The 116,400-nt window shown below is 37.7% G+C and overlaps 1 protein-coding gene across 3 annotated transcripts; it reads left to right on the top strand.

Annotated features, from left to right (window-relative positions):
- The first annotated feature begins 26,425 nt into the window (after positions 1 to 26,425).
- Positions 26,426 to 97,949, top strand: PGM2L1 (phosphoglucomutase 2 like 1). 3 transcript variants are annotated; one of them, XR_013829424.1, is made up of 17 exons: positions 26,426 to 26,820; positions 67,651 to 67,818; positions 70,034 to 70,140; positions 70,862 to 70,946; positions 74,335 to 74,418; positions 80,704 to 80,897; positions 81,751 to 81,940; positions 82,489 to 82,586; positions 83,296 to 83,476; positions 85,216 to 85,309; positions 85,635 to 85,764; positions 85,997 to 86,186; positions 89,880 to 90,013; positions 92,023 to 92,134; positions 93,968 to 93,999; positions 95,033 to 95,069; positions 96,710 to 96,727. XR_013829424.1 is itself a non-coding variant. In XM_079929090.1 (14 exons), the coding sequence occupies exons 1-14, from the start codon at positions 26,710 to 26,712 to the stop codon at positions 96,741 to 96,743; spliced, it is 1,800 nt and encodes a 599-aa protein (XP_079785216.1). In that variant the 5' UTR covers positions 26,426 to 26,709; the 3' UTR covers positions 96,744 to 97,949. The 3 variants fall into 3 exon arrangements, 2 of the variants coding, with proteins under 2 accessions (XP_079785216.1, XP_079785215.1); XM_079929090.1 differs by lacking the exons at positions 92,023 to 92,134; positions 93,968 to 93,999; positions 95,033 to 95,069 and having other exon boundaries at positions 96,710 to 97,949; XM_079929089.1 differs by having other exon boundaries at positions 92,023 to 97,949.
- The last annotated feature ends 18,451 nt before the right edge of the window (positions 97,950 to 116,400 follow it).

The raw sequence follows: 116,400 nt of genomic DNA, 5'->3' as shown, positions 1-116,400 counted from the left end.
TCCGATGATGGACACTTAGGTTGTTTCCATCTCTGGGCTATTGTAAATAGAGCTGCAATGAACATTTTGGTACATGACTCTTTTTGAATTATGGTTTTCTCAGGGTATATGCCCAGTAGTGGGATTGCTGGGTCATATGGTAGTTCTATTTGTAGCTTTTTAAGGAACCTCCATACTGTTCTCCACAGTGGCTGTATCAATTTACATTCCCACCAACAGTGTAAGAGGGTTCCCTTTTCTCCACACCCTCTCCAGCATTTGTTGTTTCTAGATTTTTTGATGATGGCCATTCTGACTGGTGTGAGATGATATCTCATTGTCGTTTTGATTTGCATTTCTCTAATGATTAGTGATGTTGAGCATTCTTTCATGTGTTTGTTGGCACTCTGTATATCTTCTTTGGAGAAATGTCTATTTAGGTCTTCTGCCCATTTTTGGATTGGGTTGTTTGTTTTTTTGTTATTAAGCTGCATGAGCTGCTTGTAAATTTTGGAGATTAATCCTTTGTCAGTTGCTTCATTTGCAAATATTTTCTCCCATTCTGAGGGTTGTCTTTTTGTCTTGTTTATGGTTTCCTTTGCTGTGCAAAAGCTTTTAAGTTTCATTAGGTCCCATTTGTTTACTTTTGTTTTTATTTCCATTTCTCTAGGAGGTGGGTCAAAAAGGACCTTGCTGTGATTTATGTCATAGAGTGTTCTGCCTATGTTTTCCTCTAAGAGTTTGATAGTTTCTGGCCTTACATTTAGGTCTTTAATCCATTTTGAGCTTATTTTTGTGTATGGTGTTAGGGAGTGATCTAATCTCATACTTTTACATGTAGCTGTCCAGTTTTCCCAGCACCACTTATTGAATAGGCTGTCCTTTCTCCACTGTACATTTCTGCCTCCTTTGTCAAAGATAAGGTGACCATATGTGTGTGGGTTTATCTCTGGGCTTTCTATCCTGTTCCATTGATCTATATTTCTGTTTTTGTGCCAGTACCATACTGTCTTGATTACTGTAGCTTTGTAGTATAGTCTGAAGTCAGGAAGCCTGATTCCTCCAGCTCCATTTTTCGTTCTCAAGATTGCTTTGGCTATTCGGGGTCTTTTGTGTTTCCATACAAATTGTGAAATTTTTTGTTCTAGTTCTGTGAAAAATGCCAGGGGTAGTTTCATAGGGATTGCATTGAATCTGTAGATTGCTTTGGGTAGTAGAGTCATTTTCACAATGTTGATTCTTCCAATCCAAGAACATGGTATATCTCTCCATCTATTTGTATCATCTTTAATTTCTTTCATCAGTGTCTTATAATTTTCTGCATACAGGTCTTTTGTCTCCTTAGGTAGGTTTATTCCTAGGTATTTTATTCTTTTTGTTGCAATAGTAAATGGGAGTGTTTTCTTGATTTCACTTTCAGATTTTTCATCATTAGTATATAGGAATGCCAGAGATTTCTGTGCATTAATTTTGTATCCTGCAACTTTACCAAATTCATTGATTAGCTCTAGTAGTTTTCTGGTAGCATCTTTAGGGTTCTCTATGTATAGGATCATGTCATCTGCAAACAGTGATAGCTTTACTTCTTCTTTTCCGATTTGGATTCCTTTTCTTCTCTGATTGCTGTGGCTAAAACTTCCAAAACTATGTTGAATAAGAGTGGTGAGAGTGGGCAACCTTGTCTTGTTCCTGATCGTAGTGGAAATGCTTTCAGTTTTTCACCATTGAGGATGATGTTTGCTGTGGGCTTGTCATATATGGCCTTTATTATGTTGAGGAAAGTTCCCTCTATGCCTACTTTCTGCAGGGTTTTTATCATAAATGGGTGTTGAATTTTGTCAAAAGCTTTCTCTGCATCTATTGAGATGATCATATGGTTTTTCTCCTTCAATCTGTTAATATGGTGTATCACGTTGATTGATTTGCGTATATTGAAGAATCCTTGCATTCCTGGAATAAACCCCACTTGATCATGGTGTATGATCCGTTTAATGTGCTGTTGGATTCTGTTTGCTAGTATTTTGTTGAGGATCTTTGCATCTATGTTCATCAGTGATATTGGCCTGTAGTTTTCTTTCTTTGTGACATCCTTGTCTGGTTTTGGTATCAGGGTGATGGTGGCCTCGTAGAATGAGTTGGGGAGTGTTCCTCCCTCTGCTATATTTTGGAAGAGTCTGAGAAGGATAGGTGATAGCTCTTCTCTAAATGTTTGATAGAATTCGCCTGTGAAGCCATCTGGTCCTGGGCTTTTGCTTGTTGGAAGATTTTTAATCACAGTTTCAATTTCAGTGCTTGTGATTGGTCTGTTCATATTTTCTATTTCTTCCTGATTCAGTCTTGGCAGGTTGTGCCTTTCTAAGAATTTGTCCATTTCTTCCAGGTTGTCCATTTTATTGGCATAGAGTTGCTTGTAGTAATCTCTCATGATCTTTTGTATTTCTGCAGTGTCAGTTGTTACTTCTCCTTTTTCATTTCTAATTCTATTGATTTGAGTCTTCTCCCTTTTTTTCTTGATGAGTCTAGCTAATGGTTTATCAATTTTGTTTATCCTTTCAAAGAACCAGCTTTTAGTTTTATTGATCTTTGCTATCGTTTCCTTCATTTCTTTTTCATTTATTTCTGATCTGATTTTTATGATTTCTTTCCTCCTGCTAACTTTGGGGTTTTTTTGTTCTTCTTTCTCTAATTGCTTGAGGTGCAAGGTTAGGTTGTTTATTCGAGATGTTTCCTGCTTCTTAAGGTGGGCTTGTATTGCTATAAACTTCCCCCTTAGAACTGCTTTTGCTGCATCCCACAGGTTTTGGGTCGTTGTGTCACCATTGTCATTTGTTTCTAGGTATTTTTTGATTTCCTCTTTGATTTCTTCAGTGATCACTTCATTATTAAGTAGTGTATTGTTTAGCCTCCATGTGTTTGTATTTTTTACAGATCTTTTCCTGTAATTGATATCTAGTCTCATGGCGTTGTGGTCAGAAAAGATACTTGATACAATTTCAATTTTCTTAAATTTACCAAGGCTTGATTTGTGACCTAAGATATGATCTATCCTGGAGAATGTTCCATGGGCACTTGAGAAAAATGTGTATTCTGTTGTTTTTGTATGGAGTGTCCTATAAATATCAATTAAGTCCATCTTGTTTAATGTATCATTTAAAGCTTGTGTTTCCTTATTTATTTTCATTTTGGATGATCTGTCCATGGGTGAAAGTGGGGTGTTTAAGTCCCCTACTATGAATGTGTTACTGTCGATTTCCCCTTTTATGGCTGTTAGTATTTGCCTTATGTATTGAGGTGCTCCTATGTTGGGTGCATAAATATTTACAATTGTTATATCTTCTTCTTGGATCGATCCCTTGATCATTATGTAGTGTCCTTCTTTGTCTCTTTTAATAGTCCTTATTTTAAAGTCTATTTTGTCTGATATGAGAATTGCTACTCCAGCTTTCTTTTGGTTTCCATTTGCATGGAATATCTTTTTCCATCCCCTTACTTTCAGTCTGTATGTGTCTCTAGGTCTGAAGTGGGTCTCTTGTAGACAGCATATATAAGGGTCTTGTTTTTGTATCCATTCAGCTAATCTGTGTCTTTTGGTGGGAGCATTTAGTCCATTTACATTTAAGGTAATTATCGATATGTATGTTCCTATTCCCATTTTCTAAATTGTTTTGGGTTCGTTATTATAGGTCTTTTCCTTCTCTTGTGTTTCTTGCCTAGAGAAGATCCTTTAGCATTTGTTGTAAAGCTGGTTTGGTGGTGCTGAACTCTCTCAGCTTTTGCTTGTCTGTAAAGGTTTTAATTTCTCCATCAAATCTGAATGAGATCCTTGCTGGGTAGAGTAGTCTTGGCTGCAGGTTTTTCTCCTTCATCACTTTCAGTATGTCCTGCCACTCCCTTCTGGCTTGTAGGGTTTCTGCTGAGAGATCAGCTGTTAACCTTATGGGGATTCCCTTATGTGTTATTTGTTGTTTTTCCCTTGCTGCTTTTAATATGTTTTCTTTGTATTTAATTTTTGACAGTTTGATTAATATATGTCTTGGCGTATTTCTCATTGGATTTATCCTGTATGGGACTCTCTGTGCTTCCTGGACTTGATTAACTATTTCCTTTCCCATATTAGGGAAGTTTTCAACTATAATCTCTTCAAATATTTTCTCAGTCCCTTTCTTTTTCTCTTCTTCTTCTGGAACCCCTATAATTCGAATGTTGGTGCGTTTAATGTTGTCCCAGAGGTCTCTGAGACTGTCCTCAGTTCTTTTCATTCTTTTTTCTTTATTCTGCTCTGCATTGGTTATTTCCACTATTTTATCTTCCAGGTCACTTATCCGTTCTTCTGCCTCAGTTATTCTGCTATTGATCCCATCTAGAGTACTTTTAATTTCATTTATTGTGTTGTTCATAATTGCTTGTTTCATCTTTAGTTCTTCTAGGTCCTTGTTAACTGATTCTTTTTTTTTTTTAATTGAAGTATAGTTGATTTACAATGTTGTGTTAGTTTCAGGTGTACGGCAAAGGGATTCAGTTATGCGTATATCTATCTACCTATTCTTTTTCAGATTCTTTTCCATTATATGTTATTACAAGATATTGAATATAGTTCCCTGTGCTATACAGTAGGTCCTTGTGTTTTATCTATTTTATATACAGTAGTTTGTATCTGATAATCCCAAACTCCTAATTTATCCCTCTGCCCCTTCCCCTTTGGTAACCATAAATTTGTCTTCTATGTCTGTGAGTCTATTTCTGTTTTGTAAATCAGTTCATTTGTATCATTTTTTATTTCTTATTTTTTCCTTTTTTAAGTTGAAGTATAGTTTGTATCATTTTTTCAGATTCCACATATAAGTGTTATCATATGATATGTCTTTTTCTATCTGACTTAGTTCACTTAGTTCACTAGTTCACTTAGTGTGATAATCTCTAGGTCCACCCATGTTACTGCAAATGGCATTATTTCATTCTTTTTTATGGCTGAGTAATATTCCATTTCATATATATATATATATATATATATATATATATATATATATACACCACATCTTCTTTATCCATTCATCTGTCAATGAACATTTAGGTTGCTTCCATGTCTTGGCTATTGTAAATAGTCTGCTATGAACACTGAGGTGCATGTATCTTTTCAAATCAGAGTTTTCATCTTTTCCAGATATATGCCCAAGAGTGGGATTGCTGGACCATACAGTTTTTTAAGGAACATCCATACTGTTCTCCATAGTGGCTTTACCAATTTACATTCCCATCAACAGTGTAGGAGGGTTCCCTTTTCTCTACACCCTCTCCAGCATTTATTTGTATACTTCTTTATAATGACCATTCTGACCAGTGTGAGGTGATACCTCACTGAAGTTTCAATATGCATTTCTCCAATAATTAGTGACGCTAACATCTTTTCAGCACATGCATTTTTGTTTGTCTATTTGCAAACAAAAGTACTAATAGGTAAGGCTATAAACACAATGAAAATATATTTAATTAATAGCTAAATTAAACTAGTATTGGGTCAAAGAGTTACTTTTTAGGCTCTTCACCACCCTAACTTTAATTAACTAAAAGTCTTTTGAAGTAGAGCCTATTCAGTCTTTAGCATGTCATAAAACACAACATCCTTGCCTTAGCATGTCATAAAAGCCTTTTTTGTGTGTATACTTATAATTCAACATGCAGTAAAGAGAGATTGCAGAACATTCAGGAGTAAAAACTGAGAACAAGTGGAAAAAAAACATAATAAAAAGCCAGGATTGTAATGCTCAAATGACATGGTACTGGGAGCCTTAATGAATGCACTTTTCAAAGGTTAGACACCACCAAACTCCCTCTTCACCAACAGGAGGTCAGGGAAATAGAGGAAGTAACACAAAAGGCAGACTTTAGAATAAAGACGTGATATAATTCAAGTCAGTGATTCATTATGGAAGAATTCCTGAGGGTCAAATGACTCATCATCGGTTTTAAGCAGTAAAATATTCCAATTCTTATTTTGGGCAACAAGTGCTTGCTCTACCCCTACTTGGAATCAGTACTGTAACAAAAAGTAGTAAGTAAAAAAATATTTTTAAAATATAAAAAGTTTTAAAGTAAAACACGAGGGAGGGATTCTGCATCTGTGATGGGTAGAAACCAGAATCAATTCTGAAACTGTCCCCATCGCCGCTGAAGCCCAAGAGGTGGCTGTGCCCACGGCCGAAATGGACAGAATGCACTGCCAAGAATGGCATCCTGTGTGAGGACCAGCCTTTACCAATGTGTACCAAATTAGGCCAGGTCCAGCTTGGGAACAACAGCCCTCTTCTAAGTTAGTCTCATCTTGTCTGTTGCCGGTACCTATTCCCAGGGTCGCGGAAGGGGACAATGTTCCCCAACACACCTTGGCTGCTCCATGAGTTGGGGACTTGCTAGTTTCCACACTTTGGACAGGATCTGTCAAGGCCTGCTGTTGCTGCTCTGTCATCAAGTCCCTTCCCCTGAGGGCACCTCAGCAAGATAGCATCAAGCTGGTTGTATTCTTCTACTCAAGATATCTTGGTAACAGGGGGCGGAGTTGGGGGAAAGGATTTTTACTTAGCTATTAAATGGATATATTTTCTTTGTGTTAGTTGCCTGGCTGATGGACTGGGTGGATCAGGCATTCATACTCTCGGGTGGATTAAGGCACAAAATCTGTGGCAGGAGACAGCAGGGGACACTGTGGCTACACAAAACTTTTCTGCCCCACTGGCCTCTAGGTTTTCCATGTCTTACTCAAGTACTCTGCATTGTAATATTACTCAGCGTCATGCCTGTCTGCCCTATAATATAAAATGCTCAGTAGAGTCACATCCACATAGCCCCCAGCTCTTATTGTTCCCTGATCTAAATCCATGTTTCTACACCTATCCCAACTCTTCCTCCCACTCAGTCCAACAGTCAAAACAATCTTTCTTCCCCCTGAGCTCTCCAGTTGTCATGGTAACCAAAAGACAAGTGCAAAGAAAGAATCATGTAGCAAGGCTAGATGCAAAATTTGAGCTATTCCGAGGTGACTTGCTAAGACCACTTCATTTCTTTTCATCTTGAATGAATGTAATAAATAAACTACAGTCTGTGTGGTTAGTTTTAACTGTTTAACTTGATTAGTTAAAGAAAGGAGGTGGGGGGGACTGGTTCAACTTGTTTTAAAGAGGCATGTTGCCAACCTTTAAGGCAACTTGCTTTAATTGCTTCAGGTTTTTAAGGACCTCATGAAAAAAAACTTCAAATGGGACTCACCAATGAAATTAATGAAATTCCAGTCCAGACAAATAATATTCCATCTCTTGATGATAAAGACTGATTTAAGTAAAAGCAGGTAGTCCACAGCACTCCATCCTTGCTTACTTTGCTTTGATTAAGATCAAACATAGAAACAATTTCTCCAAATATTCCATAACTACATATCATAGGGAGAAAGGACTGCTCTTGGGACAGAACTTATGCCAAATATTTGAAAAAGTATTTCATGAGGTCAATTATTATTTCCTCTAATGTAAAAGTCCATACACTAACAAATAAGAATTGAGCACATGCTAATCTCTGCATTAACTTGTCTCTCTCTCTTGAGGTCCCTGTGGAAGATGTATGATGTTTTGATGCCCTCCCCGGGAAATTTTTTTTTTTTTTTTTTTTTTGCGGTACACGGGCCTCTCACTGTTGTGGCCTCTCCTGTTGCGGAGCACAGGCTCCAGACGCGCAGGCTCAGCGGCCAGGGCTCACAGGCCTAGCCGCTCCGCGGCATGTGGGATCCTCCCGGACCGGGGCACGAACCCGCGTCCCCTGCATCGGCAGGACGACTCTCAACCACTGCACCACCAGGGAAGCCCTCCCTGGGAAATTTTGATGCTACTGTGCATTCAAGAGCTTAGGATAGTGTGGCCTCTGTCTCTTGCTCTCTCTTTTGGTGTCTCTGTTTCTGTCTCTCTCTCCTTGTTGTTACTTTTCCTGTCTTTAGCAGATATTGTTGGAGCCACTTCTTCCTTTTCTCATGCTGGCAGACCTCCACTTTTGAGTAGATTCCACCTTTCTGCCCAAGACTCTTCAGCTCCTGAACACTCCAGGAGGGAATGATGGCTGATCTAAAACACTCATGTGGTCTCATTCTCCTTGCCAGGGATTGATTAGGCATGTATCTAATTTGGGCAATTAGATATGAGTAGAAAGCTGCCAAGGACCTCTGGAAAAGGTTTCTCAGGCTAATAAAAAGAGATACACAGTCCTTAACTGCTCTCAGACATTATTGGATCCAGATGTGATGACTGGAAATGAAGCAGTCCCTTACAACTATGAGGACAGGAGTGACATACTGAGGATGGCACAGTTCTGAGCCATTGAATGAATAAACCCTGCCGTGGTCCCAATGTAGAACTTCTAGTTATGGGAAACAGTACATTCCCCTAAGGTCATAACCAGTTGAGTTAAGGTTTCTTATTACTTGCAGCTGAAACATTCTAACAAAATTTCTCACAAGTTTCTCATGGATAGCTAAGAAATGAACACACACTATCAAATTCTATCCAATTTGTAATAACCATTAGTATTAGAAATAATTGGGAGGGAGACATAAGAGGGAGTAGATATGGGGATATATGTACATGTATAGCTGATTCACTTTGTTATAAAGCAGAAACTAACACACCATTGTAAAGCAATTATACTCCAATAAAGATGTTAAAAAAAATAATTAACACCAGAATAAAACTGACAATGGCTAAAATTACATACAGTAAAATTTGTTGTTTTCAGAGAATCAAATCTTCAAAGGATTTATCTATTCCCATTTTTAATTGTGGAAAAATTCAAGATAATTCAAAAGAATACAAACTAGTGTAATGAAGTCCCATGTACCTATCACTTAGCTTCAACAACTGTCAACTCAAGGTCAATTCTGTTTCATCTATACTCCCACCTACTCTCTCCATTTCTAGAATATTTTGAAGCAAATCTGGAGACCTCATATTATTTCATCAGGAAATACCTCTAGGATTAGCAAGTATCTCCAAGATATAAGGACTTGTAAATATATAACTAAAATAGCATTATCATACCTAAAATGAATAATAACTAATTATTAACATTAAATACCTGTCAATATTCAAATCTCCCAAGGTGCTTCATAATTTTGATGGTCAATTTGTTCAAATCAGATCAAACAAGGTGTGTAGATTAAATGTGATTCACATGTTTCTTAAGTCTGTTTTAATCTACAGTTTTCCCTCTCTCTATTTTTCCTTATAATTTATTTGTTTCTCAAAAAATACATTTAAAATAGCTACTCCAGAAAAATTAGATTTTGTGGAAATAATGGCCACAAAAGAAAATTCAAAAAGGCAGAGGTTATGGAAACATTTGATATGGATGAAAACTGATCAATGAATCAAATCTTTGCTGTAAAATGTAAAGGAAGAAGAATTTATTTAAAAACAATTTTAGGAAAAATAAAAATGAGAGGAAAACTGGGAAGAAATAGTATAAAATATAAAATTTATCATGGCATTAAACCAGTGTGGTATAATTTACCCCATAAAATAGTTTCTTAATGAAAATTCATCAATATTGACCTAATTCTGATGAGAGTCTTTACTCTCAAAATATCCTCATGGTTGAAATAGTGGTGTTAAAATAGTATTAAAATAATGGAATCAGAATACTTAATACTTGTCTATGAGATATCCAAGTGGAAATATTTGATGGGGTTGGGAGGCCAGAAGAGAGACAAAGGCTGCTGTCATTGATTTGAGAAACATGATAAATTAATTCATGACTGAAGCCACAGGAACACACAAAAAAATCATCCAGGAAAAATGTGAAAATTAAGAAAAGGGCTTCAAAAAGAACCCCAAAGAATATGCATTTAAATAATGGGCTATTAAAAGCCAGCAATGAAGATAGCAAAGAATGCCATAAATTGTGGTGTTTTGAATGCTGTGGCAGCCTAGAGAATGCACCTCCATACTTCAAACTATAGGGAAGGTAACTGACTGGGGCTCCCATTGCTGGACTCTGAAATCTGCTGCTGTGTTTGCCACAGAACCATGCTAGGCATTGATCTAGATGTTGTATAAATGATGCTGATATGCTCATTAACTTTCCAGGAAACATGTTATAGTTTCTAAAGAGGTTAAGATGTACCCAGATCTTGAGCCATACCTTCTTTCCTCTATTTGTCACTTGTGGCAGCACTGCTAAATACCTACTGAATCTCATTTTTCTTTTTCCTTACCATTAGAAATTTGATTCCTAGGAGTGGCTGTATAACATACTTCTAGCCAATGAGATGTAAGGGAAAGTCTACTGAAAGGAGCTCATGGGAAAACAATTGCTTTTCCTGTATTAAAAAAAGATGGGTGGGCAAACTTCTCTAACAAATATCTTTAGTCCTTCACTTTTCACTCTTCTTCTTATCTAGAATTCAGATACAATGATAAGGTGGTTTAGTGATCTTTTAAAAATAGTCTTTTTTTTTTAAGAGCAATTTTAGGTTCACAGTAAAATTCAGTGGAAGGTACGGAGATTCCCCAAATACCCCTGCCTCCACACATGCATAGCCGGCCTCTCTTACTATCAACATCCCCCACCAGAGTAGTAATTTGTTACAATTGATGAACTTAATCGCCCAAAGTCCATAGTTTACATTACCTTTCACTCTTGGTGTTGTACGTTCTATGAGTTTGGACAAACGTATAATGACATGTATCCATGGTTACAGTATTGTATGCAAGAGTTTCACTGCACTATAAACCCTTGTGCTCTCATCCTTCTCTCCCCACTAACTCCTAGCAAACCACAGTCTCTTTACTGTCTCCATAGTTTTGCCTTTTCCAGAATGTCATACAGTTGGAATCATACTGGCTTTTCAGACTGGCTTCTTTTCAGACTGGCTTCTCTTACTTAGTAATATGCACTTAAGTTTCCTCCATGTCTTTTCATGGCTTGATAGCTCATTTTTTAGCAGTGAATAATAGAGTTGACCCTTGGACAACACAGATTTGAATTGTGAGGGTACATTTATACATGGATTTTTTCCCAGAAAATACACACAGTACTATATGATACATGGTTAAATCTGGGATGTGGAACCAGAGATACACAGGGCCAACTATGGGGCTCAAGCATCTGTGGATTTTAGTAACTGGGGCAAGTCCTGGAACCAATCCCCTGTGGTATCATGGGACAACTGTACTACATGGTCTGGATGTACCACAGTGTTTTTATCCATTCACCTACTGAAGGACATCTTGGTTGCTTCCAAGGTCTGGCAATTATGAATAAAGCTGCTATAAACAACCATGCGCAGGTTTTTGTGTGGGCATTAGTTTTCACCTCCTTTGGGTAAATACCAAGGAGCATGATTGCTGGATTTGATAGTAAGCATATGTTTAGTTTCATAAGAAACTGCCAAACTAGGGCCTTCCCTGGTGGCGCAGTGGTTACGAATCTGCCTGCCAATGCAAGGGACATGGGTTCGAGCCCTGGCTCCGGGAAGATCCCACGTGCCGCAGAGCAACTAAGCCCGTGCGCCACAACTACTGAGCCTGAGCTCTAGAGCCCGCAAGCCACAACTACTGAGCCCATGTGCCACAACTACTGAAGCCTGCACGCCTAGAGCCTGTGCTCCACAAGAGAAATCACTGCAATGAGAAGCCCGCGCACCGCAACGAAGAGTAGCCCACGCTCACCGCAAATAGAGAAAGCCCGTACGCAGCAACGAAGACCCAACACAGCCAAAAATTAATTAATTAAAAAATAGAAACTGCCAAACTATCTTCCAAAGCAGCTGTACTATTTTGCATTCCTACCAGCAATGAATGAGAGTTCCTGTTGCTCCACATCCTTGTCAGAATTTGGTATTGTCAGTGTTCTGAATTTTGGCCACTCTACTATGTATGTAGTGGTATCTCATTGTATTTTAATTTGCATTTTCATGATGACATATTATGTGGAGCACCTTTTCATATGCTTGTGTATCTTCTTTGGTGAGGTGTCTTTTAAGGTCTTTGGTCCATTTTTTAAAACAGGTCGTTCATTTTCTTATTGTTGAGTTTTAAGAATGTGTTGTATATTTTGGATAACAGTCCTTTATCAGTATGTCTTTTGCAAATATTTTCTCCCAGTCTGTGTGTTGTCTTTTTATTCTCTTAACAGTGTCTTTCACAGAGTAGAAATTTTTAATTTTAATGAAGTCCAGCTTACCAATTCTTTCCTTCATGGATTGTGCCTTTGGTGTTGTATCTAAAAAGTTATCACCAAACTAAGGTCATTTGTGGTGGTAAGGTGTCGGGGGAGAGGAAGTGCCTGTAGTCCTAAGATTAGGTATCAGTCTTTTAATGTGCCTGTGCCTCTGGAGTCTGAACTTGACAAGTACTTCTTAGTCCTCCCCCAACCCTTAGGTGGGACAGGATGGCTAGAGTAGGCTGGAGTTGGGTATTTCCCTTTCCCCAGGTCAGTTAGGCTCTGATAAAAGCCCAGCAGATTAGACTTTGGTTAAATAGTTTCTCCTGAGGGCAGACCTTGTTAAGAAGAGATGCTCTGGCATATTCAAAATGGCTACTTTCCCCCTTGCCCTGCCAGAAGCACAAGGGTTTTTCTCCAGTATTCACTGTGAGAACCTGGTCAAGCGCCTGGAGGTGAAACTGACAGAAGTGTAGGACCCCCCCCCCCCCATATAACTGGGTCCCCCTTGAAGTTTTTGACTCACAAACTTGTCCACAGTAAGCCTCTCTCCAGCAATTCATCAATTACAGTTTAGGTTTTCCGACCCTTGCACTGACTCCTGAGGTTTCTGCTTGTGGGTTTCTGCTCCAGTAAGTTTGTGATTCTTTTTATAGGCCTGTGTCTTTGGGCAGCAGTTTGCACTGTGACTTCACTTCTCTGATGGATCCAAGAAGAGTTGTTGATCTTTTTTCAATTTGTTCAGCTTTTTACTTGTTATTAGGATACAGTGGTGATTTCCAAGCTCCTTACATGCCAGACCAGAAACTGGAAGTCAATAGTCATCTTTTAACCATGAAAATGTGGGCCACATGTTATGCATGACAGAGAAGGAGATAAAAGGAGGCTGGTCATTAATGATGTCTTTGACTTACTGCACTTGGATTTCCTTCCTAGGTGCTTCTTGTTATTTGGAAAATAAAAGTACACCTCTCTTTGGTTAAGCCACTGTAGTGTGGTTTTCATTACAGGTAGCTGAATACAATCATAACTGATACATTTTTTGGCCATTTCACTCCTCACTGATATTCCTAACTAAAGAGTGGGCAGAAAAATTAAATATCATATATGATATATAACTTGTTCCAACTTGTAACTCATATAGAATTTTTTAAAACAATGAACTCCACAGAAAATAATATCTTTTAGTCTTCCCTTTACCAAACAATTGGGTTTTTTTCCCCTCTGTTGCTCTGAGTCCAGAATGTGTCATTTTCTTCTAATCCTAGAAATTTCTAGGATATTTCAGGCTGAGGACATCACATCATCATAAAATCATAGCTTCTCTTCCAGAGTCCAGAGCTGACTACAACTAATTCAATTTCCCTTTGTCTACAATATACCATACTGTCTGCATATCACAATATAAGGTAGATCTTGGATTTCATCAGGAAATGAAACAAAGTATAGAAAATTGACTACTGGCTACCAGTTCTTTCACTGAATAAACAGAACACCAAAAAAATATATTTATAGGAAAACAAGTTACCATACATTTTATAATCATCTACATGCACTTTATAGCAACCACAGCACACTTTTTATAAAATAGAAAACAACATATTATTTCAAAATGAGCTATTGGGTATGCAGAAAATGAAATGAACACAAAGTGGGGAAATAAAGGTTTAGAACTGAAATAAATATAAGATACTTCATAATTTTTGAAGCTTAGAATGACCCATTAAGTGGCTCTAGGTAAAGAATACTACAACATCACTAAAAGTGGAAGGTTATTTTTGACCTTTCAAAATGTTAACATTCTTCTTTCAAGAGGAAAAAAAAATTTTCTTTCCTGTTGGTCTTTGGATATGCTGCAATGTGAAGCTGGCAAATACTTGCTTATAAAAGAGGAAGTCATTCACAGGAGTACAGGGACTTTGACTTGTTCACCACACGCTCTCTCCAATGCCTGGAAGAGTGCATGGCACAATAGAGGTGCACGATATAACACTGCTGAATAAATAAATCAAAATTAGGATATTTCAGAAAGAACTGAGAAAGGTGACTGACAGATGGTAAAGAACTTGTTTAAAAAAAGGAAGAGAAAATGAATCAATTTGAAGGCTTTTTTGTTGTTGTTCTGTTTAGGTTCTCCTTTCCCCTTCTTCCAGTAACAGAACCCTGCCCTTCCTTCGAGGAGCTGTTCCTCCTTCATTATCCATTTTATGTGATTCTTCTGGAGTGATCAATCATATTACCCTATGGCCATAGGGGTGGTGGGCGCAGAACACAATCTGGGCCAATTATTTCCAGAAACTTATATCTACTGAAGCAGAGAAATAAATCCTCTCTTTCCTTTTGGGGTTGCTAGCTGGGATGACATTTGCCAGAAGCTGTGTGTAGCCATACTGTCTTCTTCTGAAGCGTTAAGTAGGAGAGCCTGGGGTATGGGTCAGGGGGCAGAGGGTAAAGTTGAAAAATGGAGACAGAGTCTTCGTGTCAGGATCCAGGGGTGCTTGAAACTAGCTCCACTCCTGCCTTTCTCAGGTACATAAGCTGATAAGTTCCATTTTTTTTCATTGTGGTAAAATATAAATAACATAAAATTTACTATTTTAACCATATTTAGGTATACAGTTCAGTGGCATTATGTACTTTCACAGTGTTGTGCAAAAATTGTTTTCTACTTAAACTATATTAAGGTTGTTTTTGTCCTCTGTAATCAAAAGACATGGTTTTTCCCCCTCTTTTATTATTCTATTTTAAGAGTTCTCTATATAGTCTCGATATCAGTTCTTTATCAGAATACATATTTTGAGAACATTTTCTCCCAGTCTGTAGCTTACCTAATTATTTTCTTAAGGCTGTCTTTGGATAAGCAGATGTTTTCATTTTGATGACAACTAATTTATCAATTTTATCTTTTTCTGATTAATGCTTTCTCTATCCTAAGAAACCTTTTCCTATTCCCAAGCTGCAAAGATATTCTACTTTGTTTTCTTCTAGAAGCTTTATAGCTTTAGCTTTTTGTTTAGGTCTATAATCTATCTAAAATTAATTTGGTGTGAGATAGGGGTCGAGGTTGACTTTTTTTTTTTTCCAGATGGATATTTAGTTGTTTCAACATAATATTTTGAAGAAACTTTTTTTTCTCATTTGCTTATTTTAGTGCTTTTGTTGAAAATCAAGTGACTCAGAGTCTGTTTCTGGTCTCTTGAGTCAGTTACATTGATTTATTTGTCTCTCAGAATGCTGGTACCACACACTCTTTTGGTTGCTATAGCTTTATAGTAAGTCTTGAAAGCAGAAAGTGTAAGTTCTCCAAATTATTCCTTCTCCAAAAGAGTTTAAACTAACTCTTCAACTTATTAGATATTATTTTTCTATTGTTAGATAATAATTTCCACCTAATAAACATTATTAGATATTATTATTAGGTATATAGCTGCAGACCCTGGAATTCAAAAAGAATATGTCTTCTTTGTTGTGCTTGTTACTTACTTCAGAGATATTTATTCCATGTCAGTATGATAAAAGAGGCTTGATATTTGTCATTTTGAGCTTTCAACATCCAAATATTCTTCTTACTTTGTTAATTTTGCCTAAAAGTCATATCCCCTTTCCCTAACTCCTATTTATTCTTCAGTTCCAAGCTATGCTATAAAATGAAACCATTTACACTTGCTTAAAAAATAAAATATTTAGGAATATATTTAAGACTTATAAGACCTCTACACTGAAAACTATATAACATTGCTGAGAGAAATTAAAGAAACCCTTAAAAATAAAGAGATACACCATTTTCATGGATTGGAAAACTCAATATTGTTAAAATGTCAGTTATCCCCAAACTGATGTAGAGATTTAACACAATTCCAATCACAGTCTCAGTAGGCTTTTTTTTTTTTCTTGGTAGAAATTCACAAGCTTATTCTAAAATTTACATGGAAATGCAAGGGAAAATTCAATGAACATTGAAAAATAAGGACAAAGTTGGAGAAGTTAGGCTACCTGATTTCAAGACTTACTATGCATAGCTATTCCTTCCCCTAGGATACCTTCCATGGCCCTTCCAGTCTGGGTTAAGTGCCTCTCTTCTGCACTCCCTCAGTATTCTGAACTACAGTCATCAAAGCACTTACCACAGTGCATTTCAATGATGTGTTATTTGTCTGTGCTCCCCACCTTAGATTTCATAAGGGCATGGACGAAGATCTATCTGGTTTACTACTGAATCTGCACCACCTAGAAGGGTGCCCGCACACTACAGACATGCAAGTATTTGCTGCATTAAGTTGAACTTCAATAATTTTTGTAAAAAAAGTTAATATTTTAAAAGAAAATTCATAAAGGTCATCTTTTGCCTGAGAACTATTTACACAGGTGGCTAGGACTTGTTTACCTGACTTGGTTTTAAAAGATATTAATATCACCATGACAAAATTAAATAGATTAAGATCATGCAATTCAATTCATAAAAAATTCAATCAACCCTTTGGAAATCAAATGTCCTAAACATTTATAGTATATTGCCCAGTAATTGTACTCCCAAGAAGTTAGATATATGGAATAATGCAGAAGGCAAAAACAGCTTTATGCACAAAAATGTTCATTGTTATTGTTATTTATTAAAGAAAAATGGAGATAAGCTAAGAGTCATACAAAATGAGATTCATTAAAAAAATAACATGGTATGGGCTTCCCTGGTGGCTCAGTGGTTGAGAGTCCGCCTGCCGATGCAGGGGACACGGGTTCGTGCCCCGGTCCGGGAAGATCCCACATGCCGCGGAGCGGCTGGGCCCGTGAGCCATGGCCGCTGAGTCTACGTGTCTGGAGCCTGTGCTCCGCAACGGGAGAGGCCACAACAGTGAGAGCCAAAAGATGATTATCAAAATAATATAATATTTCTTAAAATGGCAGACTAGGGTTTTTTTTTAAATTAATCTTCCTGCTATAACTAAATAACAAAGCTCAGTTAATAGTTTTTCACCTTCTTTTAAATCACGGAAGAAACATGACAAGCCAACAAGAAATTACTAGGCCAAAAGTGAAGGGAAAAGGTCATCCCAGAGAGGTAACTGGAAATGTGGTTTTTTCCCTGAAAGCATTTGTCAATCCTTAAAATTTTGTACCTTAAATTAAAAACTCTTTCGGGCAAGAAAGGCAGAAAGTAAAGCCCAGGGTCTGCAAAAGATTGAGAGGCTCATAGAAGAAACTTCTCACAATATGTTGGAACTTTACACCCAGAGTGAGGATAAACTAGGAGAGAAATATCTTATACAGAATTACACTTTATGTAGGGTCATAAGAGCGCCAGAGAATTATAAGCCTTAAAGTAACTGAACTCCAAGGAACTTAGCAGAAGCAAGTGCAAATCCTTTCTAGATAAAAGTACTTTCCTTGCAAGTCTAAATTTATTCTCACAAATAATTGATCAAATATAATGTCCAACACAAACACAAGGCTCACAAAGAAACTAGAGTCTATGAGCAAGAATTAGCAAAAACAATAGACAAGAGAAACAGATCCACAAAGATTTCAGATATTGAAAAACTATGCTGATTATAGATAAGGAAAAAACAAGTTTGAAGATCTCTATAGAGAATAGAAACCATAAAAAGTGCTATAATAAAGTTGCAAAAGAATCTAAAAGAATTCTAGAAATAAAAAATACAGTAACTGAAATTAAAACCCCGAAGGTGTTGGTGAACACATCCAGGTACTAGGATGGTGATGGTGGCACACCTTGGGAGGGAATGGAAGCTCCACGCCACCCCCTCTCCCCATACTTTGGCCTATGTATCTCTTCCATTTGGCTGTTCTTGAGCTGGAGGAGGAGAAGGCCATGTGAAGACAGGTGCAGAGGTTGGAGTAATTCAGCCATAAGCTAAGGAACACTTAGCGCCACCAGAAGCTGAAAGTGGCAAGGAAGCATTCTCCCCTAGAGCCTTCAGAGACAGCATCGCCTTACTGACACTTCAGTTTGGACTTCTGGCTTTCAAACTCTAATAAATTTCTGTTGTTTCAAGTCAAACACACACACACACACACACACACACACACACACACACACACACACACACACACACACACACACACACACACACACACACCCCACCACCCCCCCCCCCCAAAGGTCAAATCCCTGCTCTGAAAAGATCGCTCTTGGCCTTGGCTACACATTTGAAACACCTGGGAGAGCTTAAAACAAAAAACAAGCAAGCAAAAAACCACTCATTGGGCTTCCCTGGTGGCGCAGTGGTTGAGGGTCCGCCTGCCGATGCGGGGGGACGCGGGTTCGGGCCCCGGTCCGGGAGGATCCCACATGCCGCGGAGCGGCTGGGCCTGTGAGCCATGGCCGCTGGGCCTGCACGTCTGGAGCCTGTGCTCCGCAATGGGAGGGGCCGCAGCAGTGAGAGGCCCGCGTACGGAAAAAAAAACAAAAACAAAACAAAACAAAAAAACCCCACTAATTACCATGCTCCAACCCAGATCAGTTGAATTAGAATCTTAGGGAGTAAGACACAGGAGTCGGTTCCTTAAAATGCTATACATCCAGGGTTTGGATCCATTACTCTGGATCAGGAATGGACAAACGGTGGCTCAGAGGCCAAATCTGGTCTGCCACATGTTTTTGTAAATAAAGTTTTATTGGAATACATGCATATACACAAAACCCAAGGCCCATCCAGTTTAGAAGATTGCATTCTGATGAAAAGAAAATTAGGAAATTAGAAAAAGAAAAATAATAAAGATTAGAGTGGAAATTAATGAAATAATGAATAGAAGAGCAATAGAGAAAATCAACGAAACTAGAAGTTAGTTCTTTGAAAACAGCAACAAAATTGACAAACCTTTAGTTAGACGGACCGGGGCGGCGGGGGGGTGGGGGGGTTGTGGGGGGGTGGCGGGGAAACAGACTTTAAGTAGTAGAATCAGAAATAAAAGAAGGGACATTAGCACTGACTTTACAGAAAATAAATAAACAGGATTATAAAGGAGTACTATAAACAATTTTATGCCTACAAATTAGATAACCTTGGTAAAATGGACAAATTCCTACAATGACACAAACTACTGAAATAGACTCAAGAAGAAATAGATAAATGAATAGACCTATAACAAGTGGAGAGATTGAGTCAATAATTTAAGTACCCACAAACTCCAGACCCAGATGGCTTCACCACTGAATTCTACTAAAAGTTTAAAGAATTAATGCCAATTCTTCACAAACTCTTCCAAAAATTAGAAGAGGACAGAACACTTCTCATTTCATTTTACTACGCCAGTATTACTCTGATACCAAAACCAGAAAAACACATCACGAGAAAACTATAGACCAATATCTATTATGAATATGGTCAAATTAATCCTCAACAAATACTAGCAAACCAAATGCAGCAACATATAAAAACAATGATATACCGTGACCAAGCAAGATGCAAGTTTGGTCCAACTTCCCAAAATCAATTAATGTAATACTTCACATCAATATAATAAAAAACCAAAACTTACATGAACATCTCAATAGATACAGAAGAGTAACAAAATCCAACGCTCTTTCATGATAAAAACACTCAACAAACTAGAAACAGAAGGGAACTTCGCCAATATAATAAAGAATATCCACACAATAAAACTCCAGAGTTAACATTATACTTACTGATGAGAGGCTGAATGTTTTCCCCCTAAGGTCAGGAATGAGACAAGGATGTCTGCTCTTGCCACTTCTATTCAGCCTTGTACTGGAGGTTCTAGGCAGGGCAAATAGGCAAGAAAAAGAAATAAAAGTCATTCAGATTGGAAAGGAAGAAGTAAAATTATCTATTCACAGATGACATGCTAGTGTATATGGAAAATCCTAGGAAATTCACTAAAAAATGATTAGAACTAAAAAAAGTTCAGCAAGTTTTCAAGATACAATAAGTATACAAAAACCAATTGTATTTCTATACATTTGCATGAACTACTGAAAAATGAAATTAAGAAAACAATTCCATTTACAATTGCATCCAAAAGAATAAAGTATTTAGGAATAAATTTAATGAAAAAAGTGCAAAAATTATACTCTGAAAGCCACAAAACACTGTTGAAAGATATTAGAGAAGATCTATAATTGGAAAAATACCACATGTTCATGGATCAGAAGACTTAACCTTGTTAAGACAAGGATACTCCCCAGTCTGATCTACAGATTCAACGCAATCCCAATCCCAATTCCAGCTGGCTTCTTTGTAGAAATTGACAAAATTCTTGTAAAATTTATATAGAATTGTAAGGGACCTAGAATAGCCAAAATAGTCTTGAGAAAGAAGAACAAAGTGGGAGTCATACTTCCTGATTTCAAATCTTTTTTCTTTTTTAATATTGGAGCATAGTTGATTTACAATGTTGTGTTAGTTTCAGGTGTACAGCAAATTGATTCAGCTATACATATACATGTATCTATTCTTTTTCAGATTCTTTTCCCATGTAAGTTATTACAGAATATTGACCAGAGTTCCCTGTGCTATACAGTAGGTCCTTGTTGATTATCTATTTTATATATAGTAGTGTCTATGTGTTAATCCCAACCTCCTGATTTATCCCTCCTGATTTCAAATCTTGATACAAAGTAACAGTAATCTAGGGACTTCCCTGGTGGTCCAGTGATTAAGACTCCGAGCTTCCAATGCAGGGGGTGCGGGTTCAATCCCTGGTCGGGGAACTAAGATCCCAGATGCCACATTGTGTGGCCAAAAAAAAAAAGTAATAGTAATCTAGACAATGTGGTACTAGCACAAGGATAGACATATAGATCAATGGACTAGAATTGAGAGTCCAGAAATAAACCCATATGTCTATAGCCAACTAATTTTCAACAAGAATGCCAAAACCATCCAATAAGGAAAGAATAGAACAAATGGTCCTGGGACAATTGAATAGCCATATGCAGAAGAATGAGGTTAGATCCCTTCCTAACACCATATATGAAAATTAACTCAAAAGGTATCAAGGACCTAAATGTAAGAGCTAGAACTATAAAAACTCTTAGAAGAAAATAAAGGGAAAATCTCTACAACCTAAGATTTGGCAGAGGATTCTTAGATATGACACCAAAATTATCAGCAACAACAACAAAAATAAACCAGACTTCCTCAAAACAAAAAACGTTTGTTCTTCAAAGGACACTGAAAAGAATATGGGGAATTCCCTGGCAGTTCAGTGGTTAGGACTCAGCACTCTCACTGCCGAAGGCCCAGGCTCAATCCCTGTCAGGGAACTAAGATCCCACAACCCACATGGCCAAAAAAAACCCCCAGAGAAATAGAGATACTTAAAAAAAAAAAAAAAAAGAATATGAAAAGACAACGCACAGAATGAAGGGGTATATTTGTAAATCATATATCTGAATTGTTTCAGGGCTTATGTCCAGGAATATAAAGAAATCTTACAACTCAATAACTTAAAAACATTTTTTTAAATGGGCAAAGGATCTGAATAGACATTTCTCCCAAGAAGATATACAAATGACCAATAAGTACATGAAAAGATTCTCAACATTATTAGTCTTTAGGGAAATGCAAATCAAAACCACAATGAGATACCACTTCATACTCACTAAAATGGCTAGAATCAAACAGTGAGATAATAACAAGTGTTGGAAAATCTGTGGAGAAATTGGAACCTGGATACACTGCTGGTGTGAATGTAAATGGTGCAGCTGCTGTGGAAAATAGTCTGGCTGTTTCTCAAATGATTAAACATAGAAGTTACCACATGATCCAGGAAATCCACTCTTAGGTATATATGTAAGGGAAACGAAAACATATTCTACACAAAACTGTACGTGAATGTTTATAGCAGCATTATTCATAATAGCCAAAGGCAGAAACAACCCAAATGTCCACCAATGGACAAACAGATCAACAAAATGTTGTAAACCTACATATTGGAATATTATTCAACTATAGAAAGGAATGAAAGACTGATACATCTACAACATGAATGAACTTTGAAAACACTATGATAAGTGAAAGAAGTTAGTCACAAAAGACCCCATATTATTTGATTCTATTTATATGAAATGTTCAGAACAGGGAAATCTATAGAGATAGAAGGTAGATTAGTGATTGCTTAGGCCTGGGAGTGGGAGATAGGGCGACAGGGGTCTGATAGCTAAAGGGCGTAAGATTTCTTTTTGAGGTGATGAAAATGTTCTAAAATTGACTGTGGTGATGTTTGTACATATCTGTGAACATAATAAAAAAACAATAAATTGTATACATTAAACGGATAAATTGTTTGATATGTGAATTATATCTCAATAAAGCTGTTTTTACCTTGCTTCACCCTAATCCCAGGTGTGCTCTGCATCTTTTCCCTCTTACACAAAGAAAACCACTTTTTATTTGTTGCTGTTGTATCCCCTGTCTCAGCAGAGGGTTTTTGTTGTTGTTTTTTTTAAATTCATTAATTTACTTATTTGGCCATACCAGGTCTTAGTTGCTGCACACGGGATCTTTGTTGCCACGTGCAGGATCTTTAGTTGTGGCATGCGGGCTCTAGTTCCCTGACCAGGGAACGAACCCAGGCCCCCTGCACTGGGAACGTGGAGTCTCAACCACGGGACCACCAGGGAAGTCCCTCAGTGGATATTTTAAGTAAGGGAGCTAAAAGTAGAAAGTTGCTTGCAAGATACTCATTTCCTTTCCTGACCTTTTTTTTTTTTTAATACAGCATTCATTAGAGTTTATGACAAGCATCTTTGGGAACAACAAGAAGAGAAAATACGTCTCTTTTCAGAGTGATCATAAGCAAAATGATAGAATGACAGATTTCCTCAAATTTTAAAGTTTTAAAATAGGAAGGTGACGAGACCTGAGCTCTGCTTGGTGCAGCATTTCAAGGAACTGGCAGGATTTTAGAGGAGATGGCCATGTGCCTAGACAGAGGCTTTGGAGTTCATAGCCTCAGCCAACTTTCCTGGCCATACCTGAATGGTATGCAAGGAGAAAGCTGTCAGAGTTCCAGAGACCACTATGACCCTGGACAATACAGATGTTAGCAGAAACCTTGATGAACTAGAGCTATCTGCTCTCTTTCCCCAGTATCGTTTAAAGCCTGGGCTGGAGATGAGAATCCCTGATATTGATGAAAATTTAATTTCTTGCTACCTTAACAGAATGAGAAGTTTGAGTATCTTAATTCAATTTTTTTTTTTTTTTTTTTTTTGCGGTATGCGGGCCTCTCACTGTTTTGGCCTTTCCCGTTGCGGAGCACAGGCTCCGGACGTGCAGGCTCAGCGGCCACGGCTCACGGGCCCAGCCGCTCTGCGGCATGTGGGATCCTCCCGGACCAGGGCACAAACCCGCGTCCCCTGCATCGGCAGGTGGACTCTCAACCACTGCACCACCAGGGAAGCCCCTTAATTCAATTTTTAAAGACAATAAATAAAAGGTATATATTAGGATCAAGAGAGCTATTCTCTTTCATAACCGCAGTTAGGGTTGCCAGATTTAGCAAATAAAAATGCAGGACACCCTGGGCAAATTCCAACAGAAATGAAAGCTTCTGAGCTTCCCTGACTAGGAAAACTATTATACTCCCTCTTCTGGACATACTTAGATACCATTCTTGTATTTGATGAGTTCTGGGTCCTCTTGGTTACCCTTCAATTCCTAAGCAACAAGCTGGAGATGCTGGGCAGTTTCTGGTAACCAGTTTATGTCTGTCATGATCTTGCTGATAAAATTGAAGGCTGGTTGACTCTGGTATTGAATTAGAACTTGTATTTCTCCCATCTTTTATACTTGCCCTATATAGTTATATCTCTTGAAAGTTCTGTTGACTTAGTAGTGTTTCTCAGAATAGAAATAGAATTGTCTTATAAAAACCACTGCTTAATCAAATTTAATATGTATATAAATCATCACTGGATCTTGTTAAAATTCAGATTCTGATTCAGTAGATTGGGATGGGGCCTGAAATTTTATATTTCTAAATAAGCTCCCAGAGGATTAAAAGACTGGTCCTCCTATCACACTTCGAGTAGCCACCTATGTCACAATCAATAGATATCTGTTAAATATGTACATACCTAGGCCCTATCCCCATCCCAATGCACTGATTCAGAATTTCTGGGGCAGTGTCCAGGAATATATATATATATATATATATATATATATATATATTTTTTTTTTTTTTTTTTTTTTTTTTTTTTGCGGTATGTGGGCCTTTCACTGTTGTGGCCTCTCCCGTTGCGGAGCACAGGCTCCGGACGCACAGGCTCAGCAGCCATGTCTCACGGGCCTAGCCACTCCGCGGCATGTGGGATCTTCCCAGACTGGGGCACGAACCCTTGTCCCCTGCATCGGCAGGCGGACTCTCAACCACTGCGCCACCAGGGAAGCCCCCAGGGATATATATTTTAAACATACTCCTAGGGAGACCAATGGTCTATGGGTTTAAAATGCCCTCTACCTTTTTCTCTAGTTATTAATTTTTTATCCTTCAAAGCTCATTGCTGGTCCCTTCTGTCACTTGTTGCTCTTATCGACTATCTCACACTCTAAATCCTTAACAGTTGTCTGCAACAAGCACTTACTGTTTATCATGGGCTATCTTTTCTTGCATACATCCTGTCTGCCCAGACAGATTTTATTTCTTGAAATGAACAATTGCATACTTTCTTGTAGCCTCAGCCCCTGGCATAACACTTAGCATAGAGTACATGTTTAATTAACGTTCATCGCAGACAATAATGCTGATGATAGTGAATGATGAATTTCTCTCCAGGACTCATGGCTATTTCCCAGGACTTGTGTGATTAAAACAACCCGCTGACTCCATAAAGGAAACACCCAACTGATTAGCAAAAACTGTAATTCCCAACCACAGCACGTTATTTTTCAGGGATTGGTGCTACAATCCCTTTGTACCCTGGTAGCTGGGATTTTATTATGGTAAGTGGCATTTTTAAAGGAAAGAAAGTAATACTTTGAATTTAGTATGTCTTTTATCTGTGAACCTCAAAGCATTTTAAAGCCATTCATTAAGTTACTGTAGCCAAGGTGTAAATATTATTACACTCTCCTTGCAAAAATGCTGACCAGAGAAAGAGTTACAAGATACTCGATCAAAATCATGGAGCCATTGTAAGGCTACACCAAGAAACTCAGGAGCAGCTGTGTCTGACAGGTAAGCACTTCTCAGCATCTCCCACACCTAAAGTCGTGTGACTTGAAAGGTGAGCATTCTTGTAGAAGAGAGGAGGCCAAAATAAGGAGAAATTTAAGACTATTTCAATGATCTTTCTTCTTCCTCTGTACTCCTACTGCCATTGATTTTTGCACTCTCTTATTCATTCTTACTTATGTTATGGTTAAATGCTGACACATCTTCTCTCTTTCACAACTTGATTTTTGTTTTTCCCCAGTCAGCTTGTTCTTCCTGCCTCCCAGTCCACTGTAGCAGCAGAGCAAAAAGAACTGCCATCTGAGATCTGAAATGAGGTTGGAACCCTTGTTCCATCACGAATTCCGCCTCTTTGAAAAAGTCGGTTCACTCAGAGGCAGTTTCCTCTTTGTGTGTAAAATGGGGATGGATCACGTCCATTTACTCTGTCACACGACGGTTGAAACGACAAAACGCGATTCGTAAACTGTAAAGCACTTAATGGGTATCAGCTGTCCCCTTACTGTACCAGTCCTTGTTTAATTTAATTGAAGCCCAGAGCCACAAACCGCAGCGAACCTAACACGGACAGGGCGTGTCTGTAGGGAACAGCCTAGAGGTAGATCTTTTTTCCTTTGAGAAAACGCAGGGCGCGGAGCTGCCGGGAGTTGTAGTCTTTGCGGCGGCCTCCACATACCTCGAGGAAAGAAAAGAACTACAACTCCCGTGACGCCGTGCGGGGACAGCCCCGCGCACCCTCCCGCCGGCGGGCGCCCCAAGACCAAACGGGAGGGGGCCTACGCGCGCGACGGAGATTCACAAAGCGAGCCCTGAGGCGGAGCGCGTTGTGGTGGCCGTAGCGGCTAATCCAGAAAATGAGACGCGTGGGAGTGTGTGGGGGTTGTAACAAGGATAAAACACGTGGAAAAAGGCAAATTAAAAAATAAAAAGGGCTGTGCCCCGATTCCTCACCACCCCGCGGGTCCTAACTTGCGCATTCCCGGCTCGCGCCTCGGGTCTCGGAAGCTTAAGTCGCGGGGTTGGGAAGGGGCGGGGCCAGCGGCGCGGGGGGCGGGGCCTAGAGTGGCGAGTGCGGCGGCCGCGGCGGGGCCACGACCCAGACATCTAGGACTGTTGTTGTTCTCTCGCGGTGGGACCGCCTCAGTCTGGTCGCCTAGAGAGACCAGGAGCTGGTCTAGTTGGGAGCGGGGCGGCCGCGTCCCCCCTCTCTCCTGCTTCCCCAAAGCTGCGGCAGGAGCTGGCACAAACATCCTGCGGTTGGTCTCCGATGCCCTTCAGTGAGGAGGGGGCGTCGGGATCCTGGTGAGCGCACGTCAAGCCCCTCCAGCTACGTGTCTTTGCCGGCACCCCAGGCCCGCACACCCAAGTCTGGCTGCCATGGCTGAAAACGCAGAGGGGGACCTGAACTCCAACCTACTCCACGCCCCCTATCACACCGGGGACCCTCAGCTAGACACGGCCATCGGGCAGTGGCTCCGTTGGGATAAGGTGGGTATCTGGTCAGCCCGGCATCCGCCCCCTATCACTCCGGGGACCCTCAGCTACACACGGCCATTGGGAGTGGCTCCCTTGGGATAAGGTTGGTACCTGGTCAGCCCAGCATCCGCCCCCTACCCAGTGTACGCCCTTTCCCGTCCCCACCCGGTGCTCGGCAGCCTGTGGGGGAGATGGCTCAGGCCATGCGGCAGCGGCTAGCGGAGCCGGGCGTTGCCACCCACCTATGCCTGGGCTGCCTCCCTGGGACCGTCTGAGCTGGGAAAGAATGCCTGTAGTCCCTTCCTTTTGCAGTGCGCGAAAGTGCAACCTCCCTTCCTCCCATCTCCCCCCCTTCAAGTGTATGTCATCCCTCTTAATCCAAAAAATAATAATAAATAATAATTATCATCGTAAGCTATACCCTTAATACAAATGTTTCCTTTCCTCTTTCTTCTCTCTTGACTTCCTTCTCTGCAAATCTGAAAGTGGTTTTTTGCTCTGTTCTTCGACGCTATCTAACCGCTATCCTCTTTAGTTCTGGTCTGGTGTGTTTCCACCTTGCGTCGCTAGGTAGTCGCTGGTCTTTAATTGCTCCCTTGTATTCTCTAATATCACCTTTTGCTCTTGAGAAAGAGAAGCGTTCTCTTTCTTTTTCTGGCCTGGAGTTATTTTATGGAAGTATCCTATTCCAAAAATCATGTTTTCCAGATTTCATGTGATGCTCCTGATACAGAATTGTTTTTGCTTTACCCATTCCTCCTCTATTCCGCCCCCACCCCCTCCAAATTGTTGCGATGATTTCATCTTGTGCAGGCATATAGGATGGATATGTGAGAGCTAAAATTAAAATGCAGTTATTTCACTTGTAAGAGGCCCTTGGCTCCAACAGAGGAAGATAATCCAGGCTTTTGCTTTGTCGAATGCATTAAATGAATTTGTTGAAATAGAGAAGTCAACATATTTTAAATGGAATTAATAATACTGAATTAAAGTATTAGTGTGGTAATATGTGAAATCATGTTATTCAATTTCCTAAAGGATTATTAGCTTTCTTAAAAAGTTTTATTTTCACTTTGTTCAGTCATTCATGCATTGAGCAAAAAATATCCATTGAGCACTGGGTAGTGCTTCAGGGCCTTTTAGGTCCAGCGTATGCTGGTGGTGAGGAAGCTAGAAAGGGTTCCTGCCCTCGAAAAGCCTTCAGTCAGCAGATGAGGAAGACCAACAAATAAGCAATTATGAGTTATTTAGTATTACTTGATCATATGTATCTTGGACATTCTAATTCCTCCTCTGGAGTCTAGACAAGTGCGGCTCAAACTTTGCAGTGCTTACAGATCACCTGGAGATCTTAAAATGCAGGTTGTGATTTAGGACACCTGGGGTGGGGCCTGAGCTTCTGCCTCATAATGAGCTCCCAAGTGATACCAATGCTGCTGGGCTGTGGACCACACTTTGAGTAGCAAGGCTCTAGAGTGTTCTGACTGAGATACTAGAGAGCTAACACTCTTTTTGTAGGATTTGACCATATATATAAAAAATATGTATGTATATACATATATATTTTTTTAATCAAGTGTGAAAAATCTGTGGTATCCCATTAATTATCATAAGGATGTGCAAAATGCAAATAACTTTAAATCCATTAGGTTACCTGGTGAGCTTATGCCACCCAACCCAAAAGCTATGTGACAGCAGGAGCTGAATAGCAAATTATTCGGTAGTGGAAAAACAGTGATTAAAACCTAAAGCTGGCCTCCTTACATCCATAATTATTTTTATTCACATTTGGAAGTGAAACCACATTTTTCCCCTGCCTTTTTCATGCTCTCTCTCTTTTTCCTTTTGAGCTATTGATGTATTTTTGTATTTCATCTACTTATTAACAGTGTGGAAACTCAGTAAGAAAAGCTGAACTTTTTATTAATTGCCTGCTGTGAATATAGTTCCTTGTTGTGAAAGGATACAAAAGAAGTGAAGATTCAGAGATTGCTCTTCTACTTTTGGTTCATTAGGGAGGAGGAAGCCTAATAGAAATAAAAGAGCTAAGGCTTAGCATACTGTGAAATGATATATACTACAAACTGCCTGTATAAATATCTTCAGCAGGGATATCTAACTAAATTACAAGTGAAAGTTATCCTTATATGTTTAATATAGTTAATTGCTGTTGTTTAAAGCCATCTGCTGTCAGTAAATGGATGTGGTTGCACTTGTGTCTCCCTAAAGTGATTTATGAACTTCAAAGACACTTGTAGAATTCCAGCAGAATTTAATTTACTAGTAACTATTATGTATGTCATAGCCTTTGGCCCTTCAACAATAGGAGTTTGTTTTTCATTGCCATGGGTGAAATCTTTTGTTCTCTTTAGGTGCCAGTTTTTTTTGTTTTTTTGTTTTTTTTGCGGTACGTGGGCCTCTCACTGTTGTGGCCTCTCCCGTTACGGAGCACAGGCTGCGGACGCGCAGGCTCAGTGGCCATGGCTCACGGGCCCAGCCACTCCGTGGCATGTGGGATCTTCCCGGACCAGGGCACGAACCCGTGTCCCCTGCATCGGCAGGCAGACTCTCAACCACTGCGCCACCAGGGAAGCCCTAGGTGCTAGTTTTGACTACACTTTTCCTAATGGGTCTGTTGATTTGATTTTTTAAAAAATATTACCTGAATGAATTAATATTTGTTAATTGTCCATGCTATACCTAGATATTGTTGGGGTATACTAACATGTAAAAAGACTATGAAATACATATACATGTAAAAAGATAACGCAAGGGTGGTATTGGTGGCAATTAAATGGTGTATAGGCAGTCAGTTTTTATAGTAGTTTAAAAGTAAGTGACCTGTGGACTGGGTAGTCAAGGAAGACAATAAGAAGATGGGATGCATCTAAAAAGAATGAGGAGAGCCTTCACTGTAAGTGGAAGAGAAATTAATTTATATTTAAAGTGCCCTCTACATACAAGGCACTGGCTGAAAATCTGTGGGAGACACAAAGATGAACTAGATATGGATTGTATCTTCAAAGAAAATAGAAGGGAAAATAAAACGAAAGCTCACATATATAATACAGGGAGCAAGTAACAAGTGCCTTTAACAGATAAATAGATTTAAATAAGTTTAATAATTATTTAATAAAAATAATATTTACTTAATTGATCCCTCCCTTAATGAGAAAAATACTTTTAATTAGTAAGCAAAGGTGTATCTACTGTAGATAGATAGTGTAGGTAAGTTAGGCTATGATGTCCCAGGGCACTGAAATGTAGAGTGCAGAAATGTAAAATAATAGATCAGACCAACAGCATTTATTGCATTACACGTGGATGGCATATGTGGTCTTCCAGCACAGAGAAACTGAGTTTAATACCTATTTTTTTTATAGTGAAAAAAAGAACCTACCAAATGCCCTGATTCTTGATGACTCTGGTGAGGCACATAGTACTAAGACATAAGTTGATCTAAAGGCAATTTGCTACTTGCCTAGGTCACCAGTATTGCTCGTTTTAGCCTTGGTGTGTGGTGTTCTTTGAAATCTCTTCATGAAAAAGGTGTTATCTGTGCTGAACCTTCAGGATTAATTAAAATTTAGACTTGTCAACATTGAGAGGAGGAATATTCCAAGTAGAGATGAAAACATTAATGTGTATACTTAGAATATTTGTTTCTGCTGTAGCTTAGGGTACATAGAGAGAAATTGTTGGAAAGGCATGTAGACCAGGTCATAGAAACGCATTAGTATGTCGTTAGTGGCCTTGAATAAATAAAGGTGTATGTAAGTGTTAAAAAGAAATTAGTGCAACAAGACAGGGTGTTTATTGGGGAGGTCCCATGTACCCCTTCCTGTTTCTATGGAGTGGCATTCTGTTGTGCCGTTTAGTATAGTCCAGGATCTGACCCTTTGTTCCTATACCTTCAGACTAATTTGTTAGTCTGTCTTGTCTCAGGATGGACTCACCCGGCTCAAGGTTACAGAAGCTGATGTCTGAATTCAGAATGCTGTTTTATTAATTTATGGTACAGTTGTAATATAAATAGATTTGTCTCAGTCAAGCCATTTTCTAGATGCACCATAAGGGAAGTCAAAGAATCAGAATATTTTTAGTGATTGTGAAATCAAATCACAGGGAGTCAGATATATGGCATAAATGTTTAACAGCATTAGCCTGTAATAAGTAAATGCATCAATCTCTGTGATGGGACTGTCCTACCACTGGAATCCAACAAGTCTGTGGATCAAGGTGTTCCTCCTCCAGGCAATGCGCAGATGACTCTTCTACAGTGCTCTCCCCTTCTATCTTTCAGAGCTGACTAAGGCCCCCAGTTCCTTCCTACTTCTTTCTTTCACAGCTTTCATACATTCTATCAAATTACAGACAAGTCTTGCTGGCCTAGACGCCAGGTTCTCTTTAACATGACAACTCTCTCCTGTTTTTGATATGCTGTAAATTTTAACTTTTCGAAAACAGTCGTATCAAAGATATTAAGCACTGGCCAAATTTGGGTGTGTGAATGTATGGGTGGGGAGTGGGACGGGACCCAGGGCAGAGCTGCTCAGCCAGATGTAGCAGCAACAGCTACATACATATTGAAAACAATATGGAGGCAGGAATTGGCTTGGCGTTTTGAGAAATAATGAGTAGAGTACTATGGTCTCAGAATGTAGGTCTATGTTGAGAAAGAGTAGAAGGTAAAGGTAAAGATAAGTTAGTTAGGTTAGGGTTATGAAATGCCTGAAAATAGAAATAAAAGACTTCATTCTAAAGTCAGTGATTTTCAAACATCTAGCAGTGAAAGTTTTTCAAGCAAAATATAGCCCAAATTGTTTTAAAAGTGGTGAATGAACTTCCTTTTAAATCATCATCATGTGATGGAAAACACACCCATGAAGCACCTCTACAAAGGTTGTCTAGTGCAGTTTCATTGTGCAGAGACCCAAAGAAGTTGTGGAAATTATCAGTTGTGGTGGGTAGAGCCTGGACCAGAACTTGGATCTGCCACCTAGTTCAATCCAATTTTTACAATACTGGTCTATATTACATTTTTTGTTCACATTTTTCTAATACTTTACATAATTTGGCATTTAATCAATGAAGAACACTTATCACCTTATTAATTTTGGAAAATATTAGTGCTTATTACTGAATTTATTTGTGTAGTGTTTCAAACCTTGATGATCTGAATCATTTGATATTCACAGCAACCGTGTATGGTAGGCAGGCTAGGTAGTAGTTATCCCTATTTTTATAAGTAAAGAAATTTAGTTTCAGACAAGGAAAACGACTTGTTCAAGGACATATGGCTTTTAAGTGGTACACTTGGTACTAAACCTAGGATATCTGACCTTTACTCTAGTTTTCTTATCACTGTACTAGACTCTAACCTGAATATTTAGTAAATGTTAGTGACATAATAAACCAAGTTTCAAGGACCTCATTAAAACCATTTTACTGACTTTTGCGAAAGCTGTGGTAGGCTGTAATATTCTGCAGAATAAATTGCCGTGAAATATTTTTTAAAAGCTGAATTTGCTGCTCAACAGTTGCTTAGGTTTCCTTGGCAACAACATTCTCCCTCTGTCCAAGAGATTTAGTACATATAAATAAGGGTTTGGAGACACACACACACACACACACACACAGAGACACACACACACATTTTTTTCTTTCCAAATTTCTTACATTTGCTCTTCAGTTTCTACCATTTTATTTTTTAATTTATTTTTATTTCAAAGAAATGCGTGTTTATGATTTTTAAAAATTAGTACAAAGGTATTATAATAGAAAGTGGCGTTCCTAATTGCCTCTTCTCATCCTCAGTTTCCTCCTTAAAAACCATTTTTAACTGTTTGTCTTTAGTTATTCTCATGACTACCATCAAAAGACTAAATTAATATGCTAGTACCACTATTCCTTGATTTGTTTTGGATATTATCTGTCAAATACATACTATGAAAAATGAGAGCTCACTCACACTGTTCTCCACCCTACCTAAACTTTTTTTTTTAAGATTTTTTTCTTTGATGTGGACCATTTTTAAAGTCTGTATTGAATTTGTTACAATATTGCTTCTGTTTTATGTTTTGGTTTTTTGGTCACAAGGCATGTGGGATCTTAGCTACCTGACCAGGGATCAAACCCGCACCCCCTGCGCTAGAAGGCGAAGTCTTAACCACTGGACTGCCAGGGAAGTCCCCACCCTGCCTAAATTTCATTATGCCATTAGTTTTAGTTATTCTTTTGAAAGCTTAAATAATGTAATCAGTGCTAACAAAGTCTCCAGAACAGTAAGCTTAGCTCACAAATACAGAGCTCCCAATTGGCCATTTTATTTGAGAAGAGATTGGTAGAAAACATACCTATGTATACAAAACCAGAGAAAACCCATACCAGCTTCCCAGAAAAATCGGTGGATATCAATGACTAACCAAGGATCAAGTTATGTAAAGAAAACAAGCAGCATGAAAAATAAAAACAAAGCAATGGACCCAGAAAGGAACTGAGGTAAATAAGGGAACATAAGAACTTAAAATCTTAAAATTAAGTTTAAAAGGATAATTATTCCATCAAACAAGGAAAGATGCTATGAAAAAGGAAGAGGAAAGAAGAATGAGCTCTTGGGAGTTAAGGCAAAAAAAAACTGTATCCCTCCACCCCCTGCCAAATGCAATAGAAAATATAAAAGCATAAGTTGAAGAAACCTATAGCAAAAGGAAATAGGAAATATGAGGGAAGCTGACATGAAGGAACTACCCCAGGAGTCCAGTGTAAAGAAATCCCAGGTGACAACTGTGTACTAGTTTGACATTGGGCTTCAAAGAAATGTGTCGTGAAAAAGAATGCAATGTCTATGCCATAAGCAATAAAAAGCTGGAAGATGTTAATGATAATGTTGAAGATGGCATGTTATTTCTGGCAACAGCAACATCAAAAAAAGAAAAGCAGTTATCCACAGATGGAAGAAAGGGAGGAAGGGGAGGAGGGAGGGAGGGGAGGAAGGAAGGAAAACAGACCTGGATAAGCAAGTTATGGTTCAAAACTGAAGAAAACTAAAACAGGGCATGATTTTGAACAATTAGTTGATGGAGCTTAAGGAAAAAAAAATCCATTTGATCTCAGTACCTTCAGAAGACACAAGGTGGGCCTGGTGAGAAGGAAATTGTATCCAAGCCCACTACTAGGGTCTGTAGTGAACAATATTTAGACAATCTTAACCTGGTACTTATTATTTTCAATGTTGAGGATCAATCTGAGACAAAACAGAAAATTTTAATTTTTTATTGAGGTAAAAAACATAAAATTTACCATCTTAACCCTTTTTTTTTTTTTTTGCGGTATGTGGGCCTCTCACTGTTGTGGCCTCTCCTGTTGAGGAGCACAGGCTTCCGGACTCGCCGGCTCAGTGGCCATGGCTCACGGGCCCAGCTGCTCCACGGCATGTGGGATCTTCCCGGACTGGGGCACAAACCTGTGTCCCCTGCATTGGCAGGCGGACTCTCAACCACTGCGCCACCAGGGACGCCCTCATATTCACATTTTTATGAAACAGATCTCCAGAACTTTTTTATCTTGCAAATCTGAAACTCTATACCCATTAAAGAAGTCCCCTTACCTCCCTTCTTTCCAGCCCCAGTACGAGATGTTAACAACAGGGGAAACAGGTTGGGTGGGAGGATTTATGGGAACTACCTGTATTATCTGTTCAATTTTCTGTAAACCTAAAACTGTTCTAAAAATTAAAGTCTGTGAATTTAAAAAGTACTTATACTTGAAAGGGAAAGGATTCTTATTTGAAAGCACTTTCTTTTTTCCCACCTGAAAATTTCAAAATAGGTAGACTGGCTACTTCTGCTTTTTATTTGGGGGTCTTCTTTGCCCTGTTTTTTCTTTCATAAAGGTTTTTTGTTTAGTTCCTTTAAGTTTTCTACAAGGCCATTAGAAGTCTATTTGGATATATCTTTAATCTGGAATTATTTTTTCCCCATCTCTTCCTTTCCTCCTCTTTGAAAAAGCTAATGAAAAGGAATTTATCTTTATTTGGTTCTTCCGAATTGTACTTATAAGATACATTAAGTTAACCATAGAATGTAAATGTTATATTCCACTAGCTTAGATTTTCATGGTCCCTCCCTGGATAATCTAAATTTGATTTCTTTTATCTATCTTTGTGGAAAGACAGTATGTTTTGCTTATTTGGTTGTTTTTACCTATTTCATATGTTTAGAAACACTTTTCCCCCAAATAAAAGGTTGGTTAGTAATTTAGTGTAGATTTTACTAAAGGAGTATTTTTTTCATAAGTCACTTACTCTCTACATTATTGCTAATTAGTACTGAGGCTGCTGCCCTCTGGTGTTGGGAGTTAATGGAGAAAATGATTAATGCTGGTGGAAAGAATAAACAGACAGGTAGTGTATGCAATCCTGCATGGGATCTTTTACACCAAATAATTTAATGAGCGCTATACCTTACCAACAAAACTATGAAAATGGTCTTACTGAATGCCCAAAAGAATATGAAAATTATAATGTAAATGAAAAATACTATGCTTCTCAGATACAAAGTCATCTTAGCTTTCGGTTCACCAGACTTAACCTCGTTAGAAAATCTCTTCAGTGTAAGTGGTAGTTTTGTTTTGTGGTTTCTGCTTCAGAATTTTCTCATGTCATTTTCCCTCTGAAATATTTCATTATTCATGTAGGTAAAAACTATAAAAAAACCTAAATGCCCACCAATAGGGGAAAGGATAAATAAATAAACTAGAACACTGCGACATTTGAAAAGAATACACATATCTACATGTATTGAGAGGACCTCCAAGATTTATTGAATGAAATGAGCAAGTTCTAGAGCATCGTGTACAATTTGATACCATATATGTAAAATAAAAAGATAAAGCAAAACTACATTTCTGTAAGTATGTAGATGTAGGTAAAGGTCTGCAAAGATACATCACATACAGTATTGGCTCCCCTAAAAGAGGGGTCTGGGAATGATAATAGTCAAAGATCTCTGTAGCTTTATTTGTGTTATTAGTATTTTTTAAAACAGGAAAGTGTATTGATGTACTTATAATTAATAATTAAAAGTAAAAATTCAAACATGAACAAAGAACAATTAAGTGGTCAACTGTCTGGTACTGGTTTCTAAGAGCAATAGGAGTTCAAAGTCAGGAAGACTTTATGTAAGAAGTAGAATTTGAGCTGGGCCTTGAAGGTTAAGTAGGATAGGAATAGATGGTGGATACGGGGGCAGAAAATTTAGAGTGGGAGAAATAGAGTAATAAAATAGAATGAAACTGATCACGGAAATGAAACTGAACAGGGGACATGCAAGAACAATGAAGAGATTTTTTTTTTAATTGAGGTATAGTTGATTTATAGTATTATATTAGTTTCAGGTGTGAAACAGTGATTCAAAATTTTTATAGATTATACTCCATTTAAAGTTATTATAAAACAGGGCTTCCCTGATGGCGCAGTGGTTGAGAGTCCGCCTGCCAATGCAGGGGACACGGGTTCGTGCCCCGGTGCGGGAAGATCCCACATGCTGCGGAGTGGCTAGGCCCATGAGCCATGGCCGCTGAGCCTGTGCGTTCAGAGCCTGTGCTCCGCAACGGGAGAGGCCACAACAGTGAGAGGCCCGCGTACCGCAAAAAAAAAAAAAAAAGTTATTATAAAACATTGGCTATATTCCATGTGCTGTACAATATATCCTTGAAGCTTATTTATTTTACACATAGTAGTTTGTACCTCTTAATCCCCTGCTTCTATTTTGTCTCTCCTCCCTTTCCTCTCCCCATAGTTTTTTCTCTATATCTGTGAGTCTGTTTCTGTTTTGTTATATTCATTAGTTTTATTTTTTTGTATTCCACATATAAGTGATTACATACAGTATTTGTCTTTCTCTGTCTGACTTACTTCGCTAAGCACAGTACCCTCCAGGTCCATCCATGTTGTTGCAAATGGCAAAATTTCATTATTTTGGGGACTTTCCTGGTGCAGGAAAGTTAAGAATCTGCCTGCCAATGCAGGGAACATGAGTTCGAGCCCTGGTCTGGGACGATCCCACATGCTGCGGAGCAGCTAAGCCCATGTACCACAACTACTGAGCCTGTACTCTAGAGCCCACGAGCCACAACTACTGAGCCCACCTGCCACAACTACTGAAGCCTGCGCACCTAGAGCCCGTGCTCTGCAACTAGAGAAAGCCTGCGCTCAGCAACAAAGACCTAACACAGCCATAAATAAATAAATAAATAAATTTATTTTAAAAATTTCATCATTGTGTGTGTGTGTTGCATCTTCTTTATCCATCCGTTGATGGACACTTGGGTTGCTTCCATAGCTTGGCTATTGTAAATAATTCTGCTATGAACATTGGGATGCATGTATCTTTTCAAATTAGTGTTTTCGTTTTTTTCAGACATGTACCCAGGAGTGGAATTGCGGGATCATATAGTAGCTCTTTTTTTTTTTTTTTTTTTTTTTTTTGAGGAACCTCCTTAATGTTTTCCCTAAGTGGCTGTACCAATTTACATTCCCACTAGCAGTGTAGGAAGGTTCCCTTTTCTCCATACCCTATCCAGCTTTTATTGTTTGTGGACTTTTAAATGATGGCCATTCTGACTGATGTAAGATGATACCTGATTGTAGTTTGGGTTTGCATTTCTCTAATAATTAGCAATGTTGAGTATCTCTTCATGTGCCTGTTGGTCATCTGTATGTTTTCTTTTTTTTTTTAATTCATAATTTTTGTGTGCATTGGGTCTTCATTGCTGTGCGTGGGCTTTCTCTAGTTGGGGTGAGCAAGGGCTACTCTTCGTTGTGGTGCGCGGGCTTCTCATTGCGGTGGCTTCTCTCATTGTGGAGCACGGGCTCTAGGTGTGCCGCCTTCAGTAGTTGTGGCACGCAGGCTCAGTAGTTGTGGCACGCAGGCTCAGTAGTTGTGGCTTGCGGCTGTAGAGCGCAGGTTCAGTAGTTGCGGCGCCCAGGCTTAGTGGCTCCACGGCATGTGGATCTTCCCTGAATAGGACTCGAACCCATGTTCCCTGCATTGGCAGGCAGATTCTTAACCACTGCACCACCAGGGAAGTCCCTCTATGTTTTCTTTGGAAAAATAACTATTCAGGTTTTCTGCCTATTTTTTTAATGGGTTTTGTTTTTTTTATATTGAGTTGTATGAGCTGATTATATATTTGGGATATTAACCCCTTAATGGTCATATCATTTGCAAATATTTTCTCTCATTCAGTAGGTTGTTTTTTCATTTTGTTGATGGCTTCCTTTGCTGTGCAAAAGCTTTTAAGTTTAATTAGGTCCCATTTGTTTATTTTTGCTTTTGTTTCCTTTGCCATAAGAGACAGATCCAAAAAAATATTGCTACGATTATGTCAAAGAGTGTTTTGTGTTTTCTTCTAGGAGTTTTATGGTTTCCAGTCTTACATTTAGGTCTGTAGTCCATTTTAGCTTATTTTTGTATATGGTGTAAGAAAATGTTCTAATTTCATTCTTTTACATGTAGCTTTCCAGTTTTCCCAGCACACTGATTGAATAGACTGTCCTTTCCCCATTGTATATTCTTGCCTTCTTTTTCATAGATTAACTGACCATATATGAAGAGATTTTTTAAAAACTCAGGTAGAGCACATGTGTTAGACTCTTGTGGCGATTAAGAATAGGTGAAGGAAAACTAGTATTTATTGAATGCCAATATGCCAAACATGGTACTAGATGCTTTCATATAAAAAGTCTTTTTAAATCTTTCCAAAGATTGTATGAGGTAGTAATTACCTTTTTTTTTAACCTACACACAAACTCAGAGAAATGGAGAGAGTATTTGAATCTAAAAAGGTTTTAAACTCCTCTGCCCTTTGAGATCTGATCCCACCCTTCTTAACCTTTACATTTGATATAATCAGAATTGGACTTTATTGTTGGTTCTTGGTTGATTAATCTGGCTGCAGTATGTAATCAGGATGAGATAGTTTAGAGTAGCAGAGGGTAGCTTGGAGACTCTTCTAGAAATATAGATATAAAGTTTTATATTAGGATGCTCATAGAATCTTATAAGAAACTTAAGGAAGAAATAATGAGACTTATTAATAAATTGATTTCTGTCTTTTTTAAAAACACAGAAATGGTAAACAGTTCCCATTTTGTTAAATCACAGCATTTTGCTAACTTTGAATCAGCTCTCCGTTTTAAAGAAATAAATTATAAAATCAGTTTAAATTTCTGTGTCTACTTCCCTGATCCCATTCTCCTCTCTTCCTCCTTTCCGCAAAGTAACTAAGGCATATTTAGGACTACTAGGGTTTTGTCTAAATTTCCTGTTTCTTTAAAAAATAGTTTTGTTTTTCTTTTCTCTTTTTTAAAATTATTTATTTGCTTACTTATTTATTTATTTTGGCTGTGCAGGGTCTTAGTTGCAGCATGCAGGCTCTTAGTTTGCAGCATGCAGACTTCTTAGTTGCGGCATGTAGACTCTTAGTTGAGGCATGCAGACTCTTAGTTGTGGCATGCAGACTCTTATTTGCAGCATGCATGTGGGATCTAGTTCCCCAACAAGGGATCAAACCCGGGCCCCCTGCACTGGGAGCTCGGAGTCTTACCCACTGGACCACCAGGGAAGTCCCTGTTTTTCAATTAAATAAAGATAACCCTGGAGGTTAAACAGCTTTAAAAAAAAATCCTTAGTCAAAACTATTTCAATGCCTGAAAACACTCAAATCAAAATTGAAGTATTACATTTCTTATAATATATGCTTAGTATATAACTTTTGAAAATATGGATACTATTAACTTATCCCTAAATAGTACACTGTAAGATTTTGAGAAGCTATAGTTCTTTAAAAAGAAAAGTCAGCAATAACATATGTCAAGTACAGCCTAAGATGGTCTCTAAATAGAAATGTCACATTTTACAAAGATAGTAATCAATTGTATTTGTGGTTTCTGTAAAATTAGATTCATACTTACATAAAATAAATGACTTAAACGTCCTCTCCTCCAAATATCAAGGAACTTTTACATAATTATGAAGGAAAACTTAACAGTAAAAGAGTTGACATTATATCACAACTCACACTGACATGAATTTATTTTTTGTAATTTGCATATCCTTTTTTAAAACTCTGTTTTATAAAGCCACTGAGAATTCAAGCATTTTTCAAGTATTGTATTCTTTTTTTTTGGGGGGGGGTGGGGGGCGTGCTGCGTGGCATGTGGGATCCTAGTTCCCCCACCAGGGATCAAACCTGTGCCCCCTGCAGTGGAAGCACAGAGTCCTAACCACTGGACGACCAGGGAAGTCCCCCAAGTATTGTATTTTTAACATTAAATTACATTTTCTATATGTTTCATAAAGGGAAAGGAAAAAACCATCCAATATTGTTTGTCATTAATTCATGCTTTATAAGGTAAAACACTATGCATCTGTACTTACCCATTTTCCTCTGCTCCAACATCAGTTTTAGAGCTTTTCTATATACTTTTTAAAAAATCAGGCTTATTGAAGTATAATTTACATTTACGTAATTGACAGTAAATTTCATCCATTTAAGTGTTCAATTTAAAGAGTTTTGACAAGTGTAAATAGTTGCATAACCAACACCACAATCAAGATATAGAGCATTTCTATCCTGCAGAAAGTTGCCTCATGTCCTTTTGTAGTGAATCCCATCACTCCAGCCCCTGGCAACCACTGATCTAATTTAAGTCCAGTAGTTGTTTTTAATTGGAATGTAATTCACATAACATAAAATTATAAAATTCACCACTTTAAAAGTATCTAATTCAAGGGGTTCTAGTATATTCAAAAAGTTATGCAATCATGGGCTTCCCTGGTGGCGCAGTGGTTGAGAGTCCGCCTGCCGATGCAGGGGACACGGGTTCATGCCCCGGGCCAGGAGGATCCCACATGCCACGGAGCGGCTGGGCCCGTGAGCCATGGCTGCTGAGCCTGCGTGTCCGGAGCCTGTGCTCCGCAACAGGAGAGGCCACAACAGTGAGAGGCCCACATACCGCAAAAAAAAAAAAAAAAAAAAAAAAAAAAATAGTTATGCAATCACCACTAATTTCAGAACATTTTAATCACCTTAAAAAGAAACTCTATACCCATAATTAATAGTCACTCCTTTCTCCTCCTAACTCCTGACAACCACTAATCTGCTTTCTGTCTCCATGGATTTGCCTGTTCTGCACCTATTATATAAATGGAACCACACAATATATGGCCTTTTATGTCCCTGTTCTTTCAACTTGGCATGTTTTCAGTTTTCATCTGTGTTGTAGCATAAATCAGTAATTATAGCTCATTAGCCATTTGTGCATCTTCTTTAGCAAAATGTCTGCTTAAATCCTTTGTCCAATTTTTTTGTGGGTGGTCTTTTTATCGTTGAGTCATCATATTTCTCCACTGTTCCAATAGTTTGCCTTACAGAAATCATACAGTATATAGACTTTTTGGGTTTAGCTTCCTTCACTTAACAATGCTTGTGAGATTTATTTATTTTGTTGTCCATATTGGTAGTTTATTCTTTTTATTGCTGAGTAGGATTCCATTGTATGGATGTACAACAATTTGTTTATTCATTCACCAATTGAGAAACATCAGGTTTCAACTATTCTGAATAAATCTGCCATTAAAATTCATGTACAGGTCATAGTGTGAACATGTTTCATTTCTCTTGGGTAGATACCTAGGAATGGAATTACTCTTCAGAATTTACTGAGAAATTTTAAAATAATTATTGGGTATTGAATTTGCATCAAATGCTTTTTCTGCATCTACTGAGAAGATCATGTTTTGTTTTTTTTTAATTAAAACTTTATTTTTTAAGCAGTTTTAGGTTCACAGCACAATTGAAGTGAAAGTACAGAGGTTTCTCATACTCCCCCTGCCCTTACTCATGCACAGCCTCCCTCATTATCAGCATCCACCACCAGTGTGGTACACTTGTTAGAACTGATAAATCTACATTGACACATATTAATCACCCAAAGTCCATCATTTATATTATGTTGTTGGGCTGCACCCCGCAGACCTGCAAGCCTTATACTTGCCCAGCCTCAAGACCGAAGAAAGAGCCCAGAGTCAGCAACAGAGACATCAGTGATTTAATGGACATGGGGATCTTACATGGCTGAAGCAAGGTCCTGGAGCAACACCTCGCCATGTGTGGGAGATGGCAGGCAGGATATGGCAGTCTTTGCTATTGTGGAAGGGAGGGGGCAATTTACCAGTTATAGAGGGAATTGATGTCAGGTTGGCTCATCAGTTACCAGGGAAACCAGCAGAGTAGCATGCCCCTCACTGCCCCTTTGTTAAGCTATCATAGCCGAGATGTTCTAATCTGAAGATTAGAACAATCACTAGCTGGGGCTGGGGGCAAGTATGTCTCTATGATTAGGAGGGAAGGTTAGTCATGTGAGTACGGTGTAGGTGAAGCAGGCACTGGTCGAATAGGGGATGTTCAGAGAGCAAGAGAACAGCCATCTTGGGTGGCCCGGTCATACATATGTTTTAATCTTGGTGGTGTACATTCTGTGGGTTTGGACAAATGTGTAATGACATGTATCTACCATTATATTGTCATACAGAATAATTTCACTGCCTTAAAATTCCTCTATGTTCCACCTATTCATCCCTTCCTCAACCCTCAACCCCTGGAAACCACTGATCTTTTTACTATCTCTGTACTTTTGCCTTTTACAGAATGTCATATAGCTGGGCTCATACAGTATGTAGCCTTTTCATTTTGGCTTCTTTCACTTAGTAATATGCATTTAAGTTTCCTCCATGTCTTTTCATGGCTTGAGATCTCATTTCTTTTTATCACTAAATAATAGTCCATTGTCTGGGTGTACCATAGCATTAAACAATTTTTTTACTTTGAGGTATAATGAATTACATTGATTTTTAGATGTTGATTCAACTGACATTCCTCAGAAAAATACCACTTGTTATTCTTTTTATATATTTTGGTAAGAATCGTTTTATGTATCTGTTAGATTTTTATATTAGGATTATGCTGGCCTTGTAAAATTAGTTGAAGTGTTCCCTGCTCTATTTTCTGAAAGTGTTTTTGTATGATGGTATTTATTTCTTTAAATGTTTGATAGAATTTGCCACCCAAACCATCTGGGCCTGAAGTTTTCTTCATGGAAAGCTTTTTGAGAACAAGTACAATCTCTGTAACAGATAAAGAGTTTTGGGGATTTTGTTTCATTAGTTTCAATTTTGGAAAATTAACTTTTCTTAGTGTATTGAGAGTTAATATTATACCACTCCTTGTAAATTCTTGCGACAATGTTGGCCCATGTTTTATCATCAATACCACCTCCATCCTTTATCATTTGTATCACTTTTTATAAAAGTGTTTTAATTTTTGCTTTAATCAGTCCTATGCATTTTAAACATAAAGAAGGAAAAATAGTCTTTTTATATTTATCCAGCTGTCTACCATATCCAGTGCTCTTCTTTCTTTCCTAAAAATTCAAGTTTCCAAGTGGTATCACTTCCCTTCAACTTGAAGAATTTCCTTTAGCATTTACTGTAATACAGATTCACTGGCAATGAATTCTCTTAGTTTTCTTTATACATATGTTAGATTTCTTGGTATTGTCTTTTAGATCTCAGAGGCTCTGTTAAATTTATTTTTAACCTTTTTCTCTCTGTATTTCAGAATTGATCATGTCTATTGATCTGTCTTCTAGTTCATGGACCCTTTTCTCTTTCATCTCCATTCTGCTATTAAGACCATTTAGTGAATTTCTAATCTCAGATATTGTATTTTTCAGTTCAAAAATTTCCATCTGGTTCTTTTGTATAGTTTCTGTTTCTTTTCTGAGATGTCTCATCTTTTCCTCCATTGCAAGAACATTTTTCTTTAAGTCACTGATAATAGCTGTGTTAAAATCCTTGTCTGCTAATTCTAACCTCTGGGTATCTTAGAGTTGATCACCACTAATTATCTTTGCTCTTGAGAATGGGTCACATTTCTCTAGTTCTTCATTTGTCTAGTAATTATGGATTGCATCATGGACATTATGAGTGTTATATTATGGAGAGCCTGGAATCCATTATTCCTCAAGAGAGTGTTTATTTTGTTTATTTTAGCATGTAATTAACTTGGTTCAACTCAAACTGCAAACTGTTTCCTGGAAGGCTGCTCAAATCTCAGTTTCTTCTTTTATCCTTAGCTGATGTCTGTCCCACACATGTAGTACAGGAGTCAGCCAGAGTTTTGGACAGAGTTTATGCACAGAATGTGGGGTTCTTCCTCTCTAACTGTCTCCTTTCTGGACATATACTCCAGTGGCTGTGGTTACCCTGAATTTTGTGCTCTGGTTCTTCAGGCCACAAGGACCGTGGGATTTCCGTTGGTGTTTCAGCCACTGTTCAGGGCTCTGACTACTGTCTGCTCTCAAAAGCCATAAAAACAGGAAACATCCCATGCTGGTTCCTTCTCCCAAGTGTTAACTCCCTTTTAGAATCAAATCTGCATTTGTTCACTCTCCAGGACCTTAAGGTCTTTGTGGATTTTGGTTTTCTTTCTTTTTTTTCAAATTTGGTCTACAAGTTATAGTTATTACCTGTGGGAAGGTCAGATATGGTTGGAGTTTACTTGGCTATAAAGGGAACAGGTGGTACATGATATTTTTTGCACCATTTAAAATTATTTCTTTTTCTGTTTGCTGGTACAGAGAAATGCAATTGACTTTTGTATATTGACCTCGTATCCAAAACCTCTACTATATTCTAACATTAATTCTAAAAATTATTTACTCTTTTAGATTTTTTTAATGTGTTCAGTCATTTCATCTGCAAATTATGTGAGTTTTGTTTCTGTTTTTTCAATTCTTGTACTTTTTGTCTCTTTTTCTTTTGGCTAGGACTGTAGGATTTTCTCCCACCCCCCACCCCCCGCCTTCCTCCTCCTCATAGCTAGCCATTATCAGATTCAGGAAGTTCCTTTCTATTCCTCATGTGCTAAAAGTTGAAAGTTTAAACACTTTTACTTATATGTATTTTAGGTTGAGTTCCCTAGAAGCAAAGATAGGAATTTCTGTGCAAATGATTTATAAAAGGAATGCTCTCAGGAGAAACCTGTAAAGGAGTGAGGGAATCAAGTTAGGGAAAGGAAAGAACTAAGCAATGATATAGTTTCAGGTGAAGTTTAATCTCAGCTCGATTCTATGCTCTCTGGAGTATTAATTGCATAACAGAGTTATACTCCTGCAGCAGACCGTCATTGGCTATTGGCTGTAGGGGAAAGGTGTGTATAACCCTCAGGTCCTCTGCATAAGATACCTTTGATCATCCCAAGGCAGTTCTCCAGAGAAGGTTGCATGTGTGAACTCATAGCAATAGTACCTATAACAGCTAGAGAGGGACACAACCATCCAGTTAAAACGATCTCTGGAGGATCTTAACAGGATCATAGCACATGCATCCTGAGTTTGTATATATTCCTTGTTTGCTGAGGTTTTATCATATGTAATAAATGTTTAACTTTATCAGTTACTTTATCTGTTCAGATTGTCATTTGATTTTTTTTTTAAACCTGTCAATGTTGTGGATAACCTTGACTGATTTTCAAATATTACACCAACGTTATATTCTGGTGTAAATTCACCTTTGTCATGATTTATTATCCTTTTTATATATTGCTGGATTTGATTTGATAAATTTTATTTAGGATTTTTGCACCTGTGTTCATTAGTGAGGTCGGACTATGATTTTTCTTTCTTATGATATCTTTGGTTGTTATATCAAGGTTAAGCTAAACAGAGGAAAAGAGTTGATGGGTGTCCCCTCTTTTTATCTTCCCTGGAAGAGTTCTTTTAAGATTTGAATGATTTATTTCTTAAATATACTTTTCAACTTGCCATTAAAGTCAGCTGGGGCTGGAACTGTCTTTGCAGGAACATTTTATTATTTAATCTCTTTCACGTTTATAATTCTAATCAGGTTTTTTTTTCCTTTAGTAAAATTGTCCATTTTGTCTAAATTTTCAAATTTATTGGTACAAAATTGTTCTTAATATCCTTTTATCATTTTAATATCTGTGGTATCTCTAGCACTGACCTGTTTTTCTTTCATGATGTTATTTATTTGTGCCTTCTCTTTTTTCTTTCAGAACAAATTTTTTGCTTTGTATATACTCTTTTCTTTATTTATTTAAAATTATTTTTTTAATTTTTAAATATTTTCTTGGCTGCGCTGCACGGCATGTGGGATCTTAGTTCCCTGACCAGTGATCAAACCCGCACCCCTTGCATTGGAAGTGCAGAGTCTTAACCACTGGACTGCCAGGGAAGTCCCTGTATATACTCTCTTTCGATGCTTATTTTCCTTTTTTTTTTTTTTTTTTTTGCGGTACGCGGGCCTCTCACTGTTGTGGCCTCTCCCATTGCGGAGCACAGGCTCTGGACCCACAGGCTCAGTGGCCATGGCTCACGGGCCCAGCCGCTCCGCGGCATGTGGGATCCTCCCGGACTGGGGCACGAACGCGTGTCCCCTGCATCGGCAGGCGGACTTTCTACCACTGCGCCACCAGGGAAGCCCCTGATGTTTATTTTCTAGTTCATTAATTTATGCTCTTCTAGTTTAGGGGGTTTTGTTCATTGTCAATTTTATTATTCATTTCATTCTTTTTTCTTTTATTAGTGGTAAGAACACTTAATACGAGATCTACCCTCTTTACATATTTTTAAGTACACAATACAGTATTGTTAACTATAGACACAGTGTTGTACAGCGGATCTCTAGAATTTATTCATTTTGCATAACTGAAACTTTATACCCTTCGAACGGCAACAACCTATGTTCTCCTCCCCCCAGCCCCTGGCAACCATCATTCTACTCTGTTTCTATGAGTTTAACTAATTTAGATACCTCATATAAGTGGAACTATGCAGTATTTGTCCTTCTGTGACTGGCTTGTTTCACTTAGCATAATGTCCTCTTGGTCCTTCCATTGTTCATATCATTCTTTTTTTTTTTCTTTTTTAATTAATTTATTTTTTTGACTGCGTTGGGTCTTCATTACTGTGCGCAGGCTTTCTCTAGTTGTGGCCAGTGGGGGCTACTCTTCATTGCGGTGTACAAGCTTCTCATTGCGGTGGCTTCTGCGGAGCATGGGCTCTAGGTACATGGGCTTCAGTATTTGCAGCACATGGGCTCAGTAGTTGTGGCTCACGGGCTCTAGAGCGCAGGCTTAATAGTTGTGGTGCATGGGCTTAGTTGCTCCGTGGCATGTGGAATCTTCCTGGACCAGGGCTCAAACCACCCATGTCCCCTGCATTGGCAGGTGGATTCTTAACCACTGTGCCACCAGGGAAGTCCTCATTTCATTCTTAAAATGCATGTTTATATCATTAATGTTAAGCCTTTTCTGTTATGTACACTTTTCTCCCTCAAACTACTACTTAGTTGTACCCATACATTTTTCATATGTAGTATTTTCATTACCATTTGATTCAAAATATTCCTAATTGCTGTTTTCTTTTTTGACCATTGTGTTATTTAGATGTTAATCAATACCTTTATCTAACTCTCAGATAACACAAGGATTTTAGAACACTAGCTATATTTATTTTTATTAGTCTATATTTTAAAAGCCCTACCATATGTTCTTTTTATAGTCAATATTTATGTAAAGTAATCTATATATCCTTTTTTCTTCATTTCTCAACTCAAACCTTCCATTTGGGATCATTTTACGTCTGACATTGAGCTCTTAGTTTTTATCTGAAAATGTCTTTATTTTACAATGTTTCTTCCAAGATATTTTTGCTGGGTGAAATTAACATTGGCAGTTTTTTCTTTCAGTGCATTAAAGATATAATCCCATTGCCTACCAGTTTACATTGCTACTGTTGAAAAGTCAACCTAGAATGACTATCATTTCTTTGAAGGTAATTTTTTTCTACCTACTTTTATAATTTTCTTTTTGTCTTGATTTCAAAAGATTAGCTATGATGTTTCTAGGTGTTAATCTCTAGAAAACATAGACAAAGAGAAAATTGTGAAAGTAGGTAGAAGAGGAGAACGATTTTGCTGTGTTCTCTATCTTTCTCCTCCTTCAGGGAATCTTCTTAAATGTGTTAAACCTTCACCCTGTATCTTCTTTGTCTCTCAGACTCATCTTTCCATGCTTTACTCTTGGGTAAATACCTTGGGTTTTGGGTATGTATCTTGCCCTGTTCATTTCTTCCCTTTGGCTCTTCCTGAGTTGTGTCCTTTATAATGAACTGGGAAGTAAAGTGTTTTCCCGAGTTCTGCGAGCTATTGTAGCAAATTATTGAGCCTGAGGAGGGGATCATGGGAACCCCTGATTTATAGCCAATCTGTAAGAAGTAAGGGTGGCCTGGGACTTGGGACTAATGTCTGAAGTGGGGGCAGTCTTGTGGAAAATCATATATCTAGGTCTTTTTCCTTCATCAGTATTTTATATATAAATAATTTTAATATATTAATATAAATTAAGCTATAATATGGCATCTTTTTTTTTACATTTTTCTCTTTCCCACTTAGTCTTTTTTTTTTTAATTAATTTATTTATTTTTGGCTGTGTTGGGTCTTCATTGCTGTACGCAGGCTTTCTCTAGTTGCGGAGAGCGGGGGCTACTCTTCGTTGCGGTGCACGGGCTTCTCATTGCAGTGGCTTCTCACTGTGGAGCACAGGCTCTAGGCCCACAGGCTTCAGTAGTTGTGGCATGCAGGCTCAGTAGTTGTGGCTCGCGGGCTCTAGAGTGCAGGCTCAGTAATTGTGGTGCGTGGGCTTAGTTGCTCCATGGCGTGTAGGATCTTCCTGGGCTCAAACCCGTGTCCCCTGCATTGGCAGGTGGGTTCTTAACCACTGAGCCACCAGGAATGTCCCTCCCACTTAGTCTTTGTCTGTAAGTGTATCTAGTTTTTCTTTGCCTGTTAGCACAGTGTGCTTAAATTTTTGTTTCTTTTTCTATTTACCACAACATTTCCATGCTCATAGCATGCAATTCTATCCTATGTAATTTTATATAGTTAAACAAATAGGCCATACATACACAAATTCAAAAGGTACTTGACTAAATACCCTCTCAATTGTTTTCCCATATCCATCTAAGTGTTCCTACCCAGAGACACTACTATTAGCTTTTTGTACATATTTTCACAGATATTTAACCTGTCCCTTAATATAAATACTAGTATAATATCCTCCCAGTGTCCTGCCCTTTGCTTTTTTCCCCCACTTTAAATATTTTTGTCTGTGTATATATAGAACTGCTCCATTCTTTATAAGAGCTAGATAGTATTTCATTAAATTGATATCCAAACTAATTAACCAGTGTCTTACTAATGGGCATTTATGGTTTGGTTTTGTTATTTGCTATTGCAGTCAGGGTAATGCTTGTAGCACACACATATTTAGACGTGTGTTTCTCAGTATCTCTGTGACATCAATTCCTAGAAACAGAATATTGAGTCAGGTTATGTGCCTTTAAATTTTGATAGATATTACCAAATTGCCCTCCAGAGAGGGTGTACCAATTTATTCTTCTACCAGAAATATATAAAAGTGCCTGCTTTCCCAAATTCTTGCACCACAGTGTAGTATCAAATATTTTTCTTTGCCAATGTAAAAAATGAAAGCTATATTTTTATTTTAATTTTTCTTAAAGATGAGGCTGAGTATATTTTCATATATTTAAAAGACATCTCTCTGTGTTTCCTTTTTTATGAACTGTCTTCATATCTTTTGTCTATTTTTCTATTGAGTCATTGATCTTTTCTCTTTTTTATTTATTTTAAAGAAATAAGCCTTTGGTTAACTTACATATTACAGATGGTTTTGTCTTATTTTATTTTTTATTCTTATTGAAGTAGTGTTGATTTACAGTGTTGTGTTAACTTTCTGGTGTACAGCATGGTGATTCAGTTATACACATATATGTATTATTTCTTAGATTCTTTTCTATTATAGGTTATTATAAGATATTGAATATAGTTCCCTATGCTATACAGTTAGGACCTTGTTGTTTATCTATTTTATATATAATAGTGTGTATCTGTTAATCCCAAACCCCTAATTTATCCCTCCCCCCCTTCCCCTTTAGCAACCATAAGTTTGTTCTCTATGCCTGTGCATCAATTTCTGTCTTGTAAATAAGTTCATTCGTATCATTTGTTTTAGATTCCATATAAAAGTGACATCTATGACATTTGTCTTTGTCTGACTTCACTTAGTATGATAATCTCTAGGTCCATCCATGTTGCTGTAAATGGCATTATTTCATTCTATTTATGGTTAAGTAATATTCCATTGTGTGTATATACGTATACACCACATCTTTATCCATTCATCTGTTGATGGACATTGGTGGCTTCCATGTCTTGGCTACTGTAAATAGTGCTTCTGTGAACGTTGGAGTGTGTGTATATTTTCAACTTAGAGTTTTCGTCTTTTCCAGAAAAGTGGGATTTTATATGCCTGAGAGTGGGATTGCTGGATTGTATGGTAACTATTTCTAGTGTTTTAAGGAACCTCCATACTGTTCTCCATAGTGGCTGCACCAATTTACATTCCCACCAACAGTGTAGGAGGGTTCCTCTTTCTCCACACCCTCTCCAGCGTTTATTATTTGGGGGCTTTTGGATGATGGCCATTCTGACCAGTGTGAAGTGATACTTCATCGTGTCAGTAGTTTTGATTTGCATTTCTCTAATATTAGCGATGTTGAGCATCTTTTCATATGCCTGTTGGCCACCTGTAGGTCTTCTTTGGAGAAATGTCTGTTTAGGTTCTCTGTCCATTTTTTTAATTGCGTTGTTAGTTGTTTTGATTACAAATGTTTTTTTTTTTTCAGTTTGTCTTTTGGATTTATTTATGTAATTTTTATCATGCAGAACATAATTATAATTTTATTGACAGATAATACTTGGTAGATATGTCATACTTAACATTTTCTGTTTGCTGAACATCTTAAAGTGTTTCTGATTTTTTTCCAGTTTTATTGAGAAATAATTGACATACATCACTGTATAAGTTTAAGGTATACGGGACTTCCCTGGGGTCCAGTGGTTAAGACTCCATGCTTCCACTGCAGGGGGCACAGGTTTGATCCTTGGTTGGGGAACTAAGACCCCGTATGCTGCATGTTGCAGCCAGAAAAAAAAAAGTTTAAGGTATATGGCATGATGGTTTGATTTACATATATTGTGAAATGATTACCACAGTAGGTTTAGTAAACATCCATCATCTCATATAGATACAATAAGGTGTTTCTGATTTTTTAATAGCTATTTTCAAGAATGCTGAGAGCATTATTTTGCATACAGCTTTTTTTTTCTTTTGGATTATTTCTGTAGCATATGTAAAGATGACATATATATGAGATAGAGATATTTAATTTCTGAGAAATGCAGTCAGACCATAATTGTAGCATGAGTTTGGAAGCATATGAAAATTGGGCCTTATTAAAAAATAAATAAAACCCGTCTTATTGTTTCCTTCATTGATAGTTTTCATGCTGATGGGAAAGTTTCTCCTGATTGTTAGTATTTTCACCACTCCAAAATACGTATTAAACATCAGGCCATGAATCTTTTTCTGGTACAAATTAAATTAAGTATAGAATTACAGAATCTCAGTTGACAGGGACCTAGATGTCATCTTGTTTAAGCTCCTACTCAGAATTAAAATGTCTAAAGTATTCCTAATAGATAACTTCAGTGTCAGAATATCCCTGATATAGTAGACTCTTGTCTTGCTTGGGAGTTAGATTTTAAGGTCAATAAATAACAAAAATTTCATAAAGTAAAAAATTACACTTGGGAAGTCTTAAATTGCCTATGAACTACAGAATATGTGACTTCAAGTATCTATCTTGGTACAGTTACATTACTGTATAATAATGTATATAGTAATTCACCATATATAATGGAGCACATGCACAAAATGTAATCTTTAGCAGTGCTTTGGGAGGTAGGGCTAAGTACATATAGTTGAATATGTGTAAGTTAAATGTATATAAAACTATACTATGTAGAACAGTATTGTATAGTAGAAGGACTTCTGGTTCTAGTAATGACAGATGAGGTAGTTTGGACAACTTTCTTCTAACAGCTAGAAAAGATAGACAAAGTATAGATTTATAGGTGTTAATGACTCAGCAGGTTAGTCAGGAATTTCCTGTTCAAGATCTGGAAGAAGACAGAAATTCAGAGAGGTTGAGTTTAGCATTTAGGGCCACCTTTGACCTGTACTCATTTTTTGATCCAGGATGGGCAGCCAAGAGGTTTAGCAGTCTTTTTGTTAGCCTTGCTAGGATAGAGGGACAAATATTGGAATTGAGGGCCTACCATAGGTGGGAACCCTGAAAATACTTCCACTTGAATACTGGTGAATACTGTAAATACTTCCCTGTGAATACTGGTGAACTTGAACTAAACATCCTGCACACAGACTGCATCCGGCCCTGAGTCATTTGGAGCCTGAAAAGTGAATTAAGGGAAACCCAGATTACTAGTGTCTTCAGGTGCTTGGAAGAAGCAAAAAAAAAAATCTTCCCTAGAGGAAAGTACCTTCATCCCAGGTTTCAAATTATTCCTACTAATAATGTTTCAAATATAATATTCAATACAGAGTTAAAGATAACCAGACATGCAAGGAAACAAGTCAACATGAACAAGAACCTGAAGAACCAACAGATAATAGAAACTCCTGAAGGGGCTCTTTATACTGCAGTTATCAAATGCAGGCTTTAGTATTATTTTTTTAAATATTTATTTATTTATTTGGCTGCGCCAGGTCTTAGTTGCAGCACACGGGATCTTCGTTGCCACATGTGAGACCTTTGTTGCAGCATGCAGGATCTTAAGTTGCAGCATGCAGGCTCTTAGTTGTGGCATGCAGGATCTAGTTCCCTGACCAGGACTCGAACCCGGGTTCCCTGCACTGGGAGAATGGAGTTTTAACCACTGGACCACCAGGGAAGTCCCAAATGCAGACTTTAAAATAACTATGCTTGTCAACTTCCCAATTAAAAATTGGGCAGAGAAATGAAAATGATACAAAAAAGACATAGTAGATTTTAATAGAAATTATGGATCTGAAAAAGTGCAATAACTAAAATCAAGAATTCAGTGAATGAATTTATAACATTTCAAACAGAGTTGAAGAGAGAATTAGTAAACTCGAAGATAGGTCATGGAAAATTGAAGGATGGAATGACAAAAGGATGAAGAGGAAAATAAAGAAGACGGCATAAGACATAAGATGATACAGTGAAAAAGTTCCAACATACATTTAATTGAAATCTCTTAAGGAGAGGAAAGAAAATGAACTAGAAACAACATTTGAAGAGACAACAGCTGTGAAATTTCCTAAACTGGTGAATGACATCAATCCACAGGTAAAAGAGTTTGGGGTTAATTTGTACTTTCTAAACTTTTCTCCCTGATTATATCATCCTTCCATATAAGGAAATAAAGGAATAAAAAGTTTAATGACCACTAATAAAGAACAGTGTGTTTCCTTTTAGTTTTATTTTTCTGTGCATTTGTATGTATCCATTTTATAAATTTGAAATCATATTGCACATATGGTGTATATACTTTCCCCCTTAATATATCAAGAATTTTTTCCCATATCATAGAATTCTAAAGTTATTTTTAATATACTATTCTAATGCACTATTACATCATACTTTTTATTTAACTGGTTTTCTATTGGATATGTAGTTTGCTTATATATATTTTTTACTATTACAGACATAATACAATAACAAATTTTATATACTTATGACTAAATTTTAACATGCATCTATGATTATTTCCTTGGGATAAGTTTCTAAAAATAGAATTGCTGGATCAAAGGCTATTAATATTTAAGTTATTTATAACATTGGCAAATTGTCATCTGAGATATTGTATCAGTTTATACTCCCTCTATGATAGATTGTATTTTTCAAAGATGGCTGCACCCATATATATTATATATATGCATATATATTATATCGTTATATATCATTTTTTGGTATCATATGCATTTATCTTTTTTGTATCATATATACATATCCCATCTCACATGCTATAACTTTGGCACACCTCAGCTGAAAGGTAGGATCTATATCTCCTCCCCTGACACCTGGGTAGATCTTTGTAACTGTCTCCAGAAATGCAGTATAGTGGAAGTGAAGCTTCCTGACTTCCAAGGCTAGGTCATAAAAGGTAATGTGGCTTCCACCTGGCTTGCTTGCTCTTGAGATACTTGCCCTTGGAACCATGTCACAGGTAGTGTCCACTGTAAGTATTCCTGTTGAAAGCCCCAGCTAGCCCCATCCTGGCTGTGCCCTTTCTGAATTCAAGACCCACAGAAACTGTGAGAGATAAATGATTATTGATTTAAGCCACTAAGTTTGGAGTGGTTTGTTGCCCCTGCCATGGTAATTTATATACCCTCCATTTCCAGCATTGGGCTTATAATTTTGAAAACTCTTAATATAAAAGTTTCTAAGTGAAAATGGTAATTTTTATTTCCTTGGTTACAAGGAAGAGGCTATTGGGTAGGGAAGTTAATAGTTGGCATGCTGACTGTAGATATCATTTCAAATTTAATAAATAAGTCTAATGCTGAACTCACTATCACTCTACCCTCAACTTGTTCCTCACCCTCTACCCTCCAATTTCTACTCATTTTTCACTTCAGATATTACTTCCTCCAGTTAGGTTTCCCTGACTCTGCTCTCTATCTTTCAATCCATCATGGGTTAGAGACTTATCTTGTGTGCTCCTATAGAACCCTATTACTTACTCCTATTTTAATATTTTTTATATTCAAAGTGGTAATTACCCTTTTACTTATCTTTATGCCTCAGTAGATCTTGAGCTTTGTGAGAGCAAAGACAGTGTCTTCTTCTTCCCTATAGTGTTTCCTGTACCTAGCACATAGTGTGTGCTTAATAAGTAGATATTTTTGATTAATTCAACAAATATTTGTTGAGTGCCTACTGGGTACCAGGTTCTGTTCTCGGTACTGAAAATATGGTAATAATTAAAACAAAGTAATATTTTTGAGTGATCACGTGAAGTATATATTTGTGATTTAATTTAGCCTCAAAGAAAAACATGAAATTATTTTTCCAAAGGCCTTTATCTTAAAAAATATATCCACTTAATTAGAAAATTCATTTCAATTGGGGGTTCTTATGTTTGATTGCATGATAACTTAAACCTGTTCTGATATTTTCTTTCCCTAATATTTATGTTTCCTGAAAGAACATGGCTATTTTGTCACCATTAATGACTCATAGTCAACACATCTTCTGTGTACAAAGTACAGGTTATGTACTGTGGGGAATACAAAGTTGTTTAAAGTATGGTCACTACTATCAACTGAAGGTACCCCCACCCCCATTATGTAATTGATTACTCTTTAAGGAAATGCCCACTATCATCTGTTAACTTTTTTCCTAATACTTATTTTTGAGTGACATTTCACTTAGAGTTATAGGAAAAATACAGAATAGCAAAAATGTATAGTTATTTCCCTCAAAATATTTGCCAACTAAGGACTTTGATGAATGCTGCTTTAATGTATGAATGGCAAGAAGAATGCTTGGATAGGTAGGAGAAGGAGGAATGATAGGGGATGGAATTCAGTGTTTTGAAGAAGTATTATATTGGGCATCAAGAAGGCTCAACCTTATTTCCCATTGGGACACAAACATCACTTACTGTATTAGGGTACAGTCTAAGCTGTTATACCAAGGGCTATAAAATGTAATGGCTTAAAGCAGAGAGAAGATAATTTCTCTTATAACACTCAGAGGTCAGTGGCAGTCCAGGGTTGGTATGGGGTAGCTGTGCCATCCTCAAAATGTGACTTCCACTATTGATCCAAGATGTCTTCAGCCCATGGGAAGAGGAATAAGACTCAGGAGAGTGTACACTTAATCCTTTTCAGGGAAAGACCTGAAAGTGGAACATGTCATTCCCATTTTCATTCCATTGGCCAGAACTTAGTCACATGGTCACATCTAACTATAAGGTAGACTGAAGTATAGCCCTTAGCTGGGCTGCCAAGTATGTACCCAACTGTATGATTAAAGGAGAGAGAAATATTGGGAGACATCTAGCAATTGGGTGCTATTACCAATCTGGGGTCCTCAGATTCCTGACTTATTGTCAAACTTTTAAAACACCTTAGGAAACTTATATATGTGTCTGTTTATAATCCAATTAAAATTCTAAGTTTTTTGCTTTTGATTGGAATTAGGAGTGTGTATGGTAGTACTCAAGATGTACTCAGTTCTTAGCAATTGGCATTTGTCCTTGATTGAAAAAAATTTAATCAATTGATGTATTTTATTGGACAAAAAAAGTTCCAAGTATGAACTTTATTGGAGAAAAAGTTAAATAGAGAGAGACAAGGAGTTTGAACTGTTGACTAGATTGCAAAGTGAGTCTAACAATCAAAATGTTAGGGTTTGAAGAGATTTTTTCTTTCTTCTTCTTTTTTAAAAAAAATGCACAGAGAAAAGCTATATACTAGAATGAGATCTTTTCAGATTAAATTCCAACCCCTAAATTGTACTGATGAGCCTCAGAGAGAAGTGACCTGTCCAAGGGCTCATAGTTTACTTGATAGAATAGACTGGGTAAAGAACTCAAGTCTTCTACGTCTTAGTCTATTAAAGAAACTAACAACATTATGGAAAGAGTAAGCCCAACCAGGATACTGCATAAGCCCTGAAGATACAAACATAGAAAGTGAAGTGATTTCTTTCAATCTACCATTAAAAAAAAAAGTTTTGAGGAGTCTGCGAGTATTCCTCTCTGAATACTAATTTTATTAAACAGGTCAGGTTAACTGTGGTAACAAATCCTCCAAAATTTGTTGGAGTATTTGTGAGGTAGGAGGTAGAGGGGAATTTTGCTCTGTGAATCATTTGTTCCATCTTGATGCTACATACTCCTGGAAGTCCTTGGAGCCCTCTCTCTTTCATGGGTAGATGGGGAAAGAGAGGATTGCGGGGGGTAAGGGAGTGTTTAATGGGCTAGGCCTGGAATGCCACACGTCTCTTCTACTCAGATCCATTGACCAGAACTCTGGCGCATGATCTCATCTAGCTCTAAGGGAGGCTGGAAAAAATATTCTAGCTGTGTGCCCAAGAAGAAGAGTTGAACATAGTAGACTCAGTAGACTGTGCTTTGTTAGAAAAAAATCTGTAAGTTAAAAAAAAGACTTTATGTAATCTTAAGTTTTAAAATAAAATGATTAATCTTTTTATGTTTCACACTAATATTGGCATAATCAATATTATACTTAAATGATAACAGTGTATTTTATTTTTTTCAATTTTTGAATTTTATTTTATTTATTTTTTATACAGCAGGTTCTTATTAGTTATCCATTTTATACACATCAGTGTATACATGTCAATCCAAATCTCCCAATTCACCACCCCACCCCACCCCCTACCCCACCGCTTTCCCCCTTTGGTGTCCATATGTTTGTTCTCTACATCTGTGTCTCAATTTCTGCCCTACAAATTGGTTCATCTGTACCATTTTTCTAGGTTCCACATATATGTGTTAATATACGATATTTGTTTTTCTCTTTCTGACTTACTTCACTCTGTATGACAGTCTCTAGATTCATCGACGTCTCTACAAATGACCCGACTTCGTTGCTTTTTATGGCTGAGTAATATTCCATTGTATATATGTACCACATCTTCTTTATCCATTCGTCTGTCGATGGGCATTTAGGTTGATTCCATGACCTGGCTATTGTAAATAGTGCTGCAATGAACACTGGGGTGCATGTGTATTTTTGAATTATGGTTTTCTCTGGGTATATGCCGAGCAGTGGGATTGCTGGGTCATATGGTAATTCTGTTTTTAGTTTTCTAAGGAACCGCCATACTGTTCTCCATAGTGGCTGTATCAATTTACATTCCTACCAACAGTGCAAGAGGGTTCCCTTTTCTCCACACCCTCTCCAGCATTTGTTGTTTGTAGATTTTCTGATGATGCCCATTCTAACTGGTGTGAGATGATACCTCATTGTAGTTTTGATTTGCATTTCTCTAATAATTAGTGATGTTGAGCAGCTTTTCATATGCTTCCTGGCCACCTGTATGTCTTCTTTGGAGAAATGTCTATTTGGGTCTTCTTCCCATTTTTGGATTGGGTTGTTTGTTTTTTAATATTGAGCTGCATGAGCTGTTAATATATTTTGGACATTAATTCTTTGTCCGCTGATTCATTTGCAAATATTTTCTCCCACTCTGAGGGTTGTCTTTTCATCTTGTTTGTAGTTTGCTTTGCAAAAGCTTTGAAGTTTCATTAGGTCCCATTTGTTTATTTTTGTTTTTATTTCCATTACTCTAGGCGGTGGATCAAAAAAGATCTTGCTGTGATTTATGTCAAAGAGTGTTCTTCCTATGTTTTCCTATAACAGTTTTATAGTGTCCGGTGTTACATTAATCCTTTTTTTTTTTTTTTTTTTTTGCGGTATGCGGGCCTCTCACTGTTGTGGCCTCTCCCGCTGCGGAGCACAGGCCTCCGGACTTGCAGGCTCAGCGGCCATGGCTCATGGGCCCAGCCGCTCTGCGGCATGTGGGATCTTCCCGGACCGGGGCACGAACCTGCGTCCTCTGCATCGGCAGGCAGACTCTCAACCACTGTGCCACCAGGGAAGGCCTCTAATCCATTTTGAGTTTATTTTTGTTTATGGTGTTAGGGAGTGTTGTAATTTCATTCTTTTACATGTAGCTGTCCAGTTTTCCCAGCACCACTTATTGAAGAGACTGTCTTTTCTCCATTGTATATCCTTGCCTCCTTTGTCATAGATTAATTGACTATAGCTGTGTGGGTTTATCTCTGGGCTTTCTATCTTGTTCCATTGATCTGTATTTCTGTTTTTGTTCCAGTACCATACTGTCTTGATGACTGTAGCTTTGTAGTATAGGTTAAAGTAAGGGAGTCTGATTCCTCCAGCTCTGCTTTTTTCCCTCAAGACTGCTTTGGCTATTTGGGGTCTTTTTTGTCGCCATACAAATTTTAAGATTTTTTGTTCTAGTTCCATAAAAAATGCTTTTGGTAATTTGACAGGGATTGCACTGAATCTGTAGATTACTTTGGGTAGTATAGTTATTTTCACAGTATTGATTCTTCCAATCCAAGAACATGGTATATCTCTCCATCTGTTTGTATCATCTTTAATTTCTTTCATCAGTGTCTTAGAGTTTTCTGCATACAGGTCTTTTTCTCCCTAGGTAGGTTTATTCCTAAGTATTTTATTCTTTTTTTTTTTTTTTTTTTTTTTTTTTTGCGGTATGTGGGCCTCTCACTGCTGTGGCCTCTCCTGTTGTGGAGCACAGGCTCCGGACGCACAGGCTCAGTGGCCGTGGCTCACGGGCCCAGCTGCTCCGCGGCATGTGGGATCTTCCCGGACCGGGGCACGAACCCGCGTCCCCTGCATCGGCAGGCGGACTCTCAACCACTGCGCCACCAGGGAAGCCCAGTATTTTATTCTTTTTGTTGCAATGGTAAATGGGATTGTTTCCTTAATTTCTCTTTCGATTTTTCATCACTAGTGTATAGGAATGCAAGAGATTTCTGTGCATTCATTTTGTATCCTGCAACTGTACCAAATTCATTGATTAGCTCTAGTAGTTTTCTGCTGGCATCTTTAGGGTTCTCTGTGTATAGTATCATGTCATCTGCAAACAGTGACAGTTTTACTTCTTCTTTTCCAATTTGTATTCCTTTTATTTCTTTTTCTTCTCTGATTGCCATGGCTAGGACTTCCAAAACTATGTTGAATAATAGTGGTGAGAGTGGACATCCTTGTCTTGTTCCTGATCTTAGAGGAAATGCTTTCAGTTTTTGACCATTGAGAATGATGTTTGCTGTGGGTTTGTCGTATATGGCCTTTATTATGTTGAGGTAGGTTCCCTCTATGCCCACTTTCTGGAGAGTTTTTATCCTAAATTGGTGTTGAATTTTGTCAAAAGCTTTTTCTGCATCTATTGAGATGATCATATGGTTTTTATTCTTCAACTTGGTAATATGGTGTATCACATTGATTGATTTGCTTATATTGAAGAATCCTTGCATCCCTGGGATAAATCCCACTTGATCATGGTGTATGATCCTTTTAATGTGTTGCTGGATTCTCTTTGCTAGTATTTTGTTGAGGATTTTTGTATCTCTATTCATCACAGATATTGGTCTGTAATTTTCTATTTTTGTAGTCTTTTTTTCTGGTTTTGGTATCAGGGTGATCGTGGCCTCATAGAATGAGTTTGGGAGTGTTCCTTCCTCTGCAATTTTTTGGAAGAGTTTGAGAAGGATGGGTGTTAGCTCTTCTCTAAATGTTTGATAGAATTCACCTGTGAAACCATCTTGTCCTGGACTTTTGCTTGTTGGAATATTTTAAATCACAGTTTCAATTTCATTATTTGTGAATGGCCTGTTCATATTTTCTATTTCTTCCTGGTTCAGTCTTGGAAGATTATACCTTTCTAAGAATTTGCCATTTCTTCCAGGTTGTCCATTTTGTTGGCATAGGGTTGCTTGTAGTAGTCTCTTAGGATGCTTTGTATTTCTGCGGTGTCTGTGGTAACTTCTCCTTTTTCATTTCTAATTTTATTGATTTGAGTCTTCTCCCTCTTTTTCTTGATGAGTCTGGCTAATGGTTTATCAATTTTGTTTATCTTCCCAAAGAACCAGCTTTTAGTTTTATTGATCTTTGCTATTGTTTTCTTTGTTTCTATTTCATTAATTCTGCTCTGCTCTTTACGATTTCTTTCCTTCTGCTAACTTTGGGTTTTGTTTGTTCTTCTTTCTCTAGTTCGTTTAGGTGTAAGCTTAGATTGTTTAGTTGAGATTTTTCTTGTTTCTTGAGGTAGGCTTGTATTGCTGTAAACTTCCCTCTTAGAACTGCTTTTGCTGCATCCCATAGGTTTTGGATCGTCGTGTTTTCATTGTCATTTGTCTCTAGGTATTTTTTGATTTCCTCTTTGACTTCTTCAGTGATCTCTTGGTTATTTAGTAACATATTGTTTGGCCTCCATGTGTTTGTGTTTTTTACGTTTTGTTCCCTGTAATTGATTTCTAATCTCATAGCGTTGTGGTCAGAAAAGATACTTGATATGATTTCAGTTTTCTTAAGTTTACTGAGGCTTGATTTGGGACCCAAGATGTGATCTATCCTGGCGAATGTTCCGTGCGCCCTTGAGAAGAAAGTGTAATCTGCTGTTGTTGGATGGAATGTCCTATAAATATCAATTAAATCTATCTGGCCTATTGTGTCATTTAAAGTTTGTGTTTCCTTATTAATTTTCTGTTTGGATGATCTGTCCATTGGTGTAAGTGAGGTGTTAAAGTCCCCCACTATTATTGTATTACTGTCGATTTCCTCTTTTATAGCTGTTAGCAGTTGCTTTATGTATTGAGGTGCTCCTATGTTGGGTGCATATGTAATTATAATTGTTATATCTTCTTGGATTGATCCCTTGATCATTATGTAGTGTCCTCCCGTGTCTCTTGTAACATTCTTTATTTTAAAGTCTATTTTATCTGATATGAGTATTGCTACTCCAACTTTCCTTTGATTTCCATTTGCATGGAATATCTTTTTCCATCCCCTCACTTTCAGTCTGTATGTGTCCCTAGGTCTGAAGTGGGTCTCTTGTAGACAGCATATAGATGGGTCTTGTTTTTGTACCCATTCAGTGAGCCTGTGTCTTTTGGTTGGAGCATTTAATCCATTCACATTTAAGGTAATTATCAATCCGTATGTTCCTATGACCATTTTCTTAGTTGTTTTGGGTTTGTTTTTGTAGGTCCTTTTCTTCTCTTGTGTTTCCCACTTAGAGAAGTTCCTTTAGCATTTGTTGTAAAGCTCGTTTGGTGGTGCTGAATTCTCTTAGCTTTTGCTTGTCTGTAAAGCTTTTGATTTCTCCATCGAATCTGAATGAGATCCTTGCCCAGTAGAGTAATCTTGGTTGTAGGTTCTTCCCTTTCATCACTTTATGTCATGCCAGTCCCTTCTGGCTTGTAGAGTTTCTGCTGAGAAATCAGCTGTTAACCTTATGGGAGTTTCCTTGTATGTTATTTGTCATTTTTCCCTTGCTGCTTTCAATAATTTTTCTTTGTCTTTAATTTTTTCCAATTTGATTACTTTGTGTCTCAGCGTGTTTCTCCTTGGGTTTATCCTGTATGGGACTTTCTGTGCTTCCTGGACTTGGGTGGCTATTTCCTTTCCCATGTTAGGGAAGTTTTTGACTATAATCTCTTCAAATATTTTCTCGGGTCCTTTCTCTCTCTCTTCTCTTTCTGGGACCCCTATAATGCGAATGTTGTTGTGTTTAATGTTGTCCCAGAGGTCTCTTAGGCTGTCTTCATTTCTTTTCATTCTTTTTCTTTATTCTGTTCCGCAGCAGTGAATTCCACCATTCTGTCTTCCAGATCACTTATCCATTCTTCTGCCTCAGTTATTCTGCTATTGATTCCTTCTAGTATAGTTTTCATTTCAGTTATTGTATTGTTCATCTCTGTTTGTTTGTTCTTTAATTCTTCTAGGTCTTTGTTAAACATTTCTTTCATCTTCTTGATCTTTGCCTCCCTTGTTTTTCCGAGGTCCTGGATTATCTTCACTATCATTATTCTGAATTCTTCTTCTGGAAGGTTGCCTATCTCCACTTCATTTAGTTGTTTTTCTGGGGTTTTATCTTGTTCCTTCATCTGGTACATAGCCCTCTGCCTTTTTATCTTGTCTGTCTTTCTGTGAATGTGGTTTTTGTTCCACAGGCTGCAGGATTGTAGTTCTTCTTGCTTCTGCTCTCTGCCCTCAATGTATTTTATTTTAAAGCTTATTTTCTACTTTTGGAGTAGTTAGCATCTTTATTTCCTGGATATGATTTTTATATTCACTCAGTGATTATTATTCAACTTTTATTAAACCAATTATTATTAAGTAAATCTCACTTTATATGACAAGTATAGTCATTCAAGTGTTTTATCTAAGCCAATTTAGCTTATGCTAATTTCTACAATTTTTTTAAAGATGGAAAAATTAAATTTAGAATTACACCAAAATCCTTTTAAAGGGAAAAAAATTATTGGTTTTAAGAGAGTGTATTTTGGACTCAGGAAGCATCTGGTTTGGAAAACATGTTCTGCTTCAGGACTCTAGACTTGGATCTCCAAGCTGGCTGACCCTCAGAAGTAAATGTCAGTTGCATTCACCCTTCAGATTTTCAGATTGCAGTTTCCTATTTTAACTTCTGTCTAGAAATAAACTTAAATTTTTTTCTCTGTAGTTAATATAAAACTGATATTTATTGTTTAGATACCCATCTCTGTCAGAAGCATTTAAAAGTGTTACAGATTTATAATTTTAGATATATTTGAGTTACTAAAAAATCAATTTTATATGTTGTCTCCTCTTTAGATGTTTAACAATATTAAGATTTGGAATTGTTAATATATGTTATGTTCTTTTAGATCTCTTCTAAACTTCTAAACAATGAGATTCATATTTTAGATTGCTTTTAAGCTGTTAGGTTTAGTAGTAGAATATTAATAGAGATTCAACTGTATAAGAATTATAAAAATACTAGGTTTATAAAAGTAGTAGGAAAGAAGATTTACAGGTGAATTCCTCATTGGCAAACTTGATTTGTTTTACTTAATGACGATTACGTACTTTTTTATATACTTTTATACACATTTATATTTGTTATGCATAAATAATACAGAAGCCCCCTAATTATTAACAGAATAGGTTCAGAAAAGCTTGGGTGTGTCCAAAATGAGCCTTCATAAGTAAACGCTAATAGTTTCATTTCATGGCAGGCAGAGTTGGCATGATTTGAGGCTGATGTGAGCTTTCTTCACAGTTATGAAAGTCTTTAAGAAGTTAAGTTTGTTAGAAGAGGCACTTCTATATATTTAAAGTGTTGCCTTTTTTGTAAATCAGTTCTTTCATGTTTTCTTTGAATTTGGGCCTTATGGACCTACAATATGGAAAAAAAAAAAAAAACCTCCACACAGTATTATGTAAGAAGACACTTTCTTGTCTTCAGTTCAGCCGTATAAAGTTGCAGCAATCCATATGATTAGAACCAAAGGAAAATTTTTGGTATACAGGTAAAATTTGAAAATAATGCATGGCTTTAATTCTGTATTCTTTAGCTTACTGATTCATACTAAACAACCAGCTTCATTTCCGATGAAGTATAGAACATGCTAGTAGTCACTAAAATCTCTTTGGATTTTCTTCAGGGTTACTTTTTTAGGGTACTAAAATTATTAGGATTCTAAAATATGCTAGTTAAGAGCAAATTTAGTTCAGATTGGATACATTTACTTTCTAAATAATTAATTTTCATTTTATATAGTAGGTCAATAAGTACATTTCTAAGAAGTATGTAAATCACCTTTCCTACTGACTTACATTTTAATTTTAGAGGTGCTTTTTTTTTTTTTAACAGTTGAACAATTTTCTTTTTTTGCTGATAGGGCTTCTCCTATTCTCAAGTAATGAGTGAATTGTAAATAAGAGCGCACACTTAGAAAGAAAACAATAATTTGTATTTGAGAAAGCGCAATAATTTGTATTTGAGATACACTTAGAAAGAGCGCACACTTAGAAAGAAAACAATAATTTGTATTTGAGAAATATATGTTTTATAGATTCAAATCTTCTTAATAGCTTTCTGTGCGTAGGAAAAAGAGAGTAGTTTGTGAGGTAAAAAGTATTCATGTAGATACACAAGTAGTAGTTTTTCTCAGCCCCCATGGATATCTATATAATTTTTACCATAAAATAAGTAATACGTACATAAAATAGCCCATCAGAACCAAGACTGTACAATAAAAATACTCCTTTCTACCTCAGCATTTTCCCCTGATTTTCCCATCATAGATAATCACTATTTGTAGTGTCTTATATTTGCATGGAGTATTTCTAGAATTATACATAAGTATACATATACATCTTTTTATACAAATTTAAACACCTTATATACTCTTCTGCTTTTCCTTCCTTTTCATTTAATATATCTTAGTTCCTTGTGGAAATAGTATTTTTTTAAATAAATTTATTTAGTTAGTTAGTTTTGGCTGTGTTGGGTCTTTGTTGCTGCGTGCAGGCTTTTTCTAGTTGCGGCGAGCAAGGGCTGCTCTTCATTGCAGTGCACGGGCTTCCCATTGTGGTAGCTTCTCTTATTGCAGAGCACGGGCTCTAGGTGCACATACTTCAGTAGTTGTGGCACGTGGGCTCCGTAGTTATGGCTCGTGGGCTCTAGAGCTCAGGCTCAGTAGCTGTGGCGCATGGGTTTAGTTGCTCTGCGGCATGTGGGATCTTCCCAGACCAGGGCTTGAACCTGTGTCCCCTGCATTGGCAGGCAGATTCTTAACCACTGCACCACCAGGGAAGCCTGGAAATAGTATTTTTAAAATAATTTTGTAATTCTTGAGAATCTTCATATATTATAGTTTATAAAAATCATGGTTATTTGAAGATTTTAACAGCAAAATACAAATGTAATTTCATCATTCAAATGGAAAATATATGATAATCATGGCTACATAGATAGACTTTTAATTACATTTTTAAATGTTTGGAACATCAACATCTAATTTAATGTCTAGCTATGAAATAGTAGAGAAATCTGACTTTAAAGTAGATTTCAAATGACTGTCACCTAGTCACTTAGCTCTTTTTACCATAAAGATTTGCTTATTTCTAATGCATCATGATTCTTTACCCATTTTTATTTTTCTCCAATTTACAGGCTTTTTCAGAACCAGGAATTAGGTTAGAACTGGTTGTGAAGTATAACAGAAAATAGAATTTTTAGGCCCTACTCTAATAGCTGTGTAATAAATATTAGGAAGTATACTCAGTAACCTAATAGCGTTTATGTCTGGTGGATCATTTTTATATTTATATAGCTGTAATAAAAAGGAATCTTTTTTACTTTGTAGCTGGAGTTAAATTATTATTAGAAGCATTATTAACCTGCCCTACATAATTATTTTGTTTATAGTGAGATGGTATAGGCTTTAGAGCCAGACCAACCTGGATTCAAATCCTGTCTAGACCTCCAATATTAGCTCAGTGTTATAAGACTCCTTCTCTAAATCTTAATCTCTTATCTCTTAATCTCAATATGATGGTAATAATACTACTACCAGTAAGATACTGCAGTGAATATTCTTGTATGAATGAATCTTGTTCATGTGAAGGTATTACTGTGGACAGAGAAATCTATGGGCCAAAAGGCATATGCAGTTTAAATATTCATAATTGCTGAAAAATCACTCTGAAAAGACTCCCAATTTCATTGTAACTAACTGTATGACACTGCCTTGTACCCTCTATAGTACTGAAGTTTTTCAGTCTTTTCAATTTTTGTCTTTCTTATAACCTATTTTTAAATGTTAACTCTCTTCAAGTCTTTGACCTCTGTATCAAATCTGGCGATATCTTAGACATTGGAATAATATATAGTAGCCCAGATAATCTTATTGTTTAGATTTTTCTCTTAATAGCTATTCATATTTTAATGTAGGCTCTATATTTGTTAGTTTGTGCCATTTATGAAATAGACTCCTTGAGTCAAGGTGCTTGCTCTCTCTCTCTCTCTCTCTCTCTATGTGTGTGTGTGTGTGTGTGTGTGTGTGTGTGTGTATGTGTGTGTGTGTGTGTGTATACACATTTCTTTTAACATCCATCTAGTTTAAGCAGATTACAATTTCAGTTGATCAAAATTTCCATGGCTTCTCATTAGTTTGTGGCATGTCCTTTGGTTACTTTAGTTTCCACTATCCCCAGAATACCTTTTTGTTTAAATTATATATTAATATGATTTTATTTCTTTACAAGTACAAATATACTCTAATATTTAGCATCTTTCAAGTGCCTTGGTTTATCATTCTGAATATTCATTGTCATTATATGGACTGTAGATGTAGACAATCTATGCAGTTAGTATGGACTAAATCCATATTACATATGGTATGGAAGAGAGAAGTTATGCTTTACCTTATTTTCTTATTATTTGACTCTTCTAAAAAAGAAAATACTGGAAAATTCCATTTAAGTTTTATTCTCATTGTAATTGCATTTCTATTCAAAACTTGTTACTCATTTGTGAAGCACTGTTTTCAGTTATAGGCACCCTGAGCTTTATGAAAATAAGTTGAAGTATGTGCTAATGAAATACGAACCCTAAAATAAAGATGTTGGCGTGTCTTGCTTCACAAGCCAAATTTGGACTGAATTTTCATTCTCACTCTTAACCAAGTCCACATTTAACACTTAAGACCTTTTCATGGTCAACTATTGCTGTAGATAAATTGAATGGTTTTCTGTGACTTTAAAGAGCAGTAAGGCTTATCTGGCCATTTTGAATTACAGATGTTTAGGAAGTATTTAGTAGGCATGTTTTGATGACATTTATCTAATAGCTTCCATATTTCTTTTAAAACTTAACATAGACTTTAATTGATATCATTTTTGACTAAGAGGTTTATTTTGGATCCATAGCTCTTGTCAATTTGTTAAAAAAATTCTTGAATATATTATTTTAAAAATATGACAATTAGAGATATGTAAATCACACTCAATAGGGTCTGGCCTCTTTGGGGACTCAATAAATGGCAGGTGTTTTTTAATTATACATACTAATATTAATAAGTAGCACTGTGGAATTTGTAGTCATCAACGTAGAACGTTGTTATGTGTGAATAATACTTATTGCTTCCTCAGAAGGGCTTCATATTAGGACTCCACTTGTGATCCTGATTAAGTTTTAATACATCTTTTTTATAGAATCCCAAGACAAAAGAGCAAATTGAAAATCTGTTAAGGAATGGGATGAACAAGGAGCTGCGAGATAGACTTTGTTGCCGAATGACTTTCGGGACTGCAGGACTTCGTTCTGCTATGGGGGCAGGATTTTGCTATATTAATGATCTTACAGTAATACAATCAACACAGGTAAGTATTATAAATTATAATATGTTTACTTTTATCACTCTTTTTTGCTTTATAAATTAGTTTCTTTTCTTAAAAAAAAAAAGAACAAAACCAAAAAAGCTTTATATCCAGCAAGATACTCTCTTGTAAATAAAAAATGTAGAATAAATTCTGACCTTTGGTCTTGCACAAGACTGATCTTAGAGGTCATTTATGTATCTTTAGAGTCACAGACTGACTTTCTTATTGAGTTATTTTGGTTGCCATTGTCAACTTCTTGACAATGTTACTTTGCATTTGAAACCAGGAAATGGATATTGACATTTCCATTTAATACAAAGAAACAGATTTAGATAGAAAGAAGGTGATTGCTCATTTTGGCATATGGCCATTGGTAAAGATTAACCAGAGTATTTGGAAAATTTAGTTGAAAATATTTCCTTTTAACATGGTTTTCCATATATTTTGAGAGTTAAGACAGTGTTGATATGATACAATTTGTTTTATTTCTCCCCATTTTTATGCAACTTATTCTAGAAACATTACTTTTCTTTCCAGTGAATCATCCTTAGTGTTTCAAGGAGCTCCACTTTTGAGGCCAAAATGCATTTAGCATATACTAAAAATAGTTCTGAACTAGAGAATTGCTCAGTAGATATAATTCTAATTGATACTGCCAAACAGTAAATCACCTTTACCCTTATTCTGAGGGAATTCTCTAAATCCAGGGGCTAATGCAGGGGATCAGGAACAAAGGATGACAAGATGACTGAATAGGGAGGATGCTTGCCTCCTCCCGCCCCCATCCCCTTATCTTTGTCCAGAAACGCTTCAGTTCGATCTTTTTTGTATGTTGGGTTTCCTTATAAGCTTTCATTTTAACTGAAGATTCCTTGACTTCAGAAAAAGGAGTGGAGGAGGTGTTTGAAAATCAATTTCTACAGAAGTGCAAATTTTTACAGGAGTTGAGATTCCATTATTTGAAGTGGAAAAGCCAGATGGAATCTAATTCTTAAACCCTAGTTTTTTTCAGAACCTATGTATGGATACGAGAAGATGGATTTTTACACCAGAGAATGAGATTCTGTGAGGTTTTAGGATAGTATCATCATTAGAAATAAATAAGTTGGTGAAACTAGTCAATTTGGGCTATATTGCATGCATGCTTGGGCGCACACACACGCATAGGGAGTAGGTTAGGAAGAATAATTATACTTGAAAGAACCATGAAAGAAGCGTCCGGAAGTCACTGGGGTCTCCTCTGGTGCTGCCACATAGTTACTTAGCAGTCCCTGCCACATAGTAGGTCTTCAATAAATCAGTATAACATAGTTTTGGTTGAATGAATGGCTTTGGGTAAGTCATTAAATGGAGCTTCAATCTTATTTTGTTTCCTCTTTTTTGGAAGAAATGTTGAAAGACAGAGACAAAAATAGAACTGGTATCTTCATTTCTTTCTTCTGGGGGTTGTTGTGAGGATTAAATGTGGCAACATCCGAGAAAGTAGTTTTAAAAGGACTGTAGCAATATGAAGTGTTATTTTTAAGGACGGAAGTGTTTATTAGAGTTAGCAAATCATTCATAAAATAGTTAAATGATGTTTTGGCTTATTATTGTGATATTTTCAATATTAAGTACTTCATTTCATTTTTTTTGTCACCCTTGACTGCAAATTTTCCTCGTTTATGAGATTTTCTTTCTGTGAGATTTTAAAACTAAAGAATGGGATCAGCCACCTTAAGAAATGTTCTAATGAAGGTTTATGTTGCTGCTTTTAAATATTTGTGTCATAAATTAGATCAAATCTTCTGGTTAGCTTCAATCTTATGATTTAGCAAGGCCTAACATGGTCAAAATTTTGTTCTCTAGAGCCTTAAGGCAAGAAACAATTTCTTTTGGCTCTTCTAACAAGTTTTTTTTTTTCTTTTTTAGCATTCTGACTCTCATGTCCCATCTTTTTTTCCCCTAATGTTTTATGTATCGTATTGGATTTAAGTTACTTAATTGATATTTCTGTGGTATTAAACATGTCTGAAACTCCAGGAAGCAGGTGTTTATCATCTCACATTCGAGGACTGAACATTGTTCTTCTCACATTGGTAACCATGGGCAAAAGGAGGAGGCCAGTTCCCTGAGAGCCAATAAGCTGCACACCACATATAAAAAGAATAGCCCTTAAGTCGTAGAAAATGCAGGCATTAGTCAGGAACTAATTTTCTGTGTTTATCTGCTTCAGGGGATGTACAAATACCTTGAGAGATGTTTCTCAAACTTCAAGCAAAGAGGTTTTGTCGTGGGGTACGACACCCGGGGTCAAGTAACCAGCAGCTGCAGCAGCCAGAGGTACAGTGTTAATTGTTTCAGAGATTAAGCTGGATTGGAATAAAACCTTGAAAAAAATGTTATGCCCAGTTGTAGGATTTCTGAAACAGGAAGCTGTCCAAAAAAAATGTGATCACATGCTAATGTTTATTTTAGAGGTGAAATAGAAGGATTTCAAAGATAACCTTTGGTTTTTACAGAAAGGAGTAAATTTCTAAATGTTTAGAGTTAGTGTTTAGAATGACATAGACTATGTGATGATTTTAATATTTTGGCAGAGGCACTGGGTAGGAGGATTATGTAACTTGCATTCTCTCATTATAGTCCTATTTGATTAGTTTTAGGGTATTTTCACACATAGATAATCATGATATAGTGATACTTTTTCTTCACGGGGTAAATAGGCATATTGTGTTTATATAAACCAAAGTCTCTGGTTTCACTTTCTTCCATGTTTTTTGCCTTTTGCGTGTTTTATTTCTTATTAAAAGAGCCATCAGAAGATGAATGAGAAAAAAGGAAGAAATTTAAATGTCAATTCTGTTCCTTGTTACCCCTTTTCAAAAAAATCTCATTTAACATTTTAAAGTTGGAGCATGAATCTTAAATAACTAGTGATTATAAGAATCGGTTGTATTATGCTACTGTATATTCAGAATAATTATAATGCATTTATTTTATAGGAGGTTGGTTTTCAAAAAGTATGTAAAGCTAAGGACCAAGTGAAATCTCTTTTTTTTAGGCTTGCTAAACTCACTGCTGCGGTCTTGCTGGCCAAAGATGTTCCTGTGTACCTTTTTTCAAGATATGTTCCTACGCCTTTTGTAGTAAGTGTGTTGTATCACTGATTGTACAGAAAAGATTGCTCTTGAAAAGATTTCTTAAATCAAGCAGGATTTAAATCTTTGTCATGCATATAGCTCTGTATTAAGTGATACGAAGGACCTAAAGGAAACCAATTTTGTGCTGAATTTATTTTCATTCAACAAGCATGTGTCGAACCACCTAAGAATTTGATCTATAACAAGATGACAAATCCACAGTCATGGCGGGATATTTTAATACTCTTCTTTCAGAAACTGATTTATCAGGCCTGCAAAAATTATTACAGATAGATTTAAACACACAATTAGCGTGCTTAATCGTGTGTGTGTGTGTGTCTGTGTGTAAACCCTGTATTCAGTGATGGTAGGATACTCATTCTTACCAAATAGGGTCACAAAGGAAATCTCACAAATACAAGATAATTGCTTATTAAGCCATAGCCCTGGACCCCAATGCAATAAGATTTAAAATAAAGAAACCCACAAATCCCCATATGTTTGGAATTTTAAAAACACATTCGTAAGTAATTTATGGATTAAGGAAGATATAATGAAGATTAGAAACTATAGCCATCCTTGCTTTGCATGGTAGTGCAGGACTGTAAAGATAACTGTGTAAGCTAAAACCATGCAAAGCAATGTTAGTTATCAATGGGGGAAATTACGATTGTTCTGTGACCTTTAAAATTTTTTTGTCAAAACCTTAAATATACCTTTTGTCTTGATTAAAAATGTACAGAGAAAAGAAAAAAGTAATAAACTAATATTTATTTGCTACTCTGTAATTTAAAACATTAGAAGTGGTAAAACACTTTAGTGTTTTATTTCTTTGTAATACAATGTATCAGGACTGTGACCAGTGCTTGCTTCTTGTCATATGACTCAACAATATGAGTAAGCATCTTCTCTATGCCTTGCTGAATTATCACACTTCTTTCTAAGTCTGGATCAGCTTCCCACGTTTCTTTTGTACTTACTTTCTTTCTTTCTTTTTTTGGCTGTGCTGTGCGGCTTGTGGTATCTTAGCTCCCCAACCAGGGATTGAACCCAGGTCCTCGGTAGTGAAAGCGTGGAGTCCTAACCACTGGACCGTCAGGGAATTCCCTATCATTTGTACTTTCAGTATCATAAAATGTCTCTGAGAATTCCTTTTTTGACCAGTATCACTCCCTCTGGGACAGCTTCATCCCTTTCATCACAACCACATCCTTCATTTATATCCATACATTCACCTTCACTAAGCTCACCTGGTTGCACATCTAGAGTCTCTTGAATGACAGCAGTGTCAACGTTCCCGGTTATTTCTTCTATAACTCCATTTATGGTCGATTTAAATGTCACTTCCACTGTTATCACTTTTGTTTCTTTGCTGCACTTTCATCTTTGTTGGCCAGTTCCTTCTTTCAGTTGTCCATTTTTGCAAAATTGTCACATGGGTATATCACTGGGAGATGAGGCAACACAGCTACATGCTTTGCTGTCTGTGAGAGAGCTGACAGATGCACAGTGACCAATCACTGACAGACTTGATGACATGATTGGTTATTAATCATGATGGATCTCTTATATACATAGTTATTTCAGACTGAAGAGCTAGCAGCCAGGTTTGTACTTGATGCAGTTACTCACAGTATAGCATGGTAACTAAAATTTGAGCATGTTGTTGGGAGACTGGTATCATTTAACTAAAATATGGTATCAGAAATTCATGTATACTGGAACTTTGCAAAGCAAGGACTGTCTGTATTTAAAACTGAGCAACAATGAAAACAATAAATAGCAAAAACTATGGGATATAGCTAAAGCCCTACTTAAGGGGAAATTTATAGTCTTAATGAATATATTAGGAAAAAAATTTTTAGAATAACGAGCTAAGACTTTAACTTACTATGTTAGAACCAAAACAGAATAAATCCAAATAAAATAAAACTAATAAAGATATGAGGAAAAATCAATTAAATAGAAAATAAAGAAAAGATTGTATCAACAAAAGCAAGAGTTGGCTCTCTGAAGAGACAATTAATAAAATAGACAAAGCCTTTTGGCAAGGGTGCTGAAGAAAAAAAAGACAAAGAAAGTAAAAGAGTGAATAATAAATACATAGCTATTAAGAAAATCACAATATTCTGAATAACAGTGCAAATAAATGTGAAACTTAGGAGAATTGGCCAATTTTCTAGAATAACTAATACATCAAAACTGATAAGAAATAGAAAACCTGAATAGACCTATAACCACTAAAGAAATTGAACTGGTTTTTATTTATCTTCTCAAAATAAAAATGCCAGGTTCACATGATTTTGTGGACAAGTTTTACCAAATGTTTGACCATTAGATAATGTCTCTATAAACTGTTACTAGTGATTTATTGGAAATATACGGAGTGGCTCAAAGAATAGAAGGAATTTCTAAACAATTAGCTCTAACGAATGACAGAAACCAGGGAGGGCCCAGAAATGTAGAACATTTATGTAGGAGTCTGCCACTGGGTTACCATTTCCAGCTGTAACTATGTGTTGGCCTTCCTGTCTTATTGCAGGTAGATTTGCTCTAGCTGCTAGGGAAGTTATTTTATCACCATGTCTTTGAGTCAAAAGGCAATCTTCCTTGACTACCTATAGCAGAGACATCTTAGAGAAAGACTCTGACCAGGCTTGGGTTGTGAGCCAGTCTCTGAGTTAAATCATCAAGGGAATAGGTTACTCTAGTCAGATCAGGGTCACGTGTCCACCCGCCCATGGCCAGGAGGAGAGAAGTTAGATGTGATGGTAGAAGGAATATGGGGAACATCTTAGGCAAATAAATGATAACTGCAAAGGAAAAGGGAAATTCAACCTGGGAATTAACTTTGGGAGAGATGGTAAATTGACCTTTATATGCTATAGAGGCCACAGAGTATATGTAAAGATCTTCAAATTGGAAGGCAAGAGACCTAAGTTCTTCTCTTATATATTCTCCCTTATGATTATATAATGTTGGATAAACAGTATACAGTGTGTAAAATATGATACATTAGATGATTTCTTAAATTTACTTCCAGGTCTAATATTTTATGATTATATTCCCCTCTCATATCTCCAGAGTCTTGTGGAGTATCTGGCATATAATAGGTGTTTGTTAAATATTTGTTAAATGAACAAAATAATTATAGGACTAAGTTAAATGAGACTAGAGGGGGAACAAAACCATTCAGTCTAACAGTTAGGTGGTTATTGATGACCTAATATTTAGGTGGCTTTAGTTATATCCCACCCAAGGAACCTGGAGTTGATTATTGAGGTTTTAGGCTATTTATATCTTAATGTCTTTTCCAGTTATTTAATCAAAGTTATTCTTATGTCAAATGTATGAGTAGCTAAGAAACAAATATTTATTGCTATTGTTTTTTTAGCCATATGCAGTCCAGGAGCTCAAAGCAGTTGCAGGTGTGATGATTACTGCATCTCACAACCGCAAAGAAGACAATGGATACAAGGTAAACCTTGGACTCCTTATCTTTGGTCATTTCATAGTTCTTATTTTATTTAAATAATATGTGCTGAGTATATTTTCTACAGTGAGGAGCAGGGTTAGACATTGGGAACAGAAAGATAAAAACATTGAGGCTACCCCTCAGAGAAAGTGTATCCCTAATGGCCCTTATTACGTTTCAATATGTACTATTACAAAAGTCTCTTCAATGGTCTTTTTACTTCTGATATCTTACTGCCTTTGATTTCCCCAACCCATCCCAAATCCACCCTCTCTACCATTTCAGAAATAAAGGCATTTTGTACCAAGAACTTAAAGAATAAATGGGAGTTTGATGGAAGAGAGCCGGAGGAATAGTATCTTGACCTCATTCTCCTCTCCCTCCAACCTTCTGCTGGGACTCCCTATTGGCCACAGGATCTATTTGATGTGTCAGGCTTCATGGCAGAAAGCAGGGTGGGGAAGGGTGAAGAGTGGCTCTGGAGGGGCAAACAGAAGATATGGCACAGTATTGAACCAGTGTTTGGGGCTCCTAGCTGACGAGTCCATGATCTTATATTCTTTTTTCATCTTGTGTAGGGATACTCCAGGCACACTAAGCTCTGTTTTACTGGGGAAAAGAATATTTAATCCTAATCTAAGATTTTGGCCCTGGCCAGCTAAATGGGTAGTGTTACCATTTATAGAGGCAGGGAAGAATCATAATTAATTAGTTTTGGACATAATTAAGTCTGAGGGATTTGTGGGTCAAACAGGCAGCAATGACCTGTAGGCAGTTGAATAAGTAGATCTGTTGCTCAGGGGAGAAATCTGCGCTGAAGTTACAGATTTGGGGATCACCGTACATATTGTATTAGAGCATATAAGAATATTTGGAAATTCTTTATTTGGATGAGCAGCCCAGAGACAGTGTAGGTTAGAAAAAGAGGTCAAGAATGGAACCCTAGGGAATATCAACTTCAAGTGAAGGGAGAAAGAAGAGGAGCTGGAGATAGGACAAAGACCGGAAGAGGCTGGTATGATAAAAGCGAAAGAGGTAAGGGAGTTGCAAGGAGGGAGAGGTCAACTGTCAAAGAGAGCTAAGAACCCAGATCTCTCCTCTGAGCATAAGACTCCTGAATCCAGCTGCCAACTTAATATCTGTTGGGATGCCTAATGGACATCTCAAAATTAGTGTCTCTGAAACAGTGGTCTTGATTCCCCCCAGATCTGCCACATATACACCCAAATGTGTTCCTCCCCCAGTCTTACCCATCTCTATAAATTCACACTACCACCCACCTAAACAAAAACCAAAATTCATTCTTGATTACTCCTGACATTAATTTACTAACAGGTTCTACAAATTGTACATATACATCCAAATGTATATGTATGTATAATTTGAGATACATATGTATCTACATATGCATCCACATATATGTAGAATATGTTTACTTCTGCCAGTACCTTCTACCTTCACTGTTCTAAACCACTGTTGTCTTTGCCTGAACTACAGCATCTTAGCTGGTCTCTTCCCTGCTTCCATTTTTCTCCCCTGCAGTCCATTCTTCACCAAGCAGCCAGATGATCTTTTAAAATATAAACAGGCCATGTTAACTTTCCTGCTAAACCCAAACTGCTTACCCTGGGGCTTACAGGACTGTCTCCTGCCTGCCTCTTCCACCTTGTTTCATTCATTCTTCTCCTGTGCTCAGTACATCCCAGTCACACTGCAGCTCCTTACCATTCCTCCAGCTCCTTCAGTATACCAAGCCCTTTTCCCACTCTGAGCCTTTTGTTTGTTCCTCTGCTTGGATTTCTCTTCCCCAAATCTTGCAGATTTGCTTATTTTCATCCTTCAAGGCTCCTGCCCAGATGTTGTTTCCGTGAAAAGACCTTCCCTGGCCACCTTATCTGAAATGGCTTCCCTCAGTGACCTTCTCTTCATCTTATTTCCTTCACAAAACTTATCGCTATCTGTAATTACCTGCTTTCTTTATGATGAATTATCTTGTTTGTTTATTGACTTGTTTGTTTGACTGTCCCCACCCCATTCCCCAATATAAGCTCATGGGTGGAGGGACTTTGTTTTGATATTTACTGCTATTGAACATACTTGTCACATAGTAGACCCTCAAAGATTTGTTTTCTTAAAGTATTCAATATAAGCACAAGGTAAAAAGTATGAAAGTTAAACCAGTGTAAAAAGTTAAACAATAAGGAGTATTTCTCCCACCCTCTTCCCCTAGTATCACTTTTCAGAAGCAAATACTGTTTCTGGTTTTGGTTTCCTTCCAGAGAGTCTATGCACGTGTAATCATGACCAATCACGTATTGGTCACTCCTCTTTTTTTTTCCCCCATAAATGGCAGGGCACTATATATAGTGTTCTGCACCTTGGTTTTTTCACACAACAGTGTGAAACAGCCTTAGAGATCATTTTCTACATCAGTCCATCTATAGATAGATAGGTTTGCCACATTCATCTTTAAAAACCTATATAGATGAGTCGTAATTTATTTAACCAGTCCTCTGTTGATGAATATTTCATTTGTTTCTGATCTGCTGCCTACAAGCAGTGCTACAGTGAATGTTATTCTACATACATCTTTGTTCATATGTACAAGTAGACTTACAGAGTCAATATGGAATAGCAGTTAAGAGAATTATGGGGTGGGGCTTCCCTGGTGGCGCAGTGGTTGAGAGTCCGCCTGCCGATGCAGGGGACACGGGTTCATGCCCCGGTCTGGGAAGATCCCACATGCCGCCGAGCGGCTAGGCCCGTGAGCCATGGCCGCTGAGCCTGTGCGTCCGGAGCTCCGCAACGGGAGAGGCCACAACAGTGAGAGGCCCGCGTAACAGCAAAAAAAAAAAAAAAAAAAAAAAGAATTATGGGGGTGGGTTTGAAACCTATCTCTGTCCTCTGCCACTCAGAAGCTTTGTAACCTAAGGCAAGTTACTTAATTTCTCTGTGCTTTAGTTTCTCCATCTACAAACTGAGAATAATAATAGAACCAGCATCATAGGGTGAGAGTAAGGATTAAGGGAGATAGTGCATGAAAAATGCTTAGTATTGTGTCTGGCTCCAGTAAATAATAAATGTTACCTATTGTTTTTATTCTTATCTATAGCTGCACTGTCCAAGCTGATAGCCACCAGCTACCTATGGCTATCGAACACTTAAAATATGACTAGTCTGAATTGAGATGTGCTGTAAGTGTAAAATACACACCAGATTTTGGACAGTTAATACAATAAAAGAATGTAATGTAAATATGACATGCGTTGTGGCTCACATTATATTTCTGTGGCCCTGCTGAGCTATAAAATAAATTTCTAGATGTGAAACTTCTGAGTCAAAGGGACTATGAAATAAAATTTGTCATTCTCTATTCAAGGTAGTGGTTCTAGTTGATACTCTCACCACCAATATGAAGGTCTTTATCCCCCACGGTACATTATTGTATTATCAAACTTTTTCATCTTTGCCAATCAGATATGTGGAAATGTTATGTTTAATCTGTACCTGTCTTATGAGTAAGGTTGAGCTTCTTTTCATGCATTTATATGATATTTGTGTTCCCTTTCCTGAAAAGCCTGTTTAAGGTTTTGCCCATTTTTTTCTTGGGTAGTTGCTCTTTTCCTTGTTGATTTGTAGGAACTCCAAAGTAGCTCTTGGTCATCTGTTTTTCAGATATTTTTCCCCCATATTATCATTTGCCTTTTGACTTTATTTATGATATTTTTCCATGCATGGTATTATGGTATTTTTTTTCCATCTGGAAAAATTATTTTGACATTTTTATTGGTATCATATTTCACTTGTACATTAATTTAGGGAGATTCAATATTTTTGTCATATTATTGAGTCTCTTTATTCAAGAACAGAATGTATCTTTCTATTCTTCCAAGACTTCTTTTAGACCCTTCAGTAACATTTTATTTATTTATTTATTTATTTATTTATTTATTTATTTTTGGCTGTGTTGGGTCTTCGTTTCTGTGCGAGGGCTTCCTCTAGTTGTGGCAAGCGGGGGCCACTCTTCATCGCAGTGCGCTGGCCTCTCACTATCGCGGCCTCTCTTGTTGCGGAGCACAGGCTCCAGATGCGCAGGCTCAGTAGTTGTGGCTCATGGGCCTAGTCGCTCCGCGGCATGTGGGATCTTCCCAGACCAGGGCTCAAACCTGTGTCCCCTGCATTAGTAGGCAGATTCTCAACCACTGCGCCACCAGGGAAGCCCCTTCAGTAACATTTTAAAGATTTTTTTTATCTTTTACATTTCTTTTTAAGTTTATTCCTGGGTATATTTTGTGGCATGGATTTTTCTGTTACTAAATCAGGTAGGGATACTTTCTGCTGCAGGTTCAGAAAACCCACAAAAGTGGGTTAAGCTGATAGGAATTTATTTTTCTCACATAACAAAAAATCCAGAAGTATGTGGCTGCTGGCATGGTTCTGTAGCTCAGCGTTGTCGGGTCTGGCACCTCTGCAGTTTTTTTGGCCTTTTCTTCAAGCATGGCCATTATATGTGTTGCTGTTCCTCTAGGCATCACATTCACATACAAGGCAGGGAGAAAGGCCAAGATGTTTTTTTCTCATGTTATATAAATTTTCATAAAGAGCTTTCAGGGCCTATGGACAGAATCTTGTTGGTTGTTTGGAATGTGGGAGCATCGCTTAAGAGCAATTTTTGGTTTTGTTTTTTAAATTTCTGCAGGAAACACAGGAGTTTCACTGACTGGGAGCAATTTCTGTGTCAATTTAGATCTCAGATTTGAAATTTTTTCATCACCCAGAACTTAGGAAGAAACAGACATGCTTCCTCATCATCTTTCAATAATAGTGGGCAGAACTTTCTCTGTTCTACATTTCCACTAAGAGGGCATCTCAGTTCCAATTCTCTACCTTCCACATGGGCATTAAAACTCAGGAGCCGATATAAAAAAAAAAAAAAAAAACTCAGGAGCCAGATAAACGAACAGTTCCCAAACCCCAGGTGGCCACAGCGTCAGCCCGCAACTTTATCACTCTGGTTTTCCATTCTTTCCTTTTTTCCCCACTGCCTGGAGTTTTCCCTTTCCTTCTTATGAACCAAGCTGTATATTTTAGATAATACTTTTTCTACTTTATCTAGCATTTTGAGGTGTTTACAGAGTGAGAATTTTTAGGTCATGCCGTCTACCATATTGCTTGGTACAGAGTTTTGTACATAGCATATATTCAAAAGTATTCTTCTCTCCTTCATTCAGGATGCAGTAGAAGGGATTCATGTCAAATACATGGGAGAAGTTGGTATAGATATTCTCTAAGCAGAGTCCCTTCTAACCTTGAGAGCCTGTGAATTATAGAAATACATTTTCTTGCTTTTTTATTAACTGTTCCTACTGTCATGTTGATCAGGCTACTTGACAAACTGACAATTTAATGAAATGTATTTTCATTAAATACTGAAAATACATATACTGAAATGTGTATGGAATAATTAGCATGTTAAGTGTCTTTCCTGGAATAGACTTTATTTAGTGTGACATAAATTCTACTTTAATTTATAGCTGAAAAATAATTTCTTCTTTATCATATAACAGGACCATTTTATAATGCTAAAATTTCATAGCATCAAGTTTCATGGATACTCCATGGTTTCTTAGATCTTCTTTAGTATATATTTAGCTATAGATCTAAGATTATGATTGTACATTATGGTATGTGCATATTTTAGCATTGTCATAATGATGCCGCGATTATATTTTACTTGTATTGTTATTATTAGTATACTTATAAATGAGAAAATAATACCGGATCATTTTATTGAAAAGTCCCTGTGGAATCATTACTATCAATATCCTTAGGTATTTATTAAGTTAATCCAGTGTTGACATTTTCTACTTGATTAATTTGGTATGCTTCTTTTTTTTTTTAATAAATTTATTTATTTTTGGCTGCATTGGGTCTTTGTTGCCGCGCGCGGGCTTCTCACTGCGGTGGCCTCACTTGTTGCGGAACATGGGCTCTAGGTGTGCAGGCTTCAGTGGTTGTGGCACGCGGGCTCAGTAGTTGTGGCTCGCGGGCTCTAGAGCACAGGCTCAGTAGTTGTTGTGCATGGGCTTAGTTGCTCCGCGGCACGTGGGATCTTCCCGGACCAGGGCTTGAACCCGTGTCCCCTGCATTGGCAGGTGGATTCTTAACCACTGCACCACCAGGGAAGTCCAGGTATGCTTCTTTTTAAAGTCAAATATCTCTACTGTAGCTAAGAAAACATATGGCCAACATTTCAAGTAATTATAGCTGTGTTTACCTATCATCTAGGTTTATTGGGAAAACGGTGCTCAGATCACATCTCCTCATGATAAAGAAATTCTGAAATGTATAGAAGAATGTGTGGAACCCTGGAATGGTTCCTGGAATGATAATTTAGTGGATACCAGCCCACTGAAGAGAGATCCTCTACAGGACATTTGTAGGAGATACATGGAAGATCTGAAAAAGATCTGTTTTTACAGGTATCCAAGTGGGAATATAGGATAATATTACCTTAGCATAAGATTAACAAATAAGAGAAAGCAATGGGGATAAAAATGTGTTGACTATTCCTTATATTAAAATTATCGCTAAATACTACTATTCATAATAGTTAAAAAGTAGAAACAACACAAACATTCAAATACTCATTAACTGATGAATGGATAAATAAAATGTAGTGTATCCATACTATGAAATATTATTCAGCAGTGAAAAGAAATGAAGTACCGTTGCATACTACAACATGGATAAACTTTAAAAACAGGCTAAGTGAAGTAAGCCAGTCACAAAGGACCACATGTTGTATGGTTACATTGGTATGAAATGTCCAGTGTAGGCAAATCTATAGAGATAGAAAGAGAAAGTGTATTTAGCGCTACCTATGGCTGGGAAAAATGGGAGGATTAGGGTGTGGTGGCTATGGGGTATGGAGTTTTTTGGTGGGTAATGAGAATGTTCTAAAATTGATTACGGTAATGGTTGAACAACTCTGTGAATATAGTGAAAGCCATTCAATTGTATACTATAGATGGATGAATTTATAGTATATTAATTACCTCTCAATAAAGCTGTTAAAAATTATAGCTGAATAGATGTATTCATTCTATATAAGGTAAGGAAATTTCCTCTAAAATTTGATTTTTCCTTACCTATTTCTATATTTCTGTAACTATTCCATAAATAGCTAACACTATTTTTAGAAAATATCATGGCTTGTTGAGTATATTTTCCTTATTCTAGCAAAATAAATTTTAGCTTTTTCTCTAGATTATTTTAATTATACCACAAGTAGTGAGTTTTATGATACGGACTGAATGATATTTTCCTTTACAGGGAATTAAACTCAAAAACCACCTTGAAATTTGTACATACATCTTTTCATGGAGTTGGACATGACTATGTGCAGTTGGCTTTTCAAGTATTTGGTTTTAAGCCTCCAATTCCAGTACCAGAACAAAAAGATCCTGATCCAGACTTTTCTACTGTTAAATGCCCAAATCCTGAAGAAGGGGAATCTGTGCTGGTATATTTTTTCTATATTTAAATTATTATTAGTGTATTAAACTTTATCATATAGCCAGAACTCTTTGACAATTCAAAGATTACTTACAAAAGCAAAAACCACTTTAGTTTACATCTTTTAAATTATATTAGAGCCATATATTCTGTTTTGTTTGAAATCTCTATGGTGGATATCCCTACTTCTAGGCTTATTTTAAATTTAGCCAAACTAGATTAGCAGATGCAGACTATTATATATAGAATGGATAAACAACAAGGTCCTATTGTATAGCACAGGGGACTATATTCGATATCCTGTGATAAACCATAATGGAAAAGAATATGAAAACAAATGTATATATATGTATAACTGAATCACTTTGCTGTACAGCAGAAATCAATGCAGCATTGTAAATCAACTATACTTCAGTAAAATAAAGTAAAAAAAACAAGTTAGCCAAACTATGTTCCTTCTAGAATTCATATCACTAACATAGTGCCCACATTTAGGAATATTACATTGAATTTAACATCTTCAATGCAATCCAGCTTTTTGGGTCACCATTTCAGGAACTTTCTTTGAGACTGGCAGAGAAAGAAAATGCCCGGATAGTGCTAGCCACAGATCCTGATGCAGACCGACTGGCAGTGGCAGAACTTCAGGAGAAGTAAGTAGAACCTCTTATTTGATTAAAAGCTTAAACTTTGAAAAATAGTTTTTGATTTTAAGTCTTATAGGCTCATTGGAAATAATAAAAAAAAAAAAAATAAGAAAACAAATCTCCCGTAAGCCTACTATCCAGAGATAACCACCTAGGTTGATATTTTGACATTTCCTCCCTATGTTTTCTCTATTCAAATATTTAAGATATATTTGTTTTTTATAAAATTGTAATCATACTATATATAGTTTTGTATCTTGATTATTTCCACTTAATATTGTACTGTGAGCATTTTTCTCTGTCCTTAAATATTGTTTAAAATATTCATTTTTAAACTGGCATAGTATCCCAACAGATTGCTTTATTAGTGTAATCATTTCCTAATCATGGTGCTTTTGGTTGCTGTGTATTTTTGCCATTATAATGTGGTGACAAATGTCTTTCCATAAAGAGGACATCATATTATAACATATTTCTCATTAAGTAAGAAAATAAACGTAACAGCATAATAATTTTTCAAAGTACTTTGCTGCCATTCCTACCCTAAGCTCTCCCTGGTCAGTTAGAGACGTAGTAGTAAATGTTTTCTCAAAAATCCCATACAGTAGTTTTTGGGTTTTCCTGTGTGAATGATGGTAATTTGTAGGTCCTGGGGTCAAGGAGTTTTAATGAGAAGTTATAAAGGTCTTGACTTGAATTTTCATTCTCTCTACAGTGGTGATTGGAAAGTTTTCACAGGGAATGAGTTGGCAGCTTTGTTTGGGTGGTGGATGTTTGATTGCTGGAAGAAAAATAAATCAAGAAATACTGACGTGAAGAACATTTATATGTTAGCCACCACAGTCTCTTCCAAAATTTTGAAGGCAATTGCACTAAAAGAAGGATTTCACTTTGAAGTAAGAATAGATAATATCTCTGTGCTCCTTTTCTAAACCTATCTCTATAAATTAAAGCCATCTTCCCACCAAAACTGACTTTTATTGATTTCATTTCTAATCCCCGCTTTTTTTCTAATTCTGTTAACACTTTCTTAATCTTTTTGATTGTTTAGTAACCTTGAGCCAAATTCATCCTGTATGTGAGTTTCTGAAACTAAGATAGGACGTTCTTTAAAAATTGCTTTAATGTTTACTATTCCATACAACAGTATCTGGCTTTCATACTGAGAAAATCTGGCTCCGAGTGACCTCATCAATCACATAAACTCCACTCCAAAAAATTGTAGGTGTCATTGACTGCATGTTTAGGCTCTTCAAGTTCAGTCTTAAGAAACTTTAAATAGTCTCCTAGATTGCAAATTAAGACCCAGTGATTCTACATCCAAAAAACAAATAATGACTCTCTCTCAGCACAGATCATTAACCTTTGTGAGCCTCGAGCAGTTAAACTGACCACTTTTATAGCTACTGGGACTGATGCCAATTAAGTTACTTTTCCTCTGCCAACTTTGCCAAATATCAGTGAAAAAGTCACCTCTGGGCACTTTTCTTGAGCCACAATCAAGCTACAGGTCTTAACACTAATTGGCTAACTAAAAGAAAATTGAACCTTCCTTAATGAAATAGAACTTCCAGTCTCTGGCTTTCTAAAATACAAATAGCAAAACAGAAGAAATTGAAAATTTATTCAAACCTAAAATTCTGAATTACTCTAATGTTAACCTTTTCCTTGTAGGAAGAAAAATGTATAATGAACACAAAAGAGAAAAAAAGAACATGATTCTAAAGACCTATTTATAAATGTGCCTCCTTGTTTTTGTTGGGGATGGGGTGCTGCAGAGATTTTTGGCTTTTTTTTTTCCCCAGTGAGGAGGTAGAGAGGTGAATGAGAAATCTTAAATTAGTAATGGAGAGCTCCAGAGTCACTGTGTATTACATGCTCTTTCTATTGACTCTAAAAGAGTTCATGTCTTTAAAATGAACAGTAGCTCATCAGATGAAAAGTCCTCAAATCTAATTTCCAAAGAAGGACTTAGTCACTTTTTGATGGTTTTATTTGGGCCATGCTGTTATGGTAAAAGTACACTTGGTTCAAGTATATGTTGTGATAATGTTAAAAGTGTATCATTAAAAAGCTTTAATGCCTTTGATTACTCAGATGGACTAAATTACAACCTTCATAGGCACTTTTATATTAGTGATTATAATACAGCTTAAAGGACAATTTCTAAGAAGCTGTGTAATTGAATCCTGGCTCGATCTCTTATATGCAGTGTAATCTTGGGCAAATTTACTGAACCTCTGAGCCTCTGTTTCAGCAACAGAGTTTTTGTGAGCATTAAAAAAGATAATAATGTAAAGCACCTGTTACAGTGCTTGATAAATAGCAGATGATCATAATATATGTGTGTATTTATGTTACTTTGTGACTATATGCATCACCACTTATTGGATTATATTTGGTGGATTACATCACCTATTTTCTGTGCTTGATAAAATGGTAGGTCATCATTCACAACAGTGTGTGTATCCATGCCCTTTATGACTATATGTTTACCACTATATAAATCTTTGTGGTGAAGACCATAACAGAAGATCACTATGGCAGTGTTATGTGCATTTAGTGACAGGCTTTTCTCTAATATGTATTTTTATGAGAGAGTCACTTAACTAGAATAGCCTCCTCTGCATTTCAGGAAACGTTACCAGGTTTTAAATGGATTGGAAGTAGGATAAAAGACCTCCTGGAAAATGGGAAAGAAGTCCTTTTTGCATTTGAAGAGTCTATTGGTATGTAGTAAATATTAAAATATTTGAAATTTGAATGAGAGCATTTTTTAAAATATAGTTAATTCTGTACAGAGGAGTTTTTGTCATCTGGATTTGCATTTTGAGTTAAAAAGAAACCACCGTGAACTCCGAAATGTGTAGATACGTTTCTCATCAGGAAAAAAAAAAAAAAAAAGACCTTAAAGGTCCCCTAAATACCTTCAGTATAGGTGGGTTTCATCTATTACTAGGCTTTTAAATTCATTCGTCCTTCTGAAGAAATGTAAAACTATTGAAATTATATATAGGCTTATGTTTTCCTTCTTTTTATGTTTTTAATTCTTAGGTTTTCTGTGTGGAACTTCAGTTTTGGATAAGGATGGGGTGAGTGCAGCCGTTGTTGTTGCTGAGATGGCATCTTACCTGGAAACCATGAATATAACATTGAAACAACAACTGATTAAGGTTTATGAAAAGTAAGTTCTACTATTAGGAATTTGGCATTCTAATTTTTTTATTATTTTGATGCTACTTTTAACCTTCTAAATTTATTTTTGAGGAATAGTCATTCCTTTTTAAAAAGTACTAAAATTGTCTGCATTAAGGACTGCCACTTTCTACATAACACTGTAATAGGCTTATCTTTAATACATACTTTTCGAAAGAGTGAGTTGAAATCTGATTTTAACACTTTAAATCTCTGTGCAGATATGGTTATCATATTTCAAAAACTTCGTATTTCTTGTGTTATGATCCAACTACCATCAAAAGTATATTTGAAAGGCTTCGCAATTTTGATTCTCCAAAAGAATACCCAAAGTTTTGTGGGACATTTGCTATATTGCATATACGAGATGTTACCACTGGATATGATAGCAGCCAGCCTAATAAGAAATCAGTAAGTACCTATTTTTTTTAAATTTTCAACAATTTGTAATAATTCATACTACAGTAAAATAGTTGAAGGTCAAGCCTGTGAGTTTCTTGAAACTAGGGTCCATTGTTTTTCTCCAGAGCAGTTGTAAGTTCACCAACTGGCTCTGACTCCCATCCTGTCCTCATCACTCCCCCAAGTGTATGCTACCCTTGTGGGTGGGGAGTGGGAAGGAGAATGAGAGAGACAGAAAGAGAAAGGGAGGGAGGGGAAAGGTGTGATGATGCTAAATAATGTTGAAAATAAAGTCTAAAAGCCCATAATTTTATCATATGATATCACTTACATGTGGAATCTAAAAAAATTATGCAAATGAGCATATTACAAAACAGAAGCAGACTCACAGACATAGAAAACAAACTTTTGGTTATGAAAGGGGAAGTGGGGGAGGGATTAATTAGGAGTTTGGAATTAAAATATATACACTACTATATATAAAATAGATCACCAAAAAGGACCTACTGTATAGCACAGGGAACTATACTCAATATCTTGTAATAACGTATAATGGAAAAGAATCTAATAAAAAAATTTTTAATTAAAATTTTAAAAAATTTTAATGTTTTACCTTATCATCTTAGCACCTAAAAATAAATAAATAAATAAATGCTTATAATTTCAAAGCTATTCATCTTTCTAGTTTTAACTTCCTTTTTCAACTTTATTCCCTATACCTCCAGCCAGATGGAATAACTTATAGTTTCTTACATATATACATTAAAAATTTTTTTTCTATTTTTGCTCAGGCTTTTTCCGCAGTCTACCTTTTCTTCCTACTGCTGCATATCCACACTTTAGCCATTTTAAGACTTCATGCAGATGTCACCTCCTCCACATACCCTCCAGGTCCCATAATCCGATATCGTCCTCCTGAGGTTTCATTATATATTGTGCCTTCCTCTTGTCATTTATCACTTTCTATCTTATGTTATCATTGTCTTGTTCATGGCAGATCCATTTCTAATATAGCTTTATGCCTGTCAAAGCTCCTGCCTACATAGTGGGTGCTCAACTAATATTTAAAAGCCCTATAGATTGCTGATTATATTTATTTTGTTATTGTTATGATTACAATTATTAGCCTAAATTTCTATTTATAATTTCTGATGTTGTCTCAAGCTTCTAGGCGCATAACATATTTTGGGAAATCTGCAAGCCTTTTATGTAGAATACTACCCATATTCCCTTTGTGTATTTTCATCCAGTCAACAAAAATTGGTTCTCATTGGTTGTCATTCTGTGTGCACATATGTGTGTATCTATTTTTCTGTCTTCGTAAACTAATTGAAAAGAACCAAATTTTTTGCTTCTTTTTATTTCTCTAATGTTGCTGTGGTTAGAATAGTTCTTGGTGTGTTGCTTTTTTCCTCTTGAATCCCTTTAAAGTTTATATTTGTTATTCAAAGTGCTTTCCTATCTATTCTCCACTGATGCTTACAACAGTTTTGTAAGACTCATAGTGTAGATATTTGTTAATCCCCTAAGGTCACACACAGTGACTGTCAAAGACTTCCTGAGTTCTTTCTTCTCCAACTTCAGATTGGCATTAACTGTGTGTTCAACAGGCATTTATTAAAACCCTTCTTTGCTACAGGCACAGGCACCCTGGCAATACAGTAATGACAAAGACACTGTTTCTACACTCAGGAGTCTAGTGGGGAAATGGTCAAGTAAACAGTGGTTACTTTACAAAATGATAAGGGCTACTGGGGGTACATAAGGGTGCCATGGAAGAGCATAGGAAAGACCCTTACTCAGATTTGAGGGGCTTACAGAAGGCTTTGCAGAGGACTTCTGTGAGCTGAGTCCTAGAGTCTGGGTAGGAGTTATCCAGATATGGGAGGAACAGAGGATGTTTCAGGCAAAGGGAGCAGCAAGTGCTATGTCTGGAGGTGAGAAGGCATGTTTTCTTTCAAAGAACCACAAGGAATTCTCTACAGCTGTAGTGTGGAGTGCAAAGAAGAATGGCCTGTGCAGTGAGTGGGTTAGAGAGGGGCAGACTTCCAGGCAGGGAGATCAGTTAGTACGCTGTTTCAGTAATCCAGATGAGATATGATGGGAGCCTGAATGGTAGTAGTCGTGATGGAGAGAGCCAGACAAAATTGAGTTAAATAAAGGATAGAATCGACAGGACTTGCTAGTTGATGGCCTGTGAGTGGAAAAGAGGGAAGGAAGGTCTCTGTCTTAAGCAACTAGTAGTACCACTGACTGAGAGAGGGGTCTCACGGAGAGGACCAGGCTCGCTAGAGGGAAGGCACCACTGTCAACCCTTCTGCCCTAGTACAACCGCCATGGGTCCCTTGAGATACCTTCACAGACTGATTTGTGATCCAGGAAGAGTACCAGTGTTAATCCATATATTTAATGTCAGTAAAGCTTCACTTCTTTTTTTTTTTTGCGGTACACGGGCCTCTCACTGTTGTGGCCTCTCCCGTTATGGAGCACAGGCTCCGGACGCAGAGGCTCAGCGGCCATGGCTCACTGGCCCCAGCCGCTCCGCGGCATGTGGGATCTTCCCAGACCGGGGCACGAACCCGTGTACCCTGCATCGGCAGGTGGACTCGCAACCACTGCGCCACCAGGGAAACCCCAATAAAGCTTCATTTCATGTATTAACTTTTAGGTAAAAAATAATGATATATATTTTGCACCCCAGTGGGTTATTTTGCCTGTCCTCTAGGATATGTGCACTCTGCTTTGGAGACTACTGATAAACTATCTGTGAAAGTGCTTTGAAATTCTAAAGCACTTTGCAAACGTAGAGGCAGTTTGGACTTTCGTACAAATAGACCTGGCTTAAACTTCTTGCTCTGCCACTTAGCTGATTACCTTGAACAGGTCGTTTATTCTCTTTGAGCCTTGTCTGTAAATTGGCAGTAATATTTACTTTGCAGGATTATTGTTGAGGCCTGGAGATCATGTGTGTAAGGTATATAATCCAGTGCCTGTACAATTATAAATGTTTAGTAAATGGTACAGCTGTGAATTATTATGCATGTAATCTTTTGTATTTTACAATTCTTTTAAAAATATTTTTAAATTTTTAATTGCAGCTAAAAAAACACATAAAATTTACCATCTTAACCTTTTTTTAAACTTTTTAATTTTTTTAAATTTTTGGCTGTGTTGGGTCTTCGTTTCTGTGCGTGGGCTTTCTCTAGTTGCGGCGAGCGGGGGGCCACTCTTCATCGCGGTGCACGGGCCTCTCACTGTCGCGGCCTCTCTTGTTGCGGAGCACAAGCTCCAGACGTGCAGGCTCAGTAGTTGTGGCTCACGGGCCTAGTTGCCCCGCGGCATGTGGGATCTTCCCAGACCAGGGCTCAAACCCGTGTCCCCTGCATTGGCAGGCAGATTCTAAACCACTGCGCCACCAGGGAAGCCCCATCTTAACCATTTTTAAGAGTACAGTTCAGTAGTGTTAACCATATTCACATTGTTGTGCAACCGATCTCCAGAACTTTTTCATCTTGCTAAACTGAAACTCTATACCCATTAAACAAGTCTCCATTTCCCCCTCCTGCTAGCCCTTGGCTCCTACTTTCTCTTTCTATGAATTTTGCTACTTTACACACCTCATATAAGTGGAATGTACTTTACAACTCTTGAAAACAAGAAAGGTACCAAGTGTAATTGAGCTGTTGTTGCATTTGTGCGTAGGTGCTGCCTGTGAGTAAAAACAGCCAAATGATTACGTTTTCTTTTCAAAATGGCTGTGTTGCTACTCTTCGGACAAGTGGGACAGAACCAAAGATAAAGTATTATGCAGAGATGTGTGCGTCACCTGACCAGAGGTGAGAATTGACTTTTTAAATATTATATATATATAAAAGCTTTATTGAGGTATAATTTACATTCAGCCATTTAAAGTATACAACAATGTTTCTTAATATATTCAGAGTTGTGGAAACATCACTGTAATCAAGTTTAGACATTTTCATCACCTCAGAAAGAAACCCCATACCCGTTCGCAGTCACTCTCCACTCCCCTCCTTCCCAGCCCTAGGCAACCACCGATCTACTATTTGTCATTACAGGTTTGCTTCTTCTGGACATTTCATATAAATGGAATCATGCAATATGTGGTCCTTAGTGACTGGCATCTTTACTTAGCATAATGTTTTCAAGGTTCATCCATGTTAGCATGAATCAGTACTTTATTCCTTTTTTAAAAAATTTGTTATCATGGCTCAATGATATTCCACTGTATGGATATACCATATTTTTTTATCCGTTTATCAGAGGATGGACATTTGGGTTATTTCCACATTTTGGCTATTATAAATAACGGTGCTCTAAATGTTTGTGTTCAAGTTTTTATGTGGACGTATATTTTCATTTCACTTAGGTATATATCATATATATATATAAGGAGTAGAATTGCTGGGTCATATGGTAGTTCTATGTTTAGCTTTTTGAGGAACTGCCAGACTGTTTTGCAAAGAGGCTGCATTATTTGGGAACTGAATTTTAATTTTTTAGTGAATTTATATTCTTGGGAAGGCTCTCTGAGCTTTAACTCTTTTTTTTTTTTTTTTTTTTTTTTTTTGCGGTATGCGGCCCTCTCACCGTTATGGCCTCTCCCGTTGCGGAGCACAGGCTCCGGACGCGCAGGCTCAGCAGCCATGGCTCACAGGTCCAGCTGCTTCACGGCATGTGGGATCTTCCCAGACCGGGGCACGAACCCACGTCCCTTGAATCGGCAGGCGGACTCTCATCCGCTGCACCACCAGGGAAGCCCTGAGCTTTAACTCTTAATGAACATAAAGAATTGATCAACAAGTAGTTTGTTTATTGCCAAATTCTTATTTTCTACGTGTAACATGATTTGACTTAACCTGGCCAATTAATATCCTTTTAGGAGTATAAATTGTGACTAAATTAACTTGACTTTAATAATATATTCAGAGGGTATTTAAACTTTTTAAACTTTCGTAAGTAGTATCTCCTATAAGGTTGTCATTGATCAATATGTATTTGGGAAGGAGATTTTTTTTGGAATTGCCTTCAGAGCCCAAGTTACATTATTTACTGTTTCCCTAATCTTTGTGTTTAGGAGCAGATTTTATTTCCTTTGGGGGAAAAAAATGACCTCCTGAAGTCATTCAGAGCAGAGTGTGAAGTAAAACATATTGAATAATGCTATCTTTGGTTAAGAATGAAGGTTGATTATTAAAGTAAAAAATAATTGATTTGTTGTGTAGCTTGTAAAATGACTGTGAAGGCAGTTTTAAAGAGGCATTCCTAGAAATGTTCTGGGCAGTGGCACCTCTTCAGGTGATAATTTTGAAGGGAATACTTGCTATTTTATAAACATCTCATTTTTTTAGTCACATCTCAGGAAGCCATTTTATCTTTTTTTTTTTTATTTTTTTAACATCTTTATTGGGGCACAATTGCTTTACAATGGTGTGTTAGTTTCTGCTCTATAACAAAGTGAATCAGTCACACATAAACATATGTTCCCATATGTCTTCCCTCTTGCGTCTCCCTCCCTCCCACCCTCCCCCATTTTATCTTAATACCTGATATTGGTGTTCTAAGCCATTAAGTTATCTGATTCAGGAGAAATCTTTAGATATACTATAACTCATCCATGTTTCATGTACCAAGGAACTCCTTTTAATGCAGTTCAATTTCAGTTTGTGATAATGGTGTTTTCTGTGTGTGTGATTCCCCTCTTCCCACCTTTGGTCTCAATTTGTTTTGTTTTGTTTTAACTGAGGGAATTTCTCTTTCATTTACCAGTTGTTTTAAGGCTATGAAAATAAAGAACTTCAAAACTCTTAACCTTTTTCCTCAGTGACACTGCCTTACTAGAAGAGGAATTGAAGAAACTCATTGAAGCTTTGATTGAGAATTTTCTTGAGCCCAGGAAAAATGGACTGACCTGGCGTTCTGTGTAGTGTTCACCAGTACGTCATTGCTTTGCACTGGCCCATGGAACAGAACAACCAAGAACTTCATGCATTGAACTCGAGTTAGCATTCTCTCTCTGTCTCATCTGGCCGAGTTATCTTTTTCCTTTTACTTTCTTTCTTTTTGGTTGGCTGACTAAACAAACTGTATACATTTGAAATGAAATGGTCTGGAGAGAAATGATTCAAATTTTTTCATAATCTTGAACAAAAGTCATTACATTAAAAGTATTATGGTAACACGTCGTTCTTCCTTCAACAGAAACAAAACAATACAAATGAGTTTTCTTAGTAAAGTGTGATTAAGCTTAGTTCCATATTCTTGTAATTGTGTATAGCACGTTTTTTTTAAGGCAGATAAATGCTATATAATTGTAGAATTAGTTAAGGAAATTAATCCATAGAATTGGCAAGAAAATGGCACTGTTCCCAGTATACTGTGGAAAAGTGTCATTGTTACATCACAGGTATTAACTTACAAATTAGAGTATTTGAAATGAGGTATTTAGCATTTCTAGCTTAGAACAGATGTTACAATATGTGGTTTCAGCACCTTTGTTTCAGGTGCTCTTGGTGCAGTGTAAATTTATTGTATGTATTTAAAATTCTGACATTTACCAAACATAAAACAGTAGTGGCAACATTCCTAGTGGCTTGGTTCTTGTCAAATTTCTCAGTGCCTTCTCAGGGCATGGTTTGAATTGAAATAGTGTTCTTGCATTGAATATAATTTAATCAGTTAATTTGCAGACAGTTAAAGAAAATCTTCCAAACTATATAGGTGCTTCCCCTCTATATCAAATAGGTTTGTTGATTTAAAAGTGTTATGAATGTAGGTAAAAATCTCAATAAAAGCAGGCTCAGTGTAACTGTAGTTAAGGATCTTCATGTTAGAATTGTGTCAGTTATCACAACCTCTAAGTAAAGAAAAATATCCAAACTAAGAAAGGAGCTGTGAATTTATTTAAAAGCCTAACCTTTAAATTACATTTTTACAAGTATATTTATTTCTTTATCACATGAAGTGATGCTCATTTTACTAAGAAATAAAACATCCAGATTTTAGATCTTATGAAACACTAAAACTACATGTTTTAAAACTAAAGTCCAGGACTTCCCTGGTGGCGCAGTGGCTAAGAATCCGCCTGCCAATGCAGGGGACACGGGTTTGAGCCCTGGTCCGGGAAGATCCCACATGCCGCAGAGCAACTAAGCCCGTGTGCCACAACTACTGAGCCTGTGCTCTAGAGCACACGAGGCACAACTAATGAAGCCCGTGTGCCTGGAGCCCGTGCTCCACAACAAGAGAAGCCACCGCAATGGGAAGCCCACGCACCACAACGAAGAGTAGCCCCCGCTCACCACAACTACAGAAAGCTTGTGCGCAGCAACAAAGACCCAACACGGCCATAAATAAATAAATAAATAAATAAATAAATAAATAAAACTAAAGTCCAATTTATCCTAACATCTTGCTGACTTCTGTAGAATTTCTGATCGCAAGAATACTATTTATCTTTTTTAGTGTGGAAAAAAAAATTTTTTGGAAGGTCATTTTTAGTTGATTCTGCATCTTCTAAAAGAGTTAATAGAGAAGTGTTGTTTAATCTTCTTAAAGTGTATCCTATCCTATATAGCTCACAGAGTACTTAGTACATGTGGTATAGTTAAGAGGTAACAATAATGAGGACTTGGATGTACGTAATTATACTAAACAAATTGCCTATGGGCGATAACTAGTATGAGAGAATTTATTTCCTAAATAATAATAATAATATAAAATTTGAACTGACTAGAATATTTATTAAATCATGGTTTGGTTTATTGCAGCTAACATTTGGTTGAATCCAGATAATCCAGATGTGAGTTTCAAATTATTGTATTGGCACTATTGTTAATTTGTTCCTTCCTTACTTTCTTGTAGCTGAGTCTTGTGTGACTGTAGATAATAGAGCTAAATGTAGAGCACTATTTCTGAATGAGTTTGTTTTCAAAGGCTTTGCACTAAAGACGAAATGTGTAGAATTTTTTGCTTTATTTGCTTTTGGGAATGTAGACTGTAATTTAGGAAATGGCCTATAATCTACAAAGTTGTATGAACAATGCTACATATATATATATATATATATATATATATATATGAAAAATATGTATATTGGGTTTTAGTATCTGTGTTTCAGTGACTGAAGAACAAAGTTGAGCTAAAATGATACAATAGCTCATTCATAATCACTAAAGTCGTGTCATACTGTCATTCTATTATAAACAGAACAGTTTTGAGTGCTTTAATATAATGCAACACTTGAGTCATCTTAATCAAGGTGAAAAGTCATTAAGGCTTGGATTCTTATCTCAAAAATTTAAAAATCCAAAGTTAAAATTAACAAAATTTTACAAATGTTCCTGAAGTGTATAGATTGAGGGAATTATTTGATTCTAGCCAAGCTCTCGAGTCTGTCTAAGCATATTTAACAAGAACTTGACATAGTGGGTGTACACTTGCCTAACAGAATAAATTCAGTAGCCCCAGCCAACCAAGGGAAACAGAAGTACTGGCCGGTAGGTCTCAGCCTTAGGATCTACATTGTTTATCTTTTTGTTTATGAATAATATCATGGAAATGAATGCATTCTCATTGAGTGTGTAAATCAAAACTGGTATTTTCTAGAGCTTTGGGGAAAAGGAAAGAATTAATGGGGCAAGATCAAAGCACTGGAAATAAACAGTAGAAATAACAATAGAAAGGTCAGTAAGGTGGCACAGGAAATGCTTCGTGTGAAGGGCAAACTTACCACCCGAAAAGTGGGGAGTGAACTGGCTGTGGGCAAGTTGTTTACTTGTGTTTACTTGTTATTATGATGAGCAGATAGTGATGCTTTTGTTTTCCTTTATTAGTGACCACTAAAAAGAGACCAGGGAGGCCTTTGAGGAGGTGAGAAAAAGTACCTCTCTTACTGATTCAGTTCCTGCTAGGATGTTGTATTTTAGGATCATATGGGAACTGGGGAGGGGAGGATATAGCAGAAATAAAAAGGAATGAAATATAGACTGGGAAATAAGATCCATGAGAAAAAGTTCAAAGGATTAAGATCATTTAACTATGGAGGGGAGAGAGCTGTTGAGATAGTTTAATAACTCTTGAGTTATTAATTGAATCGTTTATTGAAGAACTCAAAGTAGGAAGTTTGATAATATGACAAACTGTTCTCCATCTCCATCAAGGACAGAATAATAGGAAATAAGGATTTTTTTTTTAATAAAATTAAACATTTTAAAATTAAAGGGGTATACTAAATGGCTTTTTAAGGTTCCTTCCAATACTGTTTTTTTTTAAAATCTCAGGTTGGAACAAAGATGATGTCATAAAGAGCACTGAAAATAACATTTCAGTTTCACTGCATACCTAGAAGAATTTAGCTCACAAGATAGTTTTTGTGTATGTTGAATAGTAGATGCATGAGTGCAGTCTTTATTCATTGTATAAAGACCTGCTTAATTTAACCTGCAAATTAAGTGAGACGTGAACACAATTTTGTTCATCTTGAAGAATGTATAGCATTATAGATAGTTGAGAGGTTTGTTTTAAATATAAATTATTGTTATTTGGATGTTGTAACTTCAGCAGACAGAAGGTTCTAAGAGGTTGGATGCTTTGGAATATCTTTATATAGGGAATAGACCTCCAATTTCTTAAGCAAGTTGCTTCTGGAATTGATGCAACAAAGATACTAGCTGGAGTTTAATGGAGAAATGTTCTACAAACTGCTGCTATTGGTATTTCTCTTAGATGTTTTCCACTGATGTTTGTGATGCTTGAAAAATCCAAATTCTGCTTGGATAAATTTGTTTTATGCTTTTTTCTCTCTACCTCCCTCTTTCCCTAGGTGCCCTCCCACATTTTGTTACTGTGAAAAGCTGTTGTCCTATTACCTCACTGATAAGTGATCTTAACTGTATTCATTCAGAATGCTTTAAACTTATTCCTAAGCTGTTTTTGTTTATGGACTTTGGGTTATTTTGTTATTATTGTGAAAATATTTAAGACATTGTAAGAAGTAATTTTAAATCTATTGCATAACCTTTTTTGGTTTTCTGGATACTACTATATATTAATTTATTATGGCCTTTTACAATTCACTTGTTTTCTGAAATTGCTCTAGAAACTGAGGAAGAAAGAGTCATACTAACCTAAATGAATGGTCAACTGATCTAGCATTCTATTTCAGGTTTCCTTGTACTTTGGGCATCCAAAGCACAAGATCCGAGATAATCTTTTTTCACATTTGTCCCTCAAAGCATCTTACCCTAAGCCATAAGAAGACTAAGTGGCAAGAAGAGAGTCTCTCATTGTCTGACTCTTTACACAGCCTGATTTTACTCCCAGTTTGAAACAAAGTTAGTGTTTACCATTGGTTACTTTAAATATTCACCATACTGTTATATTCATTAAGACATCTGTTCGTTAATTCACAATTGTGTACTTAAAAAAGAGAATATAGAAGAATGAGTAAAGTGACCAAGATAAGGGCAAAGTGACATATCTAAAGTTTGCTTCTCAAATTTTTCCACCAGCATAATCCTCAAGCAGAGGAGCATGAATGTGTAGGGGAAGGGGCCTGAGAGCAAAATCAGAAGCAGCCTGCCACTCAGGAAATTTCGTGTTCTCTCTTAAAAATGTAAGTGAATTTTGCATTCTCTGTAATAAAACTGTTTTAGTATAAAAATGATTCCTTCAGTCTTCATGGAAACTGGTGCTGCCAGAAAGAGGCACCGTGTTTATCACATGGGCTCTCAGTTTTCTCCCCCCACCCCGCCCTCAGTTGCTGCATATCCCTGGGGGTACCGCACTGACTCTAGTGTGAGAAATATAAACATAACACATACCAAGGATATTCCCTTTAGAAGCTGACTTTTGAAAGTATTCATGCCAAATTGAAATGACCTGAAACAGTTATGTTACCACTGAACCTTGTAATATAGTCAGAGGTGTTGGCCAGTTTGTTCTGTTTAATTCTTTGGCATTCCTGGACTAAGAAGGGGCACCTGACTATCAGCTCCCTGAGAGCAAGCATCATGGTTTATTATTTTTTCTTCTCCACACCACCTAGTATAGTACCTGTTGTAGAGTACTTAATGGGTGACAATAGGAATTATGGGATTTTATTTTAAAGAAACAGTTTAGAAAACAATCGAAAATGTTCATTTTCTGATTCAGCTTTTAAAACAATTCTCAGTACTGAAGTTTGTTAAGCATGCACACCCTTAAATACCCTGTTTCTTCGGAGAGAGAAGAGCATATTCCTATTTCGAAATTGTATGTAAGGCCTAGTGTTTTACACTCAAAGCAAGATGTTGGCCAAGAAGGCTAAGAAAGTGTCTGTGTAGACTTAATATCACTAGTATTAGTGCCATTATGAGCCTGCTAGGGCTGCTTTCCAAGTGAGTCACAACTAATTTGATACTGTTTGGTATATTTTTGTTCAGTGTTATGATTCATCATATATCTTACAAGAACCACTCAAACAAGAGTTGCATCTGTATATGATGAGGCCTTGTGTTATAGGCTAAAACAAACTCTTTGTATACATCATTGAATATGCCAGATAAAATATATGCAGTTAAGAATTATTTATTTTTTTGTGTAGCAGTAGTTCAAAATTGTGCCCTTGTTTTAATAGTTTCTGTCAACATCTCGTTTTTCCTTGCAAAAACACCAGGGTGTATCATAAGTACTGCCTATGAGAATTTGCATTTAAGTATTTGTGTGTGTGGTTTTCGTGTGGTTTTAGCCAAATGAAGTGTTATCAGTAATAAACAGGTCTCTTCATAGGCATGAGTTTCTGTGTAATTTTTATTATCTTAGATACTGTGTAGTTTATAAAGTTGGCTATCCAAACTGAACACATTCTTGATATATATACATGGAATGCCCTAGAAGCAACTTTGACCCTAAATGAATATTACAGCTCATTACTCAGTAAATATTTCTTGATTGGTTCATCAGCAGTCCCAGAAGAAAGGACTACCATTAAAGTTCTTTCCACCTTATTTTTCTCCATCTCTCCTTCAGTTGACCTAATTTTTCTGCCCGTGTTAGCATCAGCTAACATAATAAAAAGTTAAAGGTTTGGAAATCTCTCAAAGAAGTAACTATATAGCTGTGATAAAGTGGTGGTCATGGGATTAGTTTCCAAGGTTGTTAGGACCCTGTAGTCCTGGTCTCCACTGCCTGCCTTCCTCTGATCAGGCTTAAAGGTAAGATGAGTGAGAGTAACATTCTACAAGGTCATTTTATCACCTTCTGCATGGAATGTTCTGGGAACCATGCTAATCCCATCCCTCCCACTTCTTCCATTTTATTGTTGTTCATAGCACATAAACAGTATAACAAATAAATTTAAGTAGTAGTATTACCTGACTCCATAGTCTCCATGAGTGTAGCTTTTTCACTACTTTACCACTGCCTAGAACAGTGCATGGCACCATAGTAGGTTCTCAGTAAATGTTTATTGAATGCATGAACCCGTCTCATGTTTCTGCCTGCAGCAGAAAAGCACTAAATTCTGCACTGATTCTGCATACGCACAGAGTTGCACATGATGAGAAATATGCAGCAGTGATACCACCAGCTTTAGAGATTTATAAACCCATTAATCAACATCTCATTCAGGCAACACCTACTTCTTGCTGCCTCTGGGTCATCTCTACCCTTGTCCTCCTGAGATCTCGAGCTCAGTATTTTCTTCCTGCTTTCCTGGCCCCGTATCTTCCTGGTTTGAAATCTCCAAGTCATCTTTGATTTCTCCTGCCACTGGATATGTGCTATTTGACAAGTTCTTTAAATTTAACAGTCTCTGAAGGTAAGGGCAAGGCCATTGATCTGAGACCCACCTAAAACAGGGACCAAGAAGCTAATCCCACCTAAAATAATAATAGAAATGTTATCCCCAAGGGAGAAGAGTTCATGTGTATATAAATGGAGATGTCTTGGAGGAGGGATTATAATAAAAATGTTTATTCCCCATTCTACCTCCCTGTCTTCCCCAAACTAGCACTTCCTCATTCCTATAGTGATGTGACCATTCTCCTGTTTATTTCCCTCTCTTTACCTCTGGTTCTAATCATTAAATGGTCCAGTATTGCATGTAATTTGCTTAAATTAATTCTTTGACCTTTACCCCTCTGCTTCATTCATTCATTTTATAAATATTTATTGACCTGGAAATATGTAGGAACCAAGAGCACTGCAGAAGGCTAAGAAATAGGAAAAAGGACACAGCAACCAGGTTACTGCTGGAACAGCCTGTTCGGGACACTGTTCCCACCGCCCTCACACCACCAGATCACCTTTATCTTTTCCTGATGTCTTTGGATTCAAAGTACCTGGAGAGAAGGCCCAGCGGGCTGGACTTTGGTCACATGCCTGCCTCCTAGCTGAAACTAGAGCCTGATAAGTGAAAGATTTGACCCCCTCACCTTCCTTCTGAATGGTAGCAGGAGACAGGGCACTGCAGTTACCCTTCCATCAAGACAGTGAGAGGAAGTTAATTGACCAATTGGAAATTGCGGTGCAGACAAAAGGTGACAAACATCCGCTACAGTGCCAGAGGGAGTGCTGGAGAAGAAGCAAAAGCTCGGCAAAGGAAGAGGGGGGACATCTTAAGCGCAGAAGAGCACGAGTGTGCAGAGAACCATGAGTAGTTCGGTCTGGCGACACTGGGAGTAGGGATGAGAGTGGAGAGGTGGGAGAGGGCCCTGTGTGCTGCGCTGCTGCGGAGCTTGGACTTCAATCAGCAGGTAATGAGTCACAGGAAGGTTTAAGCAGAAAGTCTCCAAGAGAGGATGGTGGGGATGGGGGAGGTATGAGAGAATCCACCACTGGAAAGAATCTTAAAGGTCATCTTATCCAATCTCATCATTTTCTGCAATATGGCTACCAAATGAGGATATATATTTGAACCTCTCCAGTGACAACTTGGCAAGACAAGTTGTTCCCTTTGAAAGAAAGGCCAGTAGAGAGTTCTTTATTGTGTTCAGCTGAAATCTGCCTCCTGAAGCTTCTACTCTTTGGCTGCACTTGGAAACTCAATGTTATACAAAAATCCATTTCCTTGTCACTCAAAGACTTTTCCCCTCAGTCTAAATATGCATAATTCAGCAACCGTTCCTTGTGTTACCTGTTTTTTTTTTTAACATCTTTATTGGAGTATAATTGCTTTACACTGGTGTGTTAGTTTCTGCTTTATAACAAAGTGAATCATTTATACATATACATACATCCCCATATCTCTTCCCTCTTGCGTCTCCCTCCCTCCCACCCTCCCTATCCCACCCCTCTAGGTGGTCACAAACCACCAAGCTGATCTCCCTGTGCTATGCAGCTGATTCCCACTAGCTATCTATTTTACATTTGGTAGTGTATATATGTCCATGCCACTCTCTGACTTTGTGGCAGCTTACCCTTCCCCCTCCCCATATCCTCAAGTCCATTCTCTAGTAGGTCTGTGTCTTTATTCCTGTCTTACCCCTAGGTTCTTCATGACATTTTTTTTTCTTAAATTCCATATATATGTGTTAGCATACGGTGTTTGTCTTTCTCTTTCTGACTTATTTCACTCTGTATGACAGACTCTAGATCCATCCACCTCACTACAAATAACTCAATTTCATTTCCTTTTATGGCTGAGTAATATTCCATTGTATATATGTGCCACATCTTCTTTATCCATTCATCTGTTGATGGACACTTAGGTTGCTTCCATGTCCTGGCTATTGTAAATAGAGCTGCAATGAACATTGTGGTACATGTCTCTTTTTGAATTATGGTTTTCTCAGGGTATATGCCCGGTAGTGGCATTGCTGGGTCATATGGTAGTTTTATTTTTAGTTTTTTAAGGAACCTCCATACTGTTCTCCATAGTGGCTGTATCAATTAACATTCCCACCAACAGTGCAAGAGGGTTCCCTTTTCTCTACACCCTCTCCAGCATTTATTGTTTGTAGATTTTTTGATGATGGCCATTCTGACCGGTGTGTGACCTATTTTTTAGATCCTACTCACCTTCCTGATCACCCCATGGACAATTTTCAAAGAGCTGGGTCCAAAATTAATATAATACCAGGAGAGGTGGGGTGGAAACCAACCTGAGGCTAAATCAGGAAAGCTGGGTTGGGGCAGGGGTGGAAGAGATTTATTCTCAGGTGAGCAGGGAGCAAGGGCAGAAACAAATAAAACAGTAACTGGATCAGAGTTTTTTCCAATTGTTTCCCATTCCCACATATGCATGCTTCCCCTGGTGGATAGGGATCCGTGTCCCGTGAAACAAACTCACAACCTCTGCCCTGGAAGGAACCCAAATTCAATGCAAGCATCTCTCTTTACAGTGAGGAAAGCCTGAGGGTCAGGTTGGAGATCCACTTTGAGTCCACAGAGTGGATTTCTGCAGAACCCAACTCATCTTCTTCCCAATCTGCTGCTTTCTCCCCCATGACCTGGTTAAAATTCATTCAGTGAAATTGAACTATTTGTAATGAGGTGGATAGACCTAGAGTCTGTCATACAGAGTGAAGTAAGTCAGAAAGAGAAAGACAAATACCGTATGCTAACACATATATATGGAATTTAAGGGGAAAAAATGTCATGGAGAACCTAGGGGTAAGACAGGAATAAAGACACAGACCTACTAGAGAATGGACTTGAGGATATGGGGAGGGGGAAAGGTAAGCTCTGACAAAGAGAGGCATGGACATATATACACTACCACACATAAGGTAGATAGCAGCCGCATAGCACAGGGAGATCAGCTCGGTGCTTTGTGACCACCTGGAGGGGTGGGATAGGGAGGGTGGGAGGGAGGGAGACGCAAGACGGAGGAGATACGGGAACATATGTATATGTATAACTGATTCACTTCGTTATAAAGCAGAAACTAACACACCATTGTAAAGCAATTATACTCCAATAAAGATGTAAAAAAAAAAAAAATTCATTCAGTGAATCTTAGTCTTCAGCCATAAGGAGTCCTCCCTCCTTGTAATCAGGAGTAAACTAAGGTCCAGAGAAGAGAAGTGATCCCCTGAGTCACAAAGCAGTTCAGGGGCAAACCTGGGACTAATACTCAGGTCTCCTGACTGGTAGTCCCTTTCTCCTTCTGTACAAATATTTAGTAACCTACCAGGAGCAGGACAGTGAATAAAAAGTTGGTAAGGTGTAACCCACATCTTTAAGAAGAAAAAAACAATTAGGATGCAATAGAAGTGCAGTAGTAGAGATAAACATAGAAGGGTGCAGGAATAGAGGGGCATCTGTGCTGGATCCAGGAAGGGCTCTAAAGAGTCGCTGGGACTAGAGTGGAGCCTTGAAGGAAGAGCAGGAGCTTGTCAGGTAGAGAAAAGAGAACAGACCTTGCAGACACAGGAGACAGCAAAAAGAACGCAGGAAGAAGCATCCTGCGGAGGCTAGATAATAGGTTTCTGATCTCAGCCAATGGCACTTCCGATTTTACGCACTTTTGCGGGGTGAAATGCCCGAAGTTCCAACTATCACTCTGAAGCTGACGACTACAGGTCTATGTTTTTAGGCCAGACCTTCCTTCCAAGCTTCAGAGCCACACAACAGTTTTCAAGTCATCTCTACCTGGATGTCCCACAGCACTTCCAACTTAAGTTGTCCAGGCCTAAGCTTTTTTTCTCACACCTGACTACCCACCCCCCACCCCACCCCCGGTGCCAGTAAGCTCGCTCCTTCTCCTCTATGGACTGTGTCCATGCGTCGTCGTTCATTATTTCTTCTCCCTCCCCACCCCTCCCCCACACTGAAATAAGCACCTGGAGCTGCCAATCTTACTTCCTAATGCATGAAAACCCCTTACTGTAACAGGATGGAGGTGAGGATTTTTTTTTCAATTGAAACTGAATAAAATATGGAGTCATATGATTACTAGGGTAATGGAGCCAGCCTGAAGTTCTGGAAGTTTGGTTGTACCATCCAGATCCATCTAGCCTTTCCAAGTCAGCCTAAGACATGGCTTAGAAACAATTCCTGGTTCTAAGACTGTTTGGGACTTAGGAATGGCAGCAAGAATTCTGGAACTTGCCTGGTTAGTTGACATGCATTCAGTCAGCTTATGTGGGGAGATTGGCTCAGTAGGAAACTGGGAACCCTGGGACCCCATTCTCTACTTTCCAGTTTCCAGAGTTGGGGCTGTCTTGTCGTTTACCCACTGAGCCTCGCCTTCACTTCCAATAACTCTAGCCCAGCCAGGATTTGAGATCCAGCTGTAGTTGTCAACTGAATTCAATTATTGTGGAGTCTTGTTGTACAGTATCTATAAAACTCCGCCTTTCTCTTCTTTACCTTGTAGTAGTTAAGAACACACGTTCTAATTTCAGAGCGCCCAGTTTCAAAAACCCCCTTTCTATCAGTTACTAGCTATGAGACCTTGAGCAATGTGAAAGCCAGCCTCCAAGAGGGCCCCCAATAATCCCTGCCTGGCAGAAGTCATGGCATCCTACTTCCAAGATTAGGTTATAAAAGCCTCTTTCTCTTACATCTTGGTACTCTTTCTTGGATCATGTGCTCTGGGTGAAGCCAGCTGCCATGTCATGAGCAGCCCTATGGAGAGGCACATGTGTGAGCTTGGAAGCCCTGACCATTCCTGTGGAATAGGAGTATGGGTGCTGCTTAACTGGTGGCTCTGGCTCCGTGTCTCAGTGAGATTGCAATCAAGATGTCAGCTGTGGTTGCAGTCATGCGAGGTTTAGGATCAGCTGGGGCTGGAGGATCAGCTTCCCAGATAGCTCACTCACATGGCAGGAAGCCTCAGCGCCTCACCACATGGGCCTCTCCATAGGGTTGCTTGAGGGTCCTCACCACAAAGCAGCTGGCTTCCTCCAGAGTGAGTGATCCAAAGAGAGAGCAAGGCACAAGCCACAGTGTCTTTGATGACTTAGCCTCGGAAGTGACACACTGTCATTTCTGCAAAATTCTGTGGTCATACAGATCAATCCTGATACAGTTTGTGAGGGACTACGCAGGAGGTGGGGATCATGAGGGCCGTCTTGGAGACTGGCTATCACAGACAGAAAGATGAAATGACCAATTTTGAACATGCTATGTTTGAGACACCTGAGAGACATCCAAGTGTAGATGACAAATAGGCAATTGGAAATATGAGTCTGGAGCTCAGAAGAGAGGTCTAAGCTAGAGATCTAAATTTAGAAATTGTCAACATATTTAAAGCCACGGACATGAATATGATCACCTAATGACAGTATGGAGAGGAGAGCCTTTGCCTTTTGGAACTTCCACATTTACTCTTTTTGTATTAAATTTAAAGTTATAATTTAATCTAATTTTGTATGATAAAGTCTTTAAAATAAATAAGATTAGAAATATAACAGCAAACACCCATTTACCTACCATCTAGAACAATAAATGTCAATACTCTTTCTCATTTGTCTCATATATTTTCCTTTCCTATAAAACCCCTACCCAATCCAATTCCCTGGCTTGACTCCTATATTGGTTAGATGTCTTTCGATTGGTTAGTTTTGCTGAATAATAAACTACACCCCCAAAGGACTTGGTAGTTTAAACCAGTATTTATATAGCTCACAATTCTGCAAATCAAGAATCTGTGCTGAGCTCAGCTGAGTTGTTCTTTTGGTCTTGGCTAGGTTCATTTCATGGGTTGAAGTCAGCTACCAAGTTGTCTGGGAGCTGGATGGCCTCTGCGGGGATGGCTCCTCTCTGCTCCATGTGGTCTCTTGTCTTCCAGCAGGCTAGGTCAGGTCTGTTCACGTGCGCGGCAGGACAGGATTTCAAGAAAAAGAACTGAAACATGCTTTTGAGGCATCTTGAGCCTTAAGCATGCCTCTGCTTCATTCCATTGGCCAAAAATGTCACAAGGCCACTTCAGATTTAAGGGATGGAGAAATAGTCTCCATCTTTCGATGAGAGGAACTGCAGTGTCACAACTCAAAGGGTATGGATTCAGGGAGGACTGAAGGATTGTGACTGTTTTTATAATCTACCACAGTATATATACTCTCTAATTATTCACATTCCTCCCACAGGCAAAATGTGCTTACCTCCATTCCAGAACCCCCAAAAGTCTCTTGCAATTATGTCATCAGGCTCAAAGTCTAGGATCTTATCATCTATATCAGGTTTGTAAATGACTTGATAAATGTTGTTCTTTCTGACCTTGATATCTATGAATTTAAAAGATAAGTTATTTGCCTCCCATACACATAGTATGCAATGAGGCAGACAGGATAACATCAATAGACATGACATTTCCATTCAAGAAGGAGAAGCATGAAAGGTACATAGACATCCTTAAACAGAGCAATCTTGGACTCCAGGTAGATGAAGGTTGTCAGGTCCCCTATCCTGGGAGAGGGAATATTCCTTGCTCAGGCCTAAATTCTACTCCCTGGGAGTAGTCCCCTAGTCTATTGATCTCTGCTTCTTTGCTCTGCTCTCTGAACTATCCTTTGTCTATCAGCTTCCTTGGCTACTTCTGACAAAGTGGCTCATATTGGCAGCTGAGTGGCAATTTGAATTATTTCAGTCCCTTTCAGTCCTGGCTGGTGGCACTTTCACATGTGTGACTCATTTAAAAATTTTGTGGGTTTTCTATGTATCTGATTATAGTCTACCCCATACTCCAAATGACACATACACAATCGTTTTGTTTGTTTGTTTTTTTCACAATCGTTTTTGAGACATCTCTCTCAATTTTATCAATGCTATTTTGGAATTAGATATCTGTGGATATTCCTCTTAAGATTCCAAGAAGTCTTTTTGTCTAGGAGTCTACTAGACATCACTTTAATTCTCTCAAAGTTCTTTATAAAGTGTGTTACAGCCACACCTTAGATGTGATTCACATCTCCAGGCTATAGTTCCTTGTAAAAATTCTTTGCTGACTAGAGAGCCTCAAGATGAAGAAAGTTTTATTTTTTAACATAGTAAGTCCTGCCCCTCTCTATTCTCTCTAAATTCATGTTTCAAGCAGGCCAGTCTTTTCTTTAGCTCATACCTCTCTTCCTGTTATAAAGTTCTCATACCCAGCTGGAAGAACCCAACTGACACTTTCAACATTCTGCTTAGAAATCTCCTTAGTCAAACCAAAAATTTTTGAGTATTTTTCCTCCACATTCCAAGTTACCATAGGCAACAGTTTTGCCAATTGTTTTGCCACTGTAAGACACAGATTACCATTTTTCCAGCTTCCGGTCACAATTTCCTCACCATTTTCCGAGACTTCACTGTTTGCTTGCCATTTTTCCAGTCTCCACCCATCCCTGATCCCAAAGCCAATGCCATGAATTTGGGGGTTTTTGTTAAAGGTAGCATTTCAGACACCAATTTCTGTAACAACTTTTACTGCAAAACAAACTACACACAACTTAGTGGCTTAAAACAGCAAGTATTTATATATATCACAGTTCTGCAGTTTGGCAATTTGGACTGAGGTCAGTAGGCTGGTTCTTCTGGTCTTAGCTGGGTTCACGTATAGGTGGAGGCCAGCTGCCAAGTCGCCTGGGTGCCGGCTAGTTCAGGATGGCCTCGGCTGGGTCGGCCGAGCTCTGCCTCACGTAGCTCCCATGTTCCCGCAGGCGAGCCCAGGCTTGCTCACATGGGTGCCCGTGCAGGGTTCCCAAAGAGTGGGCCAAAGCATGCAAGTGTCCTTGTGCTCAAAACTGGCACACTGTCCCTTTTGTTGCATTTTATTGGCTAAAGAACGGAATAAGGCCTTCCCAGATTCAAGGGGAGGGGAAATTGACTCCACTTTTTTTGTGTGTGTGTGTGGCTGTTTTGGGTCTTTGCTGCTGCGTGCGGGTTTTCTCTAGTTGCGGGGAGCAGGACCTACTCTTCGTTGTGGTGCGGGGGCTTCTCATTGTGGTTGCTTCTCTTGTTGCGGAGCACGGGCTCTGGCATGTGGGCTTCAGTAGTTGTGGCACGTGGGATCAGTAGTTGTGGCTCACAGGCTCTAGAGCACAAGCTCAATAGTTGTGGTGCACCGGCTTAGCTGCTCTGCGGCGTATGGGATCGTCCGGGACCGGACTGTATACATTGTTGCTAAGTAAACAGCGTTTGACAAGAATTGTGGATTTGAGTTAGCTTCTAAGTTCCACCAGGGGGCGCGATAGGAATGCCTCAGGTTTCTAAAAAAAAGCAAGTAGAGTCTTTCCAAGGAAATATGATTTTCAAAGGTGGTGGTTGCTCTTTTATGTTTTAATAAACTACCTATTCTTTCCATTTGAAAGAGCTGTAACTGAGCCATCTGTGAGTTTGAGGACTGAAGTAACACGTGTTGGTGTCCATTTTATACCTGTAGTGGTTCCTCAACTTGGAATCACAAGAGCTTTCAAAAACATGATTTAATTTATCTCCCACACCAACTGTTGGAAGCCAGGATAGGGGTTGTTATTATTAATTCCATCTTAAAAGATGATAACTCTAACAGTCAAGAGGTGAAGTAATTTTCCCAAGGAATCACAACTGGTAAATACCTAAGAATCTGTCTTCCAAATTCAAATGTATTCATTCACTAGAAATAGTATATATTGAGTTCACAGCTCTGTAAAAGATGATAGAGATACAAAGGCATGCCCTCCAAATTTAATGTCTTAGAAGAAAAGACTGTCAAAGCTGGAGGGAACTTTGGAAATCACCAAATTAAATTAAATGTGCATAAGCATCTCCTCAAGAGCCTGTTAAAAATGCAGATTCCTGGACTTTGCCTCCTTGTCCCCTACATTTTGATTCAGTGAGTCTGGTAGGGCTATGGACACTGAATTTTTCATAAGCACATCCACTCTTCCCCCTATAATTCTGATGCAGGTGTACTGTGGACCACAGTTTTAGAAACATCAATCCATTTGTTTAATCCTTTCATAATACAGAGGAGAATAAAACTGAGAAATGAGAAGTGAGTATCCCAGAAACTCTTCTTGGGTATTGGAAGGAGGCTGAGCCAGGAGCTGGTGATGAGCAACACCAAGTAATGATGCAGTGGAAAGAGTACTCAGCTGAGAGCTGGTTTCAATTTCAGGCTTTACCATCTTGCTGTTGAATCACTAACTTCAATGAGCTATAGTTTTCCCAACCATAAAATGCAAAACAATACATACCTTATAGGCTTATTGTGAGAATAAAGGAGATAAATATTAGAAAAGACTTGGCAGAGGACTGGCACATAGAGGACCCTCAATAAAGAGATTGATGAGTGGGATTATTTTGAACGTTCCTTTTGCTCTATTTATTCTCTTTAAATGAGTACCTACTATTGCCTGACACTCTGCTAAGCTCAGTCCAGCCTATATGAAACTTATGATCTGGTAGAGCAGATTGACATGAATTATAGAAATAAGGAATTATAATTGTAATAAATCCTACCAAGGGAAAATATAGGGAGTGTTTTGAATATTATGGGGATTTGAACCTAATCTGCAGACAAATAAAAGATCCTTAAGGAAATGACTCAAAGGGTGAGTAGGGCTGAGTCAGAAATTACTCATGAATCAGGAAAGAGCTTGGCAGGAGCAAGAAATGAAAAGGCCAAAGGCCAGTGTGGCTGGTGTGGAGTGAGCAGGGAAGAGGGGCATGACATGAAGCTGCTGCTGTTGATTATTTATGGAAAAGCCTTTCTCTCCTCTGCCTTGATATTTATTTGAAAATCGTGATCTTTTCCTTGACCCTTTTATTTCTACTTCAATTTTCTATTTTTGCACTAAAAAACCTAATAGTAACATTTCTTCAAAGCTAACATGCATTTTTTAGTTTTTAACATTCAGAAATAGAAATTGTCTAATAACACAGGTCAAAAAATAAACAAACAAGAAAACCTTGCTGAGTACCAAACAGGAACATAAGTTGAGCCTCACAAACTTAGCTTTCTTGGAAAATATCTATTCTATTGTCACACAATTATTTGTACTTGTAGCATAATTTAGTTAAAATTTAGTTTGGTTTTGGCTGAACTTGGAACTCTGTTGTTAGAGTGACTTCAAAAATTCCTCTCTGATGCAGAATTAAAACACAATATAAAAGTGTAGGAAATTCTGGTTGTGGGATGATGTCTTGCCCCCTGAATGCATCTATAAAACCTAGACAGAATCCATGGAACAGGCAATTGAGGACTCTGCAAAGTAAATGATAGCAGTTAGATTGAGGGGAAAGGCCAGAATTTTAAGCACCACTGAACTGGCAGTGAGTTTCCTCTTTTTGATCCTCAGCAGCCTTAAACCTGAAAGTGGGCTCCGGTTGAGTACTGAGAAAACAGCAGGGGAAGCCCTCTAACTCTGGCTCAAGAAGAGGGAAAGAGGACTCTCACATTGAGGTTTGGGGGTGGGGGGTAACATCCAACCTTTTTTGTCTTTTGTTCTCTGTCCTCCTGCATCCCTCCCTCCAGGCAATCCCGCAGTGGTGGCCACAATGGCAGTGGTGGCAGTGAGTGCCTATGGCCACCTAAAACTTCAATTTATCTTACGTATTACATCTACGTACACTGAAACCGTATCAAATAATGCTGTAATTTTTGCTTTCAACAATCCCAGTAGTAGGGAACACCCCCATGATTTTTTTTTCTACCTCTATCCTCCTGCCACTTGGCCCAAGATACATGCAATCATGAAAAGGACACAGCAGAGAGGAGTAACTGAACCCCCAGGTTTTTGGCCAAAGGACTGAAAAGTGGGTTCAGAAGACTGGAAAGTATCAGAGAAATCACAGAGAGGGAGGAGTTCAGGAGAGCAACCCCATAATTTTTGACCTCACCCCTGAACTGTGCAGGCATGGATCTGATGCTAAATAGCATACCATACACCTGAGTACTGAGGTATACAATAGACCACTGTCCAGATCTAGGACTGGCCATTGGGTGGCATACAACTGGGACAGATCTGAATAGCATTGCAAAAGCTTTGAAAACTGAACTGACATTGGAACCACAACCACAGAGGCAGGTCAGTACTTCTGACTCAAACTGGATGAGCTGTATGCTAAAACGAAAAATATTACTATTATCCATAAGATTTAAACAAGATCTAGACATTTAAAACATAACATTCAAAAAGTCCAGTATTTAATCCTACTCAGCATACAAAGAATCAGGAAAATCTCAATTAGTATGAGAAAAGGCAATCAACAAATGTCAAGGAAAAGATGATGCAAATGTTGAAATTGTTGAAGATTGTTATAAAATGCTCCAAGAAGTAAGGGTGAATACTCTTGAAGTGAATGGAAAGGTAGAAAGTATCAAGAAAGAAGAGACATAAAGAGAAATCTAATGAAAGTATAATAACCAAACTAAAAAACTCACTGATGAACTCAATAGCAGAATAGACATGACAGAGGAGAGTCAGTGAACTTGAAGATAAATTCATTAAAATTATCTAATCTGAACAACAGAGAGAAAAAAAGATTTAAAAAAAAATGCCCACAGCCAACATCATTCTCAGGTGAACAACTGAAACTATTTCCTCTAAGATCAGGAATGAGACAAGGTTGTCCACTCTCACCACTGTTTTGAAGATCAGGAATGAGACAAGGTTGTCCACTCTCACCATAGTTTTTGAATTTTTAGCCACAGCAATCAGAGTAGAAAAAGAAATAAAAGGAATCCAGATCAGAAAAGAAGAAGTAAAGTTGTCACTGTTTGCAGATGACATGTTGCTATACATAGGGAATCCTAAAGATGCTACCAGAAAACTACTAGAGCTAATCAACAAATCTGATAAAGTAACAGGATACAAAACTAATGCACAGAAATCTCTTGCATTCCTATACACTAATGATGAAAAATCTGAAAGAGAAATTAAGGAAACACTCCCGTTTACCATTGCAACAAAAAGAATAAAATACCTAGGAATAAACCTACCTAAGGAGACAAAAGACCTCTATGCAGAACACTCTAAGACACTGATGAAAGAAATTAAAGATGATACAAACAGATGGAGAGATATACCATGTTCTTGGATTGGAAGAATCAACATTGTGAAAATGACTATACTACCCAAAGAAATCTACAGATTCAGTGCAATCCCTATCAAACTACCAATGGCATTTTCCACAGAACTAGAACAAAAAATTTCACAATTTGTATGGAGACACAAAAGACAAATAAAGACACAAAAGACACAATAGACAAAGCAATCTTGAGAAAGAAAAACAGAGCTGGAGGAATCAGGCTCCCAGACTATACTACAAAGCTACAGTCATCAAGACAGTATGGTACTGGCACAAAAACAGAAATATAGATCAATGGAACAGGATAGAAAGCCCAGAGATAAACCCACGCACATATGGTCACCTCATCTTTGATAAAGGAGGCAAGAATATACAATGGAGAAAAGACAGCCTCTTCAATAAGTGGTGCTGGGAAAACTGGACAACTACATGTAAAAGAATGAAATTAGAACACTCCCTAACACCATACACAAAAATAAACTCAAAATGGATTAAATGTAAGGCCAGACACTATAAAACTCTTAGAGGAAAACATAGGCAGAACTCTATGACATAAATCACAGCAAGATCCTTTTTGACCCACCTCCTAGAGAAATGGAAATAAACACAAAAATAAACACATGGGACCTAATGAAACTTAAAAGCTTTTGCACAGCAAAGGAAACCATAAACAAGACCAAAAGACAACCCTCAGAATGAGAGAAAATATTTGCAAATGAAGCAACTGACAAATTAATCTCCAAAATTTACATGCAGCTCAATATCAAAAAATCAAACAACCCAATCCAAAAATGGGCAGAAGACCTAAATAGACATTTCTCCAAAGAAGATATACAGATTGCCAACAAACACATGAAAGGATACCCAACATCACTAATCATTAGAGAAATGCAAATCAAAACTACAATGAGGTATCACCTCACACCAGTCAGAATGGCCATCATCAAAAAATCTACAAACAATAAATGCTGGATAGGGTGTGGAGAAAAGGGAACCCTCTTGCACTGTTGGTGGGAATGTAAATTGATACAGCCACTATGAAGAACAGTATGGAGGTTCCTTCAAAAACCAAAACTAGAACTACCATACGACCCAGCATTCCCAATGCTCGGCATATACCCTGAGAAAACCATAATTCAAAAAGAGTCATGTACCACAATGTTCATTGCAGCTCTATTTACAATAGCCAGGACATGGAAGCAACCTAAGTGTCCATCGACAGATGAGTGGTTAAAGAAGATGTGGCACATATATACAATGGAATATTACTCAGCCATAAAAAGAAATGAAATTGAACTATTTGTAATGAGGTGGATGGACCTAGAGTCTATCATATAGAGTGAAGTTAAGTCAGAAAGAGAAAAACAAATACTGTATGCTAACACATATATATGGGATCTCAAAAAAAAAAATGGTTCTGAAGAACCTAGGGGCAGAACAGGAATAAAGACGTAGATGTAGAGAATGGACTTGAGGACACAGGGAAGGGGAAGGGGAAGCTGGGACAAAGTGAGAGAGTTACATGGACATATATACACTACCAAATGTAAAATAGATAGCTAGTGGGAAGCAGCTACATAGCACAGGGAGATCAGCTTGGTGCTTTGTGACCACCTAGAGGGGTGGGATAGGGAGGATGGGAGTGAGACACAAGAGAGAGGAGATATGGGGATATATATATGTATAGCTGATTCACTTTGTTTATAAAGCAGAAACTAACACACCATTGTAAAGCAATTATACTCCAATAAAGATGTTTAAAAAATTCAAAAATAAAATAAAAATAACAACAAAAAAAGTGAACAGAGCCTTAATGATCTGTGAGCCAGTACCTAATTTATCTCATCAGAATTCCAGAAGATTTTCAAAAAGAAATATTTGAAGAAATAATATATGAATATTTCCCAGATTTGAAAAGACATAAACCAAGAAGAAGTTCAGTGAAGCACAAATAGCAAGGTGAACCCAGCAACACATGAACAAGATTTAACCCAGAATCCAAGGTTGGTTTAACAAAGAAAAATCAATCATTATTGGACTTCCCTGGCAGTGCAGTGGCTAAGACTCCGCACTCCCAATGCAGGGGGCGTGGGTTCGATCCCTGATCCAGGAACTAGATCCCACCTGCATGCCGCAACTAAGAGTTCACTTGCCACAACTAAGGAGCCTGCCTGCCACAACTAAGGAGCCCGCCTGATGCAACTAAGACCCAATGCAACCAAATAAATAAGTAAATAAATATTAAAAATCAATCATTATAACACATAATATTAAGACAAAAAAGGATAAAAACCACATGATCATCTCAATAGATGCAGGAAATGTACTTGACAGATGAAAACACTTAAAAAATTAGGAACAGAAGAGATCTTCCTCAACCTAGTTAAAGCATTGACAAACGCACAGCTAACATCATACTTAATGGTGAAAGACTGAAAGCTTTCCACCCAGGATCTGGAACAAGACAATGATATCCTCTCTTGTCACTTCAATATTACACTGGAAGTTCTAGCAAAGTAAATTAGGGAAAAAAAAAAAAAAAAGAAAAAACATCCAGATTCAAATGGAGGAAGTAAACTCTCTCCATTTTCCAATGTTTTAATCTTCTATATATAACATTATAAGGAATAAACAAAAAACACAATTAGACATAATAAGCAATTTCAGTAAGGTTACAGGACACAAGATCAATGTACAAAAATCAACTGAATTTCTGTATACTAACAATGAACAATCTAAAAATGAAATTAAGAAAATTCCATTTATTATAGTATCAAAAGTGAAACCATTTATATGAATTGCCTATAATAGGTAAATCCTTATAGATGGAAAATAGATTGGTGGTTGTCACATGGGAGGGGGATGGAGAGTGGCAGCTAATGGGCATAGGGTTTTTTTTGGGGGGGGTGCAAGAAAATATTAGTGGTGATGGTTGCTCAACCTTGTGAACATAGTAAAAATGAATCGTACACTTTAAGAATGTGGATTTTATAGTTTGTAAATTATATCTCATTTTTTAAAAGAAAAAATACTTAAGAAAAGTTTAACAGAGTTATATATAATTACGTAGTTCTGTCTGCTGAAAGGACCTGAGAGCAGAGACACTACAGTTGCAATGAGCATACTTAGCACCCAGATCTTAGTTTCTGAATACAAGGAACCAGGGCTCATGGGGGAAATGCTTGATTCCAGGACAGGAGCAGGGAAAGTCCATGGCGATTTGGAATACCTTGGAAGTAACAAATTATGGAAGTGCTCAAGGAATGAAGGGGACATATCAAAAGGACACAGGAGCCAGATTGAAGAGGTTACCATTGACCAACTCTAGGGCAATATGAGATTCAAAATAAGCAAAGTAATGAATTATAATTCATTCAGTAAAATTCATGAGCCCATACTGATGTAAAATAAATGAATAAGTAAATAAATGGGGCATCTCAGGATCCTTAATCACACCTGCAAAATTCCCTTTGCTATGTGAGGCAGCATAGTCACAGGCTGTGGGAATTAGGACATGGGCATCTTTGGGGGGCCATTATTCTTCATACTACAACCCTCAACCTTCTATGGGCAGAAAGCAGGCTAAGATGACTACTCAGTTGTAAATACAGACCCTTGGCCATTCCAACATGCCCACAATAAGGGGAAGTGTAATGGAGAGGAAGTCAGAGTGGAAAGAGAAAATTGTCATTAAAATAGCTTTATTTTGCAAATTTTACAAGTACATATAACCATGTGAACATATTGTTAGGTTCTGCCACCCCTCAATCCTGAGGGTGTTGGAAAGAGTTTGTGCAAGTTAGGGGCCTTGAGGCTTAAGCTTCAAAGGCTTCATGGTAAATCTGCCTCTGGTAGCAATTAAGAATATGGCCCCTGGATCCACACCACCTGGGTTCAGGTTCCTGCTCTACACTTACCAGCTGTGTATGTTGATTGCATTGGTGTTACAGATCGGGTTCTCCAGAAGCAGATGCTGAGATGAACTTTGAAGTGCAAGATGTTTGTTAGGGATCAACATCTGTGAAAGGGACAGGAAGCAGGAAAGGGCAGAGGAAGGGGTCAAAGAGGCTTGACAAAGCGTTGATTAATGTGGCAGGAGGGCTAGAGCTAGTGTTGCCTCTCAGAGCTGTCTCATGTTGGGCCTAAATGGCTGGGCCTTTATTCCCTCACCTTGCTCAGTCACTGGATGGCTATTAACACCACCTTAAGAACTTCCACTGGGGGATTTCCCTGGTGGTCCAGTGGTAGAGAATCCACCTTCCAATGCAGGGGACATGGGTTTGATCCCTGGCAACTAAGCCTGTGCGCCACACTACTGAGCTCATGTGCCTCAACTAGAGAGCCTGCATGCTGCAAACTACAGAGCCCATGCGTTCTCGACCCCAGGCACCACAACTACAGAGTCCACATGCCCTGGAGCCTGCGTGTGCCACAACTAGAGAGAGAAAAACCCACACGCCACAACTAGAGAGAAGCCCGCGTGCCGCAACAAAAGATCTGCATGCCTCAACGAAGATCCCGTGTGCCGCAACTGAGACCCGATGCAGCCGTATAAATAATTTTTTTTCAATTAAAAAAAAAACTTCCATTGGATTTTCATAACAGGCTAAATTTCTTCGTATGACATGCAAAAACACTTCACAATCTGACAGGCCCAACCACAAGGAACTTGTCATCATTTCTGCAACTCAAACTATTTTCCATCTCCGAACCTTGGCATACATAGTACCTTCTCCAGGAAAGCCCATCCCTCCCTTGCCCGACATCTTCCAGACAATTCCTTTTCATCCTTTTGGACCTGCGCACGTTGCCCCCTCTGTGAAGCCCTCTCCACGGTCTATGCATGGGGATGGGCTCCCTCCTCAGAGTTGCCCTTGCTCACTGCACAACCCTCGGTTACCCTGACAGCACTGTGTGGTTATTTGTTTACATCTCTGTCTCCCCTTGTGAGTCTAGGGTTGGATCTGCTATTTCTCTTTGTCCTCAGCACAGTGGAACAGGTGCTAAATATTTGTTAAATGAATGAATGAGTGAATAACATTGCCTGGGAAAGAGGGGGAAAGAATAAGTAGTAGGATACAATAATAATATTTTTGTTTGCTTCAGTGATCATGGGCATGTCATGTAGAGCAGTGACCCAGGACCCCAGGGTTTTTGGTTGTATAGGTCCTAGATTTGTCATGCGCTGACCCTAATGGCCTTCACCCTCTACCTCCGGTCAAAATTCTACTCATCCTTCAAGATGGTTCAGACGTCAAGTCCTGGGTGAAGTGTTTTCTTC

This window comes from Stenella coeruleoalba (genome assembly GCF_951394435.1).
Source record: "Stenella coeruleoalba genome assembly, chromosome: 8".
Taxonomy (NCBI): Eukaryota; Metazoa; Chordata; class Mammalia; order Artiodactyla; family Delphinidae; genus Stenella; species Stenella coeruleoalba.
Note: the sequence above shows the minus strand (reverse complement) of the source record. Positions and strands in the feature narration are given on the sequence as shown.

What these genes read in the sequence shown, in the direction of transcription:
- PGM2L1 (XM_079929089.1), top strand. Translation starts at nt 26,710, where the DNA reads ATGGCTGAAAACGCAGAGGGGGACCTGAACTCCAACCTACTCCACGCC. An exon ending in CAGTAATACAATCAACACAG is followed by an intron (nt 67,819 to 70,033) that starts GTAAGTATTATA and finishes TATCTGCTTCAG; the next exon opens with GGGATGTACAAATACCTTGA. An exon ending in AAGAAGGATTTCACTTTGAA is followed by an intron (nt 83,477 to 85,215) that starts GTAAGAATAGAT and finishes TCTGCATTTCAG; the next exon opens with GAAACGTTACCAGGTTTTAA.